The sequence below is a fragment of the Papio anubis genome, chromosome 10 (genome assembly GCF_008728515.1).
Source record: "Papio anubis isolate 15944 chromosome 10, Panubis1.0, whole genome shotgun sequence".
NCBI lineage: Eukaryota > Metazoa > Chordata > Mammalia > Primates > Cercopithecidae > Papio > Papio anubis.
The window spans coordinates 121,159,699-121,303,877 of NC_044985.1; the positions used below are offsets into that span (position 1 = coordinate 121,159,699).

General features: G+C 45.4%; 1 protein-coding gene across 8 annotated transcripts; it reads right to left on the reverse strand.

Annotated features, from left to right (window-relative positions):
- Positions 1–23,196: 23,196 nt before the first annotated feature.
- COL6A3 (collagen type VI alpha 3 chain) lies at positions 23,197–115,065 on the reverse strand. Of its 8 annotated transcripts, none has more exons than XM_031651629.1 (44): positions 114,500–114,918; positions 96,454–96,574; positions 94,309–94,926; positions 87,323–87,925; positions 80,432–81,016; positions 78,152–78,751; positions 76,287–76,859; positions 73,986–74,594; positions 71,086–71,691; positions 67,941–68,555; positions 66,059–66,658; positions 65,070–65,407; positions 63,749–63,827; positions 62,643–62,788; positions 60,835–60,927; positions 60,217–60,270; positions 59,186–59,257; positions 58,453–58,479; positions 58,297–58,341; positions 58,126–58,179; positions 57,611–57,673; positions 56,904–56,969; positions 56,426–56,479; positions 53,990–54,025; positions 52,423–52,485; positions 51,555–51,617; positions 50,162–50,224; positions 49,179–49,241; positions 47,638–47,688; positions 47,375–47,410; positions 46,824–46,886; positions 45,535–45,597; positions 44,224–44,256; positions 44,102–44,138; positions 43,985–43,996; positions 43,394–43,887; positions 41,252–41,348; positions 39,645–40,343; positions 38,212–38,314; positions 35,314–35,705; positions 33,779–34,042; positions 32,610–32,708; positions 24,743–24,907; positions 23,197–23,994 (listed from the first exon to the last, which is right to left on the reverse strand). In XM_031651629.1, the coding sequence occupies exons 2-44, from the start codon at positions 96,542–96,544 to the stop codon at positions 23,954–23,956; spliced, it is 9,528 nt and encodes a 3,175-aa protein (XP_031507489.1). In that variant the 5' UTR covers positions 96,545–96,574; positions 114,500–114,918; the 3' UTR covers positions 23,197–23,953. The 8 variants fall into 8 exon arrangements, with proteins under 8 accessions (XP_031507489.1, XP_031507490.1, XP_031507492.1 ...); XM_031651630.1 differs by having other exon boundaries at positions 114,828–114,913; XM_031651632.1 differs by lacking the exon at positions 94,309–94,926.
- Positions 115,066–144,179: the final 29,114 nt, after the last annotated feature.

Sequence of the window (144,179 nt, forward strand, 5' to 3'; positions counted from 1 at the left end):
AAGGCACGCTAGGCTAGCATGGCTAGGCTCTAAACCACACAGGCTACAGCGAGAAATCAGACAAGACTGGAAGAAGCCAGGAAGACCCATGTCAATAGTCCAAATGGGGAAAGCACATTTGGGCAGGTCCAGACAAATGAGGCTCTCGAGGAAGAGCCATCGCGTCAGCTTGGAAGTGGATCAGCTCACACTCAGGATGGGAGGAGCTGATGTTCTCAGACGATGTGGCTCAGGAGATCTGCAGACAGGGACTGGAGCAGCAGAAGAACCAGACCCAGCACTCCCGGTGGGAACAGGAGTCAGGCAGGGATCAGGGCTCAGCCAGGAGACTGGGGATCAGGCTGAGCTGGAGTCTCGGGTTGAATGGCAGCACCAGGCAGAAGGAGCTCTGCCACATGGAGTAGGTCACACTGGATGTTGGTGAAGCAGGAACTGGAAATCTGGCAGAAGTACAAGTCAGGGCCCACAAGCCGATGAGCAAGGACGCTGACACGTTCCCTGTGCTCGTTATCATTACTATTAAATAATTGAATGTTGAGTTCCTGCAAGTTGCCAGGGGCCATGCTAGGTGGCTTATATGACAGTGAGTGAAGAACTGACGCCATCACAAAGGTATACAGGCTATGAGAGGATATCAGTGATGGGCAGAGGGACAGTGGGACTAGGGTAAGGTAAGTGAATTACTCACCTTGGGCATAAAATCTAAGGGGGCACAAAAAAACTTAGCAACCAAGATGAGTAATATTTTAATGCAATATTTTAAAAAATCAAGATAAATACAACAAAATCTGAAAATATTAAAATAAAACAGGATCTGGCAACAAAAAGATACAGGGAAGAAGAAAATATCACCTACTTTTCTATAAGGCGGGGGTGGGGGGCACTACTGTAATAAGTTGTTTCCTGCTTTTAATACATATATATCTGCAGGTATGTGAATGTACAATGAGGATGATGGCGCTATCCTTGGTCCTTGATTCACAGTCACATTTCAATCAACCTTTATCACTCAAAAGTGTTCTCGGTTTTGTATTTTGCTGGTTGGGTTGAGCAGCAGTTGATGCTTCTAACCCTGAAAACTCACTACAGCTAACTATACTTCTTGCTCTCACTGCATGGCCACAAGGGAGCTCTTCCCAATATAGTCTTCAAGCAGGTGATAGTCTGTTACTTATATGTGGGTGTTTTACCATGTTTTTAGTGTATTTCAGGAAATTGTTTGGGGGGTTTGTGTTAACATGTAATGCATCATATTTTCTTTCTACTTAAGTGATGATAAATAGGCCCTGTTGTTATCATTTTCATTCAGAATATCTGATTTTCAGGAATGAATCATTCACTTAAGTGAAAGATGCCTTTAGGCCCAAAAATGGCCAGCCTAACTCAATGTAACTAATCCCTTGCAACTGTAAATGCATTCACTTCCTCCAAAAAGGAGAGGTCCAAATCTCTTTGGGCACTAAACCCAGCTGCAGGCCTGGGATAGCTGTGTGCCAAGTGTTTCTATGGTTCTATTAGTATAAGTCCACCTCAATATTATGCAAATTATGCACTAAAGGTAGTTTAGTCTCCATCAACACACTTCATGATATGATTTGGCTATGTCCCCACTCAAATCTCAATTTGAATTGTATCTCCCAGAATTCCCATGTGTTGTGGGAGGGACCCAGTGGGAGGTAATTCAATCATGGGGTTTGGTCTTTCCTGTGCTATTCTTGTGACAGTGAATAAGTCTCACAAGATCTAATGGGTTATCAGGGGGTTTCACTTTTGCTTCTTCCTCATTTTCTCTTGTTACCACCATGTAAGAAGTATCTTTTGCCTCCTACCATGATTCTGAGACCTCCCCAGCCATGTGGAACTCTAAGTCCAATTATACCTCTTTCTTTTGTAATTTCCTGAGTCTCAGGTATGTCTTTAACAGCAGCATGAAAACCGACTAATACAGTAAATTGGTACTAGTAGAGTGGGGCATCACTGAAAAGATACTTGAAAATGTGGAAGCAACTTTGGAATTGGGTTACAGGCAGAGGTTGGAACAGTTTGGAGGGCTCAGCAGAAGACAGAAAAATGTGGGAAAGTTTGGAACTCCCTAGAGACTTGTCAAATGGCTTTGCCCAAAATGCTGATAATGATATGGACAATAAAGTCCAGGCTAAGGTGGTCTCAGATGGAGATGAAGAACTTGTTGGGAACTGGAGTAACAGTGACTCTTGCTATATTTTAGCAAAGAGACTGCTGGCATTTTGCCCCTGCCCTAGAAATTTGTGGAACTTTGAACTTGAGAGAGATGATTTAAGGTATTTGGCAGAAGAAATTTCTAAGCAGCAAAACATTCAAGAGGTGACTTGGATGCTGTTACAGGCATTCCATTTTATAAGGGAAGCAGAGCATAAAAGTTGGGAAATTTGCAACCTGACTATGTGATAGAAAAGAAAAACCAATTTTCTGGGGAGAAATTCAAGCCAGCTGCAGAAATTTGCATAAGTAGCAAGGAACCTAATGTTAATCCCCAAGACCATGGGGAAAATGTTTCCAGGCCATGTCAGAGATCTTCATGGCAGCCCCTCCCATCACAGGTCTAGAGACCCAGGAGGAAAAAGTGGTTTCCTGAGCCAGGGGGCCCAGGGTCCCTGTGCTGTGTGCAGCCTAGGGACTTGGTGCCCTGTGTCCCAGCTGCTCTAGCCATGGCTGAAAGTAACCAACATAGAGCTCAGGCCATGGCTTCAGAGGATGCAGGCCTCAAGCCTTGGCAGCTTCCATGTGGTGTTGAGCCTGTGGGTGCACAGAAGTCAAGAACTGAAGTTTGGGTACATCCTCCTAGATTTCAGAAGATGTATGGAAACACCTGGACGCCCAGGCAGAAGTTTGTTGCAGGGGCCAGGTGCTCATGGAGAACCTCTGCTAGGGCAGTACAGAAGGGAAATGTGGGGTTGAGCCTCCACACAGAGTCCCTACTGAGGTGCTGCCTAGCAGAGCTCTGAGAAGAGGGCCACCATCTCCCAGAACCCAGAATGGTAGATTCACTGATAGCTTTCACTATGCGCTTGGAAAAGCCAAAGACACTCAATGCCAGCCCGTGAAAGCAGCTGGGAGGGAGGCTGTACCCTGCAAAGCCACAGGAGTGGAGTTGCCCAAGACCATGTGGATGTGAGACATGGAGTCAAAGATCATTTTGGAACTTTAAGATGTAACTGCCCTGCTGGATTTCGGACTTGCATGGGGACTGTAGCCCCTTTGGTTTGGCCAATTTCTCCAATTTGGAATGCTTGTATTTACCCAATGCCTGTACCCCCATTGTATCTAGGAAGTAACTAACTTGCTTCTGATTTTACAGGCTCATAGGCAGAAGGGACTTGTCTTGTCTCAGATGGAACTTTGGACTAGGACTTTTGGGTTAGTGTTGAAATGAGTTGAGACTTTGGGGGACTGTTGGGAAGCCATAATTGGTTTTGAAATGTGAGGACAGGAGATTTAGGAGGGCCCAGGGGCAGAATGATATGGTTTGGCTGTGTCCCTACCCAAATGTCAGCTTGAATTGTATCTCCCAGAATTCTCACATGTTGTGGGAGGGACCCAGTGGGTGGTAATTGAATCACAGGAGCTAGTCTTTCCTGTGTTATTCTTATGATGGTGAATAAGTCTCATGAGATCTGATGGGTTTATCAGGGGTTTCCGCTTTTGCTTCTTCCTCATTTTCTCTTGCCACCACCGTGTAAGAAGTGCCTTTCACCTCCCACCATGATTCTGAGGCCTCCCCAGTCATGTGGAACTCTAAGTCCAGTTAAATCTCTTTATTTAGTTAATTGCCCAATCTCCAGTATGTCTTTATAAGCAGGGTGAAAACAGACTAATATGCTTCATATAAAATATTGGAAGAAAATACGAAGATACGAAATAAAAATTAATTATAACACAGAGATAAATGCATGGCACACAAAAAAAAAGATACTAGAAAATGCTTCAGTCCTCATCTCTGATCATGAGGCGACAGCTAATGGCCAGGACTTTCCTCCTCTACTGTCTGTTCTGGAGTCCCACTTCCCTAACTTGGCACCTAAGTTGGTGGTTCCCAGCCAGGGAGGAGCCTTAACCTTCATGGCCAAGGGGTATGAGTCATTGGTGGTTCTGCCTCTGTGGAATTGTAATAGTCTTCAATTAGCCTTAATCACTGTGCTTGGCGGTTCAGGGAGGCATAGCAGGAAATCCTGTGGGCTCCAGCCATTCTCCTCTCTACCCAATTTGAAGCAGATTGGTTATTTGCCCTTGAGGGTCAGGATCAATCAATCATGCAACCCCCATAACCCACTTCTTTGCTGATTGGTTTAGTAGCAGAATGAACCCTGAATAGCCAAGTAGCAGTATCACTTCCTAATCAATGAATGGAACCATTATTGTAAGAACTAGTAGAAGCAGTCCTCCCTTTAGCATCTTAGAGATACTAAAATCTCTAAGATTCCAGTGTCTTGGGAACAAGAAGAAAAACCAAATTGTAACTGGATTATCAGGAATAACCCTCTAGGAAATTCCATGTCTCCTTCCATCTCTTTGTGTTTAGACCCATAGTTATGAGTTATGGAAGAACCAGCACCAGTATATTGGTCTTTGGCTAAGAGAATATAGGTGCAGCCTACAGGACAATGCTACAAAATGACATGGTGCTGTTCCCCAGCTGATGCAGACCTGAGTTTTTAGTAAGCCATTTATGTTAGTCATTAGGAGGTCACATATATATTTGGTTCTCCTTCATCACACCCCGGAAGCTAATTTCATCCTTGTGATGACTTGGCCAATGACATATAAGGGTATGTATTAACTCACACCAGGGTAGGAACTGCCATATCTTTTTTCCCCTTTCTTAGTAACTGTGGAAGCATTTGTCAAGCAAAGCCTCCATCAGCCTGAGTGCAGGCTGGGTTGGACCTGAAGGGTCAGTGAGAAATAAGCCTTTGTTGTGTTTGGAGTTGCTTATTACTTCACAATAACCCAACCCATTGTAACTGATTCACTATTTCTTCTACAAGGTCAGTTGCTCCTAGGTCATGGGTACAGGATAAGATCAACAGGACTTCATTTACTGGAAAGTGATTCCCTCAATTAGAAGCAATGCTGTGTGGCATTCCAGGACAGTGGATAAGGCATTCAGTAAGTCCATGGATAGAGGTCCAGACAGCATGGTAATCAGTAGAGGCAAAGCCACATTTAGATTAAGTGTCCACTCCAAGTAAGACAAATCATTGCTCCCTTGTAGTGGCCTGAGTTCAGTGCTATCAACTCCCATGGGGTCATTGGTCAGTCCCCAAGGTGCCAGGTCAGGAGGTCAGGGTGGTCATGGTTGCTGGCAAATCGCCCATACAGCAGCAGCAAAGGTGAGGCCAGCTGTGATGAAGCAGAGTCCGTATCACAGGTCCCACTCATAGGCATCATCCTAAGCTGCAGGGTCACATGGTTTTTTGAGCCCATGATCACTGGAGAAAAGAAGCTGACAAAGATCCCAGGCTGAGTCATCCCAACCTACTGTTTATTGAAGGAACCCCCTGCAACTTTCAGATGGAGTACAGATATCCTCAGCTGTGGGCTCATTTCAAAAAGACGGGTCATTTTCCCCAAATCTCCTCTCTAATCCCCCTGTCCTACTCTTTTTGAGTCTCTGGCTCCTGTGTCATAGCCCATAAATCTGCATAGATCCTCATCTGCTGCCATTTGTTGACCCCTGGTTACCACAAAAGCAGTAAATGTGAGAAGGGCAGGGTACCTAGCATGTGACCCTTAGTTGTTATTTTCCTCCCCATTAGGATTACTGCATACAAGTGGACAGATGCTTGCTCAATGTTCTGCCTTTGGGAGCTCCTTTCCTTCTCTGCTGTCCTTCAGGATACCCCAAGCAACGGCTTACCGTGGTATCAGTCAGCTGTCACATGGTGTTGGCAAGTCTTGCCTTCACTCCACTGAATGGTGGAGCGATGCTGGCCCACCTGACTTGTGACTAGCTGGGCTGGGTCACATCTGGCTTGTGACTGGTAACCTAGATGGTGTGGCCTCTCACGCATGTCAGGAGCTGTTTCCTAAAGGACAGTCCTGCATGCTCAAGGAAATGTGGATTAGCTCCAAAATCCTGAGGAACTCTGCCTTGACCCCACCAGTCACGATTTGCCATAGGTTTCGCCCAGTTTCCTCACATCCATGAAGAATTTGAGAAGGGTTCGGTGGGCTGGATCTCAGAGACATGTATGGGACCCACAGCAGGTCCCCATGTGCTAATTTCATGTGTGTGTCTTACAACAAACTACAGAATCTTTAAAGAAAACAAGGGAATAGTAGTAACAAATTTAAAAAAGAATACAAAGCCTGAGGTTTACAAAGTTAATTTTTAAGGAAATGAAAACAACAATTAAACAACCTAAAAAGCTTTTAGAAAGTGAAATGCAGTAGCATGAACTGAGGGTATGGACAAGAAGAAGCTATTAAAAAAGGATTCAAAGGTTATAAAAATAAAACTTCTCAAGGATTCAAGAGAAATAAAACAAAAATAGTGTCGAGACTCATGATTATGGAATAAAGCTGAAAAGAACTGAAAGACAGGGATACAATAAGATGACAACTTCGATTCCAGTTCCTACTTGACAAAGATCTAAAAGGACCCTCTGAATGGTTGCGATGGACCCCGTGACTTCCTATGTAGTAGGAGACCAGGTGACATCAAGTTGGCATCAAATCACACACCTGGCTTCCGGCCTTGCTCAAGCTAGGACATGGAAGCGGTGGTCTTTACAGCAGAGGCAAGTTTGCCCTCTGCCGGACTTTGGCTCAGAACCACAACTGTCCCTGGATACACCCTAATGCCCTGCACTGTCCAGCAGGCAGCAGCAGCTGCCCCTTCTCTCCCCATACTGTGCACGTGTGCTTGGCAAGAGGCTCTCTGGGTCTGTGAGGGCCGCACGTGCAAGCTAACCCAAACCCTGCTCTCAAAGACATCAAGGAATAATAAGGAACGACAGTTATGTGCAAAAACAGCTGAAACCCAAATGTCTACTTTCTCCACCCCACTAGCCTCCAGCCTTGATCTCCCATTTGCATGGAATGTTGTTGTTTTGGTCACAGTCAACTTTGAACTCATCGATCTCACACTGTGCCCGCTTCTTGTAGTTTTACTCAACATGTATGGGCGCACAGGAGGCAATGCCTTACATATGCCACACACTGGAAAAGCCCCACCGCCGCCCATTCACTACAGAGTTGCCTGGCACCCACCACTAAGTGCTTCTTACTGCTGCAGTTGGGCTCACTGAGCCGGTGTGGAGATTGGCATGGAACCCTTGAGATGCACTCATGGCATCAATGCCACTGATGAGGAGAAAGAAGTCGGCTGGGCCAGAGAACAGATGGGCTATGGTGCGGTTGCATGGAGCCTCAACTGATCTCAGACGAAGTCCTGAGAATGGAAGGGCTTCAGAGTTGACTCAGTTGAGGGGGCCATGACTTGGAACCCACTAATGACCAGTCACTGGACACAGGCTGCCTCCAAGGAAGGGGCACAATCTTGGGTAAGACCTGGGACCAAGGGTAATGCTCAGAGAGGGAGTCAGCTGGAAGCCACCAGCAGTCACCACTCCTGGCAGTGAAAAAATGAGTGTCCTATCCTGAAGGAGGGTCTGGATAGTGCACCACAGCACCCACTCTACCCAGCCTCCCTGGTCTTTCATGGCTTTCTATCTGTACTTGCAGAGCACCCCTGGGTCACACTTGTGTGTATGTTGGCGGGGGTTGCAGGGGAGAAGATCTTAACCGTAAGTGCCCAGTTCAGTGGCATTAAGTACATTTATATATTCACATTGCTGCGTAACCACCACCTTCATCCATTCCCAGAAGTTTGCTCATCTCCCCAAACTGAAACTTCATGACCATTAAACACGAACTCCCCATTACCCCTTTATTTTCAGCCCTTGGAAACCACCGTTCTACTTCCTATTCCTATGAATTTGACTATTTCAGGTTGCTCCCATAAGAGGAATTGTGCGGTATTTGTCCCTTTCTGACTGGCTTATTTAGCTTTCTTCTCTTCAAGGTTCAGCCAGGTTGTAGGTAGCATGGGTTAGAATCTCCTACTTTTTTAAGGCTGAATACTACTCAACTGTGTGGATAGACCACATTTTGTTTATCCATTCATCTATTAATATTCAGGGTCCTTCTTAACATAGTGGAGTTTCTCCTGGTCTCTCCTTGTATAAATATTTATACCAATTGCTACCAAAAAAAAAACACACACACATACAATACCCTCCTCATTTCTGAGTGAACTGTAAGTATCAGAGTGTTCTCAGCAATCAGGTTGCAGGGGGAGGCAAAAATTGTTCTCAACCAGAAAATATTCACTGAAGAGCTGACCACTTACCAAATTAGCCCCCATGCCATCCCCTCTCCCTGCTTAACACTGCAGCTGCCATAACACAGTCAAGCCTTGTCAGGCACAGCCATTCTCTTCCTGATTGGAGGAGGCTATTAACACAACAGAAATACAATGTAAATTAACTGCAAACTTCTTCAAAGGATGTGAGATTTCGTGTAGTAGGTGACAGTCATATTAGAGGACTTCTGGAGTCACAAAGTCTGGTAGAATAGCTATCACTGAAAAGGGAAAAGTTAACAAAATCGGTGACATTATCAGTGACTCGCAACAAGACATCTTAAACATTTAAGGGATTAAGAGAGGCCTTGGAAAGATGATTAAATCCCTGGAGCGTTTTGACAAGTGTGACTCTCTTCACGAACTTGCCAGAAAGTCAAATGAGAGGATGTTTCATACTTATCAAGCAATATCATGGTCTCGTGTGAAGTGTAGCCTTAGCCTGACCTACTAGATATTCCAAAACAATAATTGTTCAGCAGGATTGTTCTGCCTTAAGGAGAAGTTAGGAATAGGTTAGAATAAATTTTCAAAGAAATAAAGAAGAAAATTTCTGAACTTCTAACCTAAAAAAAATACTTTTGCTAAAATTCAACATTTATTACTAATTGTAAAAAACTCAATAAATTAAAAGAGAAAAATATTTAACATAAATATATATAACATAGTATATAACATGATTGCTTAACATCTAAATTCAGAATCTAATATCAAAAAACAATGGATGAGACATTCTCAGTGAAGATAGAAATGCTTAGTAAGAAAAATAAGAGCTACAAATGTTGGAAATTAATATCAAAATACCATTGATAGCAAAATGATACGATAGTATACCAACAGATGGTGCTGGGACAATTGATTGATAATTTGGAAAAAAAAAAAAATTCCTACCTTAAACCTCCCACCAAAAACAGTCCACATCTCAAATATTTAAATTTAAAATTAAATAAAATTTAAATTTAAAAATACTAGGAGAAAGTATGGGTGACAATTTCTTATGATTTTCCATGTGGTTATAAGTAACAGAAAAGATTTCAAGCTAAATGATATAGAAAGTGAGTTCATTATAATTTATGATATTCTCATTGCTCTTTCTGTGAAAGGCCCGCATGGGACTGAATCAGACCTGGAGTGCTTTGGGAAATGAAGATGGCTTTGCGCTCACCTCCCCTCCCTCTCTCATCAACCTCATAGCAAGTCCAGGACTTTTGCTGCACAGCTTCTGGGCTGCTTGTATAACTCACAAGCAGCCTTATTAGATCTCCTAGTCCCTGCGTGTTTCAACCAAATAAGGCACTCCTCCAGACCCTAACAAAAAGAAAAGAAGCCTAAACTCTTGGGTGGACACCAGTGGCCATTTCTCCCACGCCCCTCACAAGGAAAGAGGAGGAAACGCTCATGTCTGGGCATCCGGTCGCGAGGGGCGCTGTTACGCCATGGTGGTGCTGCGTCCTGATGTTTGGGATATTTGGCAGCCTCTCTTTTTCTCCTTGGCAGGCTACCGAGAGCTGCGGTTGACCCATTGGTTTTTGAACCCAAGGATGACCTGAGTGCGGAGAGCGCTGGGTCCTCAGTTCACCCACTTGAGGTTTCCCTGGCAGCGGAACCCTGGTGAGTTGCCTCTCAATTTCAGGTTGCGGTATCCACGTATGAGTCACAGCCTGACATCTCTGAGCATCAGCCACTCCTAAGCCCGACTGCCTAATATGACTATTGAGATTCAGTTTGCTCCTGGAAATTACCAGTTAACCCTCGGATTTTGTCCTTTGCTGTAGTTCATTGAGCAAAACCCGGCTCCTGGAGCCCACATTATTAGGGGAGTGGGGTGGGGATGTCAGGGGTCCATTATCAGAGAAGAGGCACGGGGGCTGAGCCGACGCCTGAACTGCATCCACTCTAGTGTTTTCTAACCTGGAATTCAAGATGGCGTTTATAAGCACAGCAGCAGAGATGAACTTTGTAAGGGAAAAAAAATTAAAAGGTATGAGTTCAGAAAAATTTAAAACCATGTAAATAAAAGGAAAATGATAAGTACTTCAAAATTAGTAATATTTGTGAAAGTAACTCAATCAGTAAAGAAATCTTTAAAACAGAACAACAAATAGGCCAAAAGAAAAACAGTCTGGGCACGGTGGCTCACACCCATAATCCCAGCACTTTGGGAGGCCAAGGCTGGTGGATCACCTGAGGTCAGGAGTTCGAGACCAGCCTGGCCAGCATGATGAAACCTCGTCTCTACTAAAAATACAAAAATTAGCTAGGCGTGGTGGCAGGTGACTGTAATCTCAGCCACCTCAGGGAGGCTGAGGCAGGAGAATTGCTTGAACCCAGGAGGAGGGGTTGTGGTGAGCCGAGATTGCACCACTGCATTCTAGCCTGGGTGACTGAGTGAGACTCCACCTGAAAAAAAAGAAAAGAAAGGGGAGGGGAGGGGAGGGGAGGGAAGGGCCCAAGCTCTTTGTCTGACTTTCAGATTGGGTTAAATTCAAAAGCAGCTGTGTGACTATGGGCAATTACAAAACCTCTGGGAGCCTCTGTTGCCCAGCTACAAAATGTAAAGCTCCCATGAGTGCGGGAAGAATTAAATGTGACACTGTGAGCCAGGCATGGAGTTGAATGCCTCAATCCCCTCCATCCCGGAAGAGCTATAGAGCTATTGTTTCTGTTGCTGTTGGGTTTGTTTGTTTGTTTGTTTTTGCTGTTGTTGTTTTTGTTTAGAACAAATTGTTTAAAATTTTAACTTCACTGGTAATTTTAACCAATCTAAATAATGCAACATCAGTTTCACAAATCAAATTAGCAGCAAAGATTTAGTAAAATGAACATATTTTTACATGAGAGACGAGACATTTAAAAGACCATTAATGGGTCGGGTGAGTTGGCTCACACCTGTAATCCCAGCACTTTGGGAAGCCAAGGTGGGCGGATCTTGAGGCCAGGAGTTCGAGACCGACCAGCCTGGCAAATATGGCGAAACCCCGTCTCTACTAAAAATCCAAAATTTTAGCCGGGCATGCTGATGGGCATCTGTAATCTCAGCTACTCAGGAATCTAAGGCACGAGAATCACTTGAACCTGGGAGACAGAGGTTGCAGTGAGTTGAGATCACACCACTGCACTCTAGCCTGAATGACAGAGCGAGACTCTGTCTCAAAAACAAAAACAAAAAATTATATAAAAAATAAAAGACCATTAGTGGGAGTATAAATTGGTGTAGCTTCTCTAGCTGGCAGTTTGATGGTGCATCCCAAAAGACTTAAAAACATGAGCCATCTTGGACACACATATTTCATTTCTTATCATTTGTCCTGAAGTAACAAAAAGAGAACTGGGTAAATACCTATGCAAATGTTACTCTTCACTATGTTGTGATAAAAGTGTGCCATCACTGTGTAGTGAAAAAGTAGAAACGACACAGGTGTCCAAGAAAATGAGACGATGTGACTGTGGTACACGCACACCTAAGAAAGATCAGGAGTTTATGAAAACCAGGCTGCAGAATCAAAATCAGTCACAAGAAACACAACCATGATCTCATTAGGAAGGACTGCCGAATACTGGACACTGCTGGCCACATTCTTCTCCTTGATGCTCTCTCCTACCCCCGCTCTTGGTTTCCAGAATCCACCCTCCCGCCTCCCACTTCCTCTCTTCCATTCCCCTTGAAACCTGCTGAAGGCCCTATCCCTGTGTCCATCCCGAAAGGCAGACGTTCCCCAATGGCCCTTGCCTCTCTTTGCTCACTACACATTCTCTCTGGGTGACAGCATTTGAATCCAAGGCTTCAGTGTTGTAGGGATTCCTCCTGAATCTCTAGCATCCAGCCAACTTTCTCCCGCTGTTTGGATGAATGGATCTAACTGCTGGCTAATTAGGTTACACCCTATAAGGACTCAAAAGCAGGATGCATTATTTTCTTGACCATTGCATAGCTCATCACGTGTCCCCTGTCTCAAGAACGGTTCCACCATCCACCCAGACAGCTGGGCACCTTTGTCGCTCAGCCCTCTCCTCACCAGACACATGTAGTCAGCCACCAGCCTGGATCCCCTCATTGTCTCCTTCCCATCTCTTCAATCCCCCACCCCTTCCCGTGCCCAGGACTACAGCCCTGAGGAAAGCCTTCACATCTCTCTCTACAGACTGCTCACGGCCTCCTTGCTCCACCTGACATAAACCTAATAGTTCATTATAAGGGAAAATGGAGAGTAGATTGTCCTGGATACTGAAATGCAATCATGTCCTCTGCTTCCCTAAACCTGTAGTCAATGTTCCTCCCTCTGTGCGGTCTTAAACATAAACTCCTTTGCATGACAGACAGGGCCCTTCAAGACCTATTTGTCAGCTGTCAGTCCTGCCACATCTCCACTATCCCAGGAAGGTCCCCAATGACAAAAGTCATGCCCCTAAATAACCCCCTCTCTCTAGAGATGTCAAGCGTTTGCACATGCCCAAGCACACACCATGCAGAGACATCTCGTCCTTTCAGCCTTGCTGAATTGCCAGCACCACTACTCAGTCTCCCCAGGTGCTGTTGAGTAGACTTGAATGTGTTTCTCCTCAACTCCCAGTCTTCACCCTCACCTCAACTGGAACAAATATTATCTTGTCTTTATTTGCCTGTGCATCTTTCTCTAAATGCTATTTAAGAGCAAGGACCAAGATTTTTCATTTTCTTATCCCCACTGCTTTTCACAGTGTGTGGTTCACAGAGGGCCTCTCGATGGCATGCATGCCTTCATCAAAGCTCCTGTCATTTTGCACAGCAGTCATTGTTTATACATCTGTTTCCCCTGCTAGGCTGGATAGACAGAAACTCTAATGCATTCATCCTTGTGGATGCACATCCCATAGCACAGACCACTGCTTGCTAACTGCACACCAAAATGGTTACCAGACGTTAAAACTTACACATACGCCTGTGCTAGCATGATCGTTCTTGGATCTGCTTGGATTTTTTAATTACCAGATAGGATGATGACCAGTATAGGCCAAATCTCCAAGGCCAGTTTGAGCTGGAGGACCTGGCCTGAAGCTTTCCTTCTAGAAGCTGCTTTCTTCAGGCTCTCCATTTATGGAAGCTTCCTCGGCATCTGGTGCCTAATAAAGCTTGGTCTCCTCTTTCCTCGTGGCACGAGTTCAGCCGCACATCCACAACACACACCTGCATTGTGTCAAGAACTCTGCTTATTCTTCATAGAAACAGCCTACCTAACACAACCAGACTTTCAGACAACTCCAGCCACTCTCACACCTAAACTCCTGTGCATTCACTATAAAACCTCGGTCTGTCATCTGTACAGTCTTTCTGTTGGGGTCACGCTCAATGATCTTTTGGTCAAGGGCAAGAGTGTTCATTCCCAGGCCAGATGAAGCTTTGCACAGCACTCTACAGAAGACCAGACACAGAAACATGTACTTAGCGGTGCATTTAACCCAGTGCCTCTAAACCAGAGATTGCAAACTGGTGGCTCAAGGGCTGGATTTGCCCGGAAGACATTTATTTGGCAGGAGTGTATTCAAGTCTTCAAACCTGAATGCCTTTAGCATGGACACATCTTTATTTGCCTCAAGCCCCAGCAGTCCCTAGTGCCTTGCTCCTCCTCTGCCCAAGAGACCCACCCAGTCCTTGAAGACACAAGACTGTGACTCCGCCTAGACCACGAGCTCCAAAAGGACCCCAAGGGACTGAGGCTGAGGGTGGTCTCTGAGCCATCATCACAGTGGCTGCTCTGGCTGCCAATACATGCCCTGTTATTATACGTTTCGCCAACTTTGAAATTGTCTAGTGAGAATCCCACTCCTGCTCCTGGAGCCTAAGGAGGCCTAAGCCTTGCACTCAGGGAGGTCACAAAGCGAGTGACCCCAAGGGGCTCCAGGATGGCGCCCTTTCTCTGTAAATCAACAATTAATTTGGGTTGGGGTTTAAGTAACAACTTCAGCCAAACAAGGGAATCAGCCGAGTCCTGATGAGGCTCCGCACTCAGTGCCTCCGCTTCCACAGAAGACAGCCAGGCTGCGCGGCAGAGCCTGCGGAGCTGCACCCCGCTATTTTTAGTGCTGCTCTCTGCCACGCTGGCAAGGCTGTCCTGCTCAGCGGCAGGCAATGCGTTCCATGTGTGCAGGCTGGAATGCAGCGGCTGAACCAAGGCCAGCGGCAGAGCCTGTTTCCTTAAAAGGCAAGAGAAATTCGGATCACACGGCCACAGGGACAGGAGCATGGATCCTGGGACGGGAACGGATTTCCATCCTAGGGAGCTCTTTAGGGGCGAGCGAACTAACAGAAGTCTGCTTATGAACATGCCGTAGGTGAAAATGGATTTTTATCTTGAAATTCAAATAAGGACAGGGGTTTGAGCCGATTGTTCCATTGCATTCCGGTCGTCTCAGGAAAAGCGATCCCTGTGTGATTTATCTGTGGCAGAGACTCTAGAGCCACTCATATAAATTCCCCTCCAACATTTACTTCACAAATCAAAGCGGTTTGGCCAGCCGGTTACAGCTTGATGCTAAGCAGACCCAGGCCTTAGCTCAAGCTTTTCCCAGGGCAACCTCGTGGACAGAAACAGTTTTCTGAGTATATCCTTAAACAGACTAGAATAGAATAGAATAAAACAGAATTCGAATATATTCTAATTTGAGACCTTGATTCTGAATATCAGTAAGCACGCATAAGTTGTTTCTGGAAATGGTTAATATTTATCTTTCTTACCCTGAAGTTGCGTCTTACTCTGAGTAGCTCATTCCCCCTCATAAGGCGGGAAATTCAACAAACGACTCATTGTGTATAGATAAGGGCCAGGCAATCTAATGCCAAAGTCCTCTTTTGCCTCACAGAAAAACAAAGATAGAGACATTTTTGAGGTCCTTCTGCGTAGCCCTAAACATGTACTCAACCTTCGTACTGTTTTTCAAAGCACTGTCCTAGGTCACAAGCATTAGACCTGGCCCAGGAATTAATGAAGGACACCAGCAAATGAAGAAGGTGGGAGAAAAGTGTGGCTAGGATGATGGGCACAGACCCCCAGCCTTCAAACCTAGAGTCAGCAAAGTCATTGTGCAGTTGAGGCAGATGGGTTGACAGTCACATAAGGACCCAGTTTTCCTGTCCCACAGTGAGGAAACCACAATAGACTTTACGTGTCATTAAGTCTCATTACTTTAAGTGCTTCCCTTAAACAAAAACTAGAAAGCTTTGTTTCTGTTGTTTTGCCTCTTTTGGAAGCTATCAAGGAGGTTAGTTGGGAAGGTGATGCCTATACCATAGGGTGAACTACAGGCTCTTAAATGTCACTGATGACTGTGTGTCATGGCTGCATACACATGTACTTACACAGGCACAGTGATGGACGCAGTCCTCCCACATCCTCCCCACCAGAGCCCGAGGCCCTCAGGTTCCTGTGCCTCTCTACAGGAGTGGGTTTATTTAATCTAAGAGGGATTCTGTTTTTTGGTTTTTTTTTTTTCTATAGTCTCGCTCTGTCACCCAGGCTGGAGTGTAGTGGCATGATCTGGGCTCACTGCAATCTCCACCTCCTGGGTTCAAGTGATTCTCCTGCCTTAGCCTCCCAAATAGCTGGGATTACAGGTGCACACCACCATGCATGCCCAGCTAATTTTTGTATTTTTAGTAGAGACGGGGTTTCACCATGTTGGCCAGGCAGGTCTCAAACTCCTGACCCCAGGTGATCCACGGATTCTATTCTTATTACCAACACTGGCTTAGAGGCATGTGACCCATTTCCAACCAATGGAATGCCAGGGGACATCTGCAGGGGAGCTTTCTGGACAAAAGCCACAGAAAGGATGGTCTTGCTTCTTCCTTTAAATATCATTGTGTCCACATGAGACTGTCTTGTTACCAACCTGAGAGTGGAGCCCAAGCTGAAAATAGCCCAGAGAGATGGGAACACCTGGGTCCTTGATGGTGTCTTTGACTCCTCCCACAGCCTGTGCTCTGGATTTCTGTGAAACGGGGACACCCAGTGACTTCATGGTCTAAGCCAACACGAGACGGGGTTTCAGTTCCTGGCTGCTGAGAGCATCCTAACACACTACACACCACAGCCCCAAGAATACTCTCTCCTTCCTGCTCTCTGTTTTCTAAACCATGAGCAACATTCAGCACAGGTGATTGTTCTGTTCTTTTTGACACAACTTCTCCCAACACTGTCCATGCATGACACCTGTCTCTACTGATTCTCTTCTTATTTCTGCAAACACTCCTCCTCAGCCTGTTTCACCAAGCCTGTCTTCTCTGCTCAACTGCCAGGGCGCAGAGAGGCCTTTCCTGACTGCCTGTCCCTCTTCATCTACACTCTCAAACAAGGAAATCTCACCGTAAATCTAGGCTTCGAATATTGTATATTTCCAAACTGCTGAATGTATATCCCTAGCCCCACCCTCTCCTCTGAACTTCAGCTGCCTTCCTCATATCACCACTTGAAAGTTCAATAAACATCCCAAGTTCTAATACGCGTGACAGAAGTTTTGATTGACTACCCCACCCCCTGAAAGAATCACATGTCACACCCAAGACTGCGTGGCTTAAAGCTCGCAGTGGCTTTCTATCACATTAAAGTAAAATCCACAAGCTCCTTAGTTATGAAACAGTTATGGGATGTGACTTGGCCATTCTCTCTCAGACTTCAACTCCAAAAATTTATCCATTTATTTGTTTGGCTCCAGCCACACTGGCCATCTTGCTGTGTCTCAAACATGTCACAGTCATTTCTCTACCCAGGACCTCAGATCCAGCCCCTCTCTGGATTTGGAATCGTCCTTCAGGTCTTCCCAAAGGTGGCTGTCTTGGGATTTTTTGTTGTTTGTTTTTTGTTTCTTGAGATGGAGTCTCACTCTGTTGCCAGGCTGGAGTACAGTGGTGCAATCTCGGCTCACTGCAACCTCTGCCTCCCGGGTTCAAGTGATTCCCCTGTCTCAGTCTCCCTAGGAGCTGGGCACAAGCATGTGCCACCATGCCCAGCTAACTTATTTTTATTTTTATTTTCTGTATTTTTATAGAGAGGTTTCACCATGTTGGCTAGGCTGGTCCTGAACTCCTGACCTCAAGTGATCCACCTGCTTCGGCCTCCCATAGTGCTAGGATTACAGACGGGAACCACTGTGCTGGCTTCTTTTTCTTAATTTTAATTTTAGTTTTTAAATTTTAGCTCATAAATCAACTCTTCAGAACGGCTTGCCTTGAACACGCAGTAGCTCATCAGACAGCCTCCACGGCAGCTCATATGTCCTTATTTACTGAGGGTTTTGTGTGTTTGCCACCTACTTCTCTTGCCATGTAAGGAACACAAGAGGAAGAAGTGTGTGCTGTTCACCCCTGTGTCCCCAGTGCCTTGTCTAATACCTGGCACATGTTAGGTGCTCAGAAAATGTTTGTTGAATAAGTGACTGAATGAAAGACTGTGTACCAGCCCAGGCTCTAGGCTGCACGTGACAAACTTAATCTGGTTAGCATATGAAGAAAATTGAATTATGGGGAAAATATTGAGTAGTTTATAGCAACAATGGGAAGGCTAGCAAATCAGGTTCAGTTCCACAAATGGAAAGGAACAAGGGAGTTGGGCAGCCCGAGCCATGGCCGAAATTCACAGACACAGCACAGGCTCTGTGGCTCTTGCTGGAGCCCCAAAACCACTGGACACTGGCAGGGCCCTTTACCAGACGTTTTCTGACCCCCATCTGGTACAATGCTGGGCATGCCGTGGGCTACGGTTTAAGAGCTCAGAAGCTGTGCTTAATGCATGAATCACCTCATTTCTTTCCATCAGAGTAATCAGGAGTGGACAATGTGTCTCTATTACCATCCTCATCTAGACAACCCTTTCTAATCAACTTCATGTTAAAGACACTTCCACTTCTATAGGTTCATGTTCAAACTGGCTGACTGCTGATGCTGTTTATGCCTTGCTCCTCGGCCCACCTCTGAGCCCCCTTGCAGCTGTGCTGGCTGGTTCCAGGTGTGCTGACAGCACTCCACCTCAGTGGCCCACATCGCTCTGCTTCTCTGCCGAGGACTTTGCTAGCAACAGTGTGTGCAGGGTAGCCTCAAAATGCTGGTGTGTAATGCCCCCAGGTCAACCCCTGTGAGTGTCAACTTGACTGGATTGAAGGATGCAAAGTATTGCTCCTGGGTGTGTCTGTGAGGGTGTTGCCAAAGGAGATTCACATTTGAGTCAGTGGCCTGGGAGAGGCGGACCCACCTCAGTCTGTTTGGGCACCATCTAATCAGATGCCAGTGCAGCCAGAATAAAGCAGGCAGAAGAACGTGCAAGGACTAGACTGGCTGAGTCTTCCCGCCTTCATCTTTCTCCTGTGCCGGATGCTTCCCGCCCTGACACATCAGACTCCAAGTTCATCAGCTTTTGGACTCTTGGACTTACACCAATGGTTTGCCAGGGGCTCTCGGGCCTTTGGTCACACACTGAAGGCTGCACTGTCAGCTTCCCCACTTTTGAGGTTTTGGGACTCATACTGGCTTCCCTGCTCCTCAGCTTGCAGACGGCCTATTGTGGGACCTTGCGATCGTGTGAGTCAATACTCCTTAATAAACTCCCTTTCATATTTACATCTATCCTATTAGTCCTGTGCCTCTAGAGAATGGTGACTACTACAACCTCCACCCAAAAAGAGATGAGGGTCAGTCCATAAACGCCCAGCTTTCTGTTCCTCATAGCATTCTCCCCAATTTCTCAGTGGGTTTCCAGGGGGACTGAGCCACAGTTGCTCTCAAGGATAACATGCTTTTTGTTAGTGCACCATCCCTTGACTTGCCCGCTTCTTTGTCTTGCTTCTCGGTGGCCTCATTTGTCCTTCCCACACACCTTCCCAAACAAATGACTGCAGCCAAAACTTGGTCAGGATCTGCTTTCGGGGAACTCAAAATAAGGCTGGTTTACAAATGACGAGTCAACCCTTCAACAACAGCTCCTATCAGACGTGACTGTTTTAAATGGAGTCCTTCAAAACAAATATTCTTTCCTAGATATACAAGTTCCACCAATTTCTTTTTATTTTGCTATTTCTGTTTCTAACATCTCTTATCAAATTCGTGTAAATGCTGGGAATTTACTATTCTCTTGAAATCAAGCATGCATAGCCAGCTCCCTTTGCAGATGCCCAAATACCTTCTCTCAGATGACCTTTTTGCAACAGCAGCATGATTTTCACAGAGACATCCGACATAGGCAGGAAAACAGTATCAGCTTTCCAGGTGGAGCGATACTTGAGTGGTGTCCCCACTGTGCACAGAGGCCCTTGAATCGCTGGCCTTTTCCCGTCACTCGTGACCAAATGCCTTCAAGCTTTGACAACTGGATTCCAAACTACGACTTCTTTGGTGTTTTGGTCTTTAGCAACTTTATGCCCGCCATAAATTTGGGTCAAACAATCGGGAATACCATGGAAAAGGATTTCTGAGCTGGCTCTGCATGGGGTCTCGGGAATGCTGAGCGGTGGCCCAATGCTGGAGAGCATGATTCCAAGAAAACAAGAAGACCCCAGGAATTCCCTGGCTCTTACAGCGGCTCACCATCAGTAATCAGCTCCCAGGGAAGGGGAGGCACGGGCAGCAGCCAAGCTCAGACCCAAACTGAACCGAAGAGGGATATGGCAGAGGGCAGCCTCTGGACCGGGCCCCCTGGCCTGGCAGCGTCGGCAGTCCCCAGCTTCTCTGGAAGCCACACCCAGATAGGTGGAACCCTGAGAGCCTGGCTCAAGCAGAGCAGCTAAGGTCCCGCTGGAAATCTGACCACCATGGAAATTTGGCAAGAAAATACGAACCATCTCCTAAAAATGCATCGCCATGGGGGAAGAAATTTAAAATGATTCTTGAGGGTTCAAAGCACTGGCTTTCTACAAAAAGGCTGGCACCCATTCATAAGTGCTGTGATTTCTTTTTAATCATGCAGAAAATTGTTAAGAGGGAATAAAAGTAGAAAGCACTTGTATTTAAAAACCCAGCAAAGCTGCTGCTGAAAGGATTGAGATGTGCTCATAGTTGAGCAAAAAGACATCCTCGTGACTCGGCCTTGGAGCCCAGGCAGGCCATACTCAGCCCAGGCCACCTTCTGCGCAAGCCCTCAACACGTGCCAGAGTCCCCAGCTTCTCCAAGTTCTTCCCTAAGCCAGAGCAGCTCAGGATAATGAGAAGAGATGGAAAAGACTACAACGAAAGGAAGGAGAAGGATAGAGACTCGCTGTCCGAGAGTGATGGAAGGTCTTGGGGAGGGTCATGCAAAGGGCATGCTTTGTTTCGGAAAAGACACATGGCTCAGATCTGACTTCCAGAGAAACAGCCAGAAACATCTAGCGAATGGCAGTGAGGGTGCCACAAGAGCCAACCTTGGAGCTCTCGAGGGCTTCTGGGTCACCGTGACTTGCCCAGATCCTCCATTAGAACATAGCTGGGTGAACTGGACCACTCTGACCCTCTGTTTCATCATCTCTAAAACTAGAACAATGACCACTACTGAACAGCACCACCTAAGATGTGGGTAAAACACCTAGTACAGCACCTGACCCACAAAGGCTTCTGGATAAAGGTGTGCTGTGTTCGTTAAGGTCACACCAGCTGCTAGAACAGCCCAAGACCTCAGTCTCTTACCTCAATAGAAGTTTATTTCTTAGTCACAAAATCCAAAACAGGTGTTCTTTATTGGCAGGTCACCTTCCACGGGCCAGGCTGGAGGCTTCCCCAGAGAGAGCTGAGTGGATATTAGGATCAGGGACATGTCAGGGTTCAAGGAAGGACACAGAGTCCTTAGCATAGTCTGGCAGAAGACGCGTCTTGGGAAGACAAATCCACGAGCTGTCAAGGGGTCAGGAATCCTGCAGCTCAGATCATGTTTTGCAGAACCCTAAGTTAGGACAGATGATGCAACGAAGGATTTTGTTTTATTTGCTCTGTGGGAATAAATGGAAAAACTGCTCATCCACCGCCTGAGCACCTTGCCTTACCCCCAAGTTAGCAGAACACACAGTTTAACCAGCCACTCACCTGGGCTTCCATCACTTCCTGCTTCTCCTGACTCAGGTGAGACAGTGGGTGTGATTGTCCCAGCAACCTTGAGCAGCCCAGGGACACGTACAGAGAAGCAATGCATGGATAGAGTGAACCAAGAATGGCAGGGATGGGCGTGCTGGCAATAGGAGGTGGAAAGGGAGAGAGGGTTCCACCTCTGGAGCCCTTGGAAGTGAGTCTCCCAGTGATGGGCCCTGCTCCAGTCTATTGTAACATGCCTTGAGCAGACTATCTAGGTATGTTACAAATATTGTGTCCTACTCCTGTACCTTGGGCCTGACTACTCCCCCAAGTTCTACACATGAGTATCTGCAGGTCTTTGCCAAGAACATTTTCTTACACCACAGAAGGCCCCTTTGCCAGCGTGCCTGCAAGCCAAGAGGACCAGAGCATGAATGCCTCAGTGACCCGTGGAAACTTCACCCCAGCTCCTTCACCCCTCTGCTGGGCTACGAGGCGCAGTGCCATAGGTGCTCCCAGGGTTTCCCCGAGGGATTAGGCTCTGGGCACCCACAGTGGACGCTGACTATACACCTCTTAACAGTGCTCTCCCCTTCCTTGTCTCACTCTCCATTTCTCAGCCACTCTGTGACTTCCTTCACCTCCCAAATAAACCACTCACACCCATATCCTTAGTCCCAGGGGCTGCTTCCAGAGGAACCCAAAAAGGAAAACCAGATTGCAATGCTCATTTTAGGTCCATAGCAGATCAAATCAATACGGGGGGATCCCTTGGGAAGTGCAGCACTCGGTCCATCGCTATGGGAGCTGGGCCCAGAGCCCTCTGCTGCTCAAGTTCCTGTAAGAGGCTGGTGTTGGGTGCCTGGCAGATTCCACTTTCCCAGGGCTGGTCACCAAGGGCCACCGCTCGGAGCACACTGACCTGAGCACACCATGGTAGCTGCTGAGATAGAAGAGGACTGGGGAGGAGGTCATGGCGGCCTTGTGAGGACTAAGTGGCGCTTCTGAAAAGGACCACACTCCTCTCTCCTTTCCCAATAGACCAACTGGCAAATTCATCCCCTGATTTCACATAAAACAGTTTTGCTGACACCCAAGTTTCCTGTAATTCTACCCTCAGCACTTGTCAGGACATATGTATTTTATTCAATAAGTTGTTTCCTTCGTAAGTGGAACTCAAGTGCCACCTGAACATGCATTTTTTGGTTTCTTGTATTATTTCTGAAGACAGAAAAAGAAAAGTCTTTAAGAAAAACAAAAAAATGAAAGACCTTGTGCTTTGTCTTTGAGACTCCAGGAAAGGGGTGGGGGGTCGTGGGGAAACACTGAATCTCTCAGCCGCTGCAAGAGGGAGCAAATCAACCCCCTGGGAAAGGATCACTGTGGAGAGGAAGAAGGGAGGAGGCTGAGGCTCTGGGGGCAACCAAGAGTTAGAGGAAAAGATGGAAGCCAGACTGGCTCTGAAAATCAGAAACACTGCCGGGACTCAGCAGCAGGAACACCTTCCACTTGGCCATGGAGCACTGGAGCGTGTGGGGCTGAATCCACAAAGCGGGGGATGCTTGTCTTCGCCTGGTCTCTTTGCACACTGGCTCACAAAGCGGGGGATGCTTGTCTCCACCCAGTCTCTTTGCACACTGGCTGATAAAGCTCTTTTGCCTCCTCCACTGGAAACAAAAGGGTGTTGCCCAGGTCCATGGGACTAGAACCAAGCCCAGTTTCCCCAGCCTAGGGGTGATTCTGACAATCGCTGCTATGGAAACAAGACAGCCAAGAACGCCACACTCAGGAGACTTTCAATATACTTTATTAAAAAGTTTCTTTGTATAAATTTCCTAAAAATTTTAAAATTAAAATTAAATCCCCTCCCCCCTGAACAAAAAAAAAAACCACACACACACAACATTAGAGGAATGCCAAAAATATTCTCTATTACAACTTTTTTTAATTCTTTAATTGAGGCATTGGTCCCAACGGTGCACATAGATTAAGGGATTTTGCTTCCTTCTGAACTAGATCATTTGTTAGAGGCTTTAGAAAAAGAAAATTAGCTTGGAATCTAACCCAGGAAATTGGGGGCAGGGAATGAAAAAGTTGGTCTCTTGTTTCTCCACGATACACAGGCTTCCCATCTAAAGTCATGCTTAACTAAAAGGGAAAAAAATGAACCAAGCAAAAGTATATAGAGTAGCCGTGACATCTGCGTTGTTTTCTAGACTTTACATTTGCCTGCAACAGGCAGAACATGAAACTCCAGAGGGAATTTGAATTGATAGGAATGTTCACATAAACACCAGCAGTGGCTAACTGTTACACAACATTCAAAGTATTCGAGAGAACTGCCTGGAGACGGAGAGCGAGGGTCCACAGACACATTAGCACCATACTGATAGGTCATGCAGCAGGATGTTCCCTCCCCAGTTCGAGTGTAAATCAAAGCATGAAATGATACAGTGCAAGGGAATCTACACCCGGAGCTTCTGCAGAGACGAGTTGGCGACGGCTGACTCCTTCTTCTTCAAGAGGTATATGATGTTGGCCAGCCACGCTTAGGTTCCCATCACATTGATGACTCCGGGTTTGGCGAGCACTGAGCGTCGAGTGAGGGGGTCGGTGGGGTGGGGTGGGGTGAGTTGAGGAGTCGAGAGAGGAGAGGAAAAGCCACATTACTGACCCAAAAGGGCACTGTCATTACATGACACAGTCCCGCAGCCTCTGGTTTCCATCACCTGTCTCACTTTTCTACTCAGTACCATTAATGGTCCTCTGTGACCTTGTTGGCCTGGGGCCTGGGGATGTCTGTGAAATCTGATTCCATTCTTTTGCCCTGCACCATCTACCAGGCCTTTATACAAACTGAACTCTCCACATTCTGGCACTGACCCCAGGGTCTGTTCAAAGTGTTTATTTTATTACCAGTTGAACTGCACAATATAATGGAGATACTGGATGGCCGTAGTGACAACATTGTTATTTATAGGAAGTAAAATTATTTAAAGATAAATTTGTGGGGGTTATTGATCTTTGGTGTTATCTGTAGCTGTTCATTATATTATTTTCTCAGGAATCATTTTTGGTGCAATATTTTACAAATAACAGCAACTTAATAACATTTCTGAAGAATGACGAGGGACAAGTATGTTTTTAGAAACCCAAAATAGGAATTCAAAAAGAAATGTCATGGGTTGTATTTGAACCTCTTACTTATCTGAGGATACAATTTATCTTCTTTTTCATATGTATTATAATTGCACTTCTACTATTTTTCAAGGTGACTTATTGACCTGAATCTCTTATCTTATTTGCAAAAGCCGTAAACACAAGGAAGAATCACTTACCAGGAGCGCAAACCTTTTCACATTCTGTCTGTGATCCAAATTTGTTTTCATTTCCACCACAACCTCCATACCAGAATCTTGCACAGCTTTTGGTGTTTGGATCATAGTACCATTTTAATATGAAATCCCTGCAAGTTCCTTCGTCTTTTGGCAACTTGCATATATCTTTAATAACAACATGAGAAAAGGACATTAATGAGAACATGCGTGTTACTCTGCCCTCAGTGCCGGGGCTGATAGTTTGATGAACCTACTGTGGGCAGAAGGAGAAAAAGGAAGAGCTTCCTTCCAGGTGAAAACTCCCTAAACCTGCTCGAATTTCCATTTCCTCACTGCCATATGGACATAGGAATCACTTACAGCATTGTGAGAGCTAGATGAAATTGTATCAATGAAAGGGCTTCATAAACAGCACTCAGAATCCCAAATGTTGGCAACGGTTATTGAATAATTTTAAATGAAATGAATTGTTTTTCTCCTTTCCAATCACTGGGCCATTTGCCCTCCAAATCCTTCCATGTTAAATCCCCAGAAAAGAAACCGAATTTTAAAACCTCAGGGTTTTATATTTCTTGGCAAAAAGGAAATTCGATTCTGTTGGAATATAGTTCAAAAATAAGGTTCTACCTTTCATTACAAGCCAAGTAGACTGAAAATTAAAGGTAAAGCACAAAAGAAAATCCTTTATGAGTGTGTGTGTGTGTACGCATGCATGTGTGGTAGCCAAGGGCCTTTGTGACCTGCCAAATGAAACACGTAAAACGAAGAGCTAGCACTGATGTAAAATTCATGACGGCAAAAATGTCACAGAGCAGAGCTATTCTGAAGAAGAGAAGCATTCTTTTTCCAGTTAAGGAAGTTTGTGTTTTAAATGCACACGTCTGATGTAGCCCAGCTGCAAAGTAAAGCGAAGGTCCCCTCGACACCCGGAGAGAAAAGTTTACAGTTCACACAAAGCGCGACTCCTGTTTACAGAGTTTTCTGGCAAACTCCAGATTGTTCTGGGAAAGAGAAGTATTGATGTCAACTGTTATCTGTAAGTTTGAAAACGTAAACCTTCTTTCTCCAAAACTCCCTGGAGCCAATAATTCTGCATGTTCCTGTGAGTAGCTAACAGGCTGGAATTATCCAGCTCTCCCCACAAAGGGCTACTTCTCCACCTCCTTTGTCCCCAGTGAGGCAGGCTGCTCACAGCTGCGGAGGTGGTGAGCATCTGTGCTTCAGATAGACACCAAAAAGGACAAAGGAAACCTAAGTCTTCAGTGGATAATCATAGCTTGGATCACCCACGATGGACCAGACTCAAAGGTGCATAGGACTGAGGCTCAGAATTGGTTTAAAACATTTCCTGGTTGCTGCTGTCACCCAAATGCCAGGCTGGTGGCTGGTGGTTCCACAGTTACAACATCTCCTAGTCGCAGACCCTCTCAGGGCCCAGAAAGCCAGCGGTCCCCCAGAGAGCCTTTGAAGACTCCAGGAAGTCAGAATAAAATGAAGACAATTTACAAAAACAACCTTCTTTCTCTCAAATATGCCAATAACTGAAGGAAAATGCCTGGCTTTCAAGGAAGGTCCTGGAGGGAACTGACAAGGCAAAAGGTTATTTAACCATCAAAACTTATTCCTCATTTACCAGTGGGTTCCCTGTTAGAGTGAGGCCCGCGTCAGATGATCTCCCTATTCTTCCTTCCTTCCCAGAGTGTTGGCCAATGGACCCTATGTGCTCTGTTTTATTTGTTTCAGGTGCACTTCAGTCCTGACCATCTGTGTTTAACTGTTCAGTTCCCAGTCCCCTGGGCTCTGCTGAACCAGTCACGAGAGGTCTGCCCAGACCCTTGGACACTCAGCCCGTGGACGGCCTCGCAGCAGCGTGCTCCCCTCCCAGTCTGATGGGCTTCTCCAGCTTCCTTGGATCTCCACCCTAACCCTCTAGTTCCACACCATGGCACTGGCGTTTTCTGCCCTTATTTCAGTGAGAGTCACTGCTGAGACTCTAAGATTTACTAGTGGAAAATAAGGACACTGTTACTGTGGACAAGCAGATATTTGGAAAACCAAGAGAAATATATTAGTGAAGTGAGAACCCAACATTATTCAGAGACAAAAACCTGGACTTCTCCACTTCTGAAGTATGAAAATGGGGGATTTCATGTTCTTAAGAAGCCTTCTAATGCAAACTCCACATCATCTTGACTTCTAAGACCCATCGTTTTGGCTGGACTCTCCTCAGCTATGAATGCATATGTTAAAGCAACTGTTTTAAGCAAAAAAAAAAAAAGAAGAAGAAGAAGTATTTACGTGTCCTGGAGTACAAAGGGAGATGGCTTGCCCTCGTTGAAGTTAACCTGGACTTTTCCCTCGAACCACCTGTCTTTGGATGCAATGGCTGTTCATCTTTTCCCTCTGAAATGAGTTGGCCCCCCAGGCATAACCTGTAGGAAGCTAGAGCCTTCTCTTTATCTGAGAGGAGTGCTTGGCTGAGTCTTCCTTAATTTGCTCTTCCTTACTATTGAGAACCTAGTGGGAGCCTAAAAGACAATAGGGACTGAAAAGTATCCACAACCTTCCCCAGTTTCCTAACCTAGAATAACAATGTACATAAGTTTGCTTGGAAAACAGAGAGGTAAAAGGCTGCCTGACGCAGACCACTGTCTGCTGAAACTTCCTTACTATTGGTCATTGGGCTTCAGGAAAGCATCCAACTAGAAGAGGGGAAATGGAGGCAAGCACAGTGTTAGGTTAAGACCCTGTTCTGGGAATCCCACCTGTTCCCGGAAGCCACAGGTGCCTATCTAGAACATCCTAACAACAACCATTCAAAAACAGTGGGGTGCAAGGCACCCTAAGCACCACCATCCATTTTTGTAATAAATATTTGTGGGAGTGGATGCACCTGTGCAATGCATGCACCTTCCCACAAGCAATAATATTCATAGAAAAAAAAAATAGGAAGGCTGTGCACTGGGTCACTATTGGTTTTCATCAAAAGCCAGCAATGCTGTCACAATGAGAATCGTGTAACATATTTCTCTGTACGTCCTGAATGAATGCTTGACAATGCATATCTATTAACTTTATAATCAGCAAAAAAATATGTATCCTTCAAAGCGGAAAACATATTGATTGGCAAATCTTGTCTTTTTCATAGTTTGATACTCCCATAGTGTTTCAATGCATTTTTAAAGGCATCAGCTTTGACATTTCCCAAACATACTGATTTCCAAATCACTATGTAAATACTTCCTTGAGCAAACTGAAGGAAGGCAGACTGAGAGGTGTTTACGCTGCAATCATCAACATGTTCCTCATCAGTTTAATGGTGCTCAAAACAAGAAAATTCAATCACCTTCTCACTCGGCATTGGTGTTATGGTATAAAGTACTTCCAGACCTTGGATGCAGGTATGATTTGCCTGAACCAAAACACTTTCCGCCGTCTACATTTTGAGCATTGGTCAGTTCAAAGGGTACCAAGGAAACTTACTAAATTTTTAACTTACTTAATGTATTTATTTATTTAGAGACAGAGTCTCACTCTGTTGCCCAGGCTAGAGTGCAGTGGCATGATCTCAGCTCACTGCAACCTCCACCTCCCAGGTTCAAGTGATTCTCCTGCCTCAGTCTCCAGAGTAGCTGGGATTACAGGCATGAGCCACCATGCTCAGCTAATTTTTGCATTTTTTAGTAGAGACGGGGTTTCACCATGTTGGCCAGGCTGGTCTCGAACTCCTGACCTCAAGTGATCCTCCTGCCTCGGCCCCCCAAAGTGCAGGGATTATAGGTGTGAGCCATCACACCCGGTCAATTTTTAACAGCTACAGAATGTAGCTGTGGTTAACTTTTGGACCCTTTGCTCTTTCAGATCTTGACCTACAGACTTCTATTTTTTAAGACTTCAGGATAAAACACATCCCTTTGGTCTCATTGTAACCCCTACCCGGCAACTAACCAGAAAACATCCTTACATAGCAATGAACAACAGACAGCCTGGAGAGGACCATCTCCCAAATCCCTGTAGCTATTTAACTTACTTCAGCCATGGGATTAGTTTGTTCTTTAAATTATTATTAACATAAAGTCAGATATTTTACCCAAATATACCATTTTATGCTAATCAGTGATACATATTCACATGGAACATGGCTAACCAAATACTGTATTCCATCCAATATAAGATATCTTAATTTTATGGTGCACTATTATTTTATGTTCCACTAAGTAACACAAAATACTACCAATAAACCATGATATGTCGTTGTCAATTCTAAGTCACATTTCAGTTTCAGAAGTGTCTCAATGGAAAAAACAAATGTGCATCTTAGAATCAATAAGTAAAATGTTAGTAAACACAAAATGATGGTTCCTTCAAGGGTATACAATTGGCCCGGTCATGTCTACTTGGACAAAATGCGATCAGTTCTACAGATTGCTAATTTCAAGAATAAATGATAAAGGACATGATGATTTTGTTAGTTATTTTGTCTAGTTTCTGCATTGACACTTCTTTAACACATGTGATTAAGCCAATAATTTAGGATTCATTTTGTAATATTGCAAAAAGAAAATTTTAACTTAGATTTTTGTTGTTGTTGTTTAGAAACTTCAGAGAGTCTTAGCTTTAGTAGTAACATGCATAGAAAATATCTATCCAAAGCTTCCTTAGCTAAAAATGAGAAGAGAGAAGAGGGAGGTGGTAACAAAAGCCTAAAACCAAAATTAGCAACCACATAGCACTGTCAAAATCAGCAGCGACAAAGCCGGTGGTAGAAAGGCCCAGCACACCCACGCTTTCAGGAGGCCATGGTAATGAATGAAAGATCCATTGCTGCTCCGTGCCATTTACAGGCAGCAGATGTGTGACAGAAAAGCGGCTGGAGTATAATTCTTTTAGATGCTGAGCAAAGCAAAAAGCGGAGTGAGATATTTTTGTGGGGTTCATTTGATTTTTTAAAAATACAAATATTAAGCATTTAAAATAAAATCATGTAATATGGCAAAGCTGGAATCCTGAGTGGTTGCCCTCAGTATATGATGCCCTAGGTATATTAACGGAATCAAGGTCTGTTAACAGAATCAACCTTCATGTCAAAGGCGAGAGTCTCCTTGCCACACACCAAATAGGGCCAGACCTTGTCGGGGACAAAAAATACCCTAACCAGATGGCCCTCGCATGACATGCCTGACTCAAATTCCTGATAAACAAGCGTCTATTCAATGTTATTGTCAAAATGGGCACACATTAACATATGCAAATGAAAACCAGTGGTAACACTGGTCCCCTCCTCTTCCCCTGCCTTAGGTGCCCAGGACTAGGAATCTTTCCATTTCAGAGTGTTTCTGCCCACACATTCCTTCATAGATTCAAACACAGGTCACCAGGTTCCCAGAATCCAACGTGATAAACTATGAAAAATATGGGTTCTTAAGACAGCATCTTTTATTCACAGAAGTAAAAAAGCAAACGATAGTGCCTACTATTTAATACTAAGAAACGGACCCATCTCTGTCAATGTTTCTAATTAATAGATGCTGCAGAAAGTGAGACGAATTAAAATGCACACATGTAAATATAAAAAATATATTTGTAAAATTTCGTTTTGCCTGAATGGTCTGGAAAATGTATATTTGGAGAAATAGTGCATATTGTGGCCATTGGAATATGGATGCAAAATACACATGCAACTCCTGAGTGAGCATGCAGTTACTATTTTTTTAGGTTATTTAATAAAGAGTGATTCATTGTCACTCCTTTTGCTATATACAAAAATATATAAACCATCAAAAGATTTTCCCCCCGCCCCAGGGGAAATGGTTAAAACGATAATTACAGGAGACTGTGAGGAGGGGAGGGAGAGAGGTTGGTAGGGGGTGGGGAGGATAAGAATTCCTCTCCTAATTCTGGTTATCCATTTTGAATTTTAGACATTTTTAAGTAAATGTCCCATTTATTAGGTCGGTGCAGAAGTAACTCCGGTTGTCACCATTACTTTCAGTGGCAAAACCGCAATTACTTTCGCACCAACCTAATAATTCAAAAAAAGCTCTCAAAAATGGCATGCCTGTGTGTACACCAACATTCATTCATCAGGCCGAGGTATGTTAAGTGCTTGTTTTGTTACTATGAAGTAATTAAGTTTAAGAGATCAGAGATCAATTATGCAGGGCCTTGTTCTTTTTTTAAAGAAAAGTAATTTATGTCTTCACTCTGAGCGGAAAAACACACATATGCACGTGTACACACATACATACACACACACACACACGGAAAACGGTGAGAGGACATTCACATCCTGAGTCTGAGGGTTATGCCCCAATTAGTATGAAGGAGAAAGATTTTATTTAGATTCATCTGTATCAACTACTTGTAGCCTTGAAAGACACACAAGCCCCAATTTCAAAAACTCTTTTCTCTTTATCACAGGTAGACAGGCGATCTCAGTGTTAAAGGTCTGGATCAAAAGCAACTCGATCACAACTCAATATTAAAAAAAAAAAAAAAGAAAAGAAAAGAAAAGAAAAAAAAAAAACAGCCCAGCCAGACCCTTGCTTAAAGATTTTGTTGTTTATATTAACTAGGCACTGTTTATACAATCTTGTCCCTGCTAGACCACACATAAGAGAATCAAAAACATCCCCAAATCTTGCTGTCTAGTTTACTCAGTATTGATCTCTGATCTCGAGTTTACTCCAAGTCATTTTCTCTCAATGAAGCATTAAATTGGCTAAAAATTTTATATTTCCCACACCGTATTCAGGGTGAAGTTAACCATTGAGTGAGAAATGACACACACAGATTTCAGCAACTTTGGAGTTAGAGTTGAATCTGTCCTGACCTGCACCTTTGGGGGAAATCTACTTTGTTCTTTGTGGCTTGTTCTTTGAGCTCAAGCACCATGGTGGGGTCGCCTAACAGGCTCACTCAACAAACGCCTTTAAAATCAATTACAGAAATGAGCATTGTGAAGAGAAATGCTTTCCTCCTCCTGATGGTAGATGATACACCAGAAAATAACGAACTGTCCCCTCGTTAGCAGAAAGTTTTTGCTTCAGGTCTATAAAACAGTATTGTATCTAAATTCCCATGGAATCTCCATTTTTTATGCTAGTACCATCATTCTTTGCCGAACACTCTTCAACAAAGCCTATCAACTCTTTTAATAATCAGTTTCTCACGGATGAACAAGCCAAGTCCACATTCTGCTGAATGAGAGATTCCAGGCCTCTCAGAGTCTCACTGCCCAAGAACAAAAGCAAGTAACAGCTGTCAGTTCCTGAATTACACTAACCAGTCACTAACTTAGCGTAGACCATGCACACACTCTGGGGCTCAAGCACATGAGAGAGGGTATCACAGACCCACACACTAAGCTGGGGTGTGTGCTTAGGATGTTAGGACCAGAACACCCCGTGGGTCAGATTCAAACCCATGCATTTCATGGATTCCAGCCAGATTTGTCTTGTGTTCTTCTAAGCAGGTTTTTTAACTTAGATTAACTCACTGAGTAAATGAAACGTCAATCTTCACAGCGTCACAGACCACAAATCAACTCGAGTCCCAGTATGAGGCACAGGAGAAATGACTAACGGATACGTGAATTCTAGTGATAGCCCCAAAAGCACCTCCCATCAATTTTTCACTGAGTCTGGTCACAGGTAAAGTAAGACTTCATTTACACCTGGGATCTTGCAGAATAAGATGACGTTGGGCTGCACAGAGCTGATGTGGACCTTTTCCCCATAGAAGTCATGCCTGGGCTAAAACTTAGAACCCAAGAAGGTAAATTGGAATCAAGTCTTCCAGAGCTTTAACGTTTTTGGATGGGTATTTTCTTAGTGCCATTAATGGACCTAATAGTTTCACAACTCACCTGTTTCAGTGAGAGCCAACGGTTCTGTGCTCACCATTAGATTGATGGTTGAACTAGAAGCTGACCTTGCTGGCTGTGGAGGTGGGGGCTGAGATTTCTCTATAAAAGAAAAATACATGCAACTCGTAGGTAAATCAGAAACTGGAGGGCTTGGGAATCCTTAGTGACTGATACAAGGTTGCCCGCTGTGATTAATGTCTTATGTGGGGGAGCGGTGATTGAAAGACAGAGATCCAAGACATCTCTACATCCACCACTTGTGCTGTGGGCTGCAAGTTAGATCCACATGCTAATAAGCAGCTGGAGGGGATCCCTGAACCTCCGAACAAATCCTCTCCCCTCCCACAGCCTCTTCTGCTGCTGTCCAGGAAAATAGAGCCCTAGGGTTAACTGGATCTTTGGACTCATATCTCTATGGGCCTAATCCAGGGCACTGGTGGGAATTCCCTTTCCTCAAGCTGGTTCCTCGATCTGAACAGCATTGGCCTGAAGAAAACAGGAGCCTTCCCCTTCACATTCCTAGAGCAGTGAGGGTCAAGAAGAATGGGAGGGGGGATCCCAGAAGAATTTAGAAAGATGAGAGAGGGTACCATGAATAATTAAGAAAAGCTGGGACAGTACTCAAATGCAGGCCTCAGTGAAATGGGGGAGCCCTGGGGACAAGAGCCAGCCAAGGGCAGAGCCCAACTATGGTGAGATCAGGGCAGGGAGACTCAGCTATGGACATCCTCCACCCATGGGGCGGTGAGACTTCAGGTACACCTCCATTACTCCCTAAGGGGCCAGTGACTGACTAGTGTTTTCCTGAACATGGAAACCTGGACAGGGTGGTGGGCAACCAGGAGCCCTCGCCCGGAGACGTGGCCATGTTTCCCGGGTGCAATGTTGGAAAGGGCTGTGCTCAGGTGACATGGATCTGGCTTCCTCCATAAAGTAGCCCAGGACCCAGAGGACTGCATTCCACATGGAATCCCATTTTCCATTCTGTGTTTTATAAAGTTAGGGTGCCACCAAAGCACCCAGGCTGAGTTGTTTCGGTTTTTTGTGTTTTTTTTTTTCCTAATTTGTGTTTATTTCAGAATAGATTCAATAAGTAAGTGTCTCCTTTGTGTCCTATTTGATACTCTACATAGAAATCAGGTACTGACTTGTAACGATCATGTACTTACTTGTACTGAAACTTCCGTGGTAGGTGGCTCTGACCTGAGACCTCAGGTAGCAGACCACGGCCACATGGTACATCTGCCCAGCGAGCAGGCCTCCGATGACGCGGTCTGTGACCGTGAGATTCTGCTTCAGAACCAGGGACTGATCATGGGCTGAGGTGATGGTGAGGTCATAAAAATAAGGACTGGGGGGCTCAGGCCTCTCCCAGTGGAGTCTGGCGCTGTTCTCTGTGATCTCAGACACCTGGACTTCTCGGGACACCTTAACTGGAAGATAGATCAGAGTGTGAAGATAAAAAATAAAACCCTCCATGACTGTTGTGCATGAGCGAGAGAGGAAATCTGAAAGGGGTGTGTTAACAGACAAATTGACTTGAAATTTAGGTGAGATGGGGAACTAATTTCTTGTTCAAGCCCCTAAAAAATATTGCTCTTATAATCTATCAGCATACATGAAATGTGAAATTCACAGTAATGAAAAATCTCATCATTCATCAACTATCTTTTTTTCTATTAAAAATCTCCACTGTTAAGAAGATACTTTGGAAATACAAGCCCTGCATACTAATCATAAGTTGTGTTTGCTACAAAATGAGCCCCATAATTTAAAATGTATTAAATCATAAAATGTTAGGGTATGACATGAAATTCTTTTAAAGGAATTCTGCTTTCTCTCTTTCATACTGCTCATAAAATGAAGATAATTTCCGTTTTATCGTGGGCCTTCCTTTACAGCTTGTGACATTCGGTAGTGTCTTCCAGTGTCTTCTTTAATAAAACGATAAAATAACATACTCTTGGTCTCATTAGAGCCATCTACCTTTTGTATCTAATTCAGTCTGAAATATATTAAGTTGGTGCAGAGTACTTGTGGGTTTTGCCATTACTTTCAATATTTTTCTCATGGTCAGTATGCGCATAGATTTCAGCCTTGGGGAACGACCGATGGTCCAGGCTCTCACTTTTCAGGCTATTGGACTGAACACCCAACATTGCCACAGCACACAGCTTAGGGCCCCTTTTCTGTGGGTATGAGGCAGGGACAAAGTTTGCAGTTGCAAAGGGCTCCCCCAGACCTTTTCAAGTCATATTCTAAGGTAGGCAAGTCCGGCTCCAAACACCAGCCCAGAAACAGCTGCCTTGCTGCCTAAGAACCAACTGCAGGCTTTTTCTTTCTGTCTCTCCCACTCCCTAAATAGGGGTTAAAACCCTATTTTGACCTGGAACATTTTCCCTTTAGTTTAAGACAACTCAGTTTCGAGGTGAGGTGAGCTGTGCCCCTACTGACATTCCAGAGAGAATGAGAGCTTCCCATCCCTACCCCAGGACAGGATTGAGGGCACAGGATGGGGTGTGGGAGAAGGGAGGTGGCAGAGGCTGGAACCTCTAACCAACACCTCTTAAAATACATCATCCAGATGTACAAGCCCAGATCAAGGACTGTATTCTGAGTGTGTTACATGCAGGCTTTGAGGAACACACGCTGAGCAGTAAATGAGGATGTCACAAGACGGCAGCCCTAGCAAGGGCTTTCTTACCCACGGGCTTAGTGGTGGCTGGCTTGGTGGCAGCTGGTTTGGCTGCCTGTGGCCTAGGGGCCTCAGGCTTGGCCGCCACTTGTTTTGCGGCAGCAGCAGCAGGGGGTCTTACAGCTGCTGGCTTTGCTGCTACAGGCTTCGCTGCCGTTGCTGGCTTCACCGCGACCGGGGGTCTAACAGTGGCCGTCTTTGTGGCCACAGGCTTGGCAGCCACAGGTTTTGCAGGGGCTGGTTTCACAGGGGCCGGCTTTGCAGCAGCTGGCTTCACAGATGGCTGATTTACAATAGTTACAGGCTTTGTTGTGGTGGTCACTGGCTTCGTTGTAGTCACCGGCTTCGTGGTCGTCACTGGGTTGGATGTAGGACTTGAAGTAACATTATTTGGAACATTTCTGTTAAGACAAATTAAATATTACCTCTACTTTTGCCTGCTATGTAAAACAAACAAAGACATAACCCCATGAACTACATTAAATTTGTTTTAGCAAAATGCATGCAATAGTTTTTATAGATTATGTATAGTAGTGCATATATTAAATTCCTTCTTTTAAGGATCTGTGCCCCCCTAAAAAAATATATGAAATAGCATATTGAAAAATAGAATCATTAAAAATGAAGCTTATATTGTTCTACAAAAACATCTTTCAATTTATAACATAAAGGCTGAGATAAAATAAGAGACAACAATAAATAATATCCAACAATGTTATCATTATAGCAATTAACCAACCAAAACATACACCAAAAATTAAATGAAATCAGTAGTTAGCTCCTTACATTATAAGAAAATATCCACTCAATCAAATGCTATGTTGAGCTAGAAAATTATGAAGTTAGCATGTACTATTTTGCTCCACGGCTTATTATTGGGAGTATATATATATATATTTTTTTTTACTTGTCTTAATTTTTGTGTATGTGTTTTTCTTTTTTTTTTTTTTTACAATTTCTTGATCCATTACCAATATCTAGAGAGAATAGCAACCTAATCAAACAGACACAACAACACGGACCCACACTTCGTAGCTTTCTTGATCTTAGAAGAAAATGTATTATTTTAGCATCATATCTTGCTACATGTCCTAGGAAGTAATAATATATTTTCAAGTTAATATCATAGGACTTCAAATACTAGGTTACTTCATTCCTTCTGTTTTCCAAAAGATGAAAAGGTTAAGTCAATTTTCGGGAATGTTTCAGAGAAATAATAGGAACCATTAAAGCCTACAAAAATAGAGGCTACAAAGCTAAATGAAGCATCCAGTGCCACGATACAGGTCCTAGTTGCCTTAGCATTGATATTCATTCTTGCTATGCTGAGATTTAAAGCCACTCCTTCTGAGGTCAAAGGAAAGAGCTGAAGGACTTAAGTGGTGATAGAGAGAAGGGTCTGCAGTAGGAAGAGATGGGCTCTCTTTCCCCATCTTGAGAGTCAGCCAGTAGTAAGCCAGATAGTAATTTTCCAAGGATCATCTGCATTCACATCTCATCTGTGCATGAAGTCCAGAATCTGCAGAATCTGCACTTCCCTCCAAAGCATGACCCACTGTGACATTCTCTTAAGGAGCACACGTTGCTGACACACTACAGGAGCTCAGTTTCTGTGGCCACACCGCCCTAGCTAGCCCTTTGTCACATGGCCCCATTGCCCTCTTTGCTCCTAGAGTTGGCACCCGAGATGGAGCAGGGCACGAACCATGGCACATGGGCCAGGCAGCAGCATCAGCATGGGTGCCACAGTCCTGCCCACTCCCATCCCTCCCCTCAGTCTTCATAGTGGAACATGCACATGGCTTCCTATTATTACCATTATTACATGTTATCACAGCATTAACAATTTTAAGAAGACATGGAGTCCATTTTTTGATGTATCCAATCCTTCTTTTATGTAACCATTTCACACCAGATACAGCAAATTGTTTGGACATACGGTCTCAATTACCTACCTTCTCTCTGCCCATGCCCTTTACAATGTAATGTGACAAGTCCTTCCATCAAGCCTAGTTTTTCACCCTTAAATCTAGGTTAGCCTTTGGACATGCTTTGGCCAATAGAATGTGGCAGAAGTAACAGTGTGCCAGTTCTAACCTAGGTCACAAGAGGCCTTGCACACTTGTCTTCTCTCAGGGAACCCTGCCAGGTCACCTTGTGAACAAACCCAGGCTAGCCTGCTGAGAATGAGAGACCACATGGAGCAGAGATGAGTCAGCCCAGCTGAGACCATTCTAGACCAGCAGCTCTAGAGCTGACAAGCAGCTGACCACAAACATAAGGGAGCCAAGTAGAAAACAGAAGAACCACCCGGTTGAACCCAGACAAAAATTGCTAATCTACAGAATTACAAACTAAGTAAGTGGTTGTTGGCCAGGCACAGTGGCTCATGCCTACAATCCCAGCACTTTTGGAGGCTGAGGCAGGCAGATCATTTGAGTTCAGGAGTTCTAGATCAGCCTGGACAACATGGCAAAACCCCATGTCTACTGAAAAAAATACAAAAATTAGCCAGGCATGGCAGCATGCACCTGTAGTCCCAGTTACTCGGAAGGCTGAGGCACAAGAATTGCTTGAATCCAGAAGGCAGAGGTTGCAGTGAGCCAAGACTGCACAACTGTACTCCAGCCTGGGCAACACAGCAAGGCTCTGTCTCTAAATACATTAATTAATTAAGTAAATAAATAGGTGGTTGTTGTTTTAAGCCACTAAGTTTTGAGTAGCTTGTTATGTGGCAAAAGCTAACTGATAAAACAGATTATTTGAGAAGCATGACCCACATTAGCTTTGAGAAGTCACATTTTCTGGATTTCAAGGTCCTCATCACATAAAGTCAGGAGTTGGTTGGAGGACCTGGGCAATCCCTGCAGCACTATAATTTTTAAGACAATAATTATAATCACTTACATTTGTTTGTGACCAAACTTCACAAGATTCTTTGTGGGTTGGTCCCCTTGGAACCAATCACACTGTTTCCTGATATCTGGGGACAAGTAAAAAGCATTTTCGCCTAAAGAAAAAAAAAAAGAAAACAATTGAACTGCATGCTAATAACATGAAAATTAAAAATAATCTGTTAGCGAGTTAAATGAATCACATAACATTTATTTAGCCCAAATTATTGTTGAATTAACCATATCAGACAAACTATGTCCAGTGATTTTAAACATAAAGTATGATGGCATTTGATCCATGAAACATGGTAAGCCAATATGTTCTATTTGGCAATATTTGGGTGATTAAGTTAAAAATATATTTATTCAATGTGAGGGAGAAGACAGGGATAGAAGAAAAATCAAGTGGAGAGTCTGACAAGTTCTAGTCTCTTGAACATCAGATTATAATCCAACAGCTTTCATATTTTCTCAATGCTTTATTGAACAAAGCTTCTGTTTTTAATCTTAGGAAGACAGGAACAGTGACCCGTGGGTGAACCTACTGGCTTACCTTTGCTTCACATTTTTCCCTGAGTCTTTTGGGTGCCAGACCGTCACAAATGTGAATACCGTTTTCCTAGACCTCAACATTCCCTTAAATAATAAACATTCAGTATATACATGTTTATTTATACTTTATAAATCTCCCTCATTTGTTCCAAGCCTTGCCTGTACTGACCCTAGGCTGCACACTATACACAGGCTCTGGAAACTATAATGGGCTACAGCTCCTCAAAGAGCAGTCTGGGGGACCACAGACCCACAAACAAATGATCCACAGGCCAGGTAAAGATGCCCTAAGTAGGGTGTCCGGATTAACCATGAGCAGGCCTTGGGAGCAGGAGCCTCCACGGCGAGCAGAAGCCATTGGAAATGAGCTTTGAAAATGAATATGGGTTTGCTGCTGAAGTGTGGTGGAGAGCATTCCAGGGAGGGGGAGCCCCTGAGCAAAGGCCCAGTGGTATCCAAGCACAGGACTGGTGGCTAAGCCCAGATCAAAGCAACTCTTTCTAGAAGCTTTCCCCAGTGCCCCCAACAGAAATCACTTTTTTTGCGACATGCCAGCCTATTATGTCATGCATAATAAATGCGCATTTGATCCATTTGCCCACCCTCTATGTAAACTGTTAAGGACACCAAGAGTGCCTTATGGCTAGGAGGTGCTCGGTCAAATGTGGTGGGATAAATGAGTCAATGAGAACAAGGAGTCTGTCTGCATGTTCCCTACTTACTCTGGCTCCTAAAAGCATTTGTGGCATATGGCAGGTGTCAATATATGTTTGTTAAATGAATGAACCAGTTCCAGTCAACACATCGGTTGTCTTTTCCATGACTGTTCCCACACTCCTCCCAGCCCAAGCATAAAGCCAGGCCAGGGCACATGCTGTGCCACTTAGGACTTACTGCTGACGAAGGATGGCAACAGCCTCCCGAAGCGCATCAAAGGCTCCTCGTTAAGCTCAGTGGACTTGTCCACTAATTTGAAGAAGACATCATTTGGCTCACTGGCGAAGGTGTATACCTCCTTGATGTTCACCTTCCTGCCAATGCCCAGGACCACGAAGAAGTAGCCCTTGCATTTGGCCTGCAGGATGACTCTCTGGGCCTCCTCCAGCTGCTCCTCCTGCACCTCGCCCGTCAGCATCAGAACCACAATTTTCAGGTCCCGTGGGTTTGGAGCACTTTCAAAGACATTCTCTATGGTGTATTCAATGGCACTGCCCAAGGCCCTGGTTCCCTGCAACTGGGTCACTCCCCTGCTGAGGAAGTCCACCAGCTTCTCCTTGGAGCCATAGTCAGTCAGGGAGAATTCCACCTTCACAGGCGACACGCTGGCATTGCCCATGGACTCATAGGGCGCATGCTGCACAACGGCCACTCTGGCGAAGTGCTGGGAGGCCTTGGGGTCTGGGCTCATGTCCAGCTGTCTGACCAGGTACGCTATGTACTTCTTCATCTCATTGAACTGGAACAGGGTGGTGGTCTCAGCGCTGTCTAAGATGAAAGCCATGTCGATGTCCACATCGCTCCCTGCCGCTCTCCTGTCCCTGAAGGAAGGCCTCCAACTGCCAAACCCGCAGGATGGGTCAATGTTGCAGATGTCTAGAAAGAAGCATGGCAGCCCATTTATTCTGTGACACCCACAGCAGGATACACAACTCATCAATCTGCTGGGAGCCTTGGGTGATTAAAATGATCCCATAAGATCAAAAGCGGGCTGGGCGCGGTGGCTCACGCCTGGAATCCCAGCACCTTGGGAGGCCGAGGCAGGCAGATCACGAGGTCAAGAGATCGAGATCGTCCTGGACAACATGGTGAAACCCTGTCTGTACTAAAAATACAAAAATTAGCTGGGTGTGGTGGCAGGTGCCTGTAGTTCCAGCTACTTGGGAGACTGAGGCAGGAGAATCGCTTGAACCCAGGAAGCGGAGGTTACAGTGAGCCAAGATTGTGCCACTACACTCCAGCCTGGGCGACAAGAGTGAGACTCTGTCTAAAAAAAAAAAAAGAAGCAAAAAGGACCAAAACCAAAACCAATTTATATCTTGCTGCCTGGATTTGATTACGGCCAGATTTCAGTTTCCATCACCTAATACTTAGATGAAACAAATCAGTAACATAAAATCTTTGTAGTATACCACGTGCTGGCATTTTTAAAAGAAAAGAAACATTATCTTACTTTGCCACTCTTTGAAGAAATATGTTCTAGAATGTCGCTAGTGCCAAATATTTTCATTCTAGATTCTAATGTCAAAACTTAAGCAGAACCCACCTCCTCCTTTGTTAACTATAAAATGAATTATCCCCCATCAAAGAGAAGCTCTGTCTTGGGAGGTCCATTTTTAATACAGAAACTGCTGCAGTAGTATTTACACTGGTAAATACGAGGCTTTGTGAATCAACTGAACTCAAGATCTTTTTACAGATCATCATTATTCTCTCACTCTCCTATGGATATTATGCTTTGCAATTGCAGCTGAGCAGATCTTCCTGTTAGATAAACAGCTTACCCAAGCAAACATGACACGTGCGGACATTCTCCAGGAAGTCTGTGAGGTCTCTCCCCGCAGGCAGGACGAGCGCATGCCCCACTGCTGTGTTATTGATCTGGTTTAAACAAAAGAACAATTTTAGTAGGGGCGTACATGATCAGTAATATCTGAAAATATGGCAGAGGAGTAAATCAAAGCCACATCAATAAGATAGATTAACTTCCCAACAGGGCAGTATTGGGAATATCTTCTCATTTGGGGGTGGGGCTAGACTCTGAGTATAATAGAAAGACATAGGTTTTATTCTAATAGGATGAGCTGGAGTTCATATCCCCTTCAAATGGGGTTCAGCTTTTTTCAGATGTAAAATGGGGGGTAATACCTTCCTAATGGTGTCATTTGGAGGGTTAAATTAGATAATAAATGTTAGTACCTGGTGTATCCCCTGGCAAATAGTAGGAACTTAATCTTATTGTTATTTTTAGCACCAATGTGGGAGCTCCATCCCTTCCCCACCCTCTCAGGTGTGGTTAAAGCAAGTAACAAAATCACTCCCAGTGGATGCAAAGAGTCCTGTCTATCGCAGTACCTGGCACACGATTAGTAATTATTCATTTAACAAATAACTAGTCTGAATGAATGAGTGAATCGTTATGAACGAATGAACGAATAATTTTTTGGTCTTGTTGAAACCATGCTAAGAAACTCATGTGGCTCTGAGTCCCTCAGCCCACACAAGGACAGATTTATGTGAATGAACCCCCAACAAGAGCACACGGCCAGCAGCCCAACTTCAACACTGGATTCCCAATGAACATCCAGTGTGGAAGGAAAGACATCAGCAATCATCTTGCCCCAGCCTCAACTTACAGGTGACAAATCTGAGACGCAAGGAAGCTAAGTGGTGTGCGCATTACTTTAAATGGGTCGGGGGAGTGTGGAACCAGGCCAAGGCCTCCTGACTCCTGGCTGGACTCCTTCCTATCCATCACCCATCTGTCTTGAACAGTATCACCAGAACTGCACTGAATAAATATTAATTGATATAACAATTAAACCAGTCAGCCAGGAATGGTGGCTCATGCCTGTAATCCCAGCAGTTTGGGAGGCCAAGGCAGGCAGATCACAAGGTCAGGAGTTTGAGACCAACCTGACCAACATGGGGAAACCTCGTCTCTACTAAACAAAAAAAAGAAAAATACAAAAATTAGCCAGGCATGGTGGTGAGTGCCTGTAATCTCAGCTACTCAGGAGGCTGAGGTAGGAGAATCACCTGAACCTGGAAGGTTGAAGTGAGCCAAGATCACGCCACTGCACTCCAGCCTGGGTGACAAAGCAAGACTCCCTCTCAAAAAAACAAAAACAAAAACAAAAACACACACACACACACACAATTAAACCAGTTATTTAATAGAATTACAAGGGACGCTTGGCCTCTCTGTGGGCTGCCCTTGGGGCCTGGCTGAAGAAAGCTTTGCACAGTGGTGTAGATCGGGGTTGCTGAGTTGGCATAATTTTGGGGACCTTACTAAAAGACTGCAGGCCTCCAGGGCCACCCTGGATATTTACCTTCAGAGCTGATTGGGAGAGAGTGGAATGGGTATTATCAGCACATGGGTTTCAGAGTCTAATGGACTAGGGTCCTAGCCTCTCACGAGCACCTCACTAACAGCAGGATCGTCCTTTTCCATGAGGTGAGACGGATGACACAAACCTCACCAGCCAGTTATGGGAAGCAAATGCCCAGTACACACACAGTAAGACACAGCTCAGAGTGTGCACATGGGGCTATCTTGGGAAGAGACAGAACTGATCCAAACGTCCAGGTCCTCCTCACATGTTGAATAAAGCAAACAAGCCACACCACCTTGTTAGTAGATAGAGGGTGTCACTAACACTAGCATCACTAACCAGCAAGAGCTGTCAACCTGTGAGGAGGAACCTGGGGGCAGTGCTACAGGCATGTAGGCATCCCTGTAGTGCTGGGGCCACGAGGCTATCCTGGAGACCTCACAAGAGAAGTTCTCAGGCAGATGGCCTCATTGGGGACCTTGTAGGAGCTATGCGACATGAAGCCACCGAGGATCATGGGCGTGTCTGAGAACCTCCTTAGAGCCCCAGAAGAAAGGGAGATGGCAATAGCACCAACAGAGCACAGACCTGCAAAGCGTTGATGAGCTGCCGGTCTTCCTGGCTCGTAAGGAACAAGGGGGTGATCCCCGCATCTGAGAGCTTGAGCACAGCCTCTCTGAGCTGTGGGGATGCTCTTGTGGGCCTGTTGCTGAAGAAAACGGCTACTTTCCTCATTAGGAATCCGTTCCGCACACGCTTAAATGTGTTTCTGGCCACAAATGACATGGCGGTCTCCAGACTCTGCTGTTTGGATGTCAGAGCCACCTGAAGGTTCTTAATCTTGTCCAGGAGGACCGACTTCCTCTTGGAGTCAGCAAACCGGATCTCTGTGGTCACCTCGTTGTTGTAGGTGACTACGGCCACCCGGGCCCCCCGTGGGCAGTTGCTCTCAGCAATGGTCAGGTCATTCACAATACTCAAGACCACATCTCGCATCCGGCTGAACGTGTCTTGGTTGACCCCCTCAGAGGTGTCTAAAGCAAAGGCTAGTTCTGTCGGGAAGACGGGGCACTCCAGGGGCCCTGTGGAAAGTGAAGGGTGGAGGGTTAAAGACAAACCGTACTTACTACAAAAGGGAGGCTTCCTTTCCTTAGGAAAAAGTCACCAAAATCAACTTACCATAGCAGCAAGCTAGAAAAGAAACAAAGAGAAGAAAGGGTGAGAGACTGCTCTACCATGTGAGAATTTCAAATGTAAAAATATGCATTGTCAGACAACAGAAAATTGTGTACTTACGACATTTATCTTTGATGCTTTGGATGAGGGCACATTGCTTTAAAAGAAAATGAAAGAATATGTAAGGAGAGCAAATCAAAGGCTCATGAGGTAATGAGTCATTCTGGATACATGCAACTTACATCGATGGAGTCACCTCTGTTGCCCTTGGGTCCCTGTAAAACCAAGGAAGGAAAGGCTGAGAGGCACAGTAGATGGGGAATTTGAAAAAACAGCCTTTGCCCCCGCCCTCAAGAAATACACAGAGCAAAACAAAGGGGCCCCTGGATAACCTTGATTGTTTATAGCCGCTCCCTATAAACCTGATTTTTTCTCTTGCAAAACAAAAGAGAAAAGATTCTCAGAGCGAATGTGTTTCCCTGGGAGGTCATTTGGCTTTTGAAATAGCCTCAGGTCCTGAAACCAGGAAGCTTACCACCAATCCATGTAAAGCCCACTAGTGAGCTTGGGTCTAGATTCTCCTTCTCTTGAGAAAAGAGCTCCCTCTCACACGCTTGCTTGATACACCCCTGCCGAAGGGGCAGTGAGAGATCATTGAGCTGTCCTGGTTCCCTCCGTGTCTAATGCATCCCAGCTGAATTCCACCCCAAGGAGCTCTAGGGACTGACTCAAGGCTTCCCTCAGCGTCCTATCCCTAAACCTCACCATCCTGACAGTCCAGCAGGCATCTCATGGGCCATTAGTTGTCTTTCCGGGGGCCATTTCTGCCTGCTTGGTCTTCTGCAGGAACTGGCCTAATGTGCTCCCCACAACACTTCATCTACTTAAGGACAGCAATCAGACCCACCTGACCAGCCTTCTTTTCCCTAATTCATCTAAACTAAGCCCTGAAGAAGGAATGATTTTCCAACTCCTGAATTATCTTTTCCATTATTTTTTGAAACTCATCAATTTCAATATTGAGGGACAATATAGGGAGAAATTCAAATAAGAAAACAAAGGTATTAGCAATAAAGAGATGTGGAAGGGCTGTGGGAGGATGCCTTCCTGGCTCCTGGTGGCGGCATGACTAGTGGGCTTTAACCGCAAATCAGGAGCTCCCCTGGGGATTTCATAGACCAAAGGAAGCATTGCCAAACCAAGACCTGGCATAATTGCACTGCTTCTGCAAGATGCGAGCCAAAGGCATTCAGATTTCTCCTCTTTGGTTTCTCCTCTATACAAACCTCAAATGCACCTATGCCAGGAAACTATAAATTACAACACTCCCTAGATGACAGGATCCCATGAAACCGATTTTTTTTAAGTTTCTTGTTACTCTAAAATTCAAAATCTCTTTGCTGCATCATGATTTCAGAGAGTTGGTCTGACAACTAAGCAAATACACACAGAGCACACTTTCTTGTGAGCAAAGCAGTGGTGGGAAGTTTTCAGGGACCATGTGTAAAGCACCCAGCCCCAGGTGGCTGGGTCAGAACTGGATAAATACTTACAGCTGGTCCTGGGTAGCCAGGGTCTCCCTTCTGTCCAACTATCCCTGGAGGTCCCGAATTTCCCTAGAGGGAGCAGAACAAACATGTTCAATTGTGTCAGAAAGTGGAGAGTTTAAGGCTCCTATAGTTGGAAGGGATGGTAAAAGTGATCTAACCCAAGGGACTCCATCACCACGAGAAATCTCTCACTTTAAGGGGCTAGAATGTCTCTTAAATTCAAGTTTAGGGACAAGCAACCTCAACAAAGCCAATGGGAGTCCCCCACCAACTATGGAGGGATTATGTTCTCCTTCAGGCTAAGGTAAGACAGATGCTTTCCCAAGATCCATTAATATGATTACGAAGGACTCCCAGGAGAATAGGTAACAGACAATGAATTAGCTAATGTGTTCAGTGTAGATAATCATCCAATGTTTTAAAGCTCTTTGGGGTATTAAATGATCTGGTTTGACTGTCTTCACTGATCAAATTGATAGGATAATTATGTTTCTTTTCAAACTACATTTCAGGCTGAAAATAACTGTTAGCAATATTTACCCAGATCTAGGCCACAATTTGCTAATTGAAGACTCTGCCATTTTAGGAGAGTGAGTAAACATCCATTGAAAAGAGCAATCTGTCCAGGTGTGGTGTCTCACGCATGTAATCTCAGCACTTTGGGAGGCTGAGGTGGGAGGACTGCTTGATCCCAGGAGATGGAGGTTGCAGTGAGCCAAGATGGCGCCACTGCACTCCAGCCCAGATGACAGAGCAAGACCTTGGCAACAGAGGGAGACCTTGTCTCTCACACACACACACACAAAGAATAAAAAGAAAAGAGCTATCAGGGCCAAAAGTAGCTTAAGGAAGAGGAATCTCAGCACCAATAGGCTGAAAAGCCCATGGCCTTGGCCTGGCTCGCTTATGAGCCCAGAGGCTTCGGAAGCAGTTTCCATGCCTCATTCACTCCCGTTGCCCGACTGTCTGGGTGGGCATGGCCCAAAGTGACTGCACAGACTTCCCAGTCACCCATAATGAGACCTGAGACTGCAGGTGGGTGCTGTGCCTGGAGGGAGCTGGGCTGGCGACCCTGGAGGTGAATTGGAGGAAGAGGAATACAGCTGCAGGAGGACAGCCATGGACCACAGCCCTGAGGACATTGGTCTGGGGCTCAGGAGTCCCTTCCTTCCACTCTGTGCTATCCCTGGCCAGGGTGCAAGTGAAGGACAATTGTCAAAGCTTCAGCAGTTAATCACGTTGAAACATTCATTCTCATTCCTCACCTGCAGCCAAGGCCCAGGCAAACTTACCCTTCGGCCTCTGATGCCTTTGGGTCCTGGTGTTCCATTTAGCCCAGGCTCGCCGGGGTTACCCTGGGAATAAAGCCGAGAAGTGGCACAGTAAGCTCTGGAACAGAAGATCTCACTGAGGGTCCGTAGGGCAAGACATCCAGGGGACGTGTGGGCCACACTTTTCCAGGGCAACCAAGTGGCTGAATCAAACCAAGTGGTTTGACTCACTTTTCCAGTGGGTTACTAGTAAATTGGTGGTATTTGCAGATAGTCTTCATTTATTTAATCAGTAATGATACCATCATATAGGTTATAGCATTTCACAGCTTACAGAGTACTTGGATTGCAGTATATATTATTTAAATCTCATAAGCACCAGGACAAGTATGTATTGTGACCTCCACTTGACAGATGAGAGAGTGTTTTAGGGGAGGAAGGGTCTTTCTCAGGGTAGCCCAGTTAACTGAGTGGCTGACCCATGCCTAATGCCAAGATATTCTGACTCTCGGTCTGTGGACATACCAGAGCTGAATCGTGATGCAGATTTAAACCAACCGGGGATTATTTACCTTTGGTCCTGGGTAGCCAGGGAATCCTCTTTCTCCCTATAAAAGATAAATACATTATTGAATACTCAGTACTAATTTAAATTCATCTAAAATAAATTGACTTTGAAAGAAAGAAATGTCTGCAGAGTCATCAAAAGAAAACACTCACTCAAATACAAAGACAACTTTTAAAGAAATAATTCTTTAAAACACAACGTATCAGAAGTTGTCCTTGGAGCCTCCTGGCAGCAAGGACTCTTGGAGAATCCTCAGCAGATACGTACTTTTTTGCCTCTGCGTCCTTCACTGCCAACTCCGTCTCTCCCGTCATCTCCCTAAGAGTGAGAAAGAGACGTGACTACAGGTCGCCATGCGTGGCGAGCCATAACCACCGTCTCTGCCCTACTGCCGCCCTGAGACGTGGATCTTGAGCTCCTGAAATGTTTCCAGACTAAGGTACAGGAGTAGGCACACTTCCTGCTCCTGTCCTATCCTCCAAGGGTGAACAAGACCATTTCTGTAGGTGATGGGCTCAAAGGACTCCCGTAGCAAAATGGCGCTGGCAGACTAACATAGAAAGAACTGCTGGGAGCTTTGGGTAAAGATTCTGTTTGGATGTAGAATCAAAGACTCATCAACCCCAAGAATCTTAGAATTGACAGGAATCTTGATGGTGACTTTGATTCTATGCATCCATGAGCTTTGATTCTACTTCAAAACAAGAACACTGAACTCCATCTCTCAAGCCCAGGTCATATTCCCCCTCCCCATATCCCTTCCCTTCCTTCCAAGTCATCACTCCTAGACCCCCTCCTTTCCAACACCTACCCCCAGCATGCTCAGATCTGTTCCTGTTGCTCTCTCATGTGGAGCATTCAGAACTGGACTTCATTAATTATTTCAAAAGAATCAGAAGAACTTCTGTGAGTTGTCCATTACTATCTCTAACATATGTAGGAACTTGCCACTTAGTTAAATTATAGTTTTCAACAGATATCAACAACTAGAGGTCTGTTGACCCAAATTAATAGAAACAGAATCAGGAAGAGATTTCCTTCAATGGTTTGAATAGATTTTAAAGTCTGATTCTTTTCCCTGTGCTTCTGAGATTAAAAGTAATACAAACAGATTTGTTTTTAAACTTCAGTTAGTTGAAAAGAAAAAAATGCAAGAAAGAAAAATATTTTAAAGCTTGGGACTAAAGCAGTCAGATCAACCTGGTCCTTTTATATGGTGTTTAGGTGTCACGATTCCTTTTGCAAAAAGTCACAATGGACCGTAGATTTCTGTATTCTTTTGTAACGTAGAAATGTACATTACAAAATTATTGTTGGTGAATTGTTGGGGCATTTTTAAATAGCATTTGAAAAATGAGTTACTGGGGTAATAATTTCTATTCCTAAGATGTCTCTTTCAAAAGAAATTGTTTCCATCTGGATTGAGACCTAATCAAATCCAATTCCATTTTAACCCAAATGACATTTACTTCTTTGCAGAAAAGCTTCATCTAGTTATGCTTGCAAAGCATTTGCGGGACCTCAGATGAAGGTGGTTTAAGCTTCATTAGCCTCTACATTCCCTTGTATCAGGAAAAACACAGGGGAAAAATATGTCTCTACCCACTGCCCACACCACCTCTCTAACCCTGCCAGTAAAATAAAACTTGTTAATTTGCCATGGATAAGCAGCAAGTTTCACTGTTTCCAGCCATATCCCCAATAACACAAGAAGCAAGGCTAATCTTTATTTGGAACCTTCTCCCGGCTTCCTGCACCTTCGAGCAAAGAGTCAGCGACAACGTGGCCCCGAGCGTGCGTGACCTTACCGTCTCCCCACGAGGGCCCCGGTTTCCAATTCCTCCTTTTGGTCCTGGCTCTCCGGGCTCACCCTAGACATGAGAAACACGGCTGAGACCCTGTGGCCTAAGGCTGGCTTACACTGTGATGCCAAGCCCTGCTTTTACTCTAGGTAAGGGTGCTGCAACATGCTGACTTTACCTTTGAGATTTCAGTGAAACGATTTTCTAAATTGCCACATTCATGTGCCAACTCCTGGAAAATAATCCAGGAGGGTTTGTGTTTGTCCTTTTCACCAGCATGGCATGGGGGACAGGCTGATGAGAAGAGAGAGTAACAGCTGGGAGAAGAAGGCACAGAAGGCGGCGGACATTGAGCCCAGCACAAAACCTGGCAACACCCTCCAGGCAGAGACCATCGTGGATTCACAGGAACTCATTTCTTTTACAGAAAACATGCAGTCTTTCAGACTGGTCATGACAAATCGTAATTTATCTCAAAGCTGATAGAAAGGAGGTTCTCAGGTAACCTTCATACAGCAGACTTGCTGTTACCCAGAACAGTCAGGGTCGGGGTTCTTGGATGATCTAAATGTGACTAGCTGAGCCGCTGTGCGTGCACTGCCTATGTTTAAAGACTGCTCATTCTATATTATACTGAAACTGTGCCAAGCACTGCCCGGCTGCTCTGATGGCTCAGAGGGTGCTGCACTATTGGCACAAGCCAAGAAAGAGAGGAGCAGAAAAGCCGGCCACTGATGGAGGGCTGTGGCCAGGTGCAAGCCAGCCCTCTGAGCAGGGATGGTTGGTGGCAGGGATGGTAGTGGGGATTATGGTGGGAATTGTTGGGGGACAATAATCCCACTGGCCAAGCCACAATCAACAGGGGAGGCTGGAGTGGGAACCAGTAGTATTGAAGAGGAGGGACAGACAGACTGACAAAAGAGGGAGGGGGGCATGTGTGCCTGGCTGGTCCCTGTCCTCAGGAAAGCTCTACCTTTCTCAAGACAAACCTTTCTTCCCAGGGGACCGGTTCTGCCTCGTTCTCCAGGAGCACCTGCGGCACCTCCGCTTCCCTGGAGCAGGAGGGGAGGAATGTGTCAGTCAAGTGGTCAACCATCCAAGCAAAGTTGTCTCTGAAACCTGACTGTCCCCTGCATGGAGGTCAGAGCCCGCCAGGGGCATGGGACCTGTCCCGCCTGCAAATCCCAAGCACTCAGCTCTGAGCACAGGGGTACAGACTCAAAGATAAACATGCACAGAAATGGCGTGCACAAATGTAAAACATGAGTATTACCTCTCAGTGCCAGTTTTCACAAATTAACGCATGTTGCAGTTATTAATATACATATCCTAGGTTCCTGACTGGACAGCAAGCTCCCAAATTTTATGTGACTTTATCCTGCCTCCCTTTTCACACTCACAATGAGCACCTGGTGCACACAGGTTTGTTAAAGCCTGTTAGGTAAATGAATAAACTGATGGAAGAAATTGACTCTTAAAATGTGGTACAGTCTACCTAGCCCAGAAATAACTTAAAATAGGTGGTGAAAAAGTGCAAATCGATACATGTTTCTGGAGCTATTGGACAACTATTTGAATAGCTTTGCATCTATACCATCTTAAATTGTTAATGAACTACAAGTTAAGTAAATGTTTTTTTTAAAAACCTCTAAAAATATGTATTTATCAGCTTTCAAGCTAGAGAAGGACTTTCTAAGCAAGTTCCTGCCCTCTTCCACCATAAAATATTTTTGTGCGTTTATGTAGCAACATATTGAGCTTGTTATCAGTTTATTAGTCATTTTTTGGTAACAAATGATAGGATACCTCCCTCAATATCATCTCGGACATGAGAGAAACTCGAATATGTAGTTCCATGACACCTGATCCTAGCCCAGCAATGACAATGTGTCTCTGCTCATCATTGCTGATAGCTACAATGCATGATAACATCCGCAGTCACAGTAAGTTTAAGGACCATCTTCTGTGCTGAACTCAAGGGTGAACTTGAGGCATTCACTATACAAAATACATAAGCACAAGGGGCTATCGCCAGGGACCAAAGGTGAAATACCTTGCATAATCTAAGTATGTTGGGGGATTTAGATTTTCCATGATTCCATCTCAAGCACATGCCCTGATTTCCACCCAGAGGCCTACGCTTGGAGGGAGCAGAACTGAGACTTAGAGGCCCCTAGAGCACCAAATAAGGAAACTCTTACTTTCTTGGGGTGAAGTATCCAGTCACTGCAAGGCCTGAGGTTAAATCTGGGGTTTGTGTTGCCAAAGAGGAGAGCTAAAGAGAGGTCTGACTTCAATAGCATCATCCGAGACACGCTCAGCCTGCCTGGCAACATGCCCTCTGTTCAGCTAGAGAGGGGCCTGGTATTGGGACAGGCTTACCCGAGGTCCAGAAATGCCTTGTTCTCCTATCAGCCCTGGAGGACCAGCAGGACCAGCTGGGCCCTGAGGAAGGAAAAGGCCAACGTGAGTGCTAATGAAGTGACTTTCCGTGAGAAGCCTCTGCATGGCATCTGCCCGTCCCACAGGACCCAGAGCCTCACTTCTGCCAGCCAAAAAAGGCCACTCAAACCCACAATTCTCCATCTCAGCTGCAGTAGCAGCTGCCTCAATCCAGAATGTGAATAGACAAGTGAGCTTAAATGTATACAAGCAACAAGCATTCAAAAAAAAAAAACGTACGGGAGACTCTTCACAGAAGCATCATTCACAATTGCCAGAAGGCGGAAACAACCTAAATGTCCATCAACCAATGAGTGGATAAACAAAGTGTGCTGCAGCCACACAACGAAGTATCCTTCCACCATGAAAAGAAATGAAATGCTTCTACGTGCTGCAATGTGGAAGAAGCTCAATGTGGAACATGAGCCTCCTTGTTCTTGATTGAGAACATGATGCTCCATCAAGCCGCACACACAAAGCTGCCTAGTAAATGATTCCATTTATACAAAATGTCCAGAGCAGGCAAATCCATAAAGAGAGAGAGATTAGTGTTTGCCAGGGACTCGGGGTGGAGGGCAATAGGGGGGCGACTGCTATTAGGTACAGGTCTCCTTCAAGGCTATGTTTTGAACCCAGACAGAGGCGTTGTTTGCACAGCATCGTCAAAGTACTAAATGCCACTGGATTGTTCACTTTAAAATGGTTAACTTTCCGTGATGTAAATGCCACCTAACCATTTTTACAAAGAACTTACCAGGGTATTTGTGAAAATATCAAAGGACACGCAGTCACACAAGGAAGCACTCACCTGGGCACCTCTGGTCCCCTGCTCTCCCTGAAAGCCCGGCTGGCCAGGACCACCCTTGTTGCCCTTTGAAATAAGAGAAGATGCAGGGAGGAGTCAGGAAGGTTCCTGTCAACGTCAGCTCTTTACTCTACAGTCATTTCTGAGCCAGGGACTTGGAAAGCAACCAGGGAAAATTCAGTTCTTCCAGAGGTAACAGATGATCAAAGTGGTAACCCCAGGACAAGATGCTAAACACAGGAGTCAGCTGTCTCCCTGAGCTTCTACAGTTGTTCCTCACTCCTGCCTCACCTCTTCTCGGACAGCTTTGTGAAACAAGGATCGTTTAGACCTAAAGCAGAGGACCAAGACACCGGGAAGTTGCGTGTTGCCGATGGCCAGATAAGGTGGGCACGTTCTGGAAGAGGCGCCTGCCCGGGACACTACTGCCTCAATCATGTTTCCTGCACTTGGACCCCAAGTTCCCACTGGGCACCATTTTCTCTACACTCTGCAGAGGAGGCTAAGTTTAAGGAGATGGCTGAAAGAGGCTCAGGAGCCATGACAGCCCAAGGAGAAAGAAAAATAAATCTCAGAATCCCAAAATCACTAAGCCAAAGGGAAAAGTCAAGCTGGGAACTGCATCAGACAGAGCTGCCTCCAATTCTATTCTTAAATAAGATAGCTACAAAGATTTCTTTTTTTTTTTTTTTTTTGGAGACGGAGTTTTGCTCTTGTTGCCCTGTCTGGAGTGCAATGGCGCGATCTTGGCTCACTTCAACATCCGCCTCCCGGGTTCAAGCGATTCTCTTGCCTCAGGCTCCTGAGTAGCTGGGATTACAGGCATGCACCACCACTCCTGGCTATTTTGTATTTTTAGTAGAGATGGGGTTTCTCCATGTTGGTCAGGCTAGTCTCGAACTCCCGACCTCAGGTGATCTGCCTGCCTCAGTCTCCCAAAGTGCTGGGATTATAGGTGTCAGCCACCGTGCCCGGTCAGACTTTTCTTTCTTTTTTTTTTTTTTTTTAAGATGCATACCTCCCTCACATTCTGCCTGCAGGGAAATTCCTTGTGGACAAAGGACAGACAGAACTGAAAGTCATCCCTCTGCTGATGGGAGACAAAGACATATCCAATTGCTTCCTTAGCCCTATTTTTCACTAAGCCTAACTAAGGCATAGGTGACTGTTGTAAACTGTGTATTCAGCGAAAGGCTAATCAGAGACTCAAAAGAATGCAACCTTTTGTCTCTTATCTACCTATGACCTGGAAGCCCCCTCCCATGCCTCGAGTTGTCCCACCTTTCTGGACCGAACCAATGTACATCTCACACATACTGATTGATGTCTCATATCTCCCTAAAATGTATAAAACCAAGCTGTGCCCCAAACACTTTGGGCAGGTGTCATCAGGACCTCCTGAGCCTGTGTCACAGGCATGTCCTTAACTTTGGCAAAACAAACTTTCTAAATTGATTGGCATCTGTCTCCGAAGCTTTGGGTTTACAGGAGAGAGTATTTTTCACTCCTGGACTGGGCGGCATCTGGGCTGTTTGAAGAGAGTCTCCCGAGGGCACTCCATGAGGCTCACCTTAGCTCCGGGGGGTCCCCTTCGGCCAAAGCCACCCTGTGGAAGAAAAAGTCCCACAAACCGTGAGGGGGAGCATGGGATGCTGGGCATGGGGCCTAGAGCTCTTTCAGACTTCACCCTCTTACTCTGCGGTTACTCAGGGGAATCTTCCCAAACACTCACATTGTGCCAAGAAGCAGAAATCACGCCTCATCAGCCCTGGGGAAACTCGCACACACAGACACCCTTCCTCCACCCTCATCCGGGTGAAGTTTTGCTTCCTTACTACTCCTGTTAATCACCCAATGGAAGTTTTGAGAATTACTGCAGACCTGCCAAGCGAAATAATGACTCCTTTTGGCTGCAAGATCCCAGCCAGTTTCAAATGAGGAATGTGAAAAGGGAATGTCAACCTGTCTATTTTTCTTCCATCTTCCCAACTGTAGTGAGAAGTCATGAAATACGTTAATTATAATGGAAGGGAGTCCCGAGTTCTCCAGGTGATCCTGGCCAAACACAACACACACTCGGTTAAGTAAAGTATCTGAAGTGCACACATGTGCACCTAAACGTCTCGTGTACTTAGGTAGGGCTCATGACTTGGCAGCATCTTCCTGGATGCTCCAGAGGTGACCTTTAGTTCAAACATGTGGGCTTACTTCACAAGTAATCCATTAATTTCCACCTCAAAATTGTTTCCTCGGCAGTGGAAAGGTTTGGGGTGGGACTCTATGAATGTCCTGGGCGGTCTTTGCAAAGTTAGGGTTGGTGTTGCAGAGGCTGTGACCCACTAGCTCTGTTGTGAGGCTCGGCCATCTGCTACATCAACCTAGGAACCTCACTCTCCACTTCCAGTTGACCAGCCCAGTGATCTGCAGTGACCAGTTTGCCATTATTCACTGTAGTGCCACCTGCTTCAGTGGAAGATCTTGGCCACCTTCCATGGAGAATTTCAGAGAAGGGGACACTCTTCTCCTCTACAAAGCAACAATATGGACTGGCCCCTCCCAAAAGAGACATGCCAGAGTTCCATGAGAGTCCACCAGCACTCAATGATACATTGCTCAGGCCAGAGGCCGCCTGCGGAGACTCTAAAAAGCGGATGTAGGCATGCGGAAGCCCAGCGGGAGGGACACATTTCAGCTTGGCCTGGGCCTGGCACTGTGGTCCTAAGGGAAGGGGTAGCAGGCCGTTAGGCCACAAAAAGAAGAACTGAGTCCTCAAGAGCCCGTGACTGAACCCGAATTCAAATCCAGTTTCTACCTTGTGTGGAGAATTGAAATTAATTGTATGAACTACTCAATTTTAAGTCATTTCATGAAAACAAGGTTTGGCTCTGCTCACACGCTGAGTTGTAATAGCCCATTGTAACATTTGATGAGTATTTCTTCTTTTCCATTATATAGCTTCTTTTTCATTACGTAGCATTATTCAAAAATAATGCTCACTTCCAAGCAGTTGATCGAGGTCTTTGCAATTTATTAAAAATAAATAAATAAATGGTACTCAAACTTCTTAAAATGATATTTTCAAAATTTCTACATTCTTCTGAATTTTCAAAGCAAAATGGTGCCCGTAGTCCTTCATTTGATTTTGGTGAGTCTCTCCTTTTGAAAGCCCCTCACCCCAGCGTACTCTACTGGTCCAAGTGCCAGCGCTGAACATGCCACTGCCCCTCAGGGCGTGGCTGAGGGCCCAGTTCCCAACACCCAGCCCCAGCTTGCAGCCTTTGTGCTCTGTTCACTTCTGAGCAGAGACCTCTCCTAGGCACCCACCAGCATCCTGAATTTCTTCTGAGGGCTTACAAACTTCTACACCACTGCCTCCCTGAGCAGGGGTCTTACCTCCCAGCTACAAGGAAGACCCTGGAAGCTTTTGGATGACTTCAGAAAGATCATTCACATCACTTTGACTTTAGCATTTCTTCAACAAGACTGAGGATTAGGCATACAAGGAACTATTCTGCTACAGATATTTCTGAAATGTCTTGAAATTGCAAGATGCAATACACCAGAAAAGAAATAAATCTAGTTTTGTTATTTCACTTACAGCATCCCCCCAAAAACCCACAGATAATTACAAAAATAACAGATCTACAACCCCCTCAGCCTTCTTGCCCCTTATTCCCTCCCTCCCCCAGTATTAGGATTTCCATTTGGGTTTCTTAAATATTTAGTTGGATCAAACCTGGCCCGATATTTGAAAGTAGCAAAGATATTATTTTTAAAAGTATCTTTCAGTATGTTTTTGGGGAGAGCAAGAATTGGCGAGAGAGAAGAGATGAGGCACCAAGGAAATTATAAGAATGAAAATAGATTGGAGTAACAACCATTTCAGAAATCCTTTTACATTCACTCAGTAAAGAGCTGCGGAGTAACCATGCACCACCTAATGTTGGGCAGATCTTAGGGCACTGAGTATTGCTGCAGAGCTCCCCAAAGCTCTAATGGCACTCACATTCTTCCCAGTTTCTCCAGGTCCTCCAGGTACTCCATCTGTCCCTGGGACACCCTGGTCGGGGGAAAATTAGCATGAGATTCTCAACTGCAGAGAAGAATGTCTAGCTCTGAAATGTTGCACAAGACATTGCAGGGAAAGGGGTCGATTCACAGAGGAAGAGCCCGTCTGCAGGACAGTTGCACACTTTGCCAGATGCATTGGACTTCAGTACACTCCCACCTCTACAAGCCTTTGGCTTAACAAGCACCTTCCGTAAATATCTAAGAGGCACAGATTCTGCTGAAAAGCCCCACTTAGCAAGGGTCACTCTGGTTCCCCACGGAGACTTCCTTCATGGGGACTCTGCTCCTAATCTTAGGCTACTCAGGAGTGTTAAAGGCCACGTCTTTGGCCTCTGTGGCTTCTGATGAGCCGAGGACCAGTCCTTTCTCTAGCCCTCAGTACAGGGAGAGTCTAGGAATGTGCAGTGCCCTACCATGGGGCCGAGGTCGCCGGTTTCTCCTTTGGGTCCTCTCTGCTGGCTGTCTTGTCCTGGGTTACCCTGAAAGCAACATGGGAAAGTGAAATGAGCCACATACGGAAGGAAAGGAGCTGCCACTGGACTGAATGGTCAGGGAAATATTAGCAAGGACCTGCATTCAAGGCTCCGAGGGACAAGCCCGTCGGCCACAGCCCATCCAGGTAACATCCATGTAGTTCTTACAGAATCTAATCATGGGATCAGCAAAGCACTCTTAGCCCCAAACAGGGGCAGTGGTTCTTCCCCAGGGAGGAGGACGCCCCAGGCTCACTCTTGCTCATCCTTAGCCACAGAGGCAGGATGGACTGGAGGAGGAGGCTAGCATGTACTGCTCATTTGCTTAACGGTTTTACAGAGCCACAAAATGAGAAAAGCTGCAAACTCTTCTCTTTTCCAAAAGCAAATTTAAAGTGCCCTGATACCACATTTTTGGAAATTTCTCAGATATTTGTATAACAGGACTTGCAAACAATTATCTGGTTAGCAGCAGAACAAATACATCTCCCCAAACCCCAAAATTGCAAGAAAAAGACAAAGTACATATTTTATCAACATGTTTTAAAGCAATTTCAAAAGTAGAATTCTTCCTTTCATCTCACATTCCCAACAACCCTCTTCCCCAGGCTCAGGTCTGAAATCGTCAATAAAGAAATCTTCTTTACCGGGTCCCCTCGAATCCCCACGTCTCCTCTTTCTCCTTTCTCTCCTCGAGGTCCTTTATCACCCTAAACAAAAAGCACAAGTGAATGCTAAAAACTAGATGTTTCCATTTTTATCTCACCCTAAAAAATCACATTCTTCAAATCATAAATCTTAACTAGAACAATGTTTACAATTTATTCATTCACCATGAAGGCAAATTCACTTCCACATATTTTTTATTCGTTTAGTAAATCCATGAATATTTATTGAGGACCCACTTTGTGCCAGGCACTGGGGATTTATTTACAACAAAACAAACTCAGTCCCTGCCCTATGGGACATGATCTCCAAATGAGAAAATGTACTGTAATGTGTCAGAGCTGAGAGGGGATGTCACGGGTGCACCCACAGGGGAAGTCAGGGAAGGCTGCCTGGAGGAAGCGGGATTGACATATATGAGGAAAGGAAATAACTATTCCCTAAATGAAATGTTGATATTCTTTCCATAATAGCAGCACCGTGGAAATACACCTACCCTTCTTCCAGGATTCCCTTTCTCTCCAGAAGAACCAGGCAATCCTTTGTCTCCCTGCCAAAGACAAGGATTAAAGGTCACACCTGCTGCAATTTCGATCATAGACTGAGTTGTTAGTTTCTGGAATCTTCAGAACCAAAAGCAGTTTGGACTTAGAGTAAAATCACTTACATCTTCACCGTCTAGACCATCCAGTCCAATTTCTCCTATTTCGCCCTGCGAGGGAATAAGGCAGACAGGTAAGCAGAGAAAGCTATTCTGACAAAGGAAGAAAAGAGAAATGCTGGGAGAGTTTTCCATTTATAAAACAAAACCAAGCTTGCGTACCTTCTCTCCTGGGAATCCCCGAGAGCCCTGGAAGGCAAGAGGACAGGGGAAGCATTAGCTCTTCCTACAGGGCTGGTCCCTTGGGCAGAAGAGGCCGAGGGCTGTTCCCCCGCTCCACCCCATTTGAACGCTGCAGTGTCTGAAAATTTAATATTAGAGTCCCACCCCTTTGGATTCCTCTCTTACCACCACGTGCGGTGTTTTAAAGCTAAAACTCAAACTGAACGCTTGGGTGGTCTTGGCTCCCTGGGTAGGGGGGCGGGGGGCGGGGGCCCAAAACCCAGGGCAAGGAGCTGACTTTGTAACTCTGCAGCCCTTCCCTTCAGCACCTGCCTTCAAACTTCAGCAAACAGAGAAGCAAGTTCACCAGCCTTCAATCCCCCTGCTGTCCTCTCAGTCCACTCCCTTCCCCGGCCGCTCCCACGGTCCAGGGCTGGGCCCGTGGGCACCAGCCTCCCCTCCACCCTGACCCATGTTCTTTCCTGGTGAGCATTTCCTGGCTCCTTCATGTTTCCATAGGAAACTATTTCTCCACTCTCAGGTTCCCCACCAGCTGCAGCCCCTACTCCTGAACCCACCCCGCTCAGAACTGCCTTCCCATGAGAGGTCATGGGCTGCTGAATGCTGAGGTCAAGAAACCTGGACCGGTGGCCTCCCCTCCTGGCAGCATCCAGAGAAACTGCGAGTCACCTGACCCCTCCCCACACTAACATGCCCATCACCCACACCTCACCTTTATTCCTCTCTGGCCCGGGCAGCCCTGGAAACCTTGAGTGCCGTTCACACCAGGCGGACCCCGCTCACCCTATTGTGAGAGACAAAGGCGTTTTGCAAGCTGGAGCCCTTCATCACCCTGTCTCCGCCGGGCTGGCAGCAGCGTGAAGGTACTGTGAACAGCATGCAGCAGAAAGCAGATTGCACCATGGGGAATGTCGATTGAGGCTATGTGAGCCAGGGAGCCTCTTGGGCTCCTGCATGAGGCCTGGCCTGGAACCTGCAGTTCGCTGAAGGAAATGAGATCTGGGAGGGTAGCAGTGCAGACAGCACTGCTCTACGGGCTAAGAGTGGGCGGCCCCCAGCACCGTGTCTCTGTGGGTGCTGAATCCTGGGAAGACCTACTGGCCCAACAGCTCCTCCAAGTGATGCTTGATTCCCAGTCCTCTAGCCAAGCCCTGCCGGCTGGGCCCTGGTGACCACACTGTTGCTCGTGAGCCCCTCTGTCCCCTATCCCAGGGCTGGACCTTGATCTAGTGTCCCAAAGCTCGCCAGACAGGCGTCTATCCTGGGCATTGCTCCCATGGACCCTGCTACTGGGGTCTGTCCATCCTCAAGACCCTCGGACACTGATGATCTGATCCAGCAACATTCCCTCTGGGGACTGCCCTTAACAGGGTAACCCCTACAGCCCTGGTGAGGTTTCCTACTATGCCCTCACCCCTCAGCTCACTCCCATCTCTGCTTGCATGTCCTAATCTAGTAGATACTGGGTGTGCAAATTCGGTGTCCCTCTGGCTCAGAAACCAATCAATCCCTCCCTCTGAAATAGAGTAAGAACAAATCCCACCCTTCATGCCCACATTTGTCATACTTCAATTACCGTACTTAGACATCTGGGCAAAGTTGTTAAGAAAATTAGAAATTAATTTTTCTCCCAAAGGGAAAGCCATCAGCAACTGAACAAACGATGAAATCCACAATGCAATCCCAATGGGTAAGGATCAAGGAGGGCGTGAAATTTTAGGGACTGAAACAACTTTTACTTACGGGTCCACCCTCATCACCAGGATAGCCTCGGTAGCCGTCTTCTCCAGGAATACCCTGAAACAAGTAAATCAGGTCCTTTGTTAAACCCCGTGGTCTTCTTTGTTCTAGAGTAAGGATCCCTGGGTCCCCCCTTCATTTGGCAGAGCAGCACTAAAACTCAGCATGGCTTTCCCTGTTACTGCTTTTCCCCTCACTACGCCATGTCATGATTCTGTCTGTCAGGATCTCGAAGGCTCCTGCTCTGCCAAGAAAGCCTGTTAGTTCCTACTGACTCAGAGCAAATGCTACGAGTGCTGGCTGCCACCGGCAGCCAGGCTGCTGTCAGGGATGCCAGCTCACTTTAACGTTATTTTATGAAATGAAGGACCAAGATGTTAAAGCACAGATCCCCTTATCCCGTGCAAAAGGAGGGTTCCGCCTGAACCAAATTCACTGGGAGAGGCCCCAGCAGAGCAGCACATGGGTCTGCCCCTCAGAGCTCCTCCTTCTAACATAAGATATGGTCTCTCGTCTCCTCCTTCATCTCCACACTCTCCTGTTAGAGAAATTACCCCACCAAAGTAATGTTAGACTTCTGATAGTTCATCTCAGGGGTGGGCAAGGGTAAAGCCACCATACCTTTGGCCCGATGCTGCCGATGGGCCCGCGGTCTCCCCTCTGCCCAGAGCACTTGCAGGGAACCCCACAGCAAGCTTTCTCGGCAATGTTGTCCTACCAAAAGGAAGAGAAACCAAATGTTCAGATCTCAAGAAATGCCCAGCAGAAAATCACAAATATGCTTTAAGGGTCAAAATCGGATGCGTGGGGGTTTCACAGTGAGAGATGAAGTCCCTCCAGGTGACATTTGCTGGACGGCTGATCAGCAAAGTCAGGAGGGCCCAGCTCCTGGCAGTCAGGGTGTGGGTGGGAAGTCACCAATGGGAAAGGAAAGAACAACCAAAGTAAGATAGATCTTATGCACAATGTCACCTCAGGCTGGACCTTATTTCCAGAAGTTTCCATCGTCACATCTTAACTATAACTTACATATGTTCCAGTTCCAAAGTGCAAAGCCAAGCAAATGGCAGATGGCCAAGACCGAAGGTGGTTCCAGAACAGAAATCCATGACCACCCTTCCTTGGAACCAGGGTGAGAGTCACGGGATATGGTACCAGCCCAGAAAGAGGCTTCCAGAGCAGCCCTGGTGGGAGCAGGCACAAGTGGTCCTGGCCTCAGAGCCACAAGCTTCTCAACTCCGGGTCACACAGACACCCTCTACATTCTCATCCCATCCGGCCCCTGACCTAATGTGAGAAAGAGCATGCCCAAATACATTTCCATCTGCTAACTAATGGTGGGCACATGCACTTTCTTCCAATGAGGTTCCAAGAGCTTTCCCTTTCTCCCATGTCCCAGATTTGTGAGCTAACTCAACCTACTTCCACCAGTAAAAAAAATCCTGATTCTAGCCCTGCAAAGAAGTAGGGAAGAAAGGAAGGAGCAGGGTCCATTCATCCCATTCTCATAGCCACAGTCCACTGTTGCTACCACCAAAGAACCTCTGAGTTAGGCTGGATGCAGTGGCTCACGCCTGTAATCCCAGCACTTTGGGAGGCTGAGGCGGCCGGATCACGAGGTCAGGAGATCGAGACCATCCTGGCTAACACAGTGAAACCCCTTCTCTACTAAAAATACAAAAAATTAGCCGGGCGTGGTGGTGGGCGCCTATAGTCCCAGCTACTCAGGAGGCTGAGGCAGGAGAATGGCGTGAACCCAGGAGGCAGAGCTTGCAGTGAGCCGAGATTGCACCACTGCACTCCAGCTTGGGCGACAGAGCGAGACTCCACCTCAAAAAAAAAAAAAAAAAAAAAAGAAAAAAGAGCCTCTGAGTTCGCAGCTCAGCCCCACATCTCCTCAGTCTAAACCCAGGAGGTCACACTTCCAGCTGAGAGAGGCTGGCCCTGGGCAGAATTAGAAGCCTCGGAGGGAGCTTCATTGACACAGAGGGAAACTAGAGAAGACAATTAAAGCACTTCTCCACCCAGAAACAGCCTTCCTTTTCCTGCATGTTCTTGTTTTTATCATGCAAGATTTCAGATGTTCTTGACACAGTTTCCTGTTTGAGGATGGCCATCTCGATGGTTTGCATTCCAGCGACGGTGTTAAAACAGGCCGTTGCTAAGGGAGCAAAGAAAATGCTAAGGCCACAACCACAGCGTGCCTAGGACCCCCTTCCAGCTCGCTGGATTTCCAGCGATTTGCTATCTCCACTTCCAGATTCACACATGTTATGGCAACAAGGCAGTTCCCAAGTGAATTAAATAAATTTAGTTATCCACCAGGCACCCCTCCCCCATTCGCCTGGTAATAATTAACTTCATTCTCTTGAAATGCCAAAAGGTGTGGTATCTAAACTGGTTTGTGTATAAAGACATAAAAAACTCACAAGTTGCTCCGCTAGTTCATAATCCAAGTCCAGCAAGTTAAGCCTCAGGGGCCTGTCATACATGAACCCTCGCCCAAATTCCAGATGCATTAGCCGCTCCAAGTTGGCCACTCGTTCAAGGCCCACCAGGATCAAAGCGCGGACACCTGCAAAGAAAGACACATTTAATATAATACGGCTCACCTAGGCTGGTGGGAACTGCAATGTCCTTTTTCCTGACTACATTTTTAAAGAAAACTTCAGTGTACAATTTAGCTTCTAACTTGAATATATGTAATCAAGTTAATTGGCTACTCTGAATAGTTGAAATACTGAAACTTTGGACTCTGCTGAATAATTGTTTCCAGTATGTCAAGAACTAAACCTATTACCAAAACTATAGGAAGTGGCATCCATGAAGTATATTCATGCATGAGTTCTCAAACTCAGGCCCTCTGTAATACGAGTATGCTGTGGGAAGAACTGAAATACTAACACCTCCAAAATCAGATAATAGCAGCCTCATCTCCATTGCTTGGGAAAAGTAAGCTAATAAATAGAACGTTCTTAGGATAAACTGCGCCTCTGTAATGGCATCCACTTTCTGATAGTCAGTGCTGCCAAATACCAAAGCAAGCGAACAGTCAAGTATCACATCTGGTAACAGGCGTGGCTGCTTTCCGGTCACCTTATGTTTGGTACATCATTGCTTACATTATTTTCTTTGTATTATTTAGGTATATTGTTATTAAATGTTGAACTGTGATAACTGCAAACCAAAAATAGAGCAATGTATTTTTGTTAGTAATTAATTCCTAGTTTATATGATGAAGATAAATGAATCAACATTTCAAGAGCGTTTGCAAACACATCATGCTTTCCGAACATTCTATCACCTGAACAGCCACAACACAGCAGTAAAGCTGTCTGAGTACAGAAGGAATTTTTGTTAGCTCCATCCCACAGCTCCAAGCGCGTGATGAAGGGCCATGATGCTGGGAAGAAGAGTCTCCCAAGACGCGCTGCTCCCTCGGGGCACTGCCTTAGCAGAGAGGTTCTCTCCATCAGAGCAGCACACCTTGCCTCACAGGGGTTAACTTCTCATCTTTAAAAGCCTTGGCACCTACCTTCTTGGCGGAGGTCCTCAGATGCTCTGTGTAAATCAGCCAGATCTCCATCTGCTCCATCAGTAAAATGAATGACCACCTGAAGATAAGAGAGCTGTCAAACCCCATGCAAACGAAAAAGGACTGCTGATAGAAAACTGCTGACTATTGCAGACTGCTGATAGAAAACCGAGAGATCAGCTGTCTCAAACCCTTCGTTTTACACTTAAGGAAACTGAGGGCCCAAGTTGAGGAATGATTACCCATGTTCACAGGCCTTTGATATTACACTTAAAATGGAGAAGTATATTTGAGTGCTTAATTTATTTTTTAAAAAGACAAGCAGCAATGACAATAAAAGCAATTTATCTCATTCTCATATTTCTAAGATGTAGTTTCTGCAAATAATGTGTGTGTGTGCATGCATGTGTGTGCATATGTGTGGGTGCATATGTGTGCCTGTGTGTGGGTGCATTGTGTGTGCATGTGTATGCATGCATGTGTGTGTGCATGTGTGGGTGCATGGGTGCATGTGTGTGCATGCATGTGTAGGAGTGCATGTGTGGGGGTGCATGCATGTGTGTTTGTGCATGTGTCATGGGCTAAATTGTGTCCCCTCAAAATTTGTATGTTAAGTCCTAACCCCCAGTACCATAAGAATGGTACTGTATTTGGAGATAGGGTCTTTAAAGAGGTAATTAAGGTTAATGAGGTCATTAGAGTGGACCCTAATCTAGTATGACTGATGTCATTTTAGAAGAGAAGATTAGGACACAGACATGCACAGAGAGAAGGCCATGTGGAGACACAGGGAGAAGACCCCTGCCTACAAGCCAAGCAGAGAGGACTCAGGAGAAACAGCCCTGCCAACATCTCGAGGATGTCAAGCCTCCAAGACTGTGGGAAAATAGATGTCTGTTGCAAAAGCAAGCCAGGCTGTAGTACTTCATGATGATCCCTAGCAAACTCACATAGTGTGTGTGTCTACACAATATATATGCATATATGTACACACATGCATGCATGCACACATACACACAGAGAAATGGAAGTGGAGAACATACCTCACTGGACTATAATTAAACATAAATCAATCACAAATTCAACTCATTCAAGTTAAACTACTGATTTCCAGGATCTTTTTAGAGCTTGAGTAAGACTACCAAAATGAGGAAGATAGTACATGACATTAGATCAGTTAATAAGTAAGGAATTTTCCATATAGGCACTAACAATCCAGTTAAACATGAAGAGGATTTAACTTGGGGGAAGGGGCTTCCTCCTTTCCAGTAAAAATCTGGAAATTGCCCAGGGAGCACCCAAACCAAGGGGCCCCACAGACCTTCACACTGTCCGGTGAGGACTGTCTGAACTTGTTCTGATAGACTTTCAGCGTGTCCGCCGTGAGGACATAGGGGTGCTGGCTGCGCATGTTCCGGAACTTCTCGAGCATCTCTGGCTGGTACTCATCAAAGTCAAAGGCCTCCACCGGGCCCGAGGGCGTGTTGGCCACCACTGACACACGCACAGTGGGCGAGCGGCCACCGCTGCAGCTGACCCTGTGCATCTGGCTGATTCTGTTCAAGATGGCATCCACCTTGGACTCTAAGCCTTTCTGGGCCACAAATACATTCTGGTCTCTAGAACCATCAAACCCCAGAATCACATCCAGATTACAAGCTGGAAAGGAGAAATGCAAGTGATGAGTTCTCAGCTGGGGCTGAGGAGATGAACTCTACTTATACCAGCAACAGGGACAACCCAGGCAGAGGACCAGGGCATCGCACTCAAGTGCAAAATGAGATCCTGTGTGTGTGAGCTTTGAGAAGCAATTCAATCCACTCCTCTCACAGACAGAAGTGAGGGTGGCTGTTAGGTGCCAAATGATAAGCTATTTTTTAAAGTTGACTTTTTCGGTATTGTTAATTAACTTTGGAGTAACAATACACCATCAGTGTTTAGATGCATCCCAAGGTTGTGCTTTAAATTAAAAGCACTTGAAAATCAAATACTCTGATCTCAAATACTTGATCTAATAAATCTATAAATAGAAACAGGAATCAATAAATCTGAATTGTTTGAAGGACTAAAAAATAGGGGAGAAAAGTAAATCTTACAAAAGCAAAATACAATAGACTTCTATTCTTATCTTGGAAGAACACCCTAGGTAGTGGTGAGGTGGGTGTCAGGACCAGTCCCATTAGGTATAAGTAAATGTATGAGGCAAACAAATGACTAAGGACTCCAGAAGTCAGCGCCAGGGAGCAGACAGCTAAAGAGGCACAAACATCAATAGGAAAGGATAGAAAATATGCATATAATGGGAGTTACCTTTGGCAACGTCAGTCACACCAGGGCACAGGGTTTCATGCATCGCATCATGCAAAGTTTCTAAAACTTGCTCGCTCAGTTCGGACAGCTCCTGGACGTTGCCCACACGGAATGCCGTGGCGCTGTTGGATGCTATCTTTCCGACCTCCTCCGAGTCGATATTCCTCACTCCAACTGCAAATACTTTGACCCCTCTCTGGGTGAGGGCCAGGCTCACGTCCTGTGCATCTTCCACCGACTTTCCTCCCGTGATCACAAAGGCAATCTGAGGGACCCGCTGGTCCAGGCGGCTGCCTGCCTCAGGCACAAAGTGGTTCACCCGCAGGTGCTCAAGGCCCACCTTGGTGTTGGCATGTCTTCCCCCTTTGTAGACCACTTTGTTGATGGCGTCGATAATCTGCCTCTTGGTGGAGAAGTCCTTCAGGAAGAATTCGTCAGTGGGGTCAGAGTTGTACTGGACCAGCCCCACTTGGATGGAGTCACCATCTTCATAAACTGTGTCCACAATTTCAGACACAAAACGAAGCACTTCCTGGAAACTGTCCCTTCTGAAGTTGATGGAACCATCCAACAGGAACACAATGTCTGCTTTCTTCTTCTCTAGAAGTGATTAAAGTGAAAATAAGAAGAGATTGGGTCTCCAGATCCAAAGGTAAAATTAAATAACTGAAATAAAACATTCCTAATAATTTATTCACAGTGAAACCTTAACTCAAATCCATGCCTCTCTAGTCTGTAGTTCCTGAATTTGCAGCTCCCAAACATGCTAAATATAAGAAGATGAATGATAAATCCTCTAAAAAAGGAAAGGAGAAAAATTATTTGATGTCACACTCTGTGAAAACTCAGTGACAGAGAACTTCAGTTATCCCGTGCAAAATGTCATTGTGACAAGAATTCAATAGGGACCTGGCTTTGACATCTGTGATCTCAAGTGTTTTAGGAAATGCCACTAGAAGCTTCCTTTGTGGTCAAGAATTTTAAGCTTCCTTTGTGGTCAAGAATTTTAAACGGTGCCTGGAAGTGAAGAGAGGTGTATTAGGGGCAAGGCAAGGAAGGACTGGGAGAAATAGATTGGAAAATAGGAAGAGATCCCATTAAACCTTGGAGGATGGTCTAAGAGTTTTTTGGGAGCTGACTGAATATCAGTGATGTCGAGGGTAATCTCTTGATTATAATCAAGCAATTAAGACTGGAGTGGAGAGGAGGAAGTATGAGAGACAGTATGAGGGATGTGAGATGTGCCATGGGCAGTCTGATGGGGAGCGGTGAGCTAGGGAAACAGGCATATGGCTCCCCCTTGAAGAACCAACCCTAATGGTTTGCTTCAGATGTCTACACGGCAATTGCCTGGAGGAGGGGCAAAGAAAAATATGGGCTGGTGGAGAGATCCACTTTGCTCTTGCAGCCCCAAAGGTGAGAACCAGGAGCACAGGGTAGAAGCTGAGGTGGACGGCTGCAAGTCTTCCAGGGAGGTACTCCCTGATGGTCCCACCAGGACAAGGAATGAGGGAACCCAGACTATGGTGGGCATCTGGCCACTGGGCATGGGCCAACTTCAAAGTCATGTTCAGTGGGGCATGCACTGGCTGATTTCAAAGATGCCATCCTATGCTGAGACCCAATGAGTTTATAATTAACTCAGTGCAACACTACAGAACCTTTCAATGGGGCTATGATTAGTCTCAGGAGTGATGGAAGATCAATAATATGCCTCCTTCTGCAATTTCAATGGAACTACTTTTCCAGTATTTAATTTCTAATATTATCTGCAGAAACAACCCAGAGAGAAGAAAATTATTTAAAAATGACTACTGAAATTTTTTAATTAAAAAAAAATGTTGATGTCACATTCTGCAGTCATGGGTCACACAGCATGTACCTGGCCGTGAAGGAGAAGGGGTGGCAACCCCGGGAGGTGCAGGAGTGGCCGCAGAGGGTCCAAATGAGTTCATGATTCTTTCTTCTATGTTGGGAAGCTCTCTGAACTCTCGCACTGTGAAGACCAGTCTGGGGTCATTGGTGATGGTCTGCAGCTCTGCTCTGTCGATATTCCGGTCTCCTACTCCTAAACTCACAATCCCCGAGGAACGGATCACCTGGGCAAACCTGGACACGTCATCTTGGGATTTTCCACCCAGGACCAGGACCAGGTGTTGGGGCACCCCATCTTCTATGCGACTCCCCGCAGACTTAACAAAGAGGTTTCTTGCCACAAATTCGAGAGCCCTGCCAGTGTTCAGTGGGGACCCCCCTCTGAGCCTCAGGCGCCGTATGGCGTCCAGCACCGGGGCCTGGGATCTGTAGGTCTTCAGGTAGAATTCTGGGAAGACATCGTTGCTGAACTGCACAACCCCAACTCTCACTTTACTGGGGCCAATGTTGAGTCTTCGAACAATCCTGCTAACAAAGTCTCGAATATGTGCAAAGCCATCTGGCCTAACGCCCTCAGAGCTGTCGATCAGAAAGACGATGTCTGCAGCATCACTCTCAACTGCTACAGATCAAAGAAGAAAAAGGGAAACGTTCAGTGTGTAAGTAACCCTCGCCTGTGTTTGGTGTGCACCTTGCACCATAATCTTAATCAACCTTAAAATTATATCCCAAGATGCATGTATTGTTTGTATCTTGGGCTTTTCGAAATTAGCTGTTAAAAATTGGACCCTTTACACCAAAGCAATTTCTGCTTCTTGAAATATTTGAAGTTATCCAAAATGTGTCTTTCTGAATTTACTCTATTTAAATTTTGGCATTGTGGTCTGGGTTACTACTGATTTCTAAAATGTAAGCAGCTTTTAGAAATCAATCCTGGGCTACCATAATCTACAGAATCATGAACTGTTGCTACCAGAAGAGACCAAGGACACTGGGGTCTACATCTTTGTTGCACAAGAAGAGAAACAGCTGAAGCCATAGGTTCTTGCCTTGTCCAAAGCTATCACTTAGCAAGCGAGATCCCTGAGGAGCCCAACACCAGCCCAGCGTGCTGCCCAGGCTCAGCCCATGGGAGCAGGGCACATATAACACAGTGCCATATCCAAGGGGTCACATTTATGCTCCCCAGGCATTTGCGTCCTCGTATTTCCTTTTTGCTCACACATCTTTAGCATCTATACAAAGTTTTTATTTTTCGCTATTATTCCTTCTATTTCCTTTTCTTTCCTTTTTTTTTTTTTTTTTTTTTTTTTTTTCTGAGACAAGGCCTCTTTCTATCCCCCAGGCTGGAGTGCAGTTGCACAATCACAGCTCACTGCAGCCTTGACCTCCCAGACTCAGGTGATCCTCCCTCCTTATCCTCCAAGTAGCTGGAACTACAGACATGCACCACCATGCCCATGCCTTTATTTTAAAAATTTCATTAAAAAATTTTTTTTTGTTATTTTTTGAGATGGGGGGTCTCACTATGTTTCCCAGGCTGGTCTTGAACTCCTGGACCCAAGTGATCCTCCTGCCTCAGCCTCCCAAAGTGCTGGAATTATAGGCATGAGCCACCGTGCCCAGCTTCCCCCACCCACCCTGACTAATTTTCTTTACATTAGTGCATTTTTTTAATATTATTTTTTTGAGACAGAGTCTCACTCTGTCGCCCAGGCTGGAGTACAGTGGTGTGATCTCGGCTCACTGCAACCTCCACCTCCCAGGTTCAAGGGATTCTTCTGCCTCAGCCTCCCAAGTAGCTGGGACTAGAGGTGTGTGCCACCATGCCCAGCTAATTTTTGTATTTCGCGTCGAGATGGGGTTTCACCATACTGGCCAGGCTGGTCTCGAACTCCTGGCCTCGTGAACAGCCCGCCTCAGCCTCCCAAAGTGCTGGGATTACAGCCATGAGCCACCACACCCAGCCTAGTGCCTTTTCAACAATAAAATTAATCAAAAGATCCTGAGAAAGATGAGCCACATTTTCCTGTTAGTTAGAATTTTAGGTACTCCTCAGATGCCATTTTATTACACTTCTATGTTGCCACTCCACGCATTCCAACCTGCCCTTTGCCTCATACACAATTGGTCTATTTACAGTGTAAATGCAGCACAGTGGAAGCTGAGCAGCTCCTGTGATGGAGCTGTTTATTCTAAGAAAGAGAGAATCAGCCCCGCATTGGGGAGCTGGTCCAGCACACACGGCCTTGGGGTTCTTCTGTAGAGCACACATGATCTCACAGAACCCCCACAACAGACAAGTCCACTGTGTGATCATGACGGGGCAAGATGAAAAAGAGAACACATTGTAACCCTATCTGAACACAGACAAAAAGAAAAACATGGTGCAAACCACAAAAAGGACAAAAACACCCCCTATCCTGGTTAATAAGAGTGACTGCTCTTCTCAATCTATACCAGGGCCATCCTGCTTCTAGATAAGACTTAAGATACAGCTACATAATCACCTCCGCATCTTGACAACATCCAATCCAGGCCAAAGTTCCATTTCTTTAAGCCTTCCACAAAATGACCTGCCACCAGCTCAAGTCCCCCCAGTCCTTCCCGCCACCCTCCTATGGAGATGTCCCATGCTTCGCCACAGTATGCATTCTCCCTGGATTCCGTGAGCGATAGACCCAACCTGCTCAATCACAGGTGGGGGCTGGCTGGTGGGCATGAAGAACATAACGGTGCCGGGCGCAGTGGCTCACGCCTGTAATCCCAACACTTTGGGAGGCCACAGCAGGTGGATCACTTGAGCTCAGGGACTCGAGACCAGCCTGGCCAACATGGCAAAATCCCGTCTCCACAAAAAATACAAAACTTAGCCCGGCGTGGTGGTATGCACCTGTAGTCCTAGCTACTCAGGAGGTTGAAGTGGGAGGTTGACTTGAGCCCAGAAGGCAGAGGTTGCAATGAGTTATGATCATGCCACTGCACTCCAGCCTGGGCAACAGAGCCAGACCCTGTCACAAAGTAAAAAACCATAAAGGTAAGGGCACACAACCTTTATTTTAATTTAATTTATTTTGAGTACCATGGCCTCTGAGCCTGTTATTTTCATATGGAAAATACTCCAAGGGGAACTTCCGACACCTGCATCTCACCTGGAGGCGGATAGCGAGTGCTGGCTAGGAGCTGCTGGATCTGCTCCGAGGTCAGGGTCGTGATGGGCGTCAGCAGTTTCTGCTCCAAGCTGGGCAGCTCCCTGAAGGTGTTCACCGAGAACACATATTCGGGGCTCAGTGAGATCTTCACCAGCTCCTCCTGGTCTGCGTTTCTGGCGATCGTCAAAGGGGCCACGCCAAACTGCTTGAGTTCCACCGCCGGGTCATCCACCTCATCGTCGGACTTTCCGGACGAGATGAGGACCAGGAACTGCGGGACGCCCTCTTCGATGCGGCTCCCCAGGGGCCTCTTGAAAATGTTCCTGGACACATACTCCAGGGCACTGCCCACGTTGATCTGCCGCCCTCCCTTGGGCCTCAACCGCTGCACCGCGTTCTGCACTTCGTCCTTGCTGGAATGGGCGTTCAGCAGGAACTCCACCTTGGGGTCATCACTGAACTGGATGACGGCCACCCGGGTGGTGTCAAAGCCCACATCCAGGTAGTCAACCAGCCTCTCTATGAGGGTGCGGATGTGCTGGAACTCAGGCCCGGCACTTTGGGAACCATCGATGAGAAAGACCACGTCCCTCTTGCCGCCAACACCTGCGAAACAAATGTGAGCATGGCTTCACCTTCATCATCACCAAATTCTTTTTTTTGTTTGTTTGTTTTTTTTTTTTTTTTTTTTTTTTTTGAGATGGAGTCTCACGCTGTGTCACCCAGGCTGGAGTGCAGTGGCGCGATCCCAGCTCACTCGGAGGCTGAGGCTCCCAGGAGAATGGCGTGAACCTGCCTCAGCCTCCGAGTAGCTGGGACTACAGGCGCCCGCCACCACGCCCGGCTAGTTTTTTGTATTTTTAGTAGAGACGGGGTTTCACCATGTTAGCCAGGATGGTCTCGATCTCCTGACCTCGTGATCCACCCGCCTCGGCCTCCCAAAGTGCTGGGATTACAGGCTTGAGCCACCGCGCCCGGCCACCAAATTCTTAGCGTTCATGAACCACTGCCCAGTTTGTCATGGAGTCACAGGCAGGGCATCCTAACACCAATCACCACTGTTAAAAGTCCAAGAAGTGGGAGTCCTGGGTGTCTCAGTGTTTCCATGTCAGAGAGAAGGGGAGCAAAGGATGAAAAACCCGAGGGAGGCAGAAACCGGAAGAGCTGCATCAGGACTAGTGAGGATGGTGCTTTGGAAGGAGGGGACCTGCACTGCAGCAGGTGCTGCTCGGGGACCTGAGGGTCGGTCACTGGGCTTCACTGGAGGCAGGGACCTTATCAGATGGAGTGACCTCAACTGGAGCACTTGGGGGAGGAGCAAGGATGAATGACAAAGGAGGGTGGGCTCAGAGAGGCTGAGAGGAAAGGAACTTTAGAGTATAGATAAGTCTTTAGAAGGAGACAGGTGCTGCTGACAGGGGAAGTAGAACATCAGAGAGGGTGTTTATGAGAAAAGAAGCAATGCATTTTATCATGGATGGAACCATCCAGTACAGTGGAGAAAGGGTGGCACAAGAGCAAGAAAGGGAACTGCAGATGGTGCCACTGAGCAGGTGAGAGGAAAGGGAGCAGAGGAAGCGGAGACAGGCCACCCACGGAACCGTGGGACGACGTGGCCGGGGACAGCTCTCTTCAGGTTTACTTGCATTTTCTTGGAGAAATGGGGCTCGAGATTACCAGCTGAGAGCCAGCTGGGTCAGGAGAGGTGTGAGAAAAGCCTCCAAATGGGAGAAGGGGGAAAGAGGGAGGCCATTCTGGAGCACAGGAGAGTGAGTGGGCGAAGAGCCACAGATACATTTTGGAAATGTTGCATTTCCTGTCTTGTGTTGGAGACACACAAAGCACATTAATTAGGGAGAAAGAACATCTCTTTCACTTTGTTTATCCCCCTGTTGCCCAAATTTATCTGATCACAAATGCTTAGGAACATCCCACAGAAACCTGGTGGGCCACACTGCTCTCTGCCCCGGACACCAGCGAGGAGAAACCAAGTCCCTCTCAGTTGCACCCAAATAGTCCTCCTTACCACCCTCATCACCCACTGTATCCTGCGGTGATTTCCTTTCACTTGCTTTTACTCTTTCCTCCGCTCTTCCCACCTTTCCTTCTTTTCTCTCCTCTTGGAAGGGCAGGCGAGTGAGTGGGTACAAAGGAGCAAGGCCGCATCTGCCTCCTTCGCCACTGTGAGCACCCCCCCACCTGAGTACCCCGGGAGAGTGGCCCTTGGAGGGCATTCATCGAGAGGTGGATATATCTTCCCTCATTCCTTCTCAGCACCAGGGCTCCCACCATTTTTTAGTTTATTGTACCAGGCCTACAAAGAGGGAACGGGAAGAAGGAAATAGAACAAACTATGGTCATAAGAGCCGGGTGGTCTTCCTGCCAGTTAAGACACTTACTTCTCAGCACCAAGCAAAGTCAAAATCGTCTTCACACCTTAGCTCCGGAGATACCAATATTTCAGAGTCTATGTCCCAGCTTGCAGAGTGTCTCTAGTCAGACTCCCTCCTGCCTCACAGAAGGCTGCTACCAAACCTACCAGGGGAACTCAGGACTGATATGGAACAGGCATTATCAGTTAGACGGCCCCTCCCTTCGGATATCCAGACAGAAGCCTTCATGCAAAGTTAGGGAGTCTGAACTCCAAGCTGCATATATGTCCCTTTTGGAGAATTTAATTTGCCCTAAAACATGAATCTTAGCATCTCCCACCTTGAACCTCTGCCATTTCTGCCCATCGAGGCCAAAAAGGGCATGCGGGTTCCTAAATTTTCCTGTAATTTTAGTTTTCACTTCATACGGCAGGAAAAGCAAAATTGAAAACACCTTGTGGCCCACAGTCCAGACAAGTAGCCCCAGACAGTGACACAGAGTGAGGACGCAAAGAATTCCCTGCGTACCTGGGCGCGGCAGAGGCTGCAACACCGGCTGCAGCCTGCTCAGCTCCTCGCGGGTGAGCTGCGTCACCCTGTCGGAGATGACCTGTTGGACGGTCCCCAGCTGGCGAAAGGTGGGAATGGCCACGGCAAAGTCCGGGATGAAGGAGATGGTCTGCATCTCTGTGATGTCAGCGTTCCCAATGCCAATGCCGATGGGCACAGCCCCGCCCCTCTTCAGGACCACGGAGGGGTTCCGCACATCATCCCCAGACCTTTCGGCTGTGAGGACGATCAGCAGCTGGGGCACGCCTTCTGTTATCCTGCTTCCCGCAGAGCTGACCAGGATGTTCCTCAGGACAAACTCCAGGGCAGCCCCGGTGTTGGGGATCGGCCCTCCCAGCAGGGTCAGCTGGCGGACGGCGTTGACAACGTCCTGCTGGTTCATATATGAATTCAGGTAGAACTCGGGCCTGGTCCGGTCGCTGTACTGCACCACGGCCACGCGGACCCGGTCCTGGCCCACGTCCAGGCTCTCCACCACTCTCTGGACGAACTCTTTCAACAGAGGGAAGCCGCTCCTGACGCCCTCAGAGCCGTCAAGCAGAAACACCACATCCTTTTCGCCTGAAACTGGGAGGAGGACAGCCTGGTAACTCACACAGGCTTCGTATCAGCAAGGTGGTAACAACTTCATATCAGCGAGGTGGGCTGTACAACAGCACCCCAAGGATGTCCAAGTCTAAATCTCTGAACTTGAAAAAAGGACTTTGCAGATGTGCTTCAGTTAAGGATTTGGGGATGGGGGAATGACCCTGGAATTAGCCAGGTGGGCCCAATGGAATCAATCACAAGTGTCCTTATAAGACGGGGTAAGAGGCTCAGAGTCAGAGAGAAGATGTAAGGATGGAAACAGAGCTCAGAGAGGAGAGAAGGTGCCAAACTGCTGGCACTGAGGATAGAGGATGGGGCCAGGAGGCAAGGAATGCAGGCAGCCCCTGGAGGCTGGAAAAGGTGAGCAGATGGAGAATCCCTTAGAACCTGCAGAAAGAACACAGCCTGTTGACACCTTGTTTTTAGCTTAGCAACACTGGTTTCCAATTTCCAACCTTCAAAACTGTCAGATAATAAGTTTTTTTGGGGGGGTATTGGGGGCGCATGTGAACAGAGTTCTGCTCTTGTCACCAAGGCTGGAGTGCAGTGGTGCAATCTCAGCTCACTGCAACCTCTGCCTTCTGGGTTCAAGTGATTCTCCTGCCTCAGCCTCCAGAGTAGCTGGGATTATAGGCATCTGCCACCACACCCAGCTAATTTTTGTATTTTTGGTAGAGATGGGGTTTCACCATGTTGGTCAGGCTGGTCTCCAACCCCTGACCTCAGGTAAGGGCCCTCCTCAGCCTCCCAGAGTGCTGGGATTACAGGTGTGAGCCACCGCGCCCAGCCTGTTTTGTTTTTAGCCACTAAATTTGTGTTACTTTGTTATAACAGCAATGGAAAACTAATACACCAATATAGGGACCCCTTTTATTTTTGAACTTTTCAGTGCTTGAAGAGTATTGTTAGCTTTCAAAGGTGTATTCAAGAAAAAACTTGGGATGGGAGGAGAGATATGGGATGGCAGCACCTGCACAGCCACTAGCATTTTATCGATGGGAGGTTTCAAGTGAGTTGCTCTAAGTCACAAGTGGGTTAATGGGAGGAAATGGAACCCAGATGTCAGAGTTACCATCCCAAGCCAATGGCCAATGGGCCCAGTAGTCGAAGGAGAGGCTCTGGAGTCTCCGCTTTTCATCAAAAGGTGTATAGGGGAAGTTAGTCTCTTCACTGCATTTTCATCACCGAATGAAAGTGGTTAAATGAAAAGTCATGGCCGTGTGAATTAGCAGTTGGGGGGTTTTAATGCAGAGTTTATGATGGAAATTTATCTGCCTCTTCTAATCCTTTAATTTTTAATGAATGTAATGAAGGACTGATAACAATATAACCATATGATATGGCTTTTATTATGCGTACAGTAAAAACTGTTTTTAAAAAAGGATTTTAACCACTGATATCTAAATCTTTGTAACATGTCTTACTATGAAATAATCTAATGCCCTTAAAAATACTCACCCTGATTCTCCTGCGAGAGCAGCTAGAGAATCAAAGTAAGGAAAGAAATCTCATATTCTATTGTTCCTGCTGAAACCAGCAGGCGATTAATTTTCCACCTTTCCTGTAAACTCAAGGAGGGCTTCTATCTGAGGACCAGTGGCCAGCAGCCTACCCTCAACTCATGCATTAGAGAACCGAGTGGCAGAAGCAACTAGCATTTCTCTACCGTACCTGGTGCTGGCGCTCCATTGTGCACTGATTTTAAGAGATTCACGATCTGTGGTTGAAGATCTCCAATCTTGGGAAGCGACTCCGCAGCCAGGATAAACGCTGGAGACAGCACGATCTGCTCTAACTCAGCAGGGTCCGCATTCTTGGCTTGGAAGATGAAAGGCACGACCCCACTCTGCTTCAGGTTACTTGCTGGCCCGTCCACACGGTCAGATGACCTTCCTGCGACCAGCAGCACCAGGAACTGAAGCACTCCATCCTCAATCCGGCTGCCAGCAGACTTCACAAAAATGTACCTCTGTGCGTAGTCCAGGGCGTAGCCCAGGTTGAGGGCTTTGCCCGTCTTGATCTTCATTCTCTTCACGAGATTCAGGATCTCAGGCTTACTCTGGTGCTCATCAAAACGGGACTCCACCTTGACATCATCGCTGTACTGAGCCACCGCAATTCGGGTCCCTTCTGGCTTCACATCGAGCTCATCGATAATCTTGTAGAGAAAGTCACGGACAACAGGGAACTGGCCCACAAGATTAGCTGAGCCGTCAAAGAGGAACAGAATGTCTCGCTTGCTCTCTGCAATGAAGGTAGGTTAGGATACAGTGAGGGACAAGAGCACAACAGGCACCAAAGTGACTTCAGCCCAGCACCATTTGACAATGGGAGTTAGCATAACTCATCTGATGACCACTGTGTCAGCAAGAGAAGAGAAAACCCAAATTCATACCACTTGTCTTGAAAGTGTCCTATTTCAAAGCAGTGCATATTTGCAAAACTAGTGACTAGATCAGCCTATCCCATCTAGCATCGTGCTTCTTCAAGAAACCAAGCCAGGGAAAAGCTCCACCGGGTTCTGTTCTTACATCAGCTGGCAATCACTCCAGGAAAACAGATAGCGTTTTCAAACTGTTACAAATAAAAGTATTGAAAACATGGCACTTAATATACTTTTGCTTAAAAAATTGATCTCAATCTCTAGGGAAAAAAAAGGGGGGGTTGATATGAGTCAACCACTCTAAGATAACTGGGTTGCCATGAATCTGCTGTAATTGAATGATCAGATCATTAAATTTGAGGTTACGAGCCAAGACCCACAATAGTGCCCATTATTGCTGTGTGGGTCAGGCTCTTTGTCAGTGTTTCCCAATCTGTTGTAATAAGACAATAGGAAACACAGATGACAGGCCCTATGGTGCCACAACGTGTAATGTAAATATCATTCTCAGTTCAAACAACTCTTAGAACTGTTTTGATTAGGTTTCAACGGGTTTAGTCTTGCCACTCATCTGTGTGATGTCAGCAGACTGGTAGATCTAATACAGCTATATCTTACCACCATAATAATTTGCAATAATAATAATAAGTTAGGCTTCCCCTAGAAACCATTTTACCATTGCATGAAGATGCACTGTTTGTTTGTTTTATAACAAATAATTTTCTAGTACAGCGGATGTTGAACATTTAAAAATCATGTAAAAATAACAATTTCAATGTTTAAATAATCCCAAGGCATACTCATGTAAGAAAAATGTCCCTCTCTGTCTCTCTCTACCCCATGACCCCCAACTCTGGATTCGAACTCCAGAATCTTCACAGTCATTAGAGGAAAAAAATCCTTCTGAATCAAGGGTGAGGCAAAATGGACAGAATGTAAGCTGGATGTTCTAGACTTTCCTTCGTGAACACCCTTTAGACAGAGTCCAACCTTGCTGGTAAAGTGTCTCAAGTCCCCATTCAAACTATTTCAATGGAAGGGAGACAATTGTCTTTCTACAGTCCACAATGCTCTTGAGTTCAGACTGGCCAACTACCCACCAGGGTGGTGCCTGAGGAAGAAGAGGGAGTTCCCGGCAACAGGGGAGGTTTACCTGGCTGGGCGAGTGGTACTTCCTCCACACCTCCACTAACATATGTGGTTAGGGGCTGAATCAGCTGCTGAGGCAAAGCTGGCAGGGAGCTGAAATCATCCATGAGATACACCAGGCTTGGGTTAAAAGCAATCTGCTCAAGCTCTGCCTTATTCGCCTGGTTAGCTCCCACACAAAAGGTCAGGATGCCCGCGCGTGTCAAGGCGTTGGCAGCTTGCAAATAGGAGTCCTCAGACTGCCCAGCTGTGAGCAGAAGCAGGAGCTGCGGCACGTGTTCACGGATCCTGCTGCCGCCAGCTTCCGTGAAGTGGTTGGCCTGGACGTAGCTTAGGGCTGAGCCTGTGTTCAGACCAGAACCTCCCTGGAGCTGCAGCTGCCTCAGGTGACCAAGGATATCTGACTTGGTCTGGTATGTGTTTAAAGAGAACTCCGTTACAGGAGTGTCACTAAATTGCACTAAACCAACACGAATATTGTCATTTCCAACATCAAGGCTGTTAACTAGGTTCATTACAAAGTCGCGCACATAAGGGAAATTGGTTTTTCCAACGTTGGCTGATCCATCCAAAAGGAAGATGATATCCCTTTTGTTTGCGTGAACTGCAGTGAAGCACAGAAAACAAAGTGAGACATAGACAACCACGGAGAGTTTTATCATGTGTGCCTACAACACGTGCACACATGCCAACATTTAGAACACAGAGAGAGTCAGTGTGGCAAAGCATGCCTGTCTTATAAAATATGGCAGATGGCTGCATATTTTCCTCTGGTGGTGGCTGGTGTTTGTGAGACATATTGGTAGCCGAGTTTACAAAACCAAATTGGCTCAAAGAGAGCTGCAACATCAAAGTCAGAATGTTTACAAACAACAAAAATGATCAGAATCCTTGAAACAAAACACTCCTTCCCTAAAAATGAATTCTATGAAGGTGCTGCATCATTCCACATCACTCATCCCAGACAGGTTTAAGTGTGCCTGGCTAGGTCCTCTGGGGCTCACCTCTATCCACTAACAGAGGGTCTTCCATCCATAGCTCAGAAGCAGTTAGCCCTCACTAACCTGGAAACATGAGTTCCTTAAGGCTAAAAAAAAAAGAAACAAAAGTAGTCTGGTCTCATATGGAAGTCTTCTTCAGACTTCCCTGTTTGTCATTCTCTACTGGGACTCTTCTATTAGGAAGTCACAGCCTTGCCAGGTAATCATCCAACAAGGGAATTCCCCCAAAGTGAGATGATGGGACCATAAATACACAGTAAAATAGAAAGAGACAATTTGCTAGGCTTGGCCAAAGTTATACACATCAAGAATAAAAAGTATAATTCTCAAAATAGCGTATTTGACCCAACACATTTAGCATGTGCCTTTAAAATTTTATTTTTTTATTTCTTCCCTGATGCCCTACTGTAATTTAGACCTCACAACTAATTGTATCCTAGGTTAAGTTGAACTTTGGCTATGAAAGTGTTGATTAAAAGTTTTAAGAAAATTTTTGGAAGAGAGAAAGAGATGGATTTAGAAGACCAGGGAATGTGAAGAGAAAGCATGTATCCAGGCAGCATGGGTCATGCATCAGCCAATCCTCTAGTCATCGAGTCTGCAAGAAGGGAAAGCGTCATTCTGTGATACTCATCTTCTCTTCATTAAGGATGGTGAATTGTATTTCTTCAACTCATTAGCTCATATATCTGTATAATATCTTTAAAAATAACTCTCCACTAACAATCATATTAAATGAGGGATTTGAAGAACCACTAGGTTTGAACTCCACACTTATCCATTCAATATGCTTTCCCATTGAGGGTAATCCCTTAATGAGAGAGAAGAGAGGGATTAAAAACTGAGGACACTGTGCCCTAAACAGCTCAGACTGAGGCTGTTTAGAAGTAGATGGTCAACTCAGGAAAGGAAAGCTACATCCTGGTGGTGGGGAGGAGACTGGACAGAAATCACCAGTAGAAACAGAAGAACACAGGGATCTGACAAGCAGTAAGAACTGAGATGTGACCTCCTCGGCCAGCAGCTTCAAAGACAGGTGGCCCCATGGTCCTACAGTTTAAATCACATGGTTCTTATCAAATGAAATTTTATTGTATGACGTTTCAAACCATACAATCCTCAATCCAGTGCAAAAGGGAACCTGAAATAAATCGTGTTTGTTGCTGCTGTTTTCATCACTTGTGGTCTCTTAGCTAAACACAAACACACTTCATTTCGTTTTGTTCTCAAAAGTCCTGCCTGGAGACCACCCCATTGTGTGTCTGAAGCCATCCCCACCATACCTTCAGGGGTTCCAGTGAGGGTCCTGAGAGGTGCCAGCAAGCCAGGCAGCATGCCTTGCAATGGGGCGGCACGGAACTCGGCTGGGATGAACACCAGGGAGGAGTCGAAAGCAATCTCTTCCAGCTCAGCCTGATCGGCGCCCTTGTTCCCGATGGCAAAGGCCATTATGCTGCTTCTCTTCAGTTCCTGGGCGGGCTGGCTGATTTCATCTAGGGACTTACCACCTGTGATCAGCACCAAAAGCTTAGGAATCCCCTCGGCAGCCCGGTAGCCGGCTGAACTCGTGAACAGGTTGTTCCGAACAAAGTCTAGAGCGGAGCCCGTGTACAGGGCCGAGCCGTCCAGGGGCTTCATTTTCCGCACAGCGGTTATGACTTCCCTTTTTGTGGGATGGGTATTGAAATAAAATTCGGGCCTCACAGTGTCTGCGTACTGGGCCACTGCCACCTGGATAAGATCCTGTCCGATTTCCAGCCTCTGGATGACTTTAGCAACGAAGTCTCGGATGGCATTGAAGTTGGCCAGTCCCAGTGCAGATGTGCCATCCACCAGGAAGACTATGTCTCTCTTGTTGACTTCAATGACTGTAGGTGGCAACATTATAAGGCAATTAGAATGGCCTTACCAAGCACAATCAACAATGACTTTCTACAAAGCTAACTCCATTTAAAGGACACCCCCATTTACTGTGGCCAGTGTGACCACAGGGCCGCCCCAAAGGGAATTTGTCCTAACGAACACATAAGTTACAGTTGCCTCCCCACCTGCTGGCTCCCCTTCCACCCTGCCCAGTCAGTACTTTTTACAAAATAGTTGCACAAAACAAATTTAGTTTTAGTAGCCACCTGTTTTGTATGCTGTCACTGAAAATGCAGTAAGTTCTTTTCTGCCACAAATACACAACTTGGCCAGAGTGAAGCCATTGCTTGAATAATTAAAGAAACCACTGATGTCTGCTCAGAGAACCCTTTGCCTCACAGTCTTGATTTCAAAATGCTCATTGTCAAGTGCACAAGCTGAAAGAGCACATCCCTGTTCTTCTCAGTTCTACATTCCATGTCTTCATTTGACAGGTAAAAGAATTACTTAACATAAAACTTATAAAAAGGAAATTAGCATCAAAGTCAGCAAGTGCTGCAAACATTTTTCACTTAAGAGATCTGTGCTTTGAGCAGGCACAGTGGCTCACGCCTGTAATCCCAGCACTTTGGGAAGCCGAGGCAGGTGGATCACCTGAGTTCAGGGGTTCAAGACCAGCCTGGCCAACAAGGGGAAACCCCATCTCTACTAAAAATACAAAAATGAGCTGAGCGTGTGGGTGGACACCTGTAATCCCAGCTACTTGGGAGGATGAGGCACGAGAATCGCCTGAACCTGGGAGAAGGAGGTTCCAGTAAACCGGGATTGCACCACTGCACTCCAGCCTGGGTGACAGAGCGAGACTTTGTCTCAAGAAAAAAAAAAAAAAAAAAAGACCTGTTTTTAAAGGTCCTAAGTAATATATTATGACAATGATAACTTAAAGGCAAACCATAAAACAAAAACATCTCAGTAAGACACTGTCTGACAGTGACTGTGAACTGCCGTATCCACGTGTAGGCACCCCACCCATATTGCAAGAACCATGAACTCTATTAGACCACAACACCTAACCCAGAAACCTGACAGAGCTTCCAAGAAGTAGAGGAACATAAATGATTAAACCTGAGATAGACTGTTTGCAAAAGAGTCCTCCGTTACTATATACCATCAGATAGATTGCATGGCAAATTGATTTTGTAAAAGCAGACAAAGGAAACAAAGTTTGGGATGAAGGTAAGGAAGAACTTTCTAAGAATCAGAGCTACCTTCTAGAACTTATTTTTATTTTTATTTTTATTTTTATTTTAGGACAGAGTCTCACTCTGTCACCCAGGCGGGAGTGCAGTGGCACGATCTCAGCTCACTGCAACCTCCGCTTCCTGGGTTCAAGCGATTCTCCCATCTCAGCCTCCTGAGTAGCTGGGATCACAGGCACGCACCACCATGCCCAGCTAATTTTTGTTTGGTTTGGTTTGGTTTGGTTTGGTAGAAATGGACTTTCACCATGCTGGTCAGGCTGGTCTCAAACTCCTGACCTTGAGTGATCCACCCGCCTCGGCCTCCCAAAGTGCTGGGATTACAAGCGTGAGCCACCACATCAAGCCTAGAACACATTTTTGAAATACAGTTCATTTCTAGTTGTTTGGACCAGAGGCTGGGAGCATGATACCTGGGATGAGAATCGCTGATACATGCCTTAAGAAATCGTTTTAGGACAACAGTGCCTCATCTGGGTGCTCACCTGCAGCATCAAGACGAGGTATATGTTCTAAGAGAAGGGTAACATGTTATGCACCAACGCCCTTAATACCATAACTCAGTTGCCTACTGGTGTTAACAATGTGTGCAGAATATCATTGAACCTTTCCTCGATATTTCATGGTCATTGTTATGAACATTGATTCTGGGCTTTCCTTCCTTCATTTAATTTAGAATATGCTGTCTCTCTGGGCTACCCCTTTGATTTTGACTTAAAATATCTCTGCAGATAAAACTAATGTTTAGATGTCTAGAAGACTTCTTATACCTTTGTACCATTAGAGAGAATATACATATGTATATATATAGATATATACACACACATATATGGAGACACATATAAATTCCATATACACTATACCATGAATCTACCACTCATGTATTTACTATGTGTATCACACATGACAGAAAAATAGACAAATACTCATATAACAATGACCTGAGAAGCTTCTTGCTCCTATACCAACTGGCCCAGATGGTTATATTATTCTTTATAAGTACCAGCAGTGGCACAACTCTTGGGGTGGGAGAAGATAAATATCATACCCTCCCCTCCCAGGCTTTCCCTCCCAACTCCATGTCTTCCCTCCCCCCCCCGTTTTTCCTCCCCCCCACGTTTTCCCTCCCCTCCCACGTTTTCCCTCCCCCACGTTTTCCCTCCCCCCAACGTTTTCCCTCCCCTCCCACGTTTTCCCTCTCCCCCCACATTTTCTCTCCCCACCCCCACGTTTTCCCTCCTCCTACCGCTGCATCACTAAAACTTCTCCCGACGAGCCAGTGGGAAGGACTACCTTCCAGATCTGATGAAACAACTGGCCTAGTCTCCTTGCACCCAACATGGATTCAGCTCTGGGAACCCTGAAATGCACCTCTTGTTCCCAGAGGCTCTGTCGCAGAGTCCCCTTTGACTAGGTAAGAGGTCATTTACGTTTTATTTTTATTCAAGTCGTGGGAGCTCATAACAGATGATATACCTAAAACCATGCTTAGCCAAATACAATAAACACTGAAAAATATTGAGTAACTGGAAGAACAACTGAATTCCTGTGTTTGCTTCGTGACTCTGACGCAAGTCACCTAGCCTTTACAGAATCATTTCATTTCTCTGGGGGCTGCACCATGAATCTCCTCCGACCTGATGATAAAAACCTTGGGATTCTCACAGCTGACCCTTCCGTGAGCCAGGTCAGGGATGCATCTGCACTTCCTTCCACCCGACATAAATATCAACCCAAACACAGCTGTCTTTTCTCTTTCATGTGGGTCTGTGGGGCCTGACTTCACTGCCTTGTTGGGAGATGAACTTGAAGGTCCTGCTACTCCTCGCCAACACGGCACAACCCTCTTCAGCCCTCCTCCCGCGCCTCTCTATGTTGTCCTCCATGCCTCGTCCCTGCGCCTCCATCAGACTCTCCTGACAAAGCCTCCATCAGGCCCGCGGTCTTCCTCATGCATCACCCAAGAAGGGGACATTTCTGGAGAAGACCACACAACCAGGTACCTGCATGTCAGAACTCCAGACCCCCATCAGGAGACCTGTGCCTGCCCGCCATCCTCCCATGCCTCCCTGGGAAGTTGACTGTCCTGTCCTCCAGAATGACTGTCTCATGGCTGTGCTCTCTGCTCAGCCCTCTGCCACTGCCTCCACCATGCCAAGGCCTCCTCATCTGTCTCTGAGAAAATAGAAGCCCTCAGAGGAGAGCCCCGGCTCCCACCCCTAACCCACAGCCTACCTGCCTCTGCCATTGGCTCCCAACCCACAGGCCCTGCTCCCTGTGGCTTCTCATCCCCCTACAGCAGCTGCTTCTCCAGCTTCCACGCATCCAGGAAGCCTGAACCTGGCTCCCTGTCAGGCTCCCTGTCCAGTGTGCTCCAGCTACACTGCTTTCTGACAGTTCTGGGAAGAGACCAAGCACCTTTGTGTTGCAGGGTCACCCCTCCTGCTCTTCCTTCTGCCTGGAGCAGTCTTCCCCTGCTCTCCACATGCTCATCTGCTTGGGTCCCATGCCTTCTCAGGGCCTTCCATCCACCTGATCTAAAATTCTCTTCCCCAGTCTTCCTATCATAGCCCTGTTGAGTGCCCCACTGCAACTTATCATGCTCAGAATATTTTGCCTGGACACTAGTTTATATTATTATCTCTTTCCCCATTATCCTGTAACAGACGAGCAGCCACATCTGTCTCATTAAACAGCACCATGTCTCCAGTGCTTGGCATAGTGTCTGACACATGACAGATAGTCAAGGATATTTGTTGAATATTTACAAGTTAATCACTGATATTAAACATGATGTTTGTAATGAAGGTTGAAACTCTACTTAGCTAGGGAAAAGCTGAAACAAGGGTCATGTTCTACCCATTTTCATTAAAAAGTTGAAACTTCTCCTGGTACAGACATATCTTCATCTGGTGCACCTCCTTTGTCATAAATTCAAGAAATCAAAATCCAGAGAGGTTGCATTTATTTAAGTTTGAAATAAGTTTGACCTGCCCAGGATCACACGACAGGGTCACATAAGACCAAGGACCAGAGACCAGCTTTCCCATCTACAGCCATGTCGCATCCTCGGTGTTTGCAAAACATAGGGAAATGTCTGGGCTTCTATACTTCGGGATGCAAACTAAAAGTATGCAAGCTCAGAGAAACCTTGGCAGGTCATAAATTTTCACTTGACTGTTTTCTTAACTGCCAGAGTCACACAACGGCGCCATGATGGAATGAGCGTGAGCAGCTCCAGGCACCCGGCAGGCAGTCCTGCACGCTGTGTTTCCATTGCTTCTCAATCACCATTTGCACTCAGAACATTATGCTCAAAATTCTAGTCTCCCTATTAGCTCATCTGAAGAATCTGGGCCAATTTTGTGGTCCCATCAAGTGAGAGGAAAAGCTGGAAAACCGTATGCAGCAAAACCTAAGCCACACGGAATTGGCCTTTCAAACTTAAATAAATGCTAGGCATAGGCTTCTCCAGAAGGCAATGCTCACATACACTTTTCTTGCTACATCACCAGATCACAGTTCCAATATACAGATTAAGTAGAGATGCCATTGCCTGAGCTTTCTACCTGCAATTTTTATTACAACAAAAGCCGCGGTTTAAATTCATCTGAAGCAAGTTTGAGATAACTCAGGGTGAATTTTGTAACCCTTGTAAGGAAATGTGGTGATGTTGTCTTTACATAATGCAGCAACTAGAGCTAATGATTAGCAAGGCACTATTAAGTAGATGTCAGTTCCTTAAATAAATAGATAGTGATGTTTTTCATCAAGACTTTAAAATGTTCTACTCTTAATTTCATACAACAGTATAGTCTCCAAAAGGGTTATTTTTAAGTTATTGTCACTCCTTTATCAAAGGAAAACCTCCCTTTATCAATTGTAATTGATACAATGGGTGAAGCAGTATCTTATTACAATATTTATCCTGTAGACCCAGACTTTACTTATAAAGTTAACATATAAGAGCTGTGATAGTGTGTTATTTCACCCAAGAAAATTTAGATGATTTGTTGCAGATGATAATCAGAGTCTTATAGGAGCCTCGGTATCCATTCATCAATTTTCATTGAGCCCATACTCTGGAAGGACAATGAAGAGCAAGGTCTTATATTCAAGGACTGATCTTGTTAGAGCATCCCAGTGTGTAAACAACACCGGAAGTGAGTTGGGTGTTTCTGGAAACTGTTGGGGGCCACTGTGTCCCTAATTTACCAAATGACATCCTATTGGCCTCACCTAGGTAATGAAATTGATAGGTCTGAAAAGTGACTGATGTCTCAGAAAACAGTTCAAAAGGTGGAGGAGGCTATGTATCCTGATGCCCCCACCACACCTCCTATGTTTGTTAAGTGCGTATTTGTTATGTGACTTGGTTGTTTTTGTTTGTTTGTTTGTTTTTTAAACCACTCCAATTGGCTGTTTTGCCAAAGGCCCTCCATTTGAGCCTGTATCCTAATATTGCCACTCAAGAGAATTCCTCCTACACTTGACAAGCACAGGAAAAAAAAAAAAAACAAACTTCATAAATATTCCATCAAGCGATTGCACTGTTATTTCTTACCTTCAGAAGTGTAACTCTCAGCACCTAGCACAAAAGGACTTTGAGGAGACACCCTCACTCCATCTGTGCTTTTGGAAAGACACTGTGAGCACACTTCTAACACTGACTTTTAGAGCCCAGTGCCATGGTCCTGGAGTAACTTTCTCAGAACTGTAATGAGCCCCTCAAGCCCATTTTTAGAAAGACTGGATTATAAGTAGTTTAATAATCTCAAAGCAACAGGTTTGTTGAATTAGCCTTAAAAGCACACTTTCTCAGCAACTCATACTCTCGTAAGAGCTTTCACTCACTCATTGGTCTTTAGTTTTTCCGCACACTGCAACAATCACAAACATGACATCCAGGACCCAGCTCATCAGAGAAGGACTGGACTGTGGGTACTTACAGCTTCTCCTGTGGCGAATCATGCTGGTGCCCACCTTACCTCTACGAAAACCAACACACACAACACCCCACTCCCACACAGATGGTGAGAAGAGGATACATACCTTGTGTGACAATGGTTGGCGGTTTCAAGACAATGTGCCTTTGGGCCACGCCAACAATGTACGGCAGTAATTTCTCCTGGAGGTCCCCAAAGCTATGGAATTCCGGGACAGTAAACACCAAGTTGTCATCGGTAGCTATGTGCTGAAGCTCTGCCCTGGAGGCGGCCTGGGCTCCGAGGCCGAATGAGAACACGCTAGCCTGCTTCAGTGCTACCACCCCGTAGCGAATCTCGTCACTAGAAGGCCCGGCACTTATGAGGACCAGCACCTGGGGAACCCCTTCCTCCACACGGCTGCCCCCTGCCCGGGTGAAGTGATTCTCCACCACGAAATCAAGGGCGAGGCCAATATTGGCCAACTCCCCACCAGCAAACCCGAGGGCTTTCACTGCACCCAGAACCTGGGCCTTGGTGGAGTAGGTGTCCAAGGAGAACATGGTTCTGGGCTCATCGCTAAACTGGACCACCCCCACTCGGATCTGCTGAGTTCCAATTGGGAGTTTCTCAAGGAGATTTACAAGGAAGTCGAGAATGACTGCGAAATTGACACTTCCGGTGTTGTTTGATCCATCAATAAGGAAAATAATATCAGCAGAGTCTTGTGCTTTAAAAGAAAGAAATGCAAAAAATGTGAAAGCATTAGAACAAGTGACCACATGCATTATTCAGTGTTCTGACATGTTTCTTTGGAAACCAATAAGAAACACGAAATATGGGCAAACAAAACACATGTTGATGAAGGAATGTGAAATTCTCTTTCAGTTCTGCATTCTGAATGGATAAGAGGCAACCTCTTAGGAATCATCGTATAAAAAAGGGACATTTATAGCAATTTTTCATTTGTGCTGTCCTCGTAGTTAAATTTCCAAACATCATATTCACTTTTCTGAGGGGAGAATCTTGGGTGCATATTCTAGAAATTTGTTGGGAAATGTAGTTGCATGAATTGTCTGCTACCAAACCTACCGGGGAAAATCAATGAGTAGGTTAAGAAAACTTTAGAGATGATTTCTAATTTTTGGTCATTTCCCCTGCCTTCTCAAATGATTAGAAAAAATTTTTATATAAATCCACAGCTACAAAACAGTCACGATTTGGTGATTCCTCAGCCCAGTATGTTGCTCGATGCCTTAAGCAACTCCTGTTTCTTCTTCTTTTCTTTAAAAGCCAAAATGACCTTGTACATGCAACTTTGTGAATCAGAACTCAAACTACATTTAAAGTTTTCACGTAAAAAACACTTCGGTGAAATTTTTGTGTTTTTTTTTTTTTCTCAAATGATGTTTAGTTGTATAAAACTCAAATGCAGTTCTGGGATCGGGCAGGATGTTTTGTTCATTTATTTTGTCATTGCCTCTATATTCAGTCACCTAATGCAGAACAATGTTAAGTAGAATGATATTAAACCAGTCATGACATAATTATCCAACCTTGCTTTTATGACATCCTAAACTAGTTACCTAGAAGGACTATGAGCATCAAATAAACCCCAATCAGAATTCGCCTGGGGTTACACAAAGGACAGAAAAACAGCTGACCAAGACCTCTTTTCTCCCCCATAATGGCGAACAGAGAATTTCCATCCTGATACTGAGAACAGGGATGTACAACAGCCCTGAGGGAGGAATAGGGATCGAGAAATCTAAAACCCAGGGCCAGAGATTTCACAGCCTTAGTTTGAATGTTTAAATTTGGCTGATTTAAACTCAAGGAAGAGCACAATTATTCTAGTCGATGTTTTTAATAACTTAAGTATGTGTTAGGGACAAGAAGAGATTATGTGTGCGCTTATCTATTTATATTCTGGGATTCCAGAAAGATACACTCAGGGTATCATTTTTAAATGACGGTAATATTACAGGTAAGGCCATTCACTCTGATCTCTGATTTTTCAATGACAGTGAACATTTTATATTTAAAGTTAATGTTTCCTTGTGCCAATAAAATTGTTTTTGTTCTCACTGTAGAAAATGATGCAAAGCTTGTCTCACTTTGGGAGTGAGGAGTTCCCAAATTGAGGAGTTCCGCTCTAGTGAAATTACATTCTTACCCAAGCTCTTCTCATTGTGTGAACTGAAACAGAGATTGCCAGGGTTGGAACTGCTCTCTTCCCTTCCTAATATACATGAAAGTTCCTGACAATATATTTGCAGATTAATTCTTTGCATAGGGAAATATATTAACCGGGCAACATTGCTATCACAATCCTTCTTATAAGATATAATGAGTAGGATAATTGTTGTGCTACAGTAATTAAGATCTTGTGTTTTTAGTGATTGCCACACAAAAGTTTTATATAAGACTGAGCCCTTGATTAGAGCCCAAAGCATTTGCCCCTGTTCAGCCAAAATATACGATTCCTGAAGGATCTTCAAGAGGCTGTGGTGCCAGGGGGTGTGAATTACACAGAAAGCCGTAGAAATGGCCTACATCATTGTATAATACAGAGGCTCCACAAATCCCACAAAATTCCTCAACATTTCCCAGGCTTAAACCAATGACCTCAAAGGACATGGGAGGGTTTGCCACTTCCTCAGCATATCAAAACATTTAAAAGAAGGATTAAATATAATCAATACAGTCAAGTTTTTTAAAATGATCCCTAAGTCACAGGATAACACTATTTCTTCTCTATTTGTAACTTACTTTTGGGTTGAAATTTATAATCGTGCAAGTAAGATAAATGAACCCTGAGGGAAAATCCTTGGACATTCTCTTCTAAAAGACTGAACATCTACAGTGATCGGTCATAGAAACACGTTGGATAATTTGTCATCACTGAATAACAACATTATCCTCTTACACACACAATAATGGGACATACAAGGGCATGCTTTGTTATTCAGGAGAGCTGAAGCCTCAAAGGCACACAGGGGCCATGTGTGCTTGTGTACAGCAAGGCGGACCAATGACTAATGTTAATGTTACGAGGAATCAGATCTATGCACAGTTTGAAAGCTTTAGAGTTGTCTGGTTTTCTGCTTCTAGGCTTTGTGTACCACAGCCTCTATGGTGTTTTCTATGGAAAAGTTTTACAGTGTCCAAGGAAAATTCACAGTTTCCTTCGACATCCCTGGAAACTCTTTTCCTGAACTCACTGGTGTGGGCACAATGCCTTTCTTAGCTCATGTGATGCCTCCTTTCATTAAGAAAAACAAGTTCACATTCTTATTTCCTATGCAAAACACAAAATTGTAGATATATTTTACAAATTTAAAAATTCTTCATCCTTCACAAAGAAAAGAAAGCTGATACCATAATCTTCCCTGTCACCTTTAGCTTTTGTTTAAAAATAAAGATTTTGTATCTCAGGTATATCCATTTTTTTAAAGAATGATAGAGGGATTTTTTAAAACACAACCATTGGTGATTGATTATTTGAGTAGAGTTCATTGACAACTGTGGTGATTGTTCAAATTTTACACATATGTGTGTTTTATAATCAAGAACGCTCTATGGGGAAGTTACCTAGCAGACAGGTAGTAAGAAGAGCAGCCCTAACGAACTGCAATTTCTATAATCCTTCTAACTGCCTTTCCAAAAACTATAAGCAGAGATGTACTGTTCTTCCTAGGATTATTCTTCTATGTTTTTGCCGTGGAACATGCAGTGGGACGTGGTACTAGGAGGAATTGCAGAGTGATGTTAATTAGAAAAGAGACATGAACGGATTAATTTTCTGCCCTGGTGCTGCTAGTGGCTTGGACACTAGAAGACAGAGATGCTTTCTTGGCATAAAAACAAAGGTTTTATCATCTGTGTGGAAACACACGATGTTGGTAGTTTCATTTAACATTCATGATGGTAATCTCATTGTTTGTCCATTACATAATGGTTAAACATAAAGTCAAACTCGGCTATTTTTGTGAGTATGACAAAACGTCAATAAAAGATGTTCCATTTCTCTACTGGTCCCTTTCACTATTTGTTTGTTTGTTTGTTTATTTTAGACAGAGTTTCACTCTTGTCACCCAGGCTGGAGTGCAGTGTTATGATCTTGGCTCACTGCAACCTCCGCCTCCTGGATTCAAGCAATTCTCCTGCCTCAGCCTCCCGAGTAGCTGAGATTACAGGTGCCCACCACCACACCTGGCTATTTTTTGTATTTTCAGTAGAGACGGGGTTTCACCATGTTGGCCAGGCTGGTCTCAAACTCTTGACCTCAGATGATCCACCTGCCTCAGCCTCCCAAAGTGCTGGGATTATAGGCGTGAGCCCCTTTCACTGTTTTTTGATAGGTCTTTGTTATTATCCTTATACTCCAAAATGTGATGGATCAGGGAATTAATGATATTGATACTATGGTAACAAACAGTGCAGTTCATTGTAGATACCCTCTTGTCATTTCCTGGTAACCTGAGTGGTTTGGGGTGCTCTTGGGGACACCCACCTTTTCCTGTCATTTGGCAGGACTGATGCCTGTGTGGTAATGCCAGGGGGGAGGCCTGTCATTTGGAAGCAGGGAACACTTTTCAGTGTTTGAACTGCCTCTCACTCCTTCCTATTGAGAAGTAGACCCACTGGGTAAGGGCATCAGCACTGCCAGCCCCGTTAAAGCTGAAATCAGGGGTAACCACTGGGAAAACCATTTTATGAACAAACTGCTGCAACACCCTGGGGCTGGCTAGTTCTGAAACCCTCTTCTTCACCAAGCTCTGCCTTCCCAAGACAGCTGGTTCCTTTCTGCTGACGTCGGGTCATCTCTCTTCAGCTCCTGCTGTCTGAATCCTTGTTATGAAAAACTGACCTCTGGTACTGCTTCTCTACAACTGCTCCATTATCCTGATTGCAATCTTGCAGCTCTTCTGCTGTCCCTCCCATGTGGTCCTGTAGAGTGATGTGTGCCTCCAAGCCTCAACTCTCTCTTTCCTGCCCCACCATCCCTGTGTATTCACAAGAGACTGACTCTCCATCAGTCACCTGACCTCCTACCTCCTGTCTCAATGGCTGTCTCGGTGGTAACCATTTTTAAAAGTACAGGAGAAAAGTCTGTTCATAAATCTTGCTTCCTATGATCAGTTCCCCTATGCCATGTGGTTGCCCACTCATTCTTTTTTGATTCAAAGAATTATTCACTTCCTCATGCCTACTAAATACACAGAAGAGTCTCTAACCTTCCTACGTGATTTAGTTACATCATGTTCAGCCTGCATCCACACTGCAGGTTCTGTGGTCATCTCCAGACTTTGAGGACTGTATGGACAACGCTTGTGAGCACCAGCCTCTCTGGTTTCTGCAGTAGCTGGCTGTCTACAGTTCCTACACATCCGAGGACTACACTGAGCACCACTGGAAACTCCTCCAGCCCTGAGATTGGCCCTTGGAGGTCTCCCTATCTACACACCAGCAGTGTCTCTGACTTGCATACTCAGCTGTCTCCAGGGCTCTCCTTCCAAGCCCTGGCCTCTCACCCTCTGGCTCTTCAGAGGTCTCCTGGCCCATTCTAGTTCTCATTAGCTCCCCACACTGCCAGGACACCATGGTAGGCTATTTTAGGAATTTACTAGCCACCACTCTGGATTTCCTTATTGAGAAAATTTTCTTCTGTCCTCTCTATTGTTCCCTTTTTGCAAGTCCCAGTTCTGGGAACCCTTTTGATCCTGGGAGTGCCTGAGACATCTGCAGAAAGGCAGGGATCCACACTAATGGAGACGCCCACTGACTCATAATCTCTGATAGCAACTGGACACCACTGCAAATCAGCAGTTGCTTCCTGAATGTTTTGTGACCCCTCTTCACATCCCTATAGCAGCTAATCAAAAATAACTTCAATCCCTCCAAGACCCCAAGCCCCACTGCTCCCCTCCTTTATTGAGATGATGGATGTCAACTCAGCTTGAACTCTCTCTCAATGTGCCTCTTTTCCTCCTGAATATCTTGGAAATACAGCCCCTTTTCTCATCCCTTCCCTCCATCTCAGAGAACATGTGTGTCTCCTTTCTGGAGCCCAACTCTCCCCTTGGATTCCTCTCTCATTTCCTGCTCATTCCACCCAGAATTCTCTGCTACCAGCTATCAAATGGCTGCATGGACTGATTTTCTAACAAAGGGGAGGGCCCTCTGCTTTGTCCATCACTAGTGAGTAAACTCTAAGCACTCATCACAGTTGCTGTGATATGGTACAGTTTGAAATTTTACTTGTCAAATTCCTTCCCACTGGCCATTTAGGCACTTAGCCCTGGAAGGAGAGCTAATGGACTTAACTGGTTAAATAACTTGTCGGCCAATTGTCTCTGTACATGCAACAGCACATGACACATCAATGCAATGTCCACGTGCTCTCAATACTTCCAGAGTGGCTCTCATCAATGCCATTAGAATTAGAAGGGTCGCTGTGGGCACAGCCATGATTACCACATGGAGGACAAGTAAGACGACCAGACCCACAGCCCAAATGCACAGCCTCCAGCTCTGGCTGTCACTAATCATCCAGGACTCAATTCCTTCCAAATTGATCTAGACTGGATCATAGCTGAGGTTTCTTGCAATTCCGATTCTACCAACACTTTTAAATTAACTCCATGGAGTAGAAGAGAGGAGCTCTCTGCTAGTCCACTGGACACAAAAACAGATGCCCTCGCTCCCCTCTCAGTTCATGCACTGTCCAACAGGGAACTTTCCTTAAATGAAACAGATCCCAACACCAGATACAGGGGTTTGATCAGATGCACATCTCACCACTCTGAGGCTTTCTTTTCTAAGGAAGGCAGAGTGCTTTGTGGGATCATGATATTAGAATGTGGGTTTTTTTAGAGTGAAAATATTAGTTGTTTAAAAAAAGACTCTTCTTGTACGTAGGTGAATGCCCTACTTGGGGAGAAGACTACGGAAGAATATTCCAAATTAAACCTTTGTTTTTAAACCTGTGAACATTCATCTCTTCCCTGGCCCGCGCGCCATCCAAGCTGTTGCTTTAAGGCCAGCAGTTGCCAAGCTCATCTCCCAAGAACAGCAGGGCACGGCATAGCTTGGTGGCATTGCCATTACCTGTGATGTCTTTAAGGGTTTCCGTGTCCCCAGCCCTTTCTGGACTCACAGATGAATGCACATAGGACACTAAGTTTCCTACTATGTCATGAAGTGAGGTAAAATTCTCTAGGTTGAACACATGCATATTGACTGGTTCACTTGCTATTTCTTTTAATGCTCCTTCATCTGCATCCTCAACTCCAATTGCAAACACGTTAACATCAGCAGACTTAAGTTCCGCTGAGGGCAGAGCAAGGCCGTGCTTCGAGTGTCCATCAGTTAACACTACGATAACCTGAGGGACTCCGTCACCGGCCCGGCTTCCAGCAGCCTTGGTGAGGTGGCTTTGCATTACGTATTCTAATCCTTTTCCAGTCTGATTGGTTCCCCCAATATAAGACATGTTGGAAATATGAGAAAGGACTTCTTGTTTAGTACGATACGTATTTAACAGGAACTCGGTATGTGGGTTTCCGTTGAACTGGACCAGAGCAAAATGGAAATCATTTTCTCCCACAGCTAAGGATTTTACAACATCATATAGAAACTCTCGAACAAGTTGGAAATGTTCCTCTCCAATGGTCCAAGAGGAATCCACTAGAAATATTATATCAGCAGCGGCACCATTTTTGACATCTTTAAAAAAAGACATTGGTTTAGATTTTTCTACTATGTAAGCAATTACTTCCTATCAGTGCAAAGCCTTCCTAAAAAAATTTGGTTTACACTATATTTTAACTAAACACTTCACACCTCACTGGTAATACAGGAAGGTAGACTCACTTACCTGGGAACCAGGGACCTGGACCCATGCACTCAATAGCTGCTGGTGCCCAGTCACTAGCCCAAGTTCCATACTCAGAGACCACCATGAATGGGCCAGTGGCATGCTCCAGATTGAGGAAACAATTTCCTGGGCTGTCTTTAACTCAAACATGATTCCCTGTGGCAGTTTGAGCCCCAAGACCCACCTGATTAAACCAGAAGGAAGTCTTATCACAGACAACCAACCATCATTTTATAAATTCATTCTTTAGTTTGGAATATGAAACTGGGACTTGACAAAAAGAAAAAGTAAAAATTGCTATTTTCCATTCACTAACCCCCAATGCTTTGGGTAATTTGCATGAAAAATAAATATAATAAATACATGTTCTTTAAGAGAGGAGGACCTGTGTAAATGTAGAGAAGGGAAAAGACTTATTTTTTCCAGATTTTTGAGCAGGAACAAAAGGTATTCTAATTAGTTACTGTATATTTTTCAGAGCCAGAAAAGTCTTCATAGATGTCAAACATTATCTATCTCGTTTCCAGATGAACCCAGTTCTCCCTCAAGGGTAGGAGCTCAGGGTATCAGGCTGTCAGTGGCCCGCCCCAGGAGGTGCCCTTCTGCAGCTGTGAGCCAGGCTTGCTCCTGGACTCTGCTACTTACCTCGGGCTGACCTGATGCCCCAACCCACGTTCTTCTTCCATTGAAGTGACACTAGACTTCCCCCCATCTAAGAGCAACCTGGCCTGCAGGAGGAATCCCTCAGAGGCCCAGCTCTCTGGGTCAGGGAGAGGGAGACCCACCTCAGTCCTTTCCAGCTTGCAATGCATGAAGCATTTCCCACTTTTCTAAAACCCTGAAATCAAATTCCTAATGGAGTTAATTAGAATCCGTGTTTTTAATTCGTTTCGGGAAACAGAAATCTTAAAGATCCAACGATCCTAGATGAAAATGCCTTTCTGCATGTGGAGTTAGAGAGAGAGGGTGATCTTTGTTTTTTTCAGGGAAAATAGTTTTTACTTTCAATCATTGACTTCTGCCTACTTTATGTGCTCAGAGACCAGCCAATGCCAGAAATGTGGAAAGTCCCTTCAGGTGGTAAAACATTTGAGATACAAACTTTCCGTTCACATCCAATGTAAAAACAAATCATTTTCAAGCCAATTCCAAAATACCAAACCCAAATTTTAATAAAAATAGGTCATCTCTCACTGGATAAAGAGTATCTGAAAAGGTCTGTAAACCCTATAACTATCCTATCTGACTCTCCTATAATAAATGGCTTAGCTGCCTTAAAAACATATTTAAGCTCCATGTCAGTGCATGATGCCTAAGATCTAAAATCAAAGAACGCTATTTCTTTTTACAAAATCAGGGACGTTTCTGGCTCTTACCTGCTTGCTGCTGCTGGGCATGAGTTGTGGGAAAGCCTGAGAGAAAGAGGCAAAAGACGGCCACTAAGGGCAAGTGCCGATGTTTCCTCATTTTGAATTTGTCTAAGCACCAGATATGAACCTAAAAGAGAAAATAGGGCAAAGGGAATGATCAGTTTTTGAATCTCATTATGCAAAACCCATCAAAATGCCATGCTTTCCATGTCTCTTTTTAGACTTCCAAGAGGACTTTGTATCTGATTCATTCTTTGAACCAGCAGCAAAAGGATGGACGATAAATAGATAGATGATCGATAGATAGATAGATAGATAGATAGATAGATAGATAGACAAAAATAGATATAGATACATACACGTGCACATATATGCATATATAGAAGGAAAGAAGGAAGGAAGGAAGGAAGGAAGGAAGGAAGGAAGAAGAAGAAGAAGGAAGGAAGGAAGGAAGGAAGGAAGGAAGGAAAGAAGGAAGGAAGAAAGGAAGGAGGAGGGAGGGAGGGAAGGAAGGAAAAGGAAAAGGAAAAGGAAGGAAAGGGAGAAGAGAAGAAAGGAAGGAATGAAGGAAAGAAAGAAGGAGGGAAGGAAGGAAGAAGGAAGAAAGAAGGAAGGAAGGAAGGAAGGAAAGAAATGGAAGAAGAGGAAAGAAAAGAAAGAAAGAAAGGAAAGAAAGAAAGAAAGAAAGAAAGAAAGAAAGAAAGAAAGAGGAGGGAGGAAGGAGAAAAGGAAGGAAGGAAGGAAAAAAAGAAAGAAAGAGAGGAGGGATGGTGGGAGGGAGGTAAAGAATAGGTAAATGAGAAGTGAATAGTCAGAGCTCTCTGTCTAAGGTGACCTCAGATCTCTTCTTGTTAGCAGAATATAGATCACATGTAATGACACTGCTCATTGTCCTCTCTGGACATTCTTAAACATAGTTCAAAGAACACAATTACATTTTTAGAAAGTAGGCATTCCATAGTAGTTTCTCCACAATCTGAAAATATTCTCTTTCTTTTTCAAATTACAAATGAATGAAAATTTTATCCATTATGAAAGATAGTTTTGATTAAACATACAAATGAGAATTTTTGAATCCAGTGACTATTACTTTGGCCACAGCTAAAAGCTATGCAATTAAACCTTTTTTTCCACCCAAAGTGATGTGGGCAGCAATTTGGACATAGCATATTCCTAAGCAAAGAGCAGAATGGAAATGGGTCAGGAGTAAAGGCACTCATAGGCACAAAAGGTGTCAGGTTTTGACACCCAGCTTAAGTTTGTAAGTCGTGTTTAAAAGAACCTCAGAGGAAAGCTTCAGTTTATAGAGAGAACGGGCTTTGCCCAAATCACACCAAATGCAACCCAACCACACAGCTGGGACCACGTCAAGCCTTGTCCATATTCTCTATTAATATTTAGCACTTTTCCTCCACAGAAAATCTGCCATATGCCAACCTCCAATCTCACAATGGAATGAGCCCAGGGTGATTTAATTAGTAAGACTGTGAAGGCAGACCTGGAGGCTAACTGCTCTGTTGCACAGTCTCCCACACCCACGGGCCTCTGGGGGCTGCACACATGATGCCCCACCAGCCAAGTTTATGTTGACATGAGCTCAGTAGGTGCGTTATCAGACCTTTCCCCTGCCAACACCTTCTCTTCCTACCACAAGATTTTGTGACAGCCTCTTCACTCTCCAATCTCCAATCTAAGAGATCAGCTTGGGGGCTGGGGTCTCCCTTAAGACCCCTCCAGAGAGCTACCCTAGGTCTTTCTGTCTAGGCTGAAGTCCCCTTGCCAAGACAGCACCTTTTTTCTCCTCTCCTTGATGCAGGATTCTGGTTTCCCTTAACTTTTCCTTAGACCACAGCCAGGGCTGCCCACAGGACCCTGTGCTCTGAAGGGCCCCACGCTCAGTTTGATGCTTTGATGTTGCTATCTTGGAATTGTTAAAACATTTGAACAAGAAGCTCATTTTCATTTTGCAATGATGTGCATGTCAGTGACTCTTCTTACCCAGACTGGCCAGGGGTTCCCCAGTTAGGAGCTCTCTGGTCAGGGGTTCCCTTTGCAGAGGTTTGGGTAAGAGTACTGGGGAACAAGGACATTGGCAACACAAGTAGGCTAGGATGTTATCAAACCACCGTTTTGGGTGCCATGTTATCAAAAGTTATTCAGCATCTACTATGCGATAATTGCAGTTTTTCATAATTTTTCATAATGTGTCTTATTTATCTTTACATTATCCTTAGAGGTAGATGCTGGTCCTCATGCTTACAGGAAAAAATGGGAGTGCAGAGAATAAGTGGCCAAGGTGCACAACTATTCAAAGACACCTTGGTGCTCAATAGCACCTGCCACACTGAGGTTCATAAGATGAGAGGATAAGAAGAACATTTTTATTCCTCCATGAAAACTCCATGATTCCATAGCAACTTTTCAATCAAGTTCACCAGCCTGAATTTGGGCTTTTTAGGAATCAGAAAAGGAGCCAGTGATATTGGGGAAAGATAAGGTGCTTGGAATCAGATAAATCTGGATCCTGGATCCACCACACCCTACCTCAGGCAGGTGGTATACTTGCTCAAAGCCTCCATTTCCTCCTCTACAACAAAGAGCAATGACAGCCATGCCTCTCTTCCAGCCTTCTGTGAAGAGCATGTGGCAGGCTGTTCAGTAAATGCCTGACGCAGAATGGATGGCAAGTGAACTCTACCTACCATTCTCCAACAACTTAGGTTTCATCAGCATTTTCCAAAGCACATTCCATGGAACACCCATTCCATTAGATGTTCTAAGGGGTAAAACAGGCGTTCCACGAGCAACACAGTTTGGAAAGTGCTGAATACCAAGCTTCCTTCTGGAACAGTTACAATATACAGTAATGTATAGCAGTCCCGAAAAATAAAGAAACCTGCTGTACTTGATTTAACCCAGAATTCCCCAAACATATTCCATCAACTATTCCTCTCCATGCATCTAATTTTGCTAAGTTTTTACTCCTCTGAAGCAGCAACCAAAGGCATCTCCACCTGCGCAGGCCTCCACTGAGCCCAGGTCACTGGGCTTGCAAATATCTGTTCTCTCGGACTCCGTTAACTGTAAGTGGGACCCATGTGCCTTGATGGCGGAGCTCGCCGCCTGCCTGTCACCAGGTGAGAGAATTAGAATGGGTAGACAATTGACGTTTCCCCAGAGAAGCCCAGGGGAAGGACCAGACTCAATCTCATTATCAGCATGAACTTTCATGACACTAGTTAATATTGTCATTTTTTCTTACACTGAGTTTCAGGAAGTACTATTTGATATTGGAAATGATACAGTGTAGAGTACAGTTAAATTAGAAATTCCATTTGATTTAAGAAACTGAAATACACATAATCTAGGGAGATTGAGTTATCATCATCATTTCACTGTTAGGGTTTAAAGGTTAAAAAGAAGTCTGTTTCACAGATTACAGCATGTAAAGGCATTCAGCATCAGTGTGAATGAAAATCAAAAACATCTTTTTGGTTATCAAGTATATGTCAGATTTTGAAATGTGACTTTTTTCATCTTATAATTCTAAAACCCCAAATGCTTCTAAATTGGTTTTATATCCCCTGCATCAGGAATAATTTGACAATTCCCTGAAGAAAGCAAGGGGAAATGAGAGCAAATCAGGCACGTGAAACTGTTCATACAAGACTTTGGAAAGACTGACGAGACTCCATGAGATCTGTAAGAAGTGAGGACAATAACACACCAAGAAACTGGATAAACTAGAAAAAAAAATAGATATTTGCTTGAAATATATAATCCACCAAGACTGAATCATGAAGCAATAAAAAAAATTCTGAACAGACTTAAAACTAGTACAGGGTTGAATCAGTAATCAAAAACCTTCCACAAAAAAAAAAAAAGAAAGAAAGAAAAAGAAAAAAGCCCAGGACCAGATGTCACTCTTGGAAAATTCTACCAAACACTTAATGAAGAATTAACACTAATCCTTCTCAAACTTTTCTCCAAAAAATTAAAGAGGAAGGAACACTTCCAAACACATTTTTATAAGGCCAGTATTATCCTGAAACCAAAATCAAAGACATGACAAGAAAAGAAAAATACAGATCAATATCCCTGTTGAACACTGATGCAAGAATTCTCAGCAAAATACCAGCTGACCAAATCAACAGCACATTAAAAGGATTATACGCTATAACCAAGTGGAATTTAATTCTAGAATGCAAGGATGTTTCAAAGTTTGAAAACCAATCAATGTGATACGCCACATTAACAGAATGAAAGGGGAAAATATTATCATCTCAATTAATGCAGAAAACGCTTCGGACAAAATTCAACACTCTTTCATGATTTGAAATAAAAACACTCAACAAACTAGAAATAGAAGAAAATGACTTTAATACCGTAAAGAACATATATTAAACACACACAGCTAGCATCACACTCAATGGTGAAAAACCGAAAGCTGTCCCTCTCAGAGCAGGAAAAAGGCAAGTACGATCTCTCTTACTACTCCTATTTAACATAGTACTGGAAGTCCTTACCAGAGCAATCAGGCAAGAAAAATAAATAAAATGCATCCAAATTGGAAGGAAGAAGTATAATTAACTCTGTTCACAGATGACATGATCTTAAATGTATGAAATCCTAAATACTCCAGATATTTTTTAAAAACTATTAGGACTAATAAATGAACTCAGCACAGTTGCAGGATATAAAATCAATAAACAAAAATCATTTGCATTTCTAGTCACTAACAATGAACTATCCAAAAAGGAGATTAATAAAACAATCACATTTATAACACCATGAAAAATAATCAAATACTCAGAAATAAACTTAATGAAGGAAGCAAAAACCTGTGCACTGAAAACTATAAAACACTGTTGAAAAAAATTAATAGAGACACAAACAAATGGAAAAGCATCCCATGTTCATGGATTTGAAGACTTAATATTGTTAAAATGTTCATACTACCCAAGACAATCTACAAATTCAGTGCAATATCTATCAAAATCCCAATGGCATCTTTTGCAGAAATAGAAAAACAATGCTAAAATTCATATGGACTCTCAAAGGACCCTAAATAGCCAAAGCAATAATGAGGGGGTGGAAAATAGCAAAGCTTGAGACCTCACACTTACAATTTCAAAAGATATTACAAAATGACAGTAATGAAGACAACATGATGCTGACTTAAAGACAGACATATGAACCAATGGAACAGAATAGAGAGCCCAGAAATAAAACCTCATATATATGATCTTTGAGCTTCAATAAAGCCACACAATGGGGAAAGGATAGACTCCATTGTATAAATGTTCCTCAGAAAACTAAAAACACAATTACCATATAATTCGCCTATCCCACTTTTGGGTATATCCAAAAGAAGTGAAAACAGGATCTCAAAGATATATTTGCACACCCATGTTCATTTCAGCATTATTTGTAACATCCAAAAGGTGGAAATAACTTAATGTCCATCAATAGATGAGATGAATAAAGAAATTAATTTATTTCCACAGTATTTTATAGTTTTTAGTGCACAGGTTTTTTTCTTCCTTGGTTAAGTGTGTGTGTGTGTGTGTGTGTGTGTGTGTGTGTATATGTGTGTATATATACACACACAATGGAATTTTTGCAATTATGAAATTGATTATAGATTCCCAAGTCTGCTTTATCACAAACAAAGAGTATTCCAGGATTGTGAAGTTCAGCCAACTCTGAGATAGAGTATGGCAAAATGCCTGTCTGTATCATTGTAGGTGTGTAATAAATATTTGTTAAATTCATTAACTGCTACTCCTACAACTCTCCTAGGACTTTGCACTGTTATTACACCACTTATGCTGTAATTTTCTTTATTTCTTTTTCTTTTCTTTTTTTTTTTTTTTTTTGAGACAGAGTCTCACTCTGTCACCCAGACTGGAGAGCAGTGGCATGATCACAGCTCACTGCAGCCTCAACCTCCCAGGCCCAAGCAATCCTTCCTTCTGAGCCTCCTGAGTAAATGGGACTACAGGCACACACCACCACACCCAGCTGTAGTATTGTTAGTAGAGACAGGATTGTATTTTTAGTAGAGACAGGATTTTGCCATGTCTCCCAGGCTGGTCTTGAACTCCTGGGCTCAAGAGATCCTTCCACCTTAGCCTTCCTAAGTGCTGGGATTACAGGCATGAGCCACATGCATAGCCTACTGTATTATACTAAGTCTTATACATGCCACATACAAGGAATATTAGTCAGCCTTATAAAAGAAGGAAATCCTTTTATCTACTACAACATGGATGAATCTTGAGGATATTACACTGAGTGAAACAAGTCAGTCACTAAAAGACAAATACATTACAGTATAATTCCATTTATGTAAAAGTATTTAAAGTAGCCAAAGTCTTAGAAAAAGAACTTAGAATGGTGTTGGCCAGGGGCTGTGAGCAGGGGGGCAGTTGTAGTTACTGTTTCATAGGTATAGAGCTTCTGTTTTGCAAGATCAAAAAGTTGTAGATATCTGTTGTACCACAAGGTGCATATAGTTAACACTGCTGTACTGTACACTTAAATATAGTCAAGATAGTAAGTTTCAGGTTATAAGGTTTTTACCACAATTAAAATAGAAATGAGGACAGGAAATATCATTTGCCAGGTTTTAAAAGCATGGGTAACTACCCCTAAAATGTAGCCATCAATTTAACAGGAATGATGTAAGTGCAGCCTCTCTTTTTTGAGGTGTGATAGAGTTTAAGAGCTAAGAGGAGAAAAGAACACAACTAAACATCCTAAAGTGTGTCTACACGCCGCTGTATTCAAATAACACAATGTTTGCCCTTAGTTCTAGATAAGATTTGGAAAGAAAAGAAGAAAAGAATATATGTCATGCAAAATGTTAGGGTTTGGCAAAGAAGATCAGAGTCTCATGAAAGTGGGAAAGAATCTAATATGAACATTCAGACCTGGTGCAAACATGGCTTCTGCCCTGACTAGTATCCTCTGAGCTTTGGAATCGGCTCCACCCAAGGCCTGAGCTTTTGTATCTCTATCTTAACCTTCCTCTCTCCACAGGTGCCCCCATGGGCTCTGCAAGTCTTTATGGTTGTCTGTTGTGTCGCACAGGAAATCCATTTTCCCCATATAACTAATGAAATCAGGGATGAGGATAATCTAATGTTCTCAGCCTTGCCATCTGAAGTTTGATAGCAGAGGAGAGTCTGTCTGGCTGATGAGTGATGTAACTTTGCCATGAATGGAGCAGCGGACTAGTGTCCAGATGGACCACTTAGCAAAAGTAGAGGGAGAGCCACAGAGAGTTATTGAGACTGCCAGTCAAGGACAGGAGCTAAGTGGGTGCAAAGGAAACCTGAAGCTCAGTGCCATGGATTTGCCATGAAATTCCTCCTGCCTGAGGTCAGGCCCAGAGGGAGAAGCTGGAGTCCAAATCATGTGGCCCAGCTATGAGGAAGATGGAACACAGTGTGGGCCCTAAGCCTGACCCGCCAAAAATTGGTGAGATGGAGACAGATGAAGCCATAAACAAGGGAATGAACACCAGGACCCATGTGGCTTTGGATTTCCAAAAAAAAAAAAAAATCAACAAAAAGTACCACCTGTGATGAAACAAATCTACCCTGTGATTCAGACTCTGAGAACTTGAAGGCATGATCTCAGCAGCTAAAACAGAACCACCTGTCAATACAGTGGTCTCTTGGAAATGTATCAACAGTGAGAAAGGAATGCTGTTCTAATGATGCTCAGGAGGCCAGCCATCAACAGAACACATTTCTTTCTGCAACAAAGTGACAGCAATGATTGGTGATAAAGGCAGCATTGCAAAAGCTCAGCCTGATTTTTTTGCCTTGCAATGGTCACTGTCTTTTGGACATGGATATATGTTAACACAATGTAGAAGAGCAGTCTCCAGTGCTTATGCTGTGGTTTGACAATGCTCCCAAGTTTTAGCATAGTCCCAGCACAGCAGGGCTCAAGGACCCCTGACAAGCTGGACTGCCCGTTCTCCTCCCTCCACTTAGGATGACCCTACCCCCACTGTGCTACAGCCCCATCTTTGCCCCTTCACTCTCTAGGAATCCCTCAAGCCCATGCAACCCTGGGAACTTTCCAGACCTTTCCACCAAGCTCTACCTTTCTTCCCTACAGTCTGTTAGACTCATTCCCAAGTGTTTCTTAAAAAAAAAAAAAAAAATTGCAATATCTAATTTTTTGTATGACCTCAATTAAATAATGATATACACTTTAGAATAATATAAAAGTACATTTCATATGTGCTATTCTTGATTCTTTCTATCAAACTTGAGAGTCAATTTTTGTTAGCAAAGGTATAAACTTACTGCTAGATTCTTTCCAGGAAAATGGCCTGTTCTTTCCAAAACAAACTGTATTATTATAATTGGTCTAGATCAATATTTTAATATGGGATCAACAGATTCAAAGAGTCTATGATCCTCCCACGGTTGAGTGCAAAATTGCATCTGTGGATGAGGGTTTTTCTGGGGATAAGGTCCATGTTTGTATGTGATTCTAAAAGGCAGTTGTGCCACTCCTCACACCCCAAAGTTTAAGCATCACTGCTTCAATTAAAAATTTTAATGCAAATCTTCAGGAAGATCCAGTTCAATTATTTTAAATGTTTAATCTATGTTCAAGAGGCATCATTTTAAGCGGTAAGCTTGTTTGTGAATGAGAACACAAGAGAAGCTCTTTGTAAAGCATTCGGCTTTGTAATCCAGGTGGAGAAAATAGGACATGTGATAAGATGAGAGCTGTCCCCTCACTGCTGAGTCTGGGATGGGAAGACTCCTCTGCAAGGAGCATGGACAAAGAGCACAAATGAATTATGCCTTGAGGAGGTTTTGCTAATAGTTTTCTTCACCATTCCCATCCCTCACACAGTGAACACCTTTGAATCCACTGTTTCTGTCACATATAAAGCATTGAGTGGGCTCACTCTGGAGCAATTCCAAAACTACCTTTCTCATCTTCCAGAGTGCTCAATACAATCTAAATAGTTACAAAATAAAATCTGGGAAGTCTTTCTAAGACATCACTCACTTACTTAAACAATTCTGTGGGTAAAATAAACCTTCAGTTCATTGAAAATCATATGTCAAGATTTTTATTTTCAAGATATGAATCTTTAGAAGAGTAACCCCCTCAATGGAGATACTTCCCATTGGAACACAAAGTAATGGGACAAATACACTGTGCACAGGAATTATTTTATCCAGAATATATCCAGATATTGAGGGAAGAGGAGGGGAGGGAAGAGAAGGAAAGAAGCCCTTCCAGTTCTGAAAGGGACAGGAGATGATGCCTGTAGGACAATGCGTTAACCAGGCTCTACTGATGACTCAGAACTCATGTGGTTCAGCTGAGCTGAATTCCCAGGTGGGAAAAACGCCTTTGGCCCCACACACTGTCCTGCCATCATGCGGGAAGCAGGTCTTGTGGCTCGTGGGCTCCTAGCCCAGCTGTTGAATATTTGCTGATATTTTCATTTGCAATTAACTCTCTTCTATTGTTTATCATGTCCTGGAGTCTCCATTTATAAAAAACGAAATTCCCTGGCAGCAAATTTTGGAGAGCTTTTTCATTTAGATTATTAAAAGATGTCAAACACCGTCTCCCCAAATGACCACCCGCCCACTTCAACGAGGAGGAATGAGGCAGCCGTCCCCGCTCATTGGCCGACACCACCCTCCCCGAGGAAGGAGAGAGGAGAGCGCTAGTAACGCTTCCTGGGCTTCTGTCTTGTGGGTGGGACTTCACATCCTCCTCCCCACTGCCCAGTGGCTGATTTCCCTCCATTTTAGGGCTGAGAAATTGAAACCCCAGCAAGTCAAAGTGATTGTTCAAAGCTACCTAGATAAAACAAGGTAGAACCAGAAACTTAACCCACGTTAGCATTTCCAAAGCTCGTGGGAAGAACCCCAGGAAACCCTAGAGGCTGTGCCAGATTTGACCCAGATCTCAAGGAAACTCCCCATGTCTTTTGGGGAAGAAATAGACTTCCTTGGTGGTGACACACCACAGATTCTATGTCAATAGAATTCGGCTGTCTGCTATCATTCTTTCAAATATGAAAAAAAGACTCAGAATTGGCTGCTTGAGACCTTGGGCTGGAAGGGTCTGTTCCTTCATCCTAGATTCCGTGTCCTAAAGGCAACAGGTTCAATAACAGACATTCATCACATTTTCATTCTCATCTTTCTGTTTAGGATTATTCATCTTTATGTTTACTCTGCCTCATTCTAAAAGGATTCGAGGTGCCTTTTCCCGTCTAGTTTCTATCCCTTTGAAATTTAAAAGGATACCTTTCATTACAAAGGTTGCCCTACATGGCCCTTCAACCTGAAATCATATTCAATCATATTCCAACGAATATGATTTCCCAAGCTATTTTGCAATTCTGAAAATTAGTTTTCATTCAGCCTACTCAAAACCTTTTTCATTTTCCATGTCTGGAAATCTTTTTTAAGAAAGAGACGCACACATGCACACAAGGAAATAATTTTAAAACAAAGACTCAAATAAATCCAGAGCTCCCATTTTGAAGCCATTTATTTGGTTTTCTCCAAGCACTGCTTTTTAAAATCAGTCTGTCCCTCCTATCAAGTTCTGGGACTTCTGTTAGTTCCTAATTGTCCTGTTTAAAATGGGAGCACTGGAAATAGTCAAAGACCACAGTGGGAGAGCCGTGCACACTGACTGTGAAATAAAAAGTCAAATTTCAGTAAATTCGAGGCACTCATCCACCCTTGCCTTTGCCACACCTGTTCCTAGACTGTGAGAAGGAGCGCCCATTTCTTTCTCTTTTTCTCACTCTTTCTTGTTTTGCCTGAATCCTGGGAAAGGAGTCCCCATTCTTTACCTCAGGGAGGAAGCTAAGAAAGAATTTATTAAGTCCTGCAGTTAGGGTAGGAGGAGAGTAGAATTTAATACGCTGTTGCTGTTTGAAAGACCCAAAGGAGAATCCTCAAAAGTAAATGTTTTGGAACAGCTCCAAGAAATACATCAAATTTTGGTTTTTTCCTGTTTATTTAACAACTTGGATTTCATATTTTTTACTTTTTTTTTCTTTTTTTTTTTTTTTTTTCTTTTTTTGAGACAGAATATAGGTCTGTTGTCCAGGTTGGAATACAGTGGCACGATCAGAGCTTCCTGCAGCCTCAGCTTCCTGAGATCAAGCAATCCTCCCACCTCAGCCTCCCAAGTAGCTGGGACTACAGGTGTGCGCCACCATGCCTGGCTAACGATTTTTTGAATTTCGGTAGAAACAAGGTCTCGCTATATTGCCCAGGCGGGTCTCAAACTCTTGGGCTCAAGGGATCCTCCTGTCCCAGCTTCCCAAAGTGCTGGGATTACAGGCACGAGCCACCACACCTGGCCTTCAAATTTCTATTCTATGGAAATACTCTAGAACAGTAATCTGTTTGACTCAAACTGAATGTGTGTCCTGTGATAGCAACATTTTAAAACTCTTCTCATCAGGCAGGGTAACTAGACCTCCTTTGTCACCTACTGGGGTATTTTCGTCACCTACTGTGGTCCTTGTTAGATATGGAGTAGCCAATTTGAGATCTTCGGCTCTTCCCGGTAAAATCTAACAAAGCAACACCTGTCCTGCAACTCGTGGATTATAACAAAGCAATGCAGAAAGAGAGGGCCCGGACATCCCCTAGCAATGCCCCCACTCTGTGAACGAGAGCACCTGTAAGAACATGCCGACCTCCGGCCAGGCTTAGGCCAAGCTCCTCAGAGGTAGGTCTCCTTCCCTTACAAAGGCAATTAAGAAACTCCAGATTAATTGCCCAGATATTTGAAAAAATTATTTTAAAACATATTCCTAGCATTCAAGATAATAACCATGAAGCAGAAAGTTCCATATCTGGTGTGATTTGAAAAGCTAGACACCACCAGGCAAATGTAAAACACATTCCACATTCTGAAATATATGGCAGCCAGACGAGATTTTGTCTGCGCTTACACTGCTAATTATAAACATCAGGCAGAGACTAGTTCCATTTCAACGTTAAAGAAGAGGGTGCGTTAGAAAATGCTTCAAGAAATATTGCACAAATGCCCACTCCATTCCAACCCCTTGCCACATGACGCTGCTGGATCCAAATTGGAGCTTGGCACTTATTCCTGTCTCTTTCCTTCTTGGCAATGAACTTGGGTGCTACTGACCTTTCCAAAACTGTGGTGTTCCATCGTAAATAATTAAAATGGCTGAAAGGTGCTCCCATTGTAAAAAGAAAAGTTAGATATTTTGTTTGTTTTCTAGTCTAATTCATAATCAAGTAGAGAAGAGAAAATTATTCTTGAACATAGAAATCTTTTCAAAAATCAGGTTGGAACATCTGATAAAATATCATCCATGCTGGATTTATTGCAATAACCTGGGAAATTCTACTTCCTTACTGCCTCTGTCAGCAATGGTCGGCCAATCTCTCCCAGCCTCCCTTTTGTGTAAAAGAATGCTCCTTGTCTGTTGCTCAAACAGGCCAAAGTCCTGCAACTGCTTTCTTCCATCTGTTGCCTTGGGCTCTGAGGAGTGATGGGTTTTCTGCAGCCCCAATTAGAAACAGAGCACCCTGGTGCACCGCCGGGCCAGCTGTGGGTTTAGCTGACTTGGCGCTAACTCTGGGTACCGGCCCTGGGCTGCTGAATCAACTAATGAAGATTCCAGAAGTGAAAAACCAGTTTCCTGGAATGGTTTCCCTTGAGATCTGAGTCAACTCCAGCTGCTGTTCAATTTTTAATTTTGAAATTAAACCGAGCCATGAGCTCTTCCTTCCAGTGGCCAATTCCTGATGCTCTGGGTTCCTGAAAATCTAATGTATAGTACACACGGTGGGGTTTACAGAAACATTTCCCATTGTACTTATCCCTGGCCACTCACATTCTCAAACGTTTCTCTGTATTTCCTGAGTTTTAAACTTCAGGAGAGCTGTAGGATCATACTGTGCTAAATGCTGCCAGATCCCTACAAGACTAACAATTTGCCTTTGGGAGAGGGTTTGGCAGAACTTTTCGTATTTGTTTTTTTCTTCTCTCCTTTTTCTTTCCAGATTTTTTTAAACAACAGTTACTCCTCTGCTGAATCAACTTAAAAGAGGTTACTCCAAGGAAGACTGGGAATGACAAGAGTACTCTTCTCCACATGGCACCCTAAAATACACTCTTAAAGGCTTGTCCCCCTTGAAATGTCCAGAGTCCAAGATGTCTGCATATTGGAAACATCAGACACTTCTGCTACTAGCTCTGTGGCCCTGTCGCTGGGCATACCTTTCTGAGCTCTCTGTCTTCATCTGAAGTATAAAAGGCATGGAGAAACCATCCACCAAGGTGATAGTTTTTTTGATATTTCAATTAGCCAAACAGAAATTATGTTTGCCAACCAGAAGAGAGGGGGCTATGTCTTGGTCATTTTTATTCCCTCCCTGAATCTCAGCGCTCAAGGCCGTGATGCACAATAGGTCTTGTTAAACTTAAGTAAACATGAGAACACAAAGACCAACCAAAGGGTTAGGTTTTTTTGGTTTTGTTTTTATTATTATTATTTTTTTTACTCTGAGCTAGAATTGTCTCCCTCAGGGTCCTAACACTGGTTATCTCACGCTAACCAACATAAATCTGAGCGTCAGTAATTTATATTTGTATTAATAAATATTTAAGATGAGACATTCACAATTATAGCTTGTGTGAATTTTTTAAAGTATGTTAAAACCCATTGTCCATTAGGGGAAAGTATCAAAGGACATGTCATGAACACCCTTACAGTTCTAAAATCCAGTAATTCTACAGGGATCCACAATGGCATGAATATGCAAACTTACTTTGGTTCCCAAGCACCCGACTATTCATTTAAACCTCTGTGATTAGATATGGGTAAAATGCTTCCTATAAAATGTTTTAGTTGCTGGATACCCTTGTAATGCAATTGTTTGAGAACCAAGATTACCTCCTTTGATGGCACAATTTCATCTCAATACACTTACACCTGCGCAGAGAAGAAAACCAAAGCTCTAATGTATGTCCACTTCAGTTATTATGAACAGCCACAATAAATATAATAATGATAATCATGTCTGGAAATGTCAGTCCTAAAGTTGCCCACAAGCTCTGTTGAGATGGTCATCACTGAGTCACTGCAAACCCTGAAACCCCACCCTGGGAGACTCCAGGCACCACTTCAGAGATTTTTCTGGAGCTTGCAGAGATACACCTCCCTCTAGAGGAAAGAAAACCAAACTGCCTTTTCAAAAACAGCTAGACCAGGATGAACATGCTAACTCAAAATTTCTTTTTTTTTTTTTTTTTTTTTTTTTGAGTCAGGGTCTTGTTCTGTCGCCCAGGCTCTGAAGTGCAGTGCAGTGGCATAGTCACGGTTCACTGCAGCCTCAACCTCCCAGGCTCAACCTCATAGCTGAGATCACAGGCACATGCCACCATGCCTGGTTAATTTTTTAAATTATTTTTGTAAAGACAAGGTCTCCGTATGTTTCCCAGGCTTGTCTCAAACTCCTGGGCTCAAGCAATCCACCCGCCTCAGTCTTCCAAAATACTGGGATTACAGAGATGAGCCACAGTGCCCAGCCCTCAAAATTTCATCTCCTTCCCAAAATGGACTATAAGACCAGAATGTATTAAAATTATATTTTTTCAAAATTAACAAAGTGAATTCTTGAAGGGAATATCTCTGCAAAATCAGGACCTGTGGAATACACCCTGCAAATAAGACATTCGTAACCACATATTAGAGGGGCCAAGCAACATCTTTTATTTAAAGAGTAGGATTGTCCTTTCTTTGCACTGAATTTTTACACTGAATTCCACCAAAGTTTTACAGTGGAAGCGGAGAAGCTGTATCTAGAAATGCGAGAATGAAGATAACCATTCTTGTCTAGTTCATAGCTGTCTGAATTAGCAGGAACCTTTAAAGCTCCCCTGCTTTAAAATTTGGATGGTTTGTGGCTTTCATTTCCTTAGCTAGAGCTAATAGGATTTTCTTTAAATGTCAGGTCCCTTCTCAAATCGTCAGCTATTTATGTAGCGGCAGTGTGTTTTTCACTGCCTGCTTGCTGCAGCCAGGACACCGTGAAAATTTGCTCCCTTAAGTCAGGGTGGAAAAGCTGCCTGGTACACAACATCCCCGTCAGATGGAAACCACCTGCGATTCTTCCCCCGAGAGATACTAGATTTTCAGCTTCTTCCGAAAAGAGCAGTGACAAAACTGAACTTTCAAATAAAAATTTTTGCTAAAGCTGCTACTATGCCTGCAAGGAAGTGTCACGCAATAGTATTCATGACTTGCCGGTGAATTTTAAATCCTAAACATGGAATTTCACATAAAAGTGGGAGGTGATATCAACCGCTGATGAAGTCTATGCTTGATCCAGTTGTCTAAACACTCTGAGCAAGAAAACAAATGAAGCCTCGCTGGCAAAAAGTCACCGCCAGCTTCCAAAGCTTCCAAAGAAGGCGGTCTCGTTTCAAGCCGGCTTTAGGCATCCGCATCTATGGGTTCCGTTCCTGAAACTAAGGTCAGGATGAGCAGCCTCGTTGGAACCACAAATCAACAATCGACTGGAGAGAGGAGCTTCTTCCTACTTTCTCACCGGGGACGTATTAAGTTCTAGGACAGGAAATCACAAAAGGCACTTATGATAAAGTCAGTGCAATTTGCTGAGTCCTGAACGCCTTAGAAATAAAACGAAGTGCGAAGTGAAGACAGTTTTTCATAAAGATGCCTATCGCGTATCAAAAATATCACTCAGACCCCAGGTTTGGACATTTGCCACACATCTCCTCACCTGTGGGCCACAACCATGGTGGGGTGGACACACTCCCTGCCAAGCAGGGGAAGAGCGGGGCCAAGGGCTAACGTTCTAGAGGCTTCCCCAGCCACCTCCCAGAAAGGTGCTGTGGCCACACCCTCCAATGCCTGGATAGGAAAAGACAGGACAGCCTCACTTCACCCCAACATGGAATTCCTTCCCAAACCCTCCTCTCCGCTCAGTGTCTGCTTCCTGGCTTCTCTCGACCATTCTCTCCACCATGAGTGAGGAAAGGAGAGAAGTGAACCTCTGGGTTACAAGAAACCCTCGCCTAAACAAAGAAGTCCAGACAGGCAGCCGTTCCTAGATCCTGATCTCTGTAAAAGCCCCGCCTCCCCACCCCAGGCTTTCATCCTCAGCTACAAGCCCACTTCAGAAAGAAGACCATTCAAGTCCCCTCCCTCGGGGCCCGCCACCCCCAGGAGGTGGCCTGAGCAGGGCGGCCAGCCCCGGTATTCCGGTCACAGAGCCGATGCCCCCTCCCACAGTCCACCTCACTTCTTTCTCAGTTCAGTGGTAGAGTCTCAGTGAGCCCCAAGTAGTTTTCCCAACTAGATATGAGTGATTTGGGATCCCCCGTCGCTGGCTTGTCTGCTCTCCTGCAATGGGGAAGGATTTCACTGCCATCTCAGACACTCGCACCATGGCCTAGGCAAGGAATTCCACATCTCAGAGCCCCTGGTTGCTCATTTTGAAAACCAGGAAACGACTACATCCGTGGCTTCTGACCAAACATCTCTTCCATTATCTTTAGCCCAACAAAAACCTCAGAAGTCCTAGTAATGTCATCAACGACCACCCACTCAGTTTTCAATATAGTTTTGCTGAGGAGCAATGTAACTTCAATTTTAAAGCCATTTCGGTTCGGTGTTTTACAGTGTTAAGAATGGGACCCTGGGGAGCTGGGGGATCCCAGGTTAATCATCCACCATCTGTGAGCTCTGAGCACCCTGCAGCTCTAGCACCCTGCGGTCCTCATCGGGGCAAGCTGTGTGTGCGGAGAGACGCTGGTCAGCCGGGGCCGCAGCCCTGCCTCCCCGTCCCGTGCAGCAGACCCCCTGTGGTCCTCATCGGGGTGAGCTGTGTGTGTGGGGAGACGCTGGTCAGCTGGGGCCACAGCCCTGCCTCCCCGTCCGGCGCAGCAGACTCCCCCGCCCTCAGAGGGCTTCGCTCCTGGGGTCTGCACCAGCCACAAAACTGGCTCCTGGGGCTTCCTGTGGAAGCAGATTTTTCTTCAACCATCCCCTAGTCCCTCCCAGTGACTCCACCCATACTTCAATCCCCATTCATTTTCGAACATAGTAGGCCCCTTGAAACAGGTTCCCCAAACAGGCTGGCCACTGTCAGTGAACGTGTTCCATCCTCAGCAAGAGAGGACTCGAGCCCCACCCTGCATCCTCCGGGCCAGGGAACAGCCCTTGGGGCCTCCCAGCTTGGCACTGGCCTCACCTCTGTGCAGCATGGGCTGGCCTTGCAGCCCCAGGGGCCTTGCCTTAGACACTCAGCATGCTGCCCAAATGCCAAATTCCTTCTTCTTCTCTGACCCCTGCAACTCCTTGAAGCAACCTCGAGGGACAAAGTCACCAACAGAGACATCAGGTTCCTGAAAAGACGAAAGCCTGATGGCAATGACTGAGTGACCCTCTACTTGGCCCCCATCCTGGGCACCAGAGTCACTCCAATCTCGTGAAAGCAGCCAATGTGCTCCACCAGCACGTTCCCGTGGGCGGCCCTGGGCTGAAAACCCACGCAGGTTGTTGCACCCTAACCTAGTGTCACCACCCAGAGAGCTCAGATAACCTCCCAGCACAGCCGCTCGGCAGGGAGCTCTGCTAGTCCTCGGCAAAGACGCTTCTGCAAACAAAGCGGATCCCAAATGGGTTTTAGAAGGCAGCGGTAACTTAAATAAATCATGCGCCAAAACACGCTGCCGCCCGGAATGCACAGGGCGCGCGTAGCAGCCACAGACGCGCAGTGGAAAAGCGCTCACGCTCTTAGGCAAGCATGACCTTAACCAAGTTAAGGAAACCCCACTGCCACAAGGTGAGAAAGAAAAATCAGCAGCATCTTCCAGAGACCTAAAACACGTACAGAAAACCGGCGAACAGCGTGAACATAAGAGCCACTAAAGCTACCTAGAAACGGTCACTTCAGGTTGAGAGCATTTCCTTCTAGCCCCGAACCTGGAAAAACAGAACAGAAATCACACTCACCCCTGAGCAAACCTGAAGGCGTGTGTGTCCCTGGGCTCCTCGACTCAATTAGGTTTGAATAGGATGCATGTTTTTCCCACTCACTCTGTCTCTTTTTCTTTTTGCAGCCTTTCTCCACCAAAAAAGTGGAGATTCAGAGCTGCGGAGGAAAACGCTTGCAGTCCTTGCAGGAGGCTGGAGCCCAGGAGAACTGAACAGCCTTTGGTGGAAGACTGAGCTCCAAACTGGACTGGGGCCAGGGATACCAGTCAGGGCTTCCTCCAGCTCCTCCTCCTCCTCCTCCCCCCTCCCTGACCCCTCCTCTCCCCCTCCTCACTGCAGAACTGACCCAAACTGTAAATGAAACCAGACTCCTCCACTCTGTTTCTTCTGGCCCCCGCTCGGGCTGATGTCACCCTCTGAATTCTGTCTTCACCCTACAAGCGTTTAGCTGGACTCCCGCAAGCCCCAACTCTTAAAAAAAAATTGACCACTCCTACTCGTCACCTTTTGGGCTGGGCCCTTGGCGTCAAAAAGAATAAATGTTGGAATTTCTTCGTGGGTATCCATGGTTTTCCTGCAATGTTTTCCAACACCATCTGAAAGGAAAACAGGAAATGCAGTCCCCCCCTTACCCTCACCACACCCTCCCATTTCTTCTTGAAGTTTCTGAATTGAGACTTCTACTAATAACCTCCCCTTTCAAATAGAAAAACCAGCAATTAAAATCGTCTTGGTTTTCCGTTAACCAAAGCTCTGTTCACCAATGAAAAGGCAAAAAAAGGAGGCTACATTTCTTTTAGTTTCTATATCTAATGATTCTGATTGTGGAGCTTATAGGCCCATTCTAGGCACAGACAGGGGTAATGAAAATGGTTATCTTGCCAAAGCTTCAGGAAAATTCTTGAGTAAGAACTTCTGTTTCTAGAAAGCTTTGTACATTTCAAAACACTTCAATACACATTCTCTCCTTTATCACAAACATCAACACCCTGAGCCCTTTTAAATAGAAAGATATCTTTTTTTATTAGGTGAAATGGTGGCCCCATTTTACAGATGAAAGAAACAGGCTGGGCACGGTGGCTTACGCCTGTAATCCCAGCACTTTGGGAGACCGAGGCAGGCAGATCACAAGGTCAGGAGTTGGAGACCAGCCTGGCCAATATGGTGAAACTCCGTCTTTACTAAAAATATAAAAATTAGCCAGGCGTGCTGGCAGGCGCTTGTAGTCCCAGCTATTTGGGAGGCCGAGGCAGGACAATCGCTTGAACCCAGGAGGCGGAGATTGCAGTGAGCCAAGATGGCACCACTGCACTCCAGCCTGGGCAATAGAGTGAGACTCCAAAAAAGAGAGAAAGTGAAAGGAAAGGAAAGGAAGAGAAAAGAAAGGAGAAGAGAAAGAGAGAGAGAGGAGGGAAGGAAGGAAGGAGGGAAGGAAGGAAGGAAGGAAGGAAGGAAGGAAGGAAGGAAGGAAGGAAGGAGGGAAGGAAGGAAGGAAGGAAGAGAAAGAAAAGAAAGAAAGTATCAGAGCTCAAACGACAACTCCAGCCTTGGCCATCCCCAGACTTCTCACTGCTCTCCCATCAGGTGGTCCTTATGAAAAGTCCATTAATGTGAAATATCAAGAGACATCCCAAAGGGTCTTTTTGACTTTGAGATCCTTCTGGACCAAGTTTGAAGAGTGAAGAAATCATTAACTCCTTTCCATGGATTATCTCCCTCCAATTTAGGGAAGAAAGAAGACAGTACCCCAGAGAGAACGCCTGCTCCCCTCTGCAGCTCCAGGGCTCCCTTGCTCTCCCATAAAGGGGCCCAACCCATCACTGCACCAAAGGGCTCACTTGCAGAGCACTGGGGTAGGGAACAAGGATGGAACATGAATTATGGGGTTCTTAGGTGAAAACGTGCTGAGCAGAGGCTCCGAGTATAGAACCGCACTGCCTGCATGCCATGTAGAAGGATAACACGCCCCTCCAGGGGCATCCAGTTCTCTGCCCTCATCCTCTCTGCACAGTGCAGGCATGGACTCAAGCCCCTGCAGAGACCTGGGATACTTGCTGCCACCCCCGTGGTTAGAGTCTGCAAGTTCAGCACTAGGGAGGACTATTTCTCCCAGAACATTGTCTGCTGCAAAGAAGACAACCTTTGATTACAACCCCGTGCTCCAAGCAGCTCAGCAAACTGAGGTTAACTGAACAAGCACGTTTTAGGTGTTTCCACTCCACAGTTTCTTTCAAATACAAATACACTCTTTTTCACAAAATCGCTAGGCACATGCATTCCTTGGTATTGAAAGTTTCTATTACAGTCGACCTTGTATCCATGGGTTCTGCATCCATGGATTTAACCAACTGTGGTTCAAAAATGGTTTTCAAAAGTGGATGATTGCATCTGTACTGAACATGTACAGATGTTTTTCCTTGTCATCATTCTCTAAATGACACAGTATAACAACTGTTTACATGGCATTTACACTGTATTAGGTATTATAAGTAATCTAGAGATGGCTTGAAGTACACAGGAGGATGTGCGTAGGTTATGTGCAAATACTACACCACCTTATTTCAGGGATTTGGGCCTCTATGGATCTGGGTCTCCATGGAGGATCCTGGAATCAGTCCCTCATGGATACCAACAGATGGCTATACTTAAATAGCAAGGGCAAGAAATCATTTAGAACAAGATTTAAAGAAATAAAAGCTCCCATTCAGTAGGAAACCATAATCTTTAATATTTAGCTGCACCTAATCAATGATGATCCAGATCCTCTTCAGCACTGCCCATGGCTCTAGAAACTTCCAGAAACTCGTGGTAATCCTCCCTCGTGCTAACAAGAGAGAATTTGGGTTCTATGGCAGCTTTCTTCCTTAGTCATCAGTATGTGGATTTCCACTTACATTTCCAGTTCCTCTCTGCCACCCGATCCCAGGAGGAAAACAACCTCAAAAGTTGGAGCTGCCCTAAATGGCCCGAGTCCTGGATCTAGGCCAGGCCGTCAGTGGGACCTCATTAAGTCACAGAATCTCTCAAATCTGTTTCCCCTTCACGGCAGGCTTGAACTGGCCCTTGGCACCTCTTCCCATTTTCTTCCCAGATCTTTTCCTTAACTATACAAGTTAGCAAGTTCAGAACTCCATTTCCGAAGCTCCCTTGTGGCTGTGGCCCTGATGGGGATAAGGCTTCCCCACCCAGATACTCAGGCTGGAAGGTGGCCTGAGGGAGGGTGATTTTCTGTGACTTTGGCTGGCTTTTCTCCCGTGAGCAAGGACAGTGTGGAAGGTCCCATGAGTGCCTCTGCAAGAACCCCTTCATATGAGAGTCAAAGCTAGTGGTTCACTCCCATGTCCTTTCCTGGGAGACTGTTCATGGATGCTGGGAATTGTCTCTTCTGGAGACATTGGGGTGTGTAGGGTGGGTGGAATTCTAAGGTGACCCCCAGGAGTCAAGCCCTTGTGTAATCCCCTCCTCTTGAGTGCGAATGGAAGCTGAGCCCTGATTCCAGCCTTTGAACATGACAAAGATGAATGGTGTCCCTCCCTGGATTAGGTTACAGTTGGGTCGTGGGAAGTCATCCAGGGATCACAGAAGACTCTGTCCTAGGAAACGGCAGGGAGAGATTATCTTGCTGACTGCTGGGGTCTGGATGTCAGGTCCCCCAAAAATCCATATGTTGAAATTCTAACCCCAAAGTGATGGTATTGGGAGATGGGGCCTTTGGGAGGTTATTAGGTCATAGAGGAGAAGATCATCATCCCACTGATTAATGGGATCAGTGCCTTATAAAAGAGGACACGCAGAGACCGCTCCGTCCTCCCACCATGTGAGGACACAGAGGGAAGGTGCTGTGCATGAGCCAGGAAGCAGGACCTCTCCAGACACTGAATCTGCGGGCACTTTGATCTTGGGCTTCTCAAACTCCCAAACATGAGAAATCAGTTTCTGTTGTTTAAGCCAAATTTATGACATTTTGTTACAGCCATCCAAATGGACTAAGACACTGGTCTTGACAAAGTGAACTGCCATCCTGTGAGGGCCAATGGCAAGGAAATGTGGGGGCCTCTGGGAGCTGAAAGCAGCTCCTAACAAGCAAGGAAGCAGTAACCCCAACTCAACAACCACAAGGGCCTGACTTCTGCCAACATCTACGTGAGCTTTGAAAATATTGCCTGTTTCAGAAAGAAATGTATTCTCCCAAATTGAGGTTTTAGCCTCTGAGACTCCAGCAGAGGACCCAGCGAAGCCAGGCCCAAACTCCTGACCCAAGATATTAAATGCATGTTGTTGTAAGTTGCTAAGTTTGTGACAATTTGTTACACAGCAGTTGATAACTAGTACAGGGTTATAGCCCATCTCCCTTGGGGTGGCCCACAACCAGTGATGTCTAATGTGGGATATGACACTCCAGTCCATTGCCTCTGGGCCAGAAAAACTTGGCAAGAGGATTCCCACTGCAGAGCACTCCCATGGGACCAGCCTGACTTCTCAGAACCCACCCCTTGCCTGGCTTCTTCTCCTGCCCTTGTCCTCCTTCCTGCCTTCCTTCTAGGTTTCCCCTGGGAGCTCTCCCTCAGTAATCACTTGCACAGCACCCCATCTCAGGCTCTGCTTGAAGGAACTTGAACACACACACAGTCATAGAGAAGCCAATATGAAGACTCCAGTTTCCTGAATGTTAAGAGGCAGTGGCAGACAGTGTAGCAGACTCAGCTTCCGGGTTCCATCACAGTCTCTGGGACTCAAAGGGAAATCGCAGCCACAGCAGCAGCGTCTGCCACACCCCACATCCCAGCATCCAGACAGTTGCTGAAGGGTGCCTCCATCTTTATCCTCTAAACCCTGGATTGCAGCTGTGCAGTGCATTCCTAAGTTCAGTCTCTCCAGTACAGGCTCCTGTTTCCCCACCTCCCAGAATGGACCAGAGGGTTCTTGCTGGGATGTCCTGTGAGTTATTCCTGGAGGGTCAGCTCAAATCCACTCTTCTCACCCTCCCAACCAGCTCCCAGTGATGGATCTGCGATCATGTTAATAGATTTGCTTGTTGCAGTGAGGCTGGAGTATCATCTTATTGAAGAAGAGGTATGTGAGATTCTAAAATCAGCTTAAAGTAAAATGCTCCACTGAGGCAACTAGGCCTGTTTCAAGACGAGAAGGATTAGAAGCCCAACCAAGGAAGAGGACTTGAGGCTTCCAATGACCCCACAGCCAGAGGGCAACTGGGGTTTTTCATTCCATCCCTGTGCCTGTTTTAAGAATGGAAAGTTGAGCAGATCTCTGGGAATGAGGCCCTAGTGCCTTCTTTGCTACTAACTCACCACAGGTTTTGGACACGTCAGCTAAGGTTCCTGCAACTCGGTTTTCTCTTCTGCAGAGTGAGTGGTAGCTGTGCTCAATAATGTCCAGAATCATCCAGCAATAACCCCCCAGGGGTCTGGGCTGCATCAACCATATTCATCTCTGCCTCATTTTCAGCCTCAACTTCTTTCCTTGCCCCAATTTGCACATTTCAAAGCTCCCACCTCTAGGTTCAGACCCACCCAGACCCAGGCTCAGGAACAAGGATGGACCAGCTGCCCCTCCCCATTCCCTAAGCACTTCATATGGACATGTTGGTGTGAATGTTTCCTACTCTATTCTACTGCACAAATGATGCTGTTTCCGCAATTTTTGAGAGTAAAACCAAATAGCACCTCACTTTATGCTACTAAAACATACCAGGCTATGAAGGAAAACGTAGTGCCAGCCATGCACAGAGAGCTGTTGGGCCATGTGTCTAGACCAACACTTCTCTTATTTCAGGAATGTCCCTCCCCTACTTTGACCAGGGGTTCAAATGAGAGCTGCCATCTTCCAGAAGAACCTTCTAGCATCTCCTCTACCGGGTGATCCAGAGTTGGTGAGCTCATCCCCAGGTCTGCCTGCTTTCATCTTAGAGCCAGCCAGTCTTGAGCCCTCTCTGATAATACCAGGAGCTGCCATATTTGCTACCATTTGAAGGAAGCCAGCCAAGGACAGCAAAGCAGAGAGAAGTGGAGAGGAGAGAAAGAGAATGCAACCGGCTTTCTGATTCCAGACATCCTTTCTATACTAGTTCAAGTTAAGTTCCCAACACTTACAACCAAAGAAGTCCTGCCTGATGCACTAATACAATCTGTTCAAAGAAGACACATTTCTGAAATAAGTCCTGGACTAGCAGATCAGTCAAGCCATTACACTTATTCCCACTGTAATTCCACAATTTCTTCTGCTGTGGAAAGTGTAGCTATTCTAGATTTTCCTTGACTTTTCTTAAAAACAGTTTTCTCATCAAAACAGGCAGGACTGGGAGACCAAGATGGGTGGATCGCCTGAGGTCAGGAGTTCAAGACCAGCCTGGCCAACATGGTGAAACTCCATCTTTGCTAAAAATACAAAAATTTGCTGGGTGTAGGGGCAGGAGCCTGTAATCCCAGCTTCTCGGGAGGCTGAGGCAGGAGAATCGCTTGAACCCAGGAGGTGGAGGTTACAGTGAGCCGAGATCATGCCATTGCACTCTAGCCTGGGCAACAAGAACAAAACTCAGTCTCAAAAAAAATAAATAAATAAATAAATAAAACAGGCAGGAAGGGAAGTCTTTGCCTCTCAGTAGCACAAAAGCCTGAAATATAAAGTAGATGCCAAATATGTTTCCTAAAGCATCAACCCAGGGAGACATGGGCGAGGACTGGGGGTCCTAAAGTGAGTCTTTGAGTGTATGGGAAACCCCTTATGAAAATAAACATTCTTGTGAAGAAAAGTCTAACAAACAATTTTATATTCATCTTGAATGATTAATTTTGGGGGGACATGTGAACCCAGACATTTGAGGAGGATGAGAAAACTGCATTAAAGAGAATGTGCCAGCTTTTAGGTGGCGCTAGGAAAAATCGGTGTAAAATTGCCTAGTTAAAATATATAGCATTTTCCTGGCCAGGTGCGGTGGCTCACGTCTGTAATCCCAGCACTTTGGGAGGCGGAGGCGGGCAGATCATGAGATCAGGAGTTCGAGACCATCCTGACCAATGTGGTGAAACCCCCTCTCTACTAAAAATACAAAAAAAAAAATTAGCCAGGTGTGGTGGCACGCACCTGTAATCCCAGCTATTCAGGAGGGCTGAGGCAGGAGAATCGCTTCAACCCTGGAGGTGAAGGTTGCAGTGAGCCAAGATTGCACCACTGCACTCCAGCCTGGGCGACAGAGCAAGACTCTGTCTCAAAAAAAAAAAAAAAAAAAAAAATAGCATTTTCCCTAGATTTTTGTGAGCTATAAACCATGCTCAGCTGATTAATTTTAAGGCTGTCAAACCCAAATGTGAGAAGATCCAAGAAACTTTTTGCAGTTGATTGGAATTCAAAAATTTTAGCAAGGAGATGTTTGGTTTTATAATTATAGGACGACACCAAAGTGCCAATTTGGCTTTTTTCAGTTTGAAATATAAATTTCCATGTGTAAAGGATGGGTGGACCAGTTCCTTTATTTAACAATCTTAGCCTTAGGAAGAATTTTCTCTTAGGCACAAAGTCAGATGTCTACTCATTTTAGCTTCAAAGTCATCTCAACTCCTTCATTCCTTCACTTATTGAACAAATGTGACTGAGGGGCTATTGTGTGGGGAAGCCCTGCCCTAGGAAGTGGAGGTGATGCCAAGATGAAGCAGGCGTGGACCTCAAGGATCTCATTGCAGACTTGTGGAGAACCGGGGTTAAGGGGCCGGCCGGGAAGGGACGGGCGGATGCTGGGGACGCCAGGAGAGGGCGCCCTCACTTCCACCTGGAAGGAAGCCCTGAGGAACGCGTAAACTGGAAATCCGATCTGCAGTGATAACAGATCGCTCAGGAACTGGAGGCTCCCGTTATTATCCAAGACTGAGCTGAGGCTGAAAACACAGGGATGAGTTGGGAGTGTCAGTAGGGAGGACTTAAGTCCCTAGGTCCCCACCCCACGCTGACCACTCCTCCCTCCTCACCCTGGGATTAATTTCAAGAGCAATTAAACCAGACAAGCTCCAGACCCGGGGACAACAAGCACAGAACAGGGCCTGGGGAGACCTACAGCAGGCGCAGAAGTGGAGGGGGGTTCAGGAAAGTGCTTCTCCGGAAGTGGAGGGGGTTCGGGAAAGTGCTTCCCCGGAAGTGGAGGGGGTTCCGGAAAGTGCTTCCCACCGAGCCCCTGCCCCACTGGCCAGCATCCTGGGCAGCAGTGGGCACACACAATCTCTGTGTTAGTTTGCTAGGACTGCTGTTAACAACCTGCTATAAACAGGGTCACCTAGAACAACAGAAACTTATTTTCTTACTGTTCTGGAGGCTGGGAGTCTCTCTCTCCCTTTCTCTCTCTCTCTCTCTCTATATATATATGTGTGTGTGTGTGTGTGTGTATATGCACACACACACACACACAAAAAAAAAGCAAACAAACCAAAGAAGAGGTCGTTTTAGCTCTCGCGATCATGTAAACACTGAAGAATTCTTTAAACAACACTTGATACAATTATCAGGGAGAGAGGAATGGCTGACATAAGACAAGGAAATGTTCATTCCCATAGAAGGAAGTCAGAGATATTTATAACTGGAGAAGCTGAGATGAGCAGGATAAGCATTTCACAGGGAGGAAAATGACAGAAGAAAGAGTGAAAAGAATTGAAAGTGGCTTCAGGAAAGACAGAGGGTTGCTGGATTGTGGTTTATTTTTTTAATCCCTTTTGAAAAGAAAGAGAAAATCAAGACAAAAATTTTTTGAAATGTAGCTCCCTGTCAAATAATTCATTTTCAAAGTTTCTGAAGATGATCAAAGGGTGGAAATTGGGGGAAAGGGTCCTAGCAACAGCATCAAGTTCATTTGTTCCCAAGCACTACTTTACAATTTGGAGAGATGGAATTTTGGTCTTAAAGTTTAAAATTTTCTGACATAAATTTATATACACATGTCCTTTTTACCATTTTAAAACAGAAAGAAAATAAAGCAAAGGATTGGCACGTTCTTGAAATCCACCATACCCTTCAAAACAGCAGTAGAAAGAAATTGTGTGCAGTCTCCAAGGCATATTTTTCCCTCTTGATGTCTCGGTTTTAAGGATTTGCCCTATAGGAAGCTGAAGCAAGAAGACCTTTCTTTTAAAATGCCTTTTTCTCATCTGTTCTTATTCTACTGAGTCCCTTAGTCATAAGTAAAACAGATAGATTGTGTTTTCTGAAACAACTCCAACCTCATCACAAACTGAGAAGCAAATCCCATCCTTGGTGATTTGAAGAGACTGTGGAGTGGCTTGGGACACTGCCTATGGACTAGAACTGCCTGCCAAGGAGACCCATGCTGTTCACAGGTCATTCCTGGTACTTACGTGTACTGGAAGTTTTAGCTGTGCCATGCCAATATACCTTCCAAAGGTGTTTTTCAGCATTCTTTTAAGACACGGGGCTTAGTTAGGGAAGGTTCTGAAGACTAAACTATAAATATCTGCTTTTCATTAATCCTAAACGAACAGCCATTCTGTGTTCCCGGGAAATTTTCCTGCTTAGGAAAGAAATCCAAAAGATAATTTGGGGAGTTGCTCCCCAGACGTACCATATTTTGTGAATGAAATTAACTGCGGCTTTTGTGTTTTAAAATCTGAGACAGCACAAATAAAACAACTACTAAAGAACAGGACGCATGATCATCTCAACTGTGTCTGTGTTCCATGATTCTTTAACTCTTTCAACACACCTTTTACGCAGTAGGCACTATATTAATTGTAGGGATGCAGTCTGGTGAGCGTCCCATCCACCATGCGAAGCCAATCTGAAATTTCCAGCATCTGTGACTTTTCCCCTGTTTACAGGAAAGAGAGGACAACCTGCTGGGTGTGGCGGAGGGTATGATTGTTCCTCTAATATGCAGCTCCTGCCTGGTAGAAGATTATACATTCCCTCTAATCACCATTGATTTACTGAACCCACCTTTATGCAGATTTTAAGTCTTTTTTTTTTTTTTTTTTTGAGACAGAGTTTCACTCTTGTTGCCCATGCTGGAGTGCAATGGCGCGATCTTGGCTCACTGCAACCTCCATCTCCCAGATTCAAGCAATTCTCGTGTGTTAGCCTCCCAAGTAGCTGGGATTACAGGCATGTGCCACCATGCCCGGCTAATTTTATATTTTCAGTTGAGATGGGGTTTCTCCATGTTGGTCAGGCTGGTCTCAAACTCCTGACCTCAGGTGATCCACCCTCCAACCTGCTTCAGCCTCCCAAAGTGCTGGGATTACAGGCATGAGCCACCAGGCCTGGCCCAGATTTTAATTCTTCATCGCACTGCCAGCCTTGACCATGTGACTAGCTTGAGCCAATGGAACTTGAGAAAATGTGATACATGAGAAACGCACTACAAATTTCTGCGACTCCCTAACTCTCCTTTCTACATGCTACAAAATGAGCACATACAAAATAGGAGCTGTTTTTCCAGAATACTGGATTCCTGGAGTCCAGCTGCACCAGCCCAGCTGTTGGCGAATCCATAGCCACTTTTTGTGTAACATAAGGAAGAAAGAAATGTTCAGTGTTCAAAGCCATTGAGATTTGGGGGTTGTTTGTTATCACAGCAGAGCTCACTAACAGACGAGGTTAGTAGTACCATGGCAACAGTTGTGTACTGCAAAGATGGTGGAAGACAGTTTCCTAAAATATGAGGATCTTCTCTTTCCACATCCTCTCTTTTCCTAAAATACATTCAGTCTTGTGCCTCTTAAGGTCTAATTCTACTCTTCACTTTTAATCTGCACCCCAAGATCTGGATTAAGCTCTTTGAAACTTCCAGTTAAATCTAAAAGTCTAGTAAAAGCCCTTATTTTCTAAAAGAAATCATTCTACTTGGGCCGGGTGCAGTGGCTCATCTCTGTAATCCCAGCACTTTGGGAGGCCAAGGCAGGTGGATCACCTGAGGTCAGGAGTTCGAGACCAGCCTGACCAACTTGGTGAAACCCCGTCTCTACTAAAAAACAAACATTATTGGCCACATGTGGTGGCACATGCCTGCAATCCCAGCTACTTGGGAGCCTGAGGCAGTAGAATCGCTTGAAGCTGGGAGGCGGAGGTTGCAGTGAGCAGAGATCGTGCCATTGCACTCCAGCCTAGGCAACAAGAACAGAACTCCATCTAAAAGAAGAAAGAAAGAAAGAGAGAAAGAGAGAGAGAGAGAGGAAGGAAAGGAAGGAAGAGAGGGCAAGAAAGAAATGATTCTACTAGGTGTTTCACATATCACCTGACACTCTACTTCATAATAACTTTCCAAAGAATCTACATATCACAATACCATTTAAGACTTCTTTTGATTTAACTTACCATTAAAAAAATATGGTGGCCAAGAAAAGGTATAATGAACAAATCTTCTGTAGGTAGCTGTTGATAAAATTTAACAAGTTCAAAACAGAAATGAGCCAGAGTATACAAAAGTCACAGCCATCCCTGTGGAAGGGGAGGAGAGCAAGGCCATGCTTGCTCCAAGAACCATCCTTCAGAGATGTGAGGCCAGGTCATGTCTCACTGGCCCTCATTCTTCTGAAGATGGACATTAGGGATGAGCTTTATGAGTCCTGAATGGTGGGCAGGCCAAGGAATCATTGTTGTTCACTCCCACTTCTGAGACATGGACATTACATAGCTCCAAGGGAGTTAGGACTCAGCAGCTGAAAACCCCCAATTCATGCCTCATTAGTGTTAATGTCAGTCCCCACACTTGTTCTTCCAGATGTCTATGAGGTTGTGCCAAGCAGCCCTTCCCACATGCCTTACCACTGGGTTCCAGTGGTGTCTCTTCTCTGGCTGTGAAAGGTCGTGTAGAGCAGCACAGTGGCCCCTCAGCCATTCTGGGGTGGCTTCGGTTCAACCCTTTGATATGAAGTCCTACACTCATCTCCTCCAAGGTGGCTATCCATCCCAGTCCCTAAAGTTCCTGCATGGCTGCGAGTCTCTTCAAAAGATGCAGTTCTGTCCCCTCTGATCTGCTTGGTTAATGGCAGGACAGCAGGCAAGTTGAGTTTCGGGTCTTGTTTCTGGTTTGAGGTTCGGTTTTGGTGTTGGTGTTCTTCACTACCCAACAATGCCAACTACTTCTCTGCCACCAGGTGCCTCCCTGACTCATCATCATGGAGGAGCCCCACTCTCTGGAAAGTGGCCCCAAGGTCAGGAAGCCTCATCTGCTATAGGCTCTGTGCATTCTGTGGGGGGCCCCACCATCTCCCTCAAGTGGCAATGATCAGCACTGAGTGCAGGCTCAATGCTGGGGACATCACGTGCTTTGCCTTCTCTAACCTCACCACAACACCATGAGACACTCTTGTCACCATTGACATCTGCAGATGAGGAAAATGAGGCTTGGAGCAGTTAAGAAATCTCCCCAAGCTCACTGTTCTAGTAAGTGATAAAACTGAGATTTGAACCCAGACAGCTGAGCCCTGCACAAACTCCCAGGCAGGGAAGATGAAGACAGACTTCGAATAGACCTAGAGTTCAGTCATAAAGGTCCTTGAGATTCAGATAGGCCTGGGCAGAGAGCCCCACAGCCCCAAGCAGTCATTGTGTATCCTTCCTCCATTCATAACTCTTTCTCAATTCTCCATCCCTCTCCCTCCCCTTAAAATATCAGGGCGTTTACTGGGATTATTCTGTAAAGGAGCTGGAGAAAATCAAACTTCCTCAATTCCTAGCATTGAACAAATGCTTTGCCAACAAAAACCATTTCTCCTCACAATTCAATTGGATGTGGGCAGGTGGCAAAGGAAGCAAGTGCTGAGTTCTCCACTCAGTCTTCTGTCTGATGAATGTCCTGGGCCTCCTCTTTCCCATGAGTCTCTTTGAATCACTGGTGCAACAGGAGAGCTTCATGTCACACCAAAATGTGTCAATCCACAGAATTCAAAAATTTCATCATTGAAAGCCTCCTTAGAGAGCATCTAGTGCAAATCTTCATCTTACAGATGAGGAAACTGAGGCAAGAAGAGACCATGACTGGCACAGGAAGGTCTAGCTGAGGCAGGGGAATCGCTTGAATCCACTGCAGAGCCTCAGCCTCCAGCTCCCAGTCCTGCCAGTCCCAGCTCTCTTGATGACCTTCTAATCTTTCTGTGGTTCTCCATGTGGGCTGCTGCATACTCTCTAACCCTTAACCACAAACTTCCTGAGGAGAACATTGACTTTTTCTCTATTCTGCCTATTTTCAGCCTTGAAATGTTTTTACTTTTTTTTTTTTTTTTTTTTTTTTTTTTTACTATTTTGATCTTTGGTAGAAGACACACTATGATGAGGCTTCTTCCATATTGTAAATCAGCCTTGGTTTTTCCCTCATGTCATGCACATCACCTAAGTGACACTGAGTCACATCCCTGCAATGTTCATGGGGAAATAAATAGGCTTCTTTGGCCTTTTTGTTCTTGTTAGCTTTCCAGCCCTCAGCCCGTATCCAAGATGCAAACAGTTGAAGCTTCTATACAGTTGCTTGAGATCACAAGTCTCCAAGATACTAAACACATATGAAACTCAAGTTTCAGATTTAAAAGTTACAGGCAGAATAAAGACAGGGTTGAGGGCAAAATTCTTTTATCCTATTAGCCCCAAATGAACCCAAATGTGTTCCTAGCTTGGTGAGAATTTTTTGCAAAGCCTGCTGAGCAGCCCTATGGGACTCTGGGGATTGTCGGCACCCCGAATCCACTTACAACCCAGAAAGGAGGCACCCAGACAGGAGGCGGGGCCCATGCTCATTGGAGTCCCTCACTTTGCACCACTCCCTCACCTCTTGACTATGCTTCCCATGCCTCTGTCTCTATAGCATCTGACTTTTTTTTTTTTTTAGACAAAATCTCACTCTGTCACCCAGGCTGGAGTGCAGTGGGCCAATCTCGGCTCACTGCAGCCTACACCTCCTGGATTCAAGCGATTCCCCTGCCTCAGCCTCTAGAGTAGCTGGGACTACAGGGATGGGTCATCACACCCAGCTAATTTTTTTGTATTTTTAGTAGAGATGGGGTTTCACCATGTTGACCAGACTGGTCTCAAACTCCTGAGCTCAAGTGATCCACTCCCCTGAGCCTCCCAAAGTGCTGGGATTACAGGCATGAGCCACTGCACCTGACCTAGCATCTGACATTCTTAACACTTCTTCCATTGCCATTCTGAGCTTATTCCTTGGGCTTAAGATGATCAGGATGTCAGAAATTTGGATCTACAACAAGGAAAAAAAGAGCTAACTTATTTGTAGAACTTGACAAACCTATTCTAAAATTTGCAAGGTACTCAGAATATCATGTAAAAGTAGAATAGAGCTGAAGGATTCACTCTTTCTGATTCCAAAACTTACTACAAACCAACAGGAATCAAGAGCATATGGGACTTACATAAGGATAGACATATAGATTAATGAATCCAACAAGTCTTAGCAATAGACTCTTACATTTATGTTTAATTGACAAGTAAACCTTTACATTTATGTTCAACAAGGGCACTAAAACAACTCCAAGGGAGACAGTTGTCTTTTCAATCATTCTTGGGAAAACTAGATATCCACATACAAAAGAATGAACTTTGATCCCTACCTCACATCATATACAAAAATTAACTCAAAATGAATCAAAGACCTAAATGTGGCTTGATGCAGTGGCTCATTTCTACAATCCTAATACTTTTGGAGGCCAAAGTGGGAGGATCACTTGAGCCCAAAAGTTCGAGACCAGCCTGGGCAACATAGTGAGACCATGTCTCTACAAAAGAGTTAAAAAAATTAGCCATGCCTGGTAGCACACACCTGTGGTTTCAGCTATTCAGGAGGCTGAGGTGGGAGGAGCTGAAGCCCAGGAGGTTGAAGCTGCACTGTGATCACATACCACTGCACTCCAGCCTGGACCATGGAGCAAGATCTTGTCAAAAAAAAAAAAAAAAAAAAAAAAACCTAGCCACAAGAATTAAAACAATAAAACTCCTAGAAATAAATAAATATAGGGGTAAATCTTCACAACCTTAGATTAGCCAATGGATTTTTTTTTTAGATATGACACACAAAAAAAGCAACAAATGTAAAAATAGAAAAATTGGACTTCATCAAGTTTTAAAACTATTGTGTTTCAAAAGACACTTTTAAGAACGTGAAAAGACACCCCACAGAATGGGAAAAAATATTTGCAAATCACATATCTCATGAGAGATTTGTATCTAGAATATATCATGAGTTCTCACAACTCAAAAAAAAAAATTAAAACCCAATTTGTAAAATGGGCAAAGTGCCTAAACAGACATTTCTCCAAAGGAGATATACAAATGGCCAAAAAGTGTATGAAAAGATGCCCAATGTCACCAGTCATCAGAGAATGGCAAATCAAAACCACAAAGAACTACCACTTCCAATTCCCTAGGATGACTTAGATAACAAGTATTAATGAGAATACAGAGAAAGTAGAACTCCCACACACTGCTGGTGGGAATGTAAAATGGTGCAGTCACCTCAAAAAACATTCTGGCAGTTCCTCCAAAGGATCAACATAGAGATATCCTATGACCCAACAATTCCACTCCTAGGTATACACTCAAAAGGACTGAAAACAAATGTCCATACAAAAGCAAAACAAACAAAAAAAAATGTTTAGCATTATTCATAATAGGCAAAAAGTAGAAACAACCCAAATGTCCATCAAGTGATGAATGAACAAAATGTGTTATATCCATGCAATGGATTATTAATCATCTATTAAAAAGAATGAAGTATTGATACATGCTACAACATGGATGAACCTCGGAAACATGTCAAGTGAAAGAAGTCAGTCACAAAATATCATGTGTTCTATGATTCCATTCCTATGCAATGTTTGAATAGGCAAACCTGTAAAGACAGAAAGGTCAGTAGTTGCCTAGAGCTGGGGAGCAGGAGGCAAGGGGAATAAAGTGAGATGAGATGAAGTGAAATGGAATGAAATGAAATGAAATCATGCATCTTGTGCACTGACCCAGCAATGGAGAAGTGGGGGCCACACTGCAGGCTGGGGTCTGTCACTGGTCTGAAGGAGAGGATGTGGATTGTTGGCTACTCCATCTGACCTCCAATTTCTTGGTGGTGAAATGACAATAATGTCCTCATCTTTCTGGCCTCCCAGGGTTATCATGGAGATTGGTTGAGGAGTAAGTAGAAGAGACTCGAAGGCCCCAGAATGTTTTAGCACATGTAACAAATAAAGAGCCTTGGAACTTCACAGCCATTCAAACTGTTCTCTTTGCCTGGAACATCCTCTCCCTCTTCTCCACCCAGACACTTAACAATCACTTCTGCTGTGAAGCCTTCCTTGACACCCCAGACAGAGTGATGCCCTCCTGCAACAGGGCTGCCAGCAGGAGTGTGCCCGACCCCTGTGTCGTCACTTGTGCACACTGTGATAAGACCATGTGCCTCTCACAGACAGGACATGAGCTTTCACCTCTCTATGTCCAGCCCCCTGCTGACCACAGCACTGCGGGAGGATGAGCCCCTGTAGGAGGGAATACTGGCTGTCTGGGGTAGATAAACAAGGTTCTGGGGAAGGGAAAGGGAGGAACAGAAACATGAGCTCCCTGCCAGGCTGTCCCAGGTCCGGGATGCCATCGGCAAGTGGGCGGGGACAGGCCCGGGGAGATGACATGGCAGTGAGTAAGTAGGGAGGCAGGCGAGCAGAGGAGCCAGGCTCACCTCCCACCCACCCACCTCGGCCACAGACCGGGAGGGGTCAGAGCGCTGCGTTGGGGTTGATGAGCAGACGACTGCCAGGCAACCGTTCACAGGAAATGGCACAGACGCACCTTGTTCCAGCTACCCCCCAATGCTCCCTCAGGGGCAAAGTGAATGAGATACTCACCAAGGAAGCCGTTAGCAAAGGCGGCCACTGATTCATGGTTTATAAGCAATGGTGAAGTCCTTTTTCCACTGGCTGCAGCCACGAATGGCCGAGAAGCTATAAACAGTAACGGTAACCATGCATGAGCATCCCTACCTTGCTGTCTCCTCGACTCACCTCTCCAGCCCGGAGTAGGGTCACTGGGCATTGGAGAACTACCCCGTGGCTTCTCACCTGCACGTTGGCAGTCTGCATCCCCAGGAAACACACATGATCACTTGCATAGACACCCAAGACCTGCATCAAATCTGCCAACCAAACTCTGGGAGGGGTGGCGAGTGGGCTGCAAGCCTGTTTCTTAGAGAGATGGTGAAGGAGAAGATAACGAGGCCTTGAGTTTGCCCAGTAGGCCTTCTGGAGAGCAGCATGTCCAGGAACTTGGTGGTAATAAGGTTGATGGCATCATTGCTTCACTCATTCATTCATGCCACTAAGCTGTCCCTGAGAGCTACCATGTGCCAGACTGTGCCACAGGCTAAAGGTGCAAAACACAGATGCCTGCGTGTGACTCTCAATGCAGGCAAAGGGCTTTGAACTCTCAGGATATCCTCTGCACCCTTTTGCCACCTTCAGACTCCCAAGGAAGGAAGCCCATCCAGGTACCGCCAGAGAGAGGTGCCTGGTAATCGTGTCTATTGATGGCAACCATAGCGGAGATTCTGGATCACAGGGGGAAAAAAGCCCAGGAACATTCCCTTTCAAGAATTGTCTGGGCCAGGCTGAGAGCTGCCGGGATCGCTTACAGCTCTGCACTCTGTATCATAGCTAAGGATGAGGGCTCTGACAGCCATATCATTGGTTACTCCCCCTCCAGCCCCTAGGATTCCTTGTCCATGGGAGAGCCCATCTCCCAGCTGCTGCAGGTGCTACTAAGCACTTGCACAGGTAGCCTTCCCTGGAGAACCATTCCTGAGCAACAGCAGCCCCTCCCCAGCGGTCCCAAGAAGTATGTCCCCCTCCAGGGAAGGCCCAAAGCCAAAGACTGGCAGAGGCAAGGGTGCCAAGCACTATGGGGCAAACCTAGTGAATGCTCCTCAGCTCCATGAGAGCCGGCTCAGCTGCACTTCCCCTGCACACCCCTTGCCCCACTTTCTCCCCAACCTCTCCTGCTCCCCTCCCTCCTGTACTATCTTCTCCCACAGCATGGGCATCCCTTGATCAGTCACTTGCACTGAGAATTTGCTCAGGCACTGTTTCTAGGGAACCAGACCTAAGACATGTGTAAGCCAAAGGGTCTGGATCAAATCTCAGGTGTGATGAGTAACCTGGCGCCAAGTACTCAACCTCCCCAGGTCTCACTGTCTTTCTCTGTAAAATAAGGATAATAGTCACACTTGCACGTAAGGGTGCAGTGCAGAGTGCACGTGTACGTAACACTTAAAGGAATTGGAACATACCTGGCCCATCAAAAGCACCTGGAGGAGACATCAGTTTTTACCACTGTAGCCAGCAGGTTGTCTCTGTGAGCTACAAATAAGACACTGGACACCCTTTTACTCAACTTTCTGCAGACAGTCATAGCCCAACTCAATCAAGCACCTATGTTTCACATTAGGCATGTCCGTTTCAGGGTGTCTTACCCAGAGGCTGAGGTTGAAGGATCATTTTCAGGGTGAAAATTGGAAGAACTGATGAAGCTTACAAAAGTAAATAAATAAGCACAGCCTTTGTAGGATGCTTTGAACACAGCAGTGCTGGCAAGCCTGGCTGCCTGTCAGAGCCACTTGGGGGTGCTTATTGAAACTGCTCGCTCCCCTCCCCCACCACCCCCCACCCTTTCCCCAGCTCCGCCCCTGAAGGTCTAATTCAGTCTGGTCAGCTGGGGTCATAAAAGCCTTCCTGGAGAAGAAGACACCTGATCTGGGTCTGGAAGGATGTGTAGGAGTTATTCAAATGGAGCAGCCATGCGGGGGCAGGACATCCCAGCCGAGGGGACTGTGAGAGCCACGACGTGGGCCCTGGAACCCTGTGGTGGATGCAGAGAACCACAAACATTTCCGTGCGGCTAGAAAGCGAGTAGGGGTGGCAGGAAGTGGTGGGAGGGGCTCACAATGCCAGTAATGGCCATATTCAGGGGTACTCCAGAACCCTCCTTCCTTATGCCCCATGTGCTGCCACATCACCCCGGGAGATAATAAACGAAGGCGTGCACATGGGGGTCAGGCCCCTGGGAGTCAACAATGACTTCAGAGACCTGAGAGTCTGCAAGAAGCTTCCCTGGCTGCGTCCCTCGCCCCTTTAGGACCTATAGGGGCCGTCTTTGCTGGGTGAGGTGCAGCCGAACTAAGGGTGAGCCACTTTCCTCTGCCGCGCCGCCACAGGACTCGAATCCCATGGGGCCCCAGGGCAGGCGGGCGGTGGTCCCCTGGCTTCCACATGGCTGTGCTGGCCCACCCTTACAGGGACAGCGTCACAGCCAGCAGAACTTCCAACATTTTCAGAGGAGCTAGAAATTCCACCTTTTTTGTGAGATTTGAATTTTTAAATGTCGGAGCAAATTTTTTCTCTGAAGCAAAACACATTTGCAGAGTCGCGACCTCTGCCAGGGAAGTGGGACAGAAGCTGGAGCCAGAAGACCTGAGGACAGGTCTCAGTTCTGTCCCCTGGCTCACCAACAAGGGAGAGGTGAGCCACAGGGTCTTTCAGTGCCTTCCCAGCTGGACATTTCTGACCCCTCCTCTTCTCCTCTCCTCCAAAATTAAAAAAAAAAAAAAATCCTTACATTTTCTAGCCACCTCTTGGTGTAATTTTACTAGAGCATTAACTGAATTATAAATGTGTCTATTCAAACAAGGGCCTGGCCAGTGAAATTTTAACCAACTACCAGATTTCCAACTGTTTTCCATTGACCCATATATTAAAATAGTAGAAGGCCTTGGTCTCATGAGGCTTCTGGAGAAGCCTGCACGCAGCAGGAATGACGCCCCGGTTGTGGAATTTCACTAGGCAACAGGCTCCAAACAGAAAATGTTAGCACTTTTGAGGACAAATACAGTGTTTCTGGTACACTCTCCCCCAACCCCTTTCCTTTATCTAGTTTCTGCTCTGCCTTTGCTCATTTATTTTTACTATTCCTTTTAAAGGTTCGTGTGTATTTTTATTACCTCAACTTCAGTAGTACATACCCACCCCCCCCACCCCGCCAAAACGATCCCATCTCACTTTACACACCGCTGAAAATGATCATGCTGGCCTCTTCTTTGGAGTACAGCTCTGCCCTGCGAAATGCTCACCCAGGAGGGGCACCGAATTCTTGCTTTGTCACCAGGGACTGGGTGTTTAAAGAGTCGTTCATGGGGTGAGGGGAGTGTGGCCATGCCACACAGCTGGTCAACCCCAGAGGAAGACCAGCCCCAGGACGGACCGAGACCAGTGTACGGTCCAGCAGAGGGTTTATGAGCCTGAAGATTGATTCAGGCAGCGGCACCATCCTACGGGAAAAACAGATACACCTTGAAGAGAAGCTGCTCCACCACTCTGCACCTGCTCTGCGCCACACGGAGGGTAAACATCTGCTAAATGAACGCAAATGAGAAGCCACCCCTTCATACCGTTGACTGTCCCACCTGTGAGTGCCCAGGAGCAGAATGGCGCCCTGGAGATCCAGCAAGGTGGCTGTTTCCCTCACAGTCATCAGCGAGACTCTGCAGAAAACTCCCTCCGCAGGGATTAGGCTGAAAGGAGGATGTGTCAGGAGTTTAGAGGGTGCCATGCATTGAATGGTGACCCCAGAAAGATAAATCCATGTTCTAACCCCTGAACCTTAGAATATGGCCATATTTGGAAAATGGGTCTTTGCAGGTGTAATTAAGAATGTTAAGGCTGGGCGCGGTGGCTCACGCTGGTAATACCAGCACTTTGGGAGGCCGAGGTGGGTGGATCACCTGAGGTCAGGAATTTGAGACCAGCCTGGCCAACAAGGTAAAACCCCGTCTCTACTAAAAACACAAATAATTAGCCAGGCGTGGTGGCACACGCCTGTAATCCCAGCTACTTGGGAGGCTGAGGCACGAGATTCACTTGAACCTGGGAGGAGGAGGTTGCAGTGAGCCAAGATCATGCCACTGCGCCAGCCTGGGCAATAAAGTGAGACTTTATCTCAAAAAAAAAAAAAAAAGTTGAGATGAGATTATCCTGGACTGCCTGGGTGGGCCCTAAATCCACAAGTAGTGTCCTTACAGAGGGGGGAGAGAGAGGACTTGCAAGGGGAGCAGGAGGGGAAGGCCCTGTGAAAATGGAGAAATTGGGGCCAAGGAACACCAGAGCCACCAGAGCCAGAAGAGGCAGGAAGGATTCTCCTCCAGAGCCTCTGGAGGGAGCACAGCCCTGCCCACACCTGGATCTCACACTTTTGGACTTTAAAACTGTGAGAAAATACATTTCTGTTGTTCTAAGCAGTCAAGTTCGTGGTGATTTGTTACGGCAGCCACAGGAAACTAAGAGAGGGTGTCACCCTTAGAAGGGGTCCCATGGCACCTTGCCCAGTGAGGACAGGAGCTCAACTGGGACATGGGGAGGGTCAGAGAAGCGGCACTGGCTGGGCGTGACCTAAGCACCTGAGCCCATTTCTGTGGGCAGCTGCAGAGTCAGCCACGGTCAGTGGACCAGAGAAAGGCCACTCCACAGAACAGCTTTTGGGGACCCGGGAGCCCGGTGGATGCTGCGCCTGTCCAGGAGAGCTTGTTAAGGCATCGGTCATCGCCAGAGTGACCCGCAGGCTGCCAGCTCCAGATGGTGTCTGCCAACCACCCATCCACAATGTGTGCCCATCAAGGTCCCCATCCATGCTGAGCCTCTCAGATCTAACTGTTCCTGCATCCCGGGGAGACAGCCCCACAGCCCCGCAGGCCACTTCGTGCCTGGATTTTAGGAAGAAAGGAGCTGCTGTACTTAAACTTTGGGGCCAGGCTGCATGATAAATCCCTTCAAAGCAGGCATGAGTGCAGAGAATGAATGCCCTGTTACATTTTATTTTTAAATTTCTAATTAAAAAAAATACACCAGGGAGTCCTAGTTTTAAGATACTGGAGTAGAAGCTTTCCCACTCCCAACTTTTCTCAAAAAGCACGTTTTAGCAAGGAGAACAGGGAAATAGGGATGCAAACGATATTTATAACCCCAATTCACAACATGAAAGCAGGAAGCAGGTAAATGAATGGGAAATTTACATCAGGGCCAGAGAGGGTGGGACTTAAGGCCGGTGGAAGAGAGAACAATGAGAAGCAAATCCAGGAAGGCTTGGGAACTGCAGGTGACAGGTACTGTAGCCTGTGGATCCTCCACCCAGGCGGCGAGGAGAGGGGGTTGCTGGAAATAGCACATGGTGTAAACATCTGTACAAGGAGCCCTCTGACCTGGGTTCCACACCCACCCACTCCTGCTGAGACAGGAGGTTTATTCTCTGAGGAAAGTGAACCAAAGGAACCAAATTTACAGGCACATTGGGAGAAAAGAGTGGCTGGACTGAAACCTAGCAGGCAAGGAAATTGTGCATGCCGAGCATGGAAATTCCCAGTCCTGCCGCCTCACCCAGACCACCAGTAGCCCTTGCCCCAACCCAGCTGGCAATCAGAGAGTCCTTTTCTACAGAAACCAAACTGCTCCAGAGAAAACAGCCACAGAGACTGACCACTGGGGGTTCCTAATGAACAAGCCAACTGGCCTGTAGGTCACCCTGCAGTAAAGCCCAAGTTACTCATGTTTAGAAACCCTCCCACCATCATCCTGAGGCCCCAAATTTACATATGTACCTGCCATAGAAGTCAAAGACCAAGGACAATCAACACATGGGGAGGGGGAGGAGTTAAAGTGAGCAATAAAGAGAGCAGAATAAACCCTCAAAAACCACTATATTTTGTAACCTCAAAGAAAGAAAAAATAATGCATTCTTAAAACAAGAGCAAGATGTTATTTTAATTTTTTTTAAGGTAGAATATTTAACTGCCACTTTAGTTAAAAATACAAGGATCAAAACCAAAAAAATAGGCCAGGCACGGTGGCTCACACCTGTAACCCCAGCACTTTGGGAAGCCAAGGCTGGCAGATCACCTGAGGTCAAGAATTCAAGACCAGCCTGGCCAAAATGGCAAAACCCTGTCTCTACTCGAAAATACAAAAATTAGCCAGGTGTGGTGGTGGGAGCCTGTAATCCCAGCTACTTAGGAGGCTGAGGCAGGGAGAATTGTTTGAACCTGGGAGGCAGAGGTTGCAGTGAGCCCAGATCACTCCACTGCACTCCAGTCTGGGTAACAGAGCAAGACTCCATATCCAAAAAAAAAAAAAATAGCAAAAAGGATAGACAATAATGTTGAGAAAATCTCCAAGAAGGTGGAACAAAAATAAAAGGAATTTACAATGGAGGGGAAAAGATAAGACCATTAAAGACTGATCTATCTCAGAAGCCTCAAAATGGAGAGAAGAAATTATGAAAGAAATAACACAAGAAAACTTCCCAGAATTGAATAACTTGCATTAATAGATTGAAAGCATGGCCAGGCAAGGTGGCTCACACCTGTAATTCCAGAACTTTGGGAGGCCAAAGTGGGAGGATCTTTTGAGCCCAGGAGGTCAAGGCTGCAGTAAGCCTTGATTGGACCACTGCACTCCAGCTTAGATGACAGAGCAAGAGCCTGACTCAAAAAAAGAAAAAGAAAAAGAAAAGAAAAGATAAGGAAAAAGAAAGGGCCTAAAACAACCAACCACTAACTCTTGCTATGCCTCTTGAATGGCATGTTATAACAGGACATGATGCCCTCATCTTCCCTCTGCCCCTCCTCAGCACCTTCTACCACCCCACTCTGTGGAATCGTTGCTCTTATTTTATTATTTTTAAAAATTTGGTCATATTAACATTCAATGCTGTTTCCATATGGAGTAAATTATTCAAAAATTGAATCTAAATGTTAAAAACCTGTCACCACTACACAGAGATATCACACACAATGTAAATGTGTGTCACCGCTGAGTAGAGTGCTGGTGTTGCATTTCCTTCTCTGGAAGGCCAACAACACAACTAAAAAGAAATTGTCTCTGGATGTGAGTCCTTTTTGCACTCTGCTAACTGCCTTATATCTTTTCAAGACCCTCCAGGATCTCGATTGCTTTATCTCTTTTACTCTTTCCTCCTTTCCCAGAGACTTCCTCTCAGCCCTTCCCTCCAGCCTATGCCCCACTGCCACCATCCTTGCAGAGAATATGGTGCTCTTACAATTAAATGCACCAACTGCTAAAAGTCAGGTCTGGCTCTTTCTTGATTTAGCCTCTTCTCTTTTGGGAGAATGTCCTCCATTCACCTCCCATGGGAAGATGCATGAGAGGTAAACTTGCTTAGCTCTTTCATGCGTGAAAACATCTTTGTTATTCCCTCACACTTGAGCAATAGTTTAAGAGTGTCATAAACTAGAGTCCTTTTCCTTTAGAACTCGCTCCATTGGCTTCTAGCATCCAGTGCTACTGGTGAAGTTTCTGGGAAGCCTAGTATTTATTTCTTCATGAGTGATCTTTGTCACACTCTCTTTCTGTCATTGGAAATGTCTTCCCTTCCATTCTCCCTGGTCTTGCTTGTTGTCTTTTTGAGGCATGGGAGGACAAATTAAGAACAAATTGAAAAACAAGGAAGTGCCAGATGGAAGATAGAAAACATCACCTATATTACTGGGGGAGACCAAGTTGGAGGATGTGCCTCATGGCGAAAGCCAAATGAGACAGCTTCAGAAACAGGACAGCTCCAGAAACAAGACAGCTCCAGAAATGACACAGCTCCAGAAACATGACAGCTTAAGAAATGACACAACTCCAGAAATGAGACAGCTCCAGAAACAGGGCAGCTCCAGAAACTGCACAGCTCTAGAAACTGGGCAGCTTCAGAAACAAGACAGCTCCAGAAAAGAGATAGCTCCAGAAATGACACAACTCCAGAAATAAGACAGCTCCCGAAATTGCACAGCTCCAGAAATGTCATAGTTCCAGAAATGAGACAGATCCAGAAATCACACAGATCCAGAACTGGGCTGACCCATCCACCCAGTTTCAGTGGCACTGGGGAAACAGCAGACCTCCTGACAGGCGGACAGAGTAGAAAATGCTCCTAGTAGGAGGCAGTTCCCTCTGAAGAGGAAGAAAGATGGGGCTGCCCCTGCCCAGTAACTTTTCAACGTTTACCCATCAGAAGGGTCACAGGGCCCTTCCTGGAGAGAGATCCGGGAGAGGAGCAGGGAAGCGCGAGTGCCACATCAGGGAGAGAGAGCGGCTGCCCCCTCATTGTCGTCTCTCAAACTGCGGATAGTCAAACATCAGAGCTTCTGGCTTGGCCTTTGTGGCTTTTCTCTCATATTCTTTATTTCTTGGTCTTTTTGTACTATTTTCTGGAAGATTTCTCCTACTTATCTTCCAACACTTGTGCTGATATTTTTCCCACACTTTTAATTTCACTGTACCTTCTTGTAGTGACTGTTCTATTCTCACAGCCCTCTATTCATGCTTCATAAATCATCTTTTTACAAAATTCATCTAAGTTGCTCACTCAGATGGGGTTTGAGGATTTGTTTGATTTCTTTTTTATTGTTGTTCTTGCTGGTTGTGTGTATGTGTGGGGGGAGGGAAGGAGAGTTGGGTCATCTGCAAAGCAGACAAGACAGAGTCAGAGAGAATGAGATGTGTTGGCAGAAAAGCCTGTGATGATTAAGATCAAAGGGAGAAGGAGCCTTTCCAGCCTGCCTCCAGATTCTGAGCTGAACCATCTGTAAACCAGGCTTCAACTTTTTGTTTCTCCTCTGGCAGAGCCTATCAGACCCACTCACAGGGCTGTTGGTGCTAGCTGGGGGAGGGCACTGGCCCAGCGTGGCAGGGGACGTGGTCATCTGGGACCACTGCTTGTATAGCTCACTTGTGTCCTCTGGTCCTGTTCAGGCTCCATCCCAGCTGTGCCATTTCCATGTGAAAATGGACTTCCCCAGGCACACCCAGCTATGTGATGTGGTGGGTCTGACCACCAATCCTGCACTCTTAAAATCTTCAAGGCTGACCCTGATCCATCCTCCTCCCTTCCAGAGTGTGGAATTGTGATTCACTGTCATGGTGGGTGGGGAGTGGAACTTCAGAGCGCTCTGCTTGGTCTTCCTCATCACAACTGCTCTTACTCCATACTCCAAGGATCCAGCATGGGCGCTGAACTCACTGCCAAATATATTAACCCCAATTACATATCTGGGAAGTGAATGCAGAATTAAATGCAATGCAGTAATAGCCAGCCATTTTCACCATCCTCATGTGCACTGTTGCCTCTGTATGTTTCAAAAGATCGAATCATCGCACTCGTCAGGGCTTTCCCTCTTGAGTGGGACATTTGTCCAAGTCACCGCCGTTAAAATTGTTACTGCTGGGCCACTATCTTGTGCCTGGGACTATCCATAGCCCCACACCACTTAGGATAGAATCTCCCTTGCCAACCAGGCAGTGGAAAATCCCGCTCCTAAACCCGATTCTTGGGTCCTCTGCAAACAAAAGCAAGAACAACATCTTTAGATGTTGATGCAGGTGTGACACCTATGTAAGGAGAGGGAGGAAGGAGGACTGTGATGGTAGGAAGAGGCTCCGCCAGCCCATCAGGGAGCTCTGATGCAACCACATCCACAGAGAAGTCACACACAGCTGGGGATGGGTGGCCCTTGTACCACCACTGTTCTCCATCTTTGGCTGGGGGCTGCTGGCGGAGCATGTGACCTTGGCTCAGAAGCAGAGCGGTGCCTGAAGGCACCCAGCCAGAGCTGCCCATGAGCTGCAGGCTCCCTTGGAAGGAGATCGGAGTGGCCCACCTCCACGGCTGGCACGTCAGCCTCTACGCTCGTTTCCTCTGCATTTCTTTCTGAGTGTTTTCCTCTGTTCTCCTTCACATTGCCAGTTTAAGTGTCTGGCAGTCCCTGGCTGTCTACTCATTTATTCGAGCAGGTAATAGAAGCTGCCTGGGAAAGGGGCCGATAGCTGGTAGATCTCACTTCAGGTGATGGCACTGGTGCAAACAACAGCTCAGGATCCCAGGACTAGGGTCCAGGGGAGGGGTCACTAAATGTCGAACTGCACAGGGCTTGGCTTCGGAATACCGGTGCCTTCCAAAATAACCTCTAGACCTCCCAAAATAACCCATTAAATTTCCTTAGAGCAGAATGCTTAGTTAGTTGGTTGGTTGGACTGGTTGGACTGGTAGGTTGGTTGGTTGGTTGAATTTGCAGGGGAAGGTGGGATAGTCAGGGGCTGTGGAGAAGGAGTACGTAAATGCCAGGTACCCCAGGGAGAGGAGAATGGGGTGCCCATGTTGCAGGCCCACAGGCTTCTCCACACCTGGTGCTCTGAATTCTGGGCGTCTCTGGGCTCTGCAGGGCTCTGCCCCCTGCGAGTGTTCATATGAGGCACCTCCACAAAACGCCCTCTTCTGCTCTCCACTTTCCCAATATTTGTTGAAATTGCTCATCATGGTTTTTTTTGGAGGGGTAGTGGGGAGTTGGGAGTTGGTTGTTTTTTTTGTTTTGTTTTTGTTTTGAGACAGGACCATACTCTGTCATCCAGGCTGAGTACAGAGGCATTATCATAGCTCACTGCAGCCTCAAACTACTGGGCTCAAGCAATCCTTCTGTCTCAGCCTCCTGAGTAGCTGGGACCACAGGCACACACCACCACACCTGGCTAATTTCTGTATTTTTTGTTGATATAGGGTCTCACCATGTTGCCTATGCTGGTCTCGAACTCCTGGGCTCAAGGAATCCTCCCACCTCAGCCTCCCAAAGTGCTGAACTTACAGGCATGAGCCCCCACGCCCGGCCCACTCATTGTTTGAAGGATCCTCTCCCATCTCTTTATTTTCTGTGGGTTTATAACTTAAAAACTTCTTGACTGCATTTAATTCATCTGCAGACATACTAGATACAGCTACTGAGCCATCTGCCATCTCCACATGAAGGCTTTATCATCGTGCCTTAAAGCTTGAGCATGGCTTTCTTAAGTTCTCTCAGGTCATGTTTTGGAAATCAAGCCAAATTGTTTATATTTCTAAGACTGTGCAATGGTGAAGTTTACAAATTGTCATCTTTTCTCATTGTTTCCTACCTCTTTCCTCTTGACCCTGCCCTTGGCTCCCTCCAGAGATCCAGCCCCTGGGGCACAGCTACCCTCAAAGTCAGTTGTCCTCCTGAAACAGGATTGGGAGCCTCCTCTTGCACCCCATACCACACACAGTCCCATCCAAAGAAACAGTCCAGCTGCCTAAACATGATTGAAAATAGCAGGAATGTCCACGCTTGTGTCTCTCAGAACTGCCCAGCGGAAAATACTCTTAACTCCCAGATCTTCTTGAGCCTGCTGCCTAGCCTGCCTGCCTCCCAGCAGCTCTCCTGCCCCACCCCTTCCACATGCCCCTTGGAGTTCCTGTGCCCATCACTTCCTCCTCCCTCTGCACCACCCCTCACCATCTCGGGGCTACCTCCTCAGGCTGGGTCACCACACCCCACGGGAACAATCATCCATTATTGACAAAGCACAGATACCAAAGCCAAAGAGGAGGCGCCATCCCTTTTCTCTTAGAAAGGCCACTTGGCTGGGGCACCTGGGGACTCCAGAGACAGCAGCGCTATTCTGGGTCTCCAGCCAGAGGCAGCCAGTGTGGTCAACACTGATGACAGTGTCCACAGGAGAGGGCTACGCTGGTGAAAAAGGGGACAGTATCCAGTGGGGACCTCAATGCCCACCTGGACAACAGACCAAAGAAGCCAGAGGACACCTGGACTCTTTGCTCAGTCTCCAGCCCACACATCCAAATGTATACAGAGAGCAGCAGCCTTGGGGAATCTGGGGCACCTGGGAGAGAAAGGTTGGGAGGAAGCAGAGCTGGTGGAGTGGGAAGAAAATCATTGTGGTTGGGACACGCCATAGCATAGGGAAACACAGGTATATTTTACAACTATTAACGCGGCGGTGTACCAGGTGTTCTTAAGTTGATTTCTGGGGGTACATTTTGTCTATCCCAACACTCCCCTACAATGCTGAAGGCAGAGCAAAAACCAAGGCTCATGTAGCTTCTAAATTAATCGCTTAACAAGCATTTATTAAGCACCTCTAAATATTCAGCACTGGGTCAGGCACAGTGTGAAGACACAAAGACATAGAAAATAATTTCCCCCACCACCAGTTAGATCATTAAAAAGTCAGGAAACAGCAGGTGCTGGAGAGGATGTGGAGAAACAGGAACACTTCTACACTGTTGGTGGGACTGTAAACTGGTTCAACCATTGTGGAAGGTGGTGTGGCTATTCCTCAAGGATCTAGAACTAGAAATGCCATTGGACCCAGCCATCCCATTACTGGGTATATACCCAAAGGATTATAAATCATGCTGCTATAAAGACACATGCACATGTATGTTTATTGCAGCAATATTCACAATAACAAAGACTTGAAACCAACCCAAATGTCCATCAATGACAGATGGATTAAGAAAATGTGGCACACATACACCATGGAATACTATGCAGTCATGAAAAAGGATGAGTTCATATCCTTTGTAGGGACATGGATGCAGCTGGAAACCATCATTCTCAGCAAACTATCACAAGAACAGGAAATCAAACACCGCATGTTCTCACTCATAGGTGGGAACTGAACCATGAGAACACTTGGCACACAGGAAGGGGAACATCACACACCGGGGCCTGTTGTGGGGTAGGGGGAGTGGGGAGGGATAGCATTAGGAGATATAACTAATGTAAATGATGAGTTAATGGGTGCAGCACACCAACATGGCACATGTATACATATGT

Coding starts and splice junctions, on each gene's coding strand:
- COL6A3 (XM_031651629.1), bottom strand. CDS start 96,544: ATGAGGAAACATCGGCACTTGCCCTTAGTGGCCGTCTTTTGCCTCTTT. Junction 58,180..58,296: donor ATGGTCTAGACGGTGAAGAT/GTAAGTGATTTT, acceptor TGTCTTTGGCAG/GGAGACAAAGGATTGCCTGG. Junction 23,995..24,742: donor TGAAAAGGTTTGCGCTCCTG/GTAAGTGATTCT, acceptor CTCGACGCTCAG/TGCTCGCCAAACCCGGAGTC.